The sequence below is a fragment of the Canis aureus genome, chromosome 38 (assembly GCF_053574225.1).
Source record: "Canis aureus isolate CA01 chromosome 38, VMU_Caureus_v.1.0, whole genome shotgun sequence".
NCBI lineage: Eukaryota > Metazoa > Chordata > Mammalia > Carnivora > Canidae > Canis > Canis aureus.
In genome coordinates, this window is record NC_135648.1 from 1050063 (window position 1) to 1165434 (window position 115372).

Consider the following 115372-nt stretch of genomic DNA (forward strand, 5'->3'; position numbering starts at 1 on the left):
ACTTGAAAAAACGGAAGCTTTGGCTGATGATCGAATACAAAAAGCCAGGACTATCTTTTGACTATCAATGGTGGTGAAGTCTTCCCACTGGGCAGGATATGGATTAGGGGCTCTATCAATACACATTGTCCCGAGATATCGCCCTGAAAGCTCTATAGAAAAAGATTCATCAGGCAAGCCTGGCATCTAATCAGCTATGATTATCTATTTTTTGCCACAATGATCAATGACAAAAGAACAGCTGATATTTGTGTGTGTGAGATACAATCTTTCCCAACTGAACTGCATCAATAGTCATTTTATTTTCATTTATATAATGCATTCCCAACCAAGCTTGGATTCGGGTTGTGATGTGTCATCAGAGTAAGATATAGATTGGCTGCTATTCCCTGGGATGGAAATACATTCAGCGGCTAAGCATATGATTAAACATTCAGGCCTGACGACGCTGTTTAATTATAGTTAGAAGGGAGTATTTCAATTCATAAAACTATTTGCATGCTGCTATCAGCTCAACTAACTCTTACATGACCAGCAGCTCCATAACCCCAACATACTTGTCTCCTAGGATGGTTCCTTCACTTTACCTTTATTATTCTGTGTGCATTCTCTTAAAGAGGTCATTGTCATAGAGCAACCCTTTAACTGCTGAGTAATAGACTTCCTGAGGTTCCTCTCTACCTTTCACCTAAGACCAGTGCAACACAACTACCTCTGCAGGGTTCACGTCTGTCATAAATAATCCTGAAAACCCATAGAAGTCTGTTGCAGTCTGCAGATCCTCCTCGGTTTTCACTGACTTACTCTTGTTTTGGTGGAATCATCCAGATGGTTTCCAAATCCAGACTTCACTTCTCCTCCACCCTCGTGCAGATGAATGCAGTAAGTTTTTTCCCTTTAGATGACTTCACCTCAGATACCAAATTTAGCTGGTCTTTGAGACCCTCCCTCCTAGTCACAACCTCATCCTTCGTGAAGATCACAACCAGGTAAAAACAGTACCATCTGCCAATTCATTCCATTTATTTGACATCTCCAGATTCTCCAGGGCATAGTCTGTGCCCTTAATAGGATTTAAAAAAGGAAAAATACAAGGAAAAGTATGTAGCAGGCTTTCAACCTTCTAGAAGCTTTGTGGTTTTTTTTTTTAAATTCTGAAAGCCTTTGTGATCACAATTATATGAGTCATTTACACACTTTACAAGCTCATGTTCTCTGTATAAGCGGGAATGGCAAGAGTAATACTGGACTTCACTCCTTGAAGCAAAGGATCCTGGGCATAGACAGGCGGATAAGTAGTGCACAACCCATGTGCAAATACCCTCGAAGGATTCACATACTTGTAACGAGTTTGTCCCTTTATTAGGCCTCTGGTATGTGTGTCAGGTGGCATTGAAACCAAAAGCATCTTTAAGGCAGACCTTCCTCCATCCAGGAGGCCACTCAAGTACCGGCAAAGGCGGCAAAGGCTGACGTCTACCTTCCCCTCCTGCCATAGGAGTCTCCTAAAGGGAAAGAGAACTGAGAGAAGTGGCTGAGTGACTCACCTCCCCCTTTGAAATCTGAGCCCCAGTGCAGGGCGGGTTGGCATCTGCTGATCCACATTTAAATCTGCTGGATTAAGGAAATTTCAGTGTTGTAACTCCTTTCAGCTACAGACCATTTTTTTTTAACGACAAAAATTTAAGAAAAAAACTTGGCTGTAATTTTTCATTGTGACTAAGATGTTTACAGGAAGGAAACTGTTCAGTTTCTCTGGCTGAGAAATTGAAAGTTACAGACATTGAGGGGAGGAGTCTCGAATTATGTGGCCTGAAGGACCAAAGTTGGAGACAGCAAGCTCTAGTCAGGGAACTCAGGCCACTGCCCCTGCCTTGCTATCTTTTTTTTTTTTTTAAGGTTTATTTATTTATTTATTCATGGGAGACACAGAGAGAGGCAGAGACACAGGCAGAGGGAGAAGCAGGCTCCCTGCAGGGATCCCGATGTGGGACTCGATCCCGGGACCCCGGGGTCATGCTCTGAGCCGAAGGCAGACGCTCAACTGCTGAGCCACCCAGGCGTCCCCCATCTTTTTTTTTTTTTTTTAACGATTTTATTTATTTATTGAGAGAGAGTGTGTGAGCGAGAGAGAGGAAGCACAAGCAAGGAGAAGCAGCAGAGACTCCCGGCTGAACAGGGAGCTGGGCCCGGAGCTCCATCCCAGGACCCTGACACCATGACCTGAGCCGAAGACAAATGCTTGGCCGATTGAGCCACCCAGGTGCCCCTGCCGTGTCATCTTTCAAAACACCTCATTTTCCTCTGCCCTTCGGGAGATTGTAACATCCTGCAGGTGTAAGTCTGAGATCTTTACTGATTTCTCCTCCGGTTACAACAAGCAGTGATTCTTGTATTTCTGATGAAGTCTCAGGATCTAGACACCAGGTAGGATGTTCGCGTTGGACGGGTCCTGTGACGCTCTCCACACAGACGGACCCCAGGGCTCAGCTTGTCACCCCAGGTTCACAAGTAGGGAGAATTCAGTCTGGTTCTTGGGGTGGGGAGGGGAACCTGCATGAGCTAGCTCGTGTTCAGAAAAGTGAAAACCCCAGTGGCTTCATCCTAACCCTTCATTTACCTGGGAGCAGAAGAGACATTTGACTCTTGCAGATCTTAAAATTCACTCCGCCTGCAGGAACTTCCACTAGCTGTCTCCTACCTCTCTATCAATAGGTGGCATTACACAAATCAGCTGGCTGCTTGCCAGATGGTAACCCAGTGGCAAATTAACCTCGACATACGACTGTTACACAAAAGGGTTTTCATCAGTGATACTGAAGGTAGTAGACACGTCTGGTTTTGCACATACACGGTGTGAGAGAATCCGTACGCCCAGGTGGAATCTGGAATTGTCTTGAATATGGCTGATGTGGCTGCCGGGTCTTGCCTCTGGAATTGAGGCCTTAGGAGAATTCCTCCCACGAGGTGATGCTAAAAACACACCAAAGAATGGAGAGCTATTATTCCCTGAAGCCCGAAGATCAGTCTGAGAACTAATTTGAGTGTTTGGTTAATGTGAAAGATATAGTTAATAAATGCCCAGAAGTGTGGAAGATTCTAGTCTTAAACTTGTTTCCTTGTAACCCGGGAAGGTTAGCAACTAAAGAATAACCTTGAGAATTCTGGGTGACCCAGTGGCTCAGGCCGACTTTTAGCTGAGACAGAACAAGATCCACCTCAGAATGATGAGATTTCAATCACGCGGTCCTTCAACATCTTAGAGTGAGAGTTCAATACTGGTCGGGGTGGGAGAGGAGAACGTGGTGAAGATATCTGAAAATATGCTATAATTGCTGAAAAAACGGCAGAGTTTTAAAGATTCTATTTTATAGTGAAAGGGAATAAAGGGGAAAGGAGAGAAAAATGAGTGGGAAATATCAGAAAGGGAGACAGAACATGAGACACTCCTAACTCTGGGAAAAGATCTAGAGGTGGTGGAAGGGGAAGTGGGCGGGGGGGTGACGGGCACTGAGGGGGGCACTTGACGGGATGAGCACTGGGTGTTATTCTATATGTTGGCAAATTGAACACCAATAAAAAATAAATTTATTAAAAAAAGATTCTATTTTAAAAAGCATGAATGAAATGAAAATGTACCGTATTTCATCTCATTTTAAAAACAATCAGCCAGAAAAAAGCTCAAAAACTCTTTTTCTCCAGATGTTCTCCTTATTCGTATACGGAAAACTCACTACAATGTCCTCCTAAAAACCTGGATGCCATTAACAATATGCATGTGGAGATAAAATCTAAGTACAGAGAAAAAAATATACATATGAGAGAAATTCAGCGATAGATATACCATCTATCAATTCTAAGGAATAGAGTGGTCATGGGTAGTTTTTATTTTCTCTTTTATACTTTCCTGTGCCATCCTAATACCATATTTTGCATGTATCGTTTTCATAATTTGGAAAAAAATAATAAACATTTTTTCCTAAAAGAGTGCTATAACGGGAGTCTAATTCGTTGGTTTGTTGCTGAAAAGCGAATCATTTGTGGGCTGCAGATCAGGGTCAGGCACACAGGCTCCAAAGCAATATTTGCACTTAGACTTTGGGGGTGACCCTGACAAGGTGAGCCTGGAGTCAAGAATAGGCATGTTGAACAGACTGTGCCCCGCTCCGAGAAACCCAGCTGAGGGCACAGGTCAACACGGAAATCCTCTGTGCTTCTGTTGCCAAGGCCTGTGTGCAAGAGAAGGATTGCTTTTGCTCAAAACAATGGGTATGTATTCAGAATTGGTGTCCCTGAGGGGGTGTCACGGCCAGCGGGCTGCAGAACGAGGCGCCTTTTGGGGATTTGCAGGAAGACGCTTCTGTGTTGCACGGGATTGCAGCTCTCGTGCCGTGGAGTCACTGGCTCCATTCCTTTACTCAAGCAGCGATAGCTCAGTAGCTGTGCAACCCGATTTGCTGGTTCTCGTGCTGCGTATAAGTGGATTCCATCAGGAAGCTGCCCTAGACAAAGCCCTGCATCAGGCAAGCACTGAAGAATAATTAGTCTACTCTAGAGTGCAATGGTAGAAAGTGGGTATCCAAAATCTGACATTTACATGTTTCTTGATCACGTATTTACTACCGGGTGTTTTGCAATTAATTATTTTGTGTTATTTTATCTTCAGCCTAACTATAGATGGTTGATAGTTTTCTCCTCTTTACTCTCCTGAGAGAAAACAAGGAAGAGAAATGCGAAATCATTTTCCTAAAGATACTCAGATGATCAATGGCAGTCCTGGATTGAGAAAGGGGCTGTGGTCCTGGTTTGGGGTAGGTGTGTTAGGGGGAGGGAACAGGGTGAGGTGGAAGGTGTGAAGGATGGGATGGGATGTCTCTCTCTGTGAAGGTCCAAGGCTGTTGATGTGCAACTAATCTAAGGAAAGAGGCTTTACAGATCTGCCCTTTTGGTTTGGGGCCAAGGACCAGGGAAGAATAATGAGTTGTTCTCCCTTGAGCTGCTTCTTTCTGCTGCTGGTATGTCTTTCCTTCTAGTAAGTAGGCTGAGGTGCCAAGAGTAAAATATTGACTTATTTTTATCTCCTTGCCTGAAATCATTCTAATAATGTTCATATTATTTTGGTCATTTTAAGAAACCAGAGTTTGCAGGAAATCAGAAGTTACGGAATCCAATTTTTTCATCTGTGATGTGAAAATTGAAGTTTAGAGAGATTGAGTGAAATGATCAAGATCATAATATCACTCAGCTGGTTAGGAATTGGATTTCATCCTGAAATCCAATCCATGTCACCAACTGCTAAAACTTCCTCCAACTCAGACTTGCTTTTTGGACTCTGAGGATTAGGATGGCTTCCATACAGAAATGATGTCTGTATTCTGAGCTGTTCTAATACCTCAAAGTCATATCACTTTATATAAACTTTCTGTAATTGGCTGCTCTGGAGTCTGAATATGATGTGATAGAAGTAAGAGAGCAAGGCTTTCTAGTGATCTGCCCCATCAATATTTTGCTTTCCTGAAGGTCATATGGATTCCCCTTTGACCTTGTAACTTCCAAACATATTGTGTCTCTAAACAAGAGATGCAAAAAATGACACTCATATATACATACATCCAAAAGAATTTGCCTCCTTGCTTCTGTTTTCACTTAAATAACTTCACTCTTTAATGCTGTGGCCCTATTGTATCTTATATTTTTGCACTTTGCCACATACTGCAACTCATCCTTGAGACCAACATAAAACAGAGGAGAAGCTCGAACTTTCCTTCCAGATTTAAAGAATCATCTTTCAATCAGAGTGTATATCTCAATTTATTAATTCATTAATTTGCTGTCAAGAAAAATACGTATCTCCCTCATTAGAGCGTACACTCTCCAAATCTTGGATTTGTTTTCCACTCCCTATTTTATCACCAGAACCTTCCTGTTGCCTTGTAGCAGCTCAATGTGTATTTACTGAAAGGACGCATAGATGGAAGGACGGATAACATGCTGGCTCCTCACCCAGACCACGTAACGCAGCTGTATAATCTGGCTACGGTGCCCCAGGTCGATGGCCAAGTTAGATCTCATCACGAAAAGCCAAATTCCAGTCGTGATTTTTAAAAAACCAAGATGGTCACGGTCAGTTATTTGAAATACTCTTGGGCAGCAGAAGGCGAAGAGTTATTGGATGTTTCTGGTAGAAATGAGTAGCTCTGGGCTGGGCAGCCTGGGTGGCTCAGTGGTTCAGCGCCGCCTTCAGCCCAGGGCGTGATCCTGGGGCCCCGGGATCGAGTCCCACGTCGGGCTCCCTGCATGGAGCCTGCTTCTCCCTCTGCCTGTGTCTCTGCCTCTCTCTCTCTCTCTCTCTCATGAATAAATAAATAAAATCTTTGAAAAAAGAAGAATCAAGTAGCTCTGGACTAAAAGGAACAAGACATCTGTGAATTTACTGAAAGAGGGATGATTTAATTAGTAGGGCTGTCTGAGAGTAGAGTGAGCTGTCTTATGGGGCACAGGGTTCTCTGTCACTCCGTCTCAGAGAGTAGAAAGTGGTAGGCTCTGTGCCGGGGGAGCATGAGAGATCCCTGCCCTGGGCAGGAGGGGGACTAGTGCCACAGGTAAGTTAGTCCCACGAAGCAGGTGTGTCAGGAGGCGTGTGGATCACATGTCCCTTCCACGCTGGTGGCACGGGAGAGACACGGGCTCCAGAGACAGGGGGAGTCACCGCACCATGACCCCCAGCACGGCCGCCACCGTACCCCACACCCAGCGGTACCAAGGAGGCATCGGCGGTCCCGAGGATCTCACTTTCCTTAACAAGCAGGTGCACATTTCTACGTATCATCCCAGTTTCATTTTCAACCTTCTGCTTTAATCGTGCGGAGCTCTCTCAGGCCCTGATCACGTCTCCTCTCGGCTTTCAGGGTCCTCCTCTTCTTCGTCTCTCTTCCTGTGCTAGTCAGGCCCAAGCACGGATCATCGGCTCTGTGCCCATTCACGGTCTGCCCAGGTCTCCTCTACCTTCCCTGGGGTGAGGTCGTGGGGAGTGTGGACGGGCAGCGGTCGGGCAGAGAGAACATTCCACAAAGGATGGAGGGCGACGGGCAACAGAACAAAGCCCGGTTTCCTGCCAGAGTAGCTCAGGGCAGCACAGGTAAACGTTCCCCTCCAGAGGAGGCCTAAGGGTGACCTAGGAAGCCGTGGTCAAGTCATAAAGAAATGTATTTAGCTTCCAGGAGGGGCTGATGGTAATTTTGTGCCATTATGTGTAATTACTGCCACCCTGAGACCATCTCTAAGAGCTACAACTTCTCAATACAACGCAAGACGCAATTGGTCCCTCCTCTAAAGTGCCTTAGCTATTGGCGTGGCAGTCCATGCACGCACGGCACTGTGAGCTTATCTCATCACTCATATGGTTATTTAGCCTTCATGGAAATCACCAGAGAGAATCTATGTTATCCATGTCATACGCAGACATACACACGTGCTCGTGCACACACACGCGGCACTAAATAAATGTTTACTGTAATTTAGAATTGAACTCAGAATCTTAAATTTGTTACATTTGTCATTGACTGAAGAAAAAGACCATATTAGGAAATATTTCTTCCACAAACTTTCTACCATCTTGCATGTCAATATTTTTGCTTGTTTGTTTCTTTTCCTTTAGACACTCATGAGGTGATATTAAACATTTTAAGAATACAGAAACATTTATTTGGGTGCATAAGAGCTTCTTCTCCTGGGCCAAAGACCCTTAAGCCCTAACCTGAAACTAAAAGGAAACACAATTCTGAAGTCAAACCTCTCTATCATTTATCAATGATAAATCTAAATTTATCACTGATAAATGATTTATCTCTATCATTTATCAGTGATAAATTTATCAAATCATTTTCCTCTTCTCAAAGTTCCAATTCATTTTGTCTTTATTGCTGGCTTAGTAAATTATTTTTTTTAGTAAGTGGTGGAAAGAATCCTGCCCCCCCCCCCACCATTAGATATTTATGGTGGGTTGGAAGTTCAGTATTAGCAACAGTAAAAAATCTCATCTCCAATTTTAGAATAAAACAATATCAGGGAAGGTCTTGAGAGCAAAAAAGAAGTACAAAAATAAAGCAAAGGGTTTCTCATTCCAGCAAGGATCATCAGAGAAGCCTTTGCAGACGTTGGTCTACGTTAGAGGAAAAGATCAAACAAAGAATGGGAAGAGCAGAGATAAAGGCGGAAAGGTGGGAAAATATGCCTTGTCCATTCGATCCAGGGTCAGAGGACAGGAGCTCAGGTAAGCCAGACGCTGTGGGCCTTCGTCTTTCCCTGCGTCAGGCTATGAAGATGAGGTTAAAGGGGCCAGTTTCAGGCATACGCAGGACACAACTGAGCACTCTCTTCTCCTGCCCCAACATCGAGTCTCACTTTTATTCCACTCAGAGTAGAGAGAGGGCTACAGATGCCCTTTCTGCCACCAGAATTGTTTGCATTTTAAGGTACTGTTTGGAGGCAAAAGAAAGAATACAAGAAGTCAAAACCAAGACGCAAACGCCAGGGGAGAAGAGCTAAGTGGGAGAAGCTTTCAAGTTGGAGAGGGAAGAAGGTCACCTTACAACTTAAATGAATTCCCACTTGCCGCAACTTCTCCTCATCCTAATGTGTCCAAATGTGTCCTAATGTCTCCTCATCCTAATGTGTGATTTAATCTTCCTGTAGCCAGATTATATAATACAGTCACATTTTGTAGAAGAGTAAGAACACTGTGAAACAGAGAATAGTCCAGAAAAGATAGATGACGTAGGGGAATGAAAATGGCACAGTATCAAGTGCGAAGTTGTAGATAATCACCCCCTCCTCTGCTTTTCACTGCGAATAACAGGCCAGAGGTCAAAGCTTATATACAAAATTCATAGTTTCATACAAGTGGGAGCTGTGTAGGCAAACATTAGTTTTCAAAAAAAGGTGAAAGAAAACGGGACAGGCTTTGGAAAAACTATATTCCTGTGGTTGTACACATAAATTTCAGCTGACACCAAAAGTATGAGGATCTCATACTTGCACTAATATTTTCGGTGAAGAATTTTATTAAGAGATATTAAGGACATGTAGGCTTACCTTCATACAGGCTTTATTTTTTTTTCTTTCAAGATTTTATTTAAATTCTAGTTAGTCAACATATAGCGTGGTATTAGTTTCAGGCGTAGAATTTAGTGATTCATCACTTACGTACAACACCCTGTGTCATCACGAGTTCCCTCCTTAATGCCCATCACCCGTTTACTTCAATCCCCACATCCCCTCCAGCAACTCTCAGTTCAGTTCCTAGACTTAATAGTCTCTTAGAGTTTGCCTCCTGCTCTGTTTTTATATTTTTAAAAATTTTTCCTTCCCTTCCCCTTCTGTTCATCTGTTTTGTTTCTTTAATTCTACGTATGAGTGAAATCATATGGCATTTGTCTTTCTCTGACTGACATATTTTGCTCAGCATAATACCCTCTAGTACCATCTATGTTGTTGCAAATGATAAGATTTCATTCTTTCTGATGGCTGAGTAATATTCCATTGTATATACACCACATCTTCTTTATCCACTCACCTGTCGGTGGACATCTGGGCTCTCTCCAGGGTTTGGCTATTGTGGACACTGGTGCTATAAACACTGGGGTGCAGGTGCCCCTTCAAATCACTACATTTGTATCCTTTGGATAAATACCTAGTAGTGCAATTGCTGGGTCATAGGGCAGCTCTATTTGAAACTTTTTGAGGAACCTCCACACTGTTTTCAGAGTGGCCACAACAGCTTGCATTCCCAACCCACAGTGTAAAAGGGCTGGTTCCCCTTTCTCCACATCCTCACCAACTTCTGTTATTTCCAGAGTTGCTAATCCTAGCCATTCTGACAGGTGTGAGGTGGTATCTCATTGTGGTTTTGATTTGTATTTCCCTGATGATGAGTGATGTTGAGCATCTTTTCATGTGTTTGTTGGCCATTGGTATGTCATCTTTGGAGAAATGTTTGTTCATGTCTTCTGCCCTTTTCTTCACTGGATTTTGTATTTTTTGAGTGTTTACTTTAATAAGTTCTTCATAGGTTTTAGATACTAGCCAATATATCACTTGCAAATATCTTTCCTCATTTTGCTGGTTAACTTTAGATTTGTTTGTTTCCTTTGCTCTGCAGAAGCTTTTAATCTTGATGAAGTCCCAATAGTTCATTTTTGCTTTTGTTTCTTTTGCCTTCGTGGATGTATCTTGTAAGAAGTTACTGTGGCCGAGTTCAAAAAGGGTGTTGCCTGTGTTCTTCTCTAGGATTTTGATGGAATCTTTTCTCACATTTAGATCTTTCATCCATTTTGAGTTTATCTTTGTGTCTGGTGAAAGAGAGTGGTCTACTTTCATTCTTCTGCATGTGGATGTCCAATTTTCCCAGAACCCTTTATTGAAGAGACTGTCTTTCTTCCAATGGATAGTCTTTCCTCCTTTATCGAATATTAGTTGACCATAGAGTTCAGGGTCCACTTCTGGGTTCTCTATTCTGTTCCATTGATCTATGCGTCTGTTTTTGTGCCGGTACCACACTGTCTTGATGACCACAGCTTTGTAGTACAACCTGAAATCTGGCATTGTGATGCCCCCAGATATGGTTTTCTTTTTTAAAATTCCCCTGGCTATTCAGGGTCTTTTCTGATTTCACCACACAAATCTTAAAATAATTTGTTCTAACTCTCTGAAGAAAGTCCATGGTATTTTGATAGGGATTGCATTAAACGTGTAAATTGCCCTGGGTAACATTGACATTTTCACAATATTAATTCTGCCAATCCATGAGCATGGAATATTTTTCCCACTCTTTGTGTCTTCCTCAATTTCTTTCAGAAGTTTTCTATAGCTTTTAGGGTATAGATCCTTTACCTCTTTGGTTAGGTTTATTCCTAGGTATCTTATGCTTTTGGGTGTAATTGTAAATGGGATTGACTCCTTCATTTCTCTTTCTTCAGTCTCATTGTTAGTGTATAGAAATGCCACTGATTTCTGGGCATTGATTTTGTATCCTGCCACGCTACCGAATTGCTGTATGAGTTCTAGCAATCTTGGGGTGGAGACTTTTGGGTTTTCTATGTAGAGTATCATGTCATCGGCAAAGAGGGAGAGTTTGACTTCTTCTTTGCCAATTTGAATGCCTTTAATGTCTTTTTGTTGTCTGATTGCTGAGGCTAGGACTTCCAGTACTATGTTGAACAGCAGTGGTGAGAGTGGACATCCCTGTCTTGTTCCTGATCTTAGGGGAAAGGCTCCCAGTGCTTCCCCATTGAGAATGATATTTGCTGTGGGCTTTTCGTAGATGGCTTTTAAGATGTTGAGGAACGTTCCCTCTATCCCTACACTCTGAAGAGTTTTGATCAGGAATGGATGCTGTATTTTGTCAAATGCTTTCTCTGCATCTAATGAGAGGATCATATGGTTCTTGGTTTTTCTCTTGTTGATATGATGAATCACATTGATTGTTTTACGGGTGTTGAACCAGCCTTGTGTCCCAGGGATAAATCCTACTTGGTCATGGTGAATAATTTTCTTAATGTATTGTTGGATCCTATTGGCCAGTATCTTGTTGAGAATTTTTGCATCCATGTTCATCAGGGATATTGGTCTGTAATTCTCCTTTTTGGTGGGGTCTTTGTCTGGTTTTGGAATTAAGGTGATGCTGGCCTCATAGAACGAATTTGGAAGTACTCCATCTCTTTCTATCTTTCCAAACAGCTTTAGGAGAATAGGTATGGTTTCTTCTTTAAACGTTTGATAGAATTCCCCTGGGAAGCCATCTGGCCCTGGACTCTTGTGTCTTGGGAGGTTTTTGATGACTGCTTCAATTTCCTCCCTGGTTATTGGCCTGTTCAGGTTTTCTATTTCTTCCTGTTCCAGTTTTGGTAGTTTGTGGCTTTCCAGGAATGCGTCCATTTCTTCTAGATTGCCTAATTTATTGGCGTATAGCTGTTCATAATATGTTTTTAAAATCGTTTGTATTTCCTTGGTGTTGGTAGTGATCTCTCCTTTCTCATTCATGATTTTATTAATTTGAGTCTTCTCTCTCTTCTTTTTAATAAGGCTGGCTAATGGTTTATCTATCTTATTAATTCTTTCAAAGAACCAACTCCTGGTTCTGTTGATCTGTTCCACAGTTCTTCTGGTCTCGATTTCGTTGAGTTCTGCTCGAATCTTTATTAACTCCCTTCTTCTCCTCAGTGTAGGATCTATTTGCTGTTTTTTCTCTGGCTCCTTTATGTGTAAGGTTAGCTTTTGTATTTGAGTTCTTTCCAGTTTTTGAATGGATGCTTGTATTGCGATGTATTTCCCCCTTAGGACTGCTTTTGCTGCATCCCAAAGATTTTGAACGGTTGTATCTTCATTCTCATTAGTTTCCATGAATCTTTTTAATTCTTCCTTAATTTCCTGGTTGACCCTTTTATCTTTTAGCAGGATGGTCCTTAACCTCCACGTGTTTGAGGTCCTTCCAAACTTCTTGTTGTGATTTAGTTCTAATTTCAAGGCATTATGGTCTGAGAATATGCAGGTGACGATCCCAATCTTTTGGTATCGGTTCAGACCCGATTTGTGACCCAGTATGTGGTCTATTCTGGAGAAAGTTCCATGTGCACTTGAGAAGAATGTGTATTCATTTGAGTTTGGATGTAAAGTTCTGTAGATATCTGTGAAATCCATCTGGTCCAGTGTATCATTTAAAGCTCTAGTTTCTTTGGAGATGTTGTGCTTAGAAGACCTATCGAGTGTAGAAAGAGCTAGATTGAAGTCACCAAGTATAAGTGTATTATTATCTAAGTATTTCTTCACTTTGGTTATTAATTGATTTATATATTTGGCAGCTCCCACATTAAAGGCATATATATTGAGGATTGTTAAGTCCTCTTGTTGGATAGATCCTTTAAGTATGAGATAGTGTCCCTCTTCATCTCTCACTACAGTCTTTGGGGTAAATTTTAGTTTATCTGATATAAGGATGGCTACCCCTGCTTTCTTTTGAGGACCATTCGAATGGTAAATGGTTCTTCAACCTTTTATTTTCAGGCTGTAGGTGTCCTTCTGTCAAAAATGAGTCTCTTGTAGACAGCAAATAGATGGGTCCTGCTTTTTTATCCAGTCTGAAACCCTGCGCCTTTTGATGGGGTCATTAAGCCCGTTCACATTCAGAGTTACTATTGAGAGATATGAGTTTAGTGTCATCATGATATCTATTCAGTCCTTGTTTTTGTGGACTGTTCCACTGAACTTCTTCTTAAAGGGGAATTTTAAGAGTCCCCCTTAAAATTTCTTGCAGAGCTGGTTTGGAGGTCACATATTCTTTTAGTTGCTGCCTGTCTTGGAAGCTCTTTATCTCTCCTTCCATTTTGAATGAGAGCCTTGCTGGATAAAGTATTCTTGGTTGCATGTTCTTCTCATTTAGGACCCTGAATATATCCTGCCAGCCCTTTCTGGCCTGCCAGGTCTCTGTGGAGAGGTCTGCTGTTACCCTAATACTCCTCCCCATAAAAGTCAGGGATTTCTTGTCTCTTGCTGCTTTAAGGATCTTCTCTTTATCTTTGGAATTTGCAAGCTTCACTATTAAATGTCGAGGTGTTGAACGGTTTTTATTGATTTTCTGGGGGGATCTATTTCCTGGATCTGAATGCCTGTTTCTCTTCCCAGATTAGGAAAGTTTTCAGCTAGAATTTGTTCAAATACATATTCTGGCCCTCTGGCCCTTTTGGCACCCTTGGGAACCCCAATTAAACGTAGGTTTTCTTCCTCAGGCTGTCGTTTATTTCCCTTAATCTATCTTCATGGTCTTTTAATTGTCTCTTTTTTCCTCAGTTTCCCTCTTTGCCATCAACTTGTCTTCTATGTCACTCACTCGTTCTTCCACCTCGTTAACCCTCGTCGTTAGGACTTCTAGTTTGGATTGCATCTCATTCAACTGATTTTTAATTTCTGCCTGATTAGCTCTAAATTCTGCAGTCGTAAAGTCTCTTGAGTCCTTTATGCTTTTTTCTAGAGCCACCAGTAGCTGTATAATCGTGCTTCTGAATTGGCTTTCTGACATTGAATTGTAATCCAGGTTTTGTAACTCTGTGGGAGAGAGGACTGTTTCTGATTCTTTCTTTTGAGGTGAGGTTTCCCTTCTACTCATTTTGCTCAGTGCAGAGTGGCCAAAAGCAAGTTGTATTGGGAAAAGGAGAAAAAGAGGAGAGAGAGAAGGAAAGAAAAGAGAAAGAGAAAAAAAAGGAAGAAAAAAAAAGAAGAAAAAGAGAAAGAAAAAGAAAGAAAGGAAAAAAGGGTGGGGGAAGGAAACAAATCAAAAAGCAAAACAAAACAAAACAAAAGAAAACAGGAAAAAAAATCACGGGGGAGTATCTTCTGATTCTGTGTACTTTAAGTCCCTTGACTTCCCCTGGAACTTGTCCGTCTAGCTGGTGTTCTGGGGGAGGGGCCTGTTGTGCTGATTTTCAGGTGTTAGCACTTGGGGGAGCTGCTGTGCCCCTGCCTGGTGCAGGGCTCCTTGGGGGTTGTTCACCCCGTGAGGCCCCAGGAGGAACAACCCCAGTGGCGGCCAGCTCTGCAGCCCTGGAGTCAGCTCCCGCAGTAGCTCCAGAGCTCTCCGTCTGCAGGGCCTGGAGGCTCCGGGCGGGGCCGCTGATCTGCTCAGCTGGGGCAGGAGCGTCCTCGCGGTCCTGGGCCCTCCTGGCCTCTGCCTGTCCCGGGGGAGGCCGGATCCTGGGCTGTGTCCCGGCGCCCAGTGCTCCCGGGCCTGCGCTGTTGGATTCGCGCTCCCGCCCCCAGCCCCCTCCGCGGAGCCGCCCCCGAGCCCCCCCGAGCTGCTCCCGCCCCGCAGCCCCCTCCACGGAGCCGCCCCCGAGCCCCCAGAGCTGCTCCCGCCCCGCAGCCCCCTCCGCGGAGCCTCCGCCCGAGCCCCTCCGAGCTGCTCCCGCCCCGCAGCCCCCTCCGCGGAGCCGCCCCCGAGCCCCCCGAGCTGCTCCGGGTCCCCCGTGCGCGCTGCAGCCCTTAGGGAGCTCGGGGCGCTCTCCCGGGGCGCAGGTGCCTGTTAGTGTCCCCGCGAGCCCGAGGGCATCCTCGCCCTCCTGGGTCCTGCTCCAACCCCCTGCGAGCCCCTTTCCCCCCGGGAAGGTCGGTGCAGCTCCTGCTCCTCCGGGACGGGGCTCTCCTGTCCTGGGGACACTCGCCCCGGCCTCAGCCCGGCTCCTCGCGGGGCCCCTCCCTCTTGGAGGCCTTTGTTTCTTTATTTCTTTTTCCCCGTCTTCCTACCTTGATAGAAGCGCGAACTCTTCTCACTGTAGCATTCCAGGTGTTCTCTCTTTAATTCTCAGGCCGAATTCGTAGATTTTCAGGATGATTTGAAGGTTTTCTGGGTAATTTGGTGGGGACAGGTGATTTGGGGACCCTACTCTTCTGCCATCTTGCCCCTCCACTCCCTTCTGACATTTCATTTTAGTGAAATTGAAAACAATAAGTCAAAGAATTAATTATTCTAGCAAAGAGAGGCCACGTTTGAAGGCAGGAACCATGAATTGGAAGTGACGGCAACATGGTGGGCTGTCCTCATTCCACAGGTATAAAGAGCTAACTGTTAAGTATTTAGAGACTTTACACACAAGTGGACAAATATTGGGCATCATGAAATCAACCTGTAGTATTTACACTGTGGAAACTGGCAAATGCTCTTAAAATTAAAGCACAGCTCAATAGGCAATTTCAGAAATCCAGATAAGAAAAAGAAGAGACTTGGATTGATATATTTTTAAAAAGAAGAAAGAAAGAAAGAAAGAAAGAAAGAAAGAAAGAAAGAAAGAAAGAAAGAAAGAAAGAAAGAAAGAAAGAAAAGAAAGAAAGGAAGAAAGAAAGAAGAAAGAAAGAAAAAAGAAAGAAAGGAAGAAAGAAAGAAAGAAAGAGAAAGAAAGAGAAAGAGAGAGAGAAAGAGAGAAAGAAGAAAAGAAAGAAAGAAAGAAAGAAAGAAAAAAAGAAAGAAAGAAAGAAAAGAAAGAAAGAAGAAAGAAAGAAAGAAAAGAAAGAGAAAGAAAGAAAGAAGAAAGAAAGAAAAAGAAGAAAGAAAGAAAGAAAGAAAGAAAGAAAGAAAGAAAGAAAGAAAGAAAGAAAGAAAGAAAAAGACTCAGATGCCTGGGTGGCTCAGGGGTTGAGCATCTGCCTTCGGCTCAGGACTAATCCCAGGGTCCCGGAATCGAGTCCCACATCGGGCTTCCCGTGAGGAGCCCGCTTCTCCCTCTGCCTGTGTCTTTACCTCTGTGTGTGTGTGTCTCTCACGAATAAATAAATAAAATCTTTTAAAAGAAAAAAAGTCTTTTTAAAGGTAGTCCTCAAGTATTTGTGGCTAATTAAGTGATAGTGTTGAGAAAGATAAGATATTCAGAGGTTGTTATCCACTCATACTTGGAGATTTTAATGCTCTCCACCAGCACCTGACAGATCCAGCAAGCACAAAATAAGTAAGGATATGGTTGAACCAAACAGCACCCTTGATCCCTAGATCTAATAGACATCTAAGAATATTTCATCCAACAACAGAGAATATACATTCTCTCAAGCTCACATGGAACATTCTCCAAGACAGATCTCATCCTGGACCAAAAAACACTCTTAAACAAATTTAAAAGAAGAGAAATCATACAATGCCTACCTTGCAGACCACAGTAGAATTAAACTAGAAATCCATAATGCAAAAAAGAGGTTGAAAGTATCAATAGCATATGTAGAAGGTAAACATAAGACTTCTAAATAACACATGGGTCAAAGAAGAAGTTTCAAGAGAAATTTGAATATATTTAGAACTAAATGAAAATGAAAATATGACATGTTAAAATATGTTGAAGCAACAAAAGCAGTATTGGGAAGGGGAATCTGTGAATTATTAAAGAAAAATGATCTGGGGCACCTTGGGGGCTGAGTGATTGAATGTCTGCCTTTGGCTCAAGTCATGACCCCGGGGCCTTGGGACTGAGCCCCACATCAGGCTCTCTACTTAGTGGGGAGCCTGCTTCTCCCTCTCCTCCCTGCTTATGCACACACACCCTCTCTCTCCCTCCCTCTTTCTGTCTGAAATAAGCCAAGTCTTAAAAAGAAGAAAGAAAAATGATCTAAAATTAATACTCTCAGCTCCTACCTTAGGAAACTAGAAAAAGAAGAGCAAATTAAATGCAAACAGAACAAAAGAAAAGACATAAAAACTAGAGTAGAAATCAATGAAATTGAAAACAAGAAGTCAAAGAATTAAAAAGCTGGTTCTTTGAAAAAAGGTTAATAAAACTAATAAAACCCTAGGCAGTTAAGCCAAGAAAAAAAGAGAGAAGACACAGATTACTGACATCGGAAATGACCGAGGGGCCAAACTACTGATCCCATGGGAATGAAAAGAATAATAAAGGGGATCCCTGGGTGGTGCAGCGGTTTGGCCCCTGCCTTTGGCCCAGGGCGCGATCCTGGAGACCCGGGATCGAATCCCACATCAGGCTCCCGGTGCATGGAGCCTGCTTCTCCCTCTGCCTGTGTCTCTGCCTCTGTGTGTGTGTGTGTGTGTGTGTGTGTGTGTGTGTGTGACTATCATAAATAAAAATAAAAATTAAAAAAAAGAATAATAAAGGAATTTTATGAACAGCTGTGTGTCCACAAATTTGATAACCCAGATGAATAGAACAATTGCTTCAAAGACACAACCTATCAGCACTCACACAAGATGAAGTAGGTAATCTGAATAGGCTCATATTAAAGAAGCTGAATTAATAATAATCTTCCAAAACAAAAGCACCAAGTCCAAGTGGTTTCAATGGTGAATTCTCCTTTCCTAAGGAGGAAATTTTTACCAATTCTCTACGATCTCTTGAAGAAAACTGTAGCAGAAGGCGCACTTTCTAACTCCGTGGTTGCCCGTAGGGAGGTGGGGAGGGAGGATGGGACGAAGAGAGTACGGGAGATTTTTAAGGGAGAGGAAATATTCTGTGTAATATTGTAGTGGTGGATACACGTCTACAGAGAGACGTATACACATATATATCAGTTTTTGCCGCATGCGTTTTAATGTTCTCTCAAGTGCACGCATATTTAGAACTGTTTTGTCTTGGGGCGCCTCGGTGGCTCAGTCTGTTAAGTCTCTGCCTTCAGCTCAGGTCAAGATCTTGGGGTCCTGGGATCAAGCCCCAGGTCAGGCTCCCTCATCGGGGAGAATGCTTCTCTGTCTCCCCCACTCTCTGGTTGCACTCTCTCTCTTTCATGCTATCTCCCAAATAAATTAAAATATTGTTAAAAAAAATAATAGTTATGTCTTTATGAATAATTTACCCCTCTATCATTAAGTAACAGCCATCTGTAAGCTGGAAAATTCTCATTGTTCTGAAATCATTTCATCAGAATTCAACGTAGCTGCTCCATTTTGGTTTTATCAGTATTAGTCAGGTGTATCAGTGTCTATTCTTTTGCTTTTAACCTGAATCTTTACCTTTAAAGTGAATTTCCTATACAAAATGTAGAGTTGGGTTCTCATTTAATTGATGTATTTAGACCATCAGCATTTAAGGTGATTATTGACAGGCTTAGATTGATAACTACCATTGTTTGCCATTGTTTTCTATTCCTTGCATTTGTTCTTTGTTTCTTTGCCCCTATTTTTTTTCTACCTCCCTTGGTTTTAACTAATCCTTTTATATGACTTAGTTTTCCTTCCTTCCTTTCTTAGCATTTCAACTATACTTATAACATTTTCAGTCATTTTTTGGGAGTTTCCAGAATGGTTTTTAAACCATCTAGATCTGCCTTCGGACAACACTCGATTGCTTCCCATATAATGCTGTTAACTCACAGCAGAGCATCCGCTAGCCCTCCATCCCACCTTTGTAGCACCTGTGCCGGTCACTCACTATCTGTGCACTACAGGGCCAACTACGTTGTTGCCATGATCACTTGAAACAGGCAGTTATCTTTTAGATCAATTAAGAATCAGAAAAGCAAAATATTTCACTTTTATTTATTCCTCTCCAATGCTCTTTCCTTCTTCATGGAGGTCTGAATTTCTGACCCCTACCATTTTTCTTCCCCTTGAAGAACTTAACATTTCATTTCTTATAGGGCAGGTCTGTGGACAACAAATACCCTCAGGTTTCGTTTGGCTAAGAAAGCCTTTATTTCTCCTTCACTTTTGAAGGATAATATTTGTGGATACAGAATTCTAGATTGATATGCTTTTTTTCTTCAACATGTTAAATATTTCACTTCACTCTCTTTATGCAACATTTCTGACAAGAAGGCCATGACATTCTTATCTTTGTTCCTCTGTAGAGAGGGTGCTTATTTTCCCTTGACTTCTTTCATGATTTTCTCTGTCTTTTGTCTTTTGCCATTTGAAAATAACATGCATGAATAAATTCACTAGTAGTGAATTTTTGGTATTTGTCATTTCTGACCTTGTCTGAACGTCCTGTATCTGTGGTTCTGTGTTTGCCATTAAGCTTAGAGACTGCTTTGCCTTTATTCTTTCAAATATTTTTCCTGCTCCAGTGCCTTTTTCTTTACCTTTTAGATTTCCTATTATGCATATGCTGCATCTTATAATATTATGCCACAGATATTGGACATCCTAGTTTTTCTTTCTTTCTTTGTCTTTGCATTTTAGTGTAAGAAGTTTCAGCTGACCTATTTAAGCTCAGTGGTCCTTTCCTTGGTTGTGTCCACTTTACTGAATACTTATCTTCTCTGTCACAACATTTTTTATATCTTGAATTTCCTTTTGATTCTTTCTTAGAGTTTCCATCTTTCTGTTTATAGTACCCACCTGTGCTTGCATGCGCTTTGCTTTTTCCATGGGCGATGGGCTAACTTGTGTCCCCCACCCCTCACATTCATATGTTGAAGCCCTAACAGGGAGTACCTTAGAATGTATTTGTAAATAGAGCCCTTAAAGAGTTGATTAAGGTTACATGACATCATGGGTGGGTCCCTAACCCAGTTTCATTTATGTAGAGAACATGTGGACACACAAAGAGACGTTCGGAGTACAAGGACAGAGGAACAACCCTGTGAAGAGGATGGCCATGCATGTGTCAAGGAGAGAATCCCCTGAGGGAACCAACCCTGCTGGTACCCTGATATTGGACTCCAGCCTCCAGAACTGTGAAAAAATAAATTTCTGCTGTTTAACCCATGTGTGAGATTTTTTCATGGCATGCCTAGAAGTGAATACAAGCCCTTGCCATATTAACCATAGTTATTTTAGTTTCTCTGTCTGATAATTTCAACATCAATGTCACATCTGAGTTTGGCTCTGATGCTGGTTTCTTCTTCCCAGACTGTTTGTCCTTGTCTTTTGACATGCCCCGTAATGTTTTGTTGAAAGCAGGACATGTTTTATTAGGTAATAAGAATGAAGTAAACACACCTTTAGTGTTAGACTGTGCTTAATGTTTGCTCCAGCTGCACATGGCAGAGGCTTCAAGCACTCTAGTCTCCTTCCACCTCCCCTCTGGCCTTCAGGCTTCCCTGCATAACCTTCCTCAGAGACAGTCTGTCTAGGGAGGCTGCTCATTGTGTTCAATATGGAGATTATGGAAATGACCACTTTCTGGAAGGCAAGGTGACACTGCAGATCCTACAGATATTTAAAAGATAACAAAAAGAATACGTGAACAACTTTAGGCCAGTAGATCTGGTTACTTAGATCCAATGGACAAAATTCCTGTGAAACACAGCTAGCTTTCTGAAACTGCCTCATAAAGATACAGAACATCTAAATATCCCTATATCTATGCAAGGAAATTTATTTGTAATAAAAATATTTTCACAATAGAAGTTCTGGGAATAAACACTTGGTGAATTCTATCAAACAGCGAAGGAGGAAGCATTACTAATCCTAAACACATGCTTTTAGAAATGCCAACATCACCATCATTCCAAAAGATCAAACAAAAAGAAAAATAAAGGTCAATGTCTCTCTAAAAGTAAATGTTCAGTATTTTTAAATACTGAAAAAGGAATCTGGCAATATGTAATAAGTGATAGTTATCCTGGATCATGTGCTTCATCTCAGGGATACAAGATTGATTCCATGAGTAAACCTCAGTCACACTTCATATTCTTCTTCTTCTTCATCTTCATCATCATCATCATCATCATTCTCCTTGGAAGGGGAAGTCGACTTCCCTGAGAAACCATGCTATTTTGGTGACAGGTAGTCCCATGAACTCGTAAATCAAGCCAGCTAAGGCTCCCACAGCAGCAGGTTTTATTCTCGCTCTTGAGGATAAGGATTTTGCCACTCTCCCTGGATTCCTTTGTTAGAGCTGCCCTGACAAAATACACAGACTGGCTTACACAGCAGAAATCTATTTTCCTAGTGTTCTTGAGACTGGATGTCCAAGATCAAAGTGTTGAGATGCTTGCCTTCTCCTGAGACCTCTGTTCCAGCTTGCGGTGGCCACCCTTTCACCGTGCCCTTTGCGTGGTCTTCATCTGGATGTGTGCATCCTGGTCTCTGGGTATGTTAAAATCTCTTTTTAGAAAAGCACCAGTCACATTGGATGAATGTCCCTCCCTTATGACATTATCTTAACTTCTTTCCTCTTTGAGGTCGAGTCTCCAACCTTGTATAGTCACAGCAGGGGTTAGGGCTTCAACGTATGAATTTATGGGAACATAGTTCAGCCATGAGACACAAACTTTCTGTTTCTTTCCCAGAGACACAAACTTTATCACTAAGTCTCCACGGGCCCGAATGTAGGTTTGAAAAGGCCTGATCGTGGTTTCCCGATGTGATTGCTGTTTTACTTACTTCTGCTTTTTCCCTTAGATTCTCTCTGCTATCTCCTAGATGATGGGTTAAGGTGCAGATTGACAAACTTTTCTTCTGCAAAGAGCCATAGGGTGAAACCTTAGGCTCTGTGGCTAGTCAGGTCTACAGTTGCACCATGAAGGCAGACAGAAATGATGCATAATTAAATGAGCATATCTGTATTCCAATAAAACTTTATTCACAAAAACAGACAGTGTATTGCTTTGACCCATAGGACATCAATCCAGTGGGGACTCTTCCTGAGGATTTTGACCATGTGAATTAATACTTCAGATAATAAAAAGTCGTGTAAATTTATCCATTTTTCTCTATATCAAGAGTTCTTATATGTTCTCTACTAGTGAGTTTTCTGCATGACAGCACAAATCACCAATTGGCTACTACCTGGAAGTCAGGAAAAATGCACATTTTTTTAACATTTCTTTGTTTCATCTATTAAAATTCCAACTGTACTGTATGAATGATGGAGCATCGTTCTGAACTGTCCTTACTGGTGACAGTACTCTGTGTGTTATATGCTGGAGCCCCAACCAAGGACATTATCCCTCATGAGCTGATTATAAGAAAAGGATCAGGAAAATATCTTGATATGGTCATTTTCCCCCATGTGTCTTCTACTTTCTAATCTCTGAGATGGGGCCCCTTCTGACCTCCCGAATGTGCGTCCCCACCCATTACCTTAAGACCAGCTCCATACATTCATAAAAACTGCAACACACATCTTGAGAAGAGGAGTGAACACCCACAGATGTTTGTGAACATGCCACCAGATTCCCCTCGCTTTCCCACGTCTTTCTCATGCTTTGGTGGAGTTTTCAGATGGTCCCAAATCTAGACTTCAGCTATTCAATTCGCAACTATAGTTTGAATTAAAATAACCAGCTTTCTTCTCTTTAGATGACCTCACATCACCCACCAACATCAGCTGTCCTTTGGGATCCCTTTCCAGCCATAGCTTCATCCTACTTGCAAATCAGCTGGTGGGTTATAACCCTCATGTCAGCTGACTGGTGCCATTTATTTGACATGTCAGGGTTCATGGTACTCTGGAATGCATCCACTGTCCATCACAGAAAAAACACTGCAGAAGGAAAGGTTTATCAAGCCCCCCTCGGTTTAGAGTTTCAGTGTTCTTCCAGAATTTGCAAAGGCTTATGCCGTCATGATATGTCCTTACTACCCACCTGTGTTTTTTCCATAAATAATGCACTCATGAATAATGAGTGATCAGTGAGGTAAAATAGCCAAGTCATAGTTGGGAGGGCGACTTCCTTGCTATGTATCTAAGGAAAGATTCGTAATGACCTCCCACTTCTATCAAACTCAAGGTGTGTCAGTTTTTAACTGGGTGAATGCTTCAGGCACTATTTAAACCAAGAGTGATTTCATAGCTGACCCACCCTCTTCTGAGGGGTACAGTCGAGTGCCAGTAGAGAAGGGGACTCTTCCAACATCTCCTCCTACAACTCTAAGAACAGGAAGTGAGGGATAAGCAGCCCAGTGACTCATCTTATTTCTCTAACATTTGAGCATCATTCAAGGGAATATAAGTTTCTAATGACCCACAGGTAAGTCCCCTGAAGTTCTAATGCTGAAACTCCTTCGGTCTACTGACATTTATAGTAAAAAAAAAACACTTAATTACATCTTTGCTATGATCTCTCATTCAATTAAGTACTTGAAGGAAGGAAATTGCTTATTTTCTCTGACTAAAGAAACTGAAAGCTAAGAACACTGAGAGGGAGGAGTCTCAAAATTGTTTTGCAACTTTTCTCCGGAGGACAGTGTGGTGTGGAGGAAGCAGCACTAGTAAAGTTTTGAGTGACTCTCATCAGTGCCATCTGTACTTGTTATCTTTCAAAATACTTCTTTTTCCTGCGCCCTTCAGGAGATTATAACATCCTGCTGTTCAGTCTCGGAGGGCTTTGCTGAGTGTTCTTCCTCCATAAGCAGTGATTCCAGCATCTCTGACCTCAGGATCCGGACTTGGTGGAGAACTTCAGCAAGGTGAGGCCTGTGGGCTTTCTGTAGATAGCTGTGGGCACCTGCTGGCTGAACACAAAACAACTAGGGGGGGTTCGGTTATGAAGAATTGGGGGGCAGGAGCTGGTATCAACTCCAGTCAGAGACGAGAAAATATTAGTAGCTTGATTCTAATCCTTTACTACTTAGGCAAACAACAGACATCCTTATTACAGCACATCTGACACCTGAACAAAGGGAGATGCATTCTGAGTACAGAAGATGTAAAAATTTATTACCCAGGTGATTATGAGTGATAGTTCAAAAAAAAAGGGCTTGGTTTCCTTTCTCTAAATGGTGCACTGGAAATTCTTGGTGGCCATAGTGGAGTTCTGGGCAGAAGTCAAGTTAGGGGCATGAGGAAGGTATCAGAACATAATATTAAGTTAAAAAAACACACACATCTGTATTTAAAGCTGCATTGTATGGTATTATCATGATTTTAGAAAACAAGCATACATGCACACATAACCGCAGAGCAGAAAAACTTTCACTTCCCCAGGCAGAGCTACACAAAAATATGGCCTCTTTGCCTCTCTTCAGACAGTTTAATTTTTATATTATACTCTAGTCTACACTGCCAAAGCTGTTCCTTCAGTTCTTTTTTGTATTACTGTCTGCCTTCCTGAATATTGCTGATTTTTTTTTTCTAGTGGCAAAGTACAAGGGGGAGGCAGGAAGCCAACTAAAAAAAGACTTTCAGAATAATTGAGTGACTTTCTGTAGGGCCTGTTATACTAACACTTCATATGTGCTTGATTAGAGTGAGAGATTTTTAATGCTGATTTCAGAATTTTTGTATGTTAAACCTTGTTAATTATGTTTATTAATAATGTTAGTCCTTTTCCAAAATCTCTACTGATTTTTTTTTACCATGTTTATTTAGGAATTAAGAGACAAGCTGAAATCTCCTACCACAAAAATTGTAAGGTTTTTGCTCATAGTTCTCTCAAATTTATATATACAATAATATAATGTATATCATGTATGTAATTACATACATACGTACACACATATATGTAAAATGTGTGTGGATGTGTGAAGAGGACTACGCTACACAATACTATGAATATGATTTTTATAATATGTAAATCACGTTATAAAATATGACACATAATATTTATACCAGTATAAAGGACTATAGAGTAACTATAATAGATATTTGCCATTAGCAGGTAAATACATAATCACAACTGTTTTGTTTCCCGAGAAGGTCAAAGGTCAGCCTCTGTCATTGTGTTGAATTCTGGTGATGCTTTTTATCTTCAGGTCTGTTTATGGCGATGCTAGTATAGATAAACCGGGTTTCTTTTAGTTACTCTTTGTATGGTAAAATATTTTTCTTTTATTTTCCCACCTTTAAATGATCTCTGTTAACAATATATTGGCAGATTTCAAGCTTTTTTGCAAAAAAGATTGTAAGCTTTTTTCCCATAAATGCAATTTGACCAAACTTGTCACTTATCTGGTTAGGCCATTTATGTATATGCTGATGATCAGCATATATGATTTTGCTTGTTATCCTCAATTTCACTTATGACATTTCTATATTCTCCTTTCTTGTACTTCTGTTTTTGCTTACTCCTTTATCGTACCCTTGAAGACACTTTTTTTGGTCCTTCAGTGAACTGCCGTATTTTCCTCCCTCCCTCCACCATGTTGATGTGCTCCCTGTCTCTCTTGTCTTCACTCAGCGCTGTATTTACATGGAAGACATAGGCACAGCAGACCAAGTTAGGTTCCTACTCTTATTTACCTTTGGGCATGTGGTGTTTCTTGGCTTCATATTGAATATTTCCTCCAATAGATGCTTCCATATAGGGCTTTGTCTTACAAACTATCAATGCTTTGAATATCAGACAGTAGTTTCTGAGGCCCTCACATTCATTTTTATTTATTTATGATAATCACACTCAGAGAGAGAGAGAGAGGCAGAGACACAGGCAGAGGGAGAAGCAGGCTCCATGCACGGGGAGCCTGACATGGGATTCGATCCCGGGTCTCCAGGATCGCGCCCTGGGCCAAAGGCAGGCGCTAAACTGCTGCGCCATCCAGGGATCCCCAGGCCCTCACATTCAAATATCATTTGGGCTAGCTTTAAATTCTATGCTCAGAATTACTTGGCCCTGAAGATGGGTAGACAGGACCTTTTCTGATATCCCTGGGGCTACATATGCTTTGAAATTCAGAATTGGGGCCTTTTAAAAAGGCTATTAAATACACGTATTTTAAAGACCATAATAATATTACACACAATAGTGGGATCCGGATCATTACTCTAAAATCAAACAAACTAATATTTTAGCAATAAAGCATATGAATGTTCACATGTAAATGGAATGAAGAAAGATTATGGATCGCCTCCTGTCACTTTATGCTGGTTTTATTTTGCAAATAAATTATGCTGTCACACACACAAAACACAAAAATTTCATTTTAAAAATTATTTGATTTTGAAATACAGCATTTGAATGAATATTATATGAAAATCACCCTATTTTCCTGTGATGGGCAGCTTTACTGTTAAACATCAGTTTCAATCTGATCCTTGAATTCTTGCAGGTGATCTACTCTTTATTTCTGGAAGCTTTAAGAGTTTTTACTTTGTTTTTAATAATCTTCAATTCCTCTATATCTTGAGGATTTACCCTTCACTCTATGGGCCTCATCAATCTGGAAATGCTCACATTCTCTCAAGAGGGAATTTGTGTTGCATTGTTTTTTTTTTATTAACTATTTCTTTTATTAAACCATTATTAAAGCCTATCAGAAACAAATTTTAAAATCTTTTACCAAAAAAATCTTTAAAAATTTTTTTAATTTAAATTTAATTTGCCAACATATATTGTAAAACCCAATGCTCATCCCATCAAGCACCCCCCTCAGTGCCTGTCACCCAGTAACTCCAGCCCTTCGGCCACCTCCCCTTCCCTTCCCCTTGTTCGTTTCTCAGAGTTACGAGTCTCTCCTGTTCTGTCTCCCTCTCTGATATTTCCCACTCATTTTCTCTCCTTTCCCCTATAATCCCTTTCACTATTTCTTATATTCCCCATATGAATGAGACCATATAATGATTGTCCTTCTCCAACTGACTTACTTCACTCAGCATTATACCCTCCAGTTCCATCCACGTCGAAGCAAATGGTGGGTGTTCATCCTTTCTGATGGCTGAGGAATATTCCATTGTATACATAGACCACATCTTCTTATCGAGTCCTCTGTCAAAGGACAGCCTTGGGAATTTGAACATGCCAATTATACAAAAGGTTCACAAACACATGGTCCCTAAGTGAAAAGAACTGATGAATTTAAACAGAAAATTAGAATCTCTCCCATGTACTGAGTGCCATTGAGGAAGTACATAAGGTGATAAAGAGGCCCAGAGGAGTGACACCCAGTCCAAAATAGGAATTCTGGAGGCTTTCAGAAGACAAGAACCTCAGTGGAGTTGTGAAGGCTATAAGGAGGTAGGCAGAGGAAGGAAAGTGACTGGCACTTTAGGCAGCAGGGAGTGAATTAGCAAAGGCTGAAACATTGAAAGGCAAGACGTGGTGTATATTTCTGGAGCATAAGACATACGAATGCAAAATACAGATGAAAAAAGATGCAGAGTATCCAAGGCTTTCCAACCTAGGCTAAAGAGCAAGAGATTTTTCAAATACAAATGGAGAACTATTGTGGGATGTCAAGTGGGATAAAATTGTGGCTGCATAGAGGGGTATCTGGCTCTCCAAAAACAACTGATAAGAGGAATTCAGCCTAGAAGGGTAAAATCAAGCAACTATTGAAATAATTCCAGCCAATAAATGCTGGGCTCCTGCTCCAGCAAGAAAGTAGAACTCCAGCAAAAGGACTACTAAATAGTCCTGGCCAACCAGTGCTATGATTCTGCGGGAGAGAGCAGATAGATGTCCCACGGGAGGTCGAGGGGCCAGAGGCCTTGAGAACGTGGCCTGAGCCCCAGGAAGAGAGGATGCATGATGGGCTGACTCGGGAAGAGTCAGCTGTGCGGGGCCGAGGACCTGGCGTGGTGGGAGGACAGTCGCGGGGGGTGAGAGGCTGCAGCCCACTCTGCACGCGGCCCCTTCAGCCAGAGCGGGCGGCCCAGTCAGGAGCCAGCAGGTGGGCATCCAAGGAGAGACGCAGTCCCAGCACGGGATGGGAGGGGGGGCGGGTACTCCGATGCCCTGTAGCCCACATGCCACGCAGGGCGACAACTGCCTCCTTCCACACTTCCTGCCGCCACACCCATTGCGACCCAACTCAACTGTCATTATTAAAAGGAGAGAATTTCGTAGAAGTCCCAAATAAGCTCAAGCCGTATATATGAGTCCCAATATAGTTCTCAACCCATTTTCCACAGTGACACCTGGAAATTCAGTTCTTCTTTGTCACACACACTCGAGGATGACAGCCCGGCATGGGCCACTCACTGACGTAGACACAACCAGGCTTTTACCTCTTGCAGATCAAAGTCTAACGCCCTGCGGTATTTTTCTCTCCCAGGTTCAGCCACACCTGGAGATGGAGGGTGAGTACAAGAAGATTATTCTGCTGAAAGGACTGGAGCCCATCAATGACTACCAGTTTAGCATAGTCAAGTCCGTACTGGCCCGCGATTTGGGACTGACCGCAAACATGCAAAAAGAATATAACAAGGTCAAGATTGCCGACCTGATGGAAAAGAAGTTCCCAGGGGTTGCCTGTGTGAACAAGCTAATAGACCTGTTCAAGGAAATGCAAGATTGTGAAGACATTGTTATAAATCTTCGAAATGGAAAGAGAAAAGGTAATGGACAGGAGCCTTCACTGTCGGGTGTGTGCCCCCTGCGTCCAGCAGAGCCTTGGTGTCGGCAGAGCTCAGAGAGGTGTTTTCCAGTTTCTGACCTGGTGGCTGAGATGAGGTGGCCCTTCAGATGCCATGAGTTGACAGCCCAGACAATTCCTTTCCTACAAAGAGGCCCACTGTATTGTATTATACAGGGTGTTTTTGAGGAGGTACAGGTAAAGAAAAAAGCAGAAAGGGTTGACAAGAAAGATATGGAGGCTTCTACATATTAGAAAGGTTGGACAGGGGTAAAATAAAATTAGAAAAATTCATGAGATTTAAGAATTCTTCTATCAGTTCATGCCGTGTTCTATTACAATATTTAATCCATCGCTACTATATTCTCTAGCAACAAACATAAGACAGGACTTAGCGAGTAACCTACCTCCTGGGGGTGTGAAGAATTTGCCTCTTCCAAAAATCACTGGACACTAAAAACATGGTGTAAAAAGTCAAGTCCAATGTCACCAGTTTGTCTCATCACCAATGAGATCAGATGTCTTTTCTCTGGTTTCTATAATTCAAACAGACCTTGCATAGGAACTAACCCACGATCGGCATCGTGAAAACTGCAGTTTCTTAAAAAGAACATAGAGGCTAAGTGGGCTGGAAAAGGATTTGACGGAGGTACCTGGGAGTGCAGAGGATGGAGAGGCGTGCTCGTGCCCATGGGGAAGCAAGGAAGCCATCTGGCGGCGCGGGTCAGCACCTGTAGCCAGGGCGGGTGGGCTGATGCAGGAGGGGAGGACACCAGCACTCCCAGCCCCACAAGCAGAGCTGAGAGGACATAGCACTGCAAGTCCTACAGCTGCCCTAGACCAGCTCCCTTGGAATTATCATGCCTTTTTTTTTTTTTTTTTTTTTTTTTTACTGCAGTTATGAGGCAAAGCAGAGGAAAAGAAACAATACCTATGAAGAAAATAAAGCCGGGTGCATCCAGCACTGAGGAATCCACATCTACCGCAGACGGGGCTTCGGGATCAGTCCATGATACACCTGAGTCCAAGGTAGGATGGCAAAGTCCTGCCCAGGAAGCTTCTCCTATGGCTCTTCCACCTATTACCTTCTTTTTTTTTTTCTTAATTTATTTTATTCATGATAGACAGAGAGAGAGAGAGAGAGAGAGAGAGAGAGGCAGGCTCCATGCCAGGAGCCCGAGCGGAACTCGATCCCAGGACTCCAGGATCGCGCCCTGGGCCAAAGGCAGGCACTAAACCGCTGAGCCATCCAGGGATCCCCTATTACCTTCCTATGTACACTGAGCTCTTTATTCATTTATCAACCTGCAAATAGAAGAAGAATCAAGAAAAGGGACTTCCAGGGGCAGAATGAAAATGAGATGCAAAGGGATGCCTGGGTGGCTCAGTGGTTGAGTGTCTACTCAGGGTGTGATCCCGGAGTCCTGGGATCGAGTCCCACATCGGGGTGGGGGGAAGCCTGCTTCTCCCTCTGCCTGTGTCTCTGCCTCTCTCTGTGTCTTTTATGAATAAATAGATAAAATCTTAAAAAAAAAAAAAAGACAAGAAGATGAGGTTTAGAGTCAGCATCTTGTAGCTCCCGATCACCCATTAGGTCTCAGAATCGTGTGCACCTGACCTTGCATGTATGACTCCCTGCGAAGGAGATGTGGAGTCGTTACCCCTCGTTAGCTGCGGACAAAATTGGAAGTCACACGAGAAGAGCCGCTTGCCCAAACCCACTCTGAGACACAAAATTCAAACCTAGATTTTCTGAGTCCCAATACAGCATCCTCGCCACCTGGGGAGAGGAAGGTTTCCCAGCTCTTGCGTGAACCAATCATCTGTGTGGGCCGCCGGCCTTCCCATCATCTCTTGGGAGGATAGACTCCCCGTAGCTCCAGCATTTCAGGAGCACAGAAATTTTAGTACAATTAGACTCGAGTTAATAGGAAGTCGATATGCTCAGTAGTAATGATGTGTTTAATCTAATATTGAAAACGATTAACCAGAAGTGTGTGTGTGGGGGGGGGGATTAACTTCAGAAACAGAAAAGCAAAACCACACCAAAAGGTGGAAAGAAGAAGGTGCAGCCAACCCAGCAACAGAGTCAGCTTCCAGAACCTTCTGCAACAAGTACCCAGTCATCTGGGAGCTCCCTTCAGGGTCCTCAGCAGCCTCCAGCAACCCCATGCAGCAGTGGCTCCACCAAGGTACGGTCCCCCGCCCCATACCCGAACCTCTCCGCCACATGCCGCAGGCGTCACCCTGACGCGAGAGGGCTCCTCAGCCCTTCCGTACTCCGTATGAGTTCTCTATATAACAAAAACGACCCACTAGTTCATCAAAGGGAAACACTGAGACTTCTGTGTTTTACAAACCCTTTGATATGAGCAAGGTAAGCGTTTTGACCTAATTCCAGATCTCATATCGTGGATTATTTCTCAAGTTCTGTCTTGTTTTGCTTGCTCTTGTCAGCCCCCATGATTCACAATCCCTCCACAGCCTTGACTCACATCTCTCCGGGATTTCCTGATAAGACGGAGCCTATTTGCCTTTAGGCCAGGCCCATGGGTGTGACCTTACCCATCATCGGAACCTCAGTCCCCGTCGCTCTGTCACGACAATGACCTAGGTGCCCATTTCAAGACAACTCTGCTTCTGCCTTGCAGACTGGCTTGGAAGGGATACTTTCTAAGTCCCCCCCAGCCTCTACAGGTGACAGGGTCATTTCTACTCGCAGAAGAATCCTGCTGGTGCCCTGAAACCTCCTTGGAGCACAACCACCCCAGGGAGGCTCATCTGCTCCCTCAGCCACTCACTTCTCCTCTGGGGTCCGTCCACCTGCATGGGGAGCCTACAAAAGGTTGTCTGACCATTGGGTCTGTGGCTCATTCGGTGGGCGGGAAAGCTTGGCTCTGATCCGTCACTGGGTCCCCCGAAGATTTTCTCCAGGGTGTGGCTTCAAACCAGACACAGACCAGTATCACCTTGACACCCGCTGCTCTGTCTCTCCAGAAGCAAAGAGCTCAGAACAGCCTGTTCTGGGGCCCCTGGGAGGCTCAGGGGGTTAAGCATCAGCCTGCAGCTCAGGGCATGGTCTCAGGGTCCTGGGATCAAATCCCACAAGGGGCTGCCTACTGAGCAGGGAGTCTGCTTCTCCCTCTCCCTCTGCCCTTCCTTCTGCTCATGCTCTCTCTCTCTCCTTCTCATATAAATAAATGAAATCTTAAAAAAAAAAAAAAGGAAAGAAAAGAACATCCTGCTTCATGAGCAGGACAGGGAGACGAGGGAAATAATCTCCTGGGAAAATAATCAGTGATTATGGTTAAATAGTATCCCCGAAGTTCTTGGGGGAACCTGCTTCTCTTAGAGCCTGGGATTGATTTTCTACAATCAATAAACCCCAATATTCGCCTGAGGAACTTACGCGGTCCAGTGCATAGCAGTGGTGAACAGAATTCACAACCCATGAAATTCGAATCACCTGAGTTGTTAGAATTTGCAGAGTGACGATTGTGATCCCGGTAGGGTGTGAGGCGGGGAGGTGTTGGTGGTCGCTGCCTACGGGGGTTACTGCAGTGTGCACATCGGGGTGTGTGCGTGTGCGCGTGTGCGAGAGAGACAGGATGGAGAGAGAGGCTGTGGTCCACGCGACGTGGAAAACCACTAACCAGGAAACGAAATCCTTGCTTCAGAACGGCAGAGGCGCCGATGAGCTGAAGGACACTTTCAAGAGGATGAGCATATCCTTGGAGCCCGCGCAGCCGCCCAGGCCGCCCCGGAGCAGCGGGCTCGCAGCCCAGCCCTGCGTCCCCAGCTCACACCTGCCCGCGGCAGCTCCCGCCAGCCTCGCCTCGGTCAAGGTAGCGCACGCCTCTCCCACCCGCCGCCCTCCGCGGAAATCACAGGGTTCATCAGAATCCTGAAAAAGCTTGTAATCCTGCCGGCGACCGTCTCTAACTCTTCTCTGATTAAGTCACTTACTCACCAAGCAGGCATCTAGAGAGCCTCCTGGAGTCTCAGTCGTTTTCTATTAGGGGGTGTGCATGCCGGAGGTGACCTCTGACCTCCAGGGGACGGTTACCTTGCCTTGTCCACGATTAGAGCATGTGGGGACGTAGCCAGACGGGAAGTGATGGGTGACAAGCAGGTTCAGCTCCTACGGCCCATTTCGGTTCCACCCCACTCTGCTTATTTACGTTGGTGTATTGTCCGCACTTGTGCTCCAAGCAGCATCTCCGGTATTGTCAGCTTCTGTGCTCCGAGCCACATCAGGTGTACTGTCTGCACCTGTGCTCCGAGCCACATCAGGTGTACTGTCAGCACCTGTGCTCTGAGCCACATCCTGTGTACTATCAGCACCTGTGCTCCGAGCCACATCAGGTGTACTGTCAGCACCTGTGCTCCAAGCCACATCAGGTGTACTGTCTGCACCTGTGCTCCGAGCCACATCAGGTGTACTGTCAGCTCCTGTGCTCCGAGCCACATCAGGTGTACTGTCAGCTCCTGTGCTCCGAGCCACATCAGGTGTACTGTCAGCACCTGTGCTCTGAGCCACATCCTGTGTACTGTCAGCACCTGTGCTCCGAGCCACATCAGGTGTACTGTCAGCACCTGTGCTCCGAGCCACATCCTGTGTACTGTCAGCTCCTGTGCTCCGAGCCACATCCTGTGTACTGTCAGCTCCTGTGCTCCGAGCCACATCCTGTGTACTGTCAGCACCTGTGCTCCGAGCCACATCAGGTGTACTGTCTGCACCTGTGCTCCGAGCCACATCCTGTGTACTGTCAGCTCCTGTGCTCCGAGCCACATCCTGTGTACTGTCAGCTCCTGTGCTCCGAGCCACATCCTGCGTATTGTCAGCACCTTGCTCCGAGCCACATCAGGTGTTTTGTCAGTATCTGCTCCTAAGCAGATGAGGTATTTTAATACTTCCTTTGATAAGAAGTCTTCTCATCTTATTTAGGCTGAAGTGTTTTCCACTATGTCGTGCCAGACTGAATGTATTCCTTGGTGATCCTCACCGACATTGCCTTTCAGAGTAGGTCAGATCTTCCCTTTGTTCACTTTCACGGTTCCCTTTATTTTCCTCTGTATCACCTTTTATCACAAGTGAGAAAAAAAAAATCAATGTCTTTCTTCCTCTTTAGACAATAAGCTTAGGTTATGGATATTGTTTTCCATGGGAAGCCAGACAGCGGTGGGAAAGTGAGAGGACACCTGTGTGCACCGACTGCCCTCCCACCCAGCCCTTGCTTCTGCCCTGTGAGACCCCTGTGGTTACCCACTCTGGGCTACAAAGCCTACATCTGAGCATCTGAGGAGAATGGACAGGGAAGAACTGTAAGACAGCCTGAAGGCTAGAAGGGATCAACATTTAAATCATTATTCTCACTCAAACCCCAAACTACCCACTGTGACCAGCCGAGGCCGGTCTTCCTACATACAGTTTTTCTCAATGAATTTTGTGTTTATTGTTGTTGTTAGTGTGAGGACTCTATTTTCTCCCCTCGAGTCTCTCATGGTTATTTGGTGTACAGGACTAGCTGCCCATACCTGTGTCTATCTTGAGACTAGTGGTCATAGCTGTGACCTTATCTGGTCATTGGAACTTCAGCCCCTGTCTCTCTGCCATGACAAGGACATAGGTGCCCATCTCAAGCCAACTCTACTTCTGCCTTGCAGACTGGCTTGGCAGGGATACTTTCTAAGTCCCCCTCGGCCTATACAGGTGACAGGGTCATTGCTAATCCCATGAGAATCCTTCTGCTGCCCTGCATACTTCTTGAAGCACAACCACCCCAGGGAGGCTCATCTGCTCCCTCAGCCACTCATTTCTCCTCCGGGGTCCATCCACCTGCACGGGAAGCCTACAAAAAAGTGTCTGACCAAACAGTCAGTGGTTCATTAGGTGAGCAGGAAAGCCTTGCACTGATGCATCATGGGGTCTCCCAACAATTTTCTCTAGGGCTTGTGTTCTGTTTGCTTTTTTTGGATTCAAATCCAGAAACATCACTATCACCTTTGATTTCTGCTGTTATGTGTCCATGAAGCAAGCAGCACAGAAGGGCACGATTCATAGACAAGGTAGGGGTGAAGGATATACTCAAAAGAAAATGGCCTGCTTATGCTTTCAAAATTGATCCAAACCAAGACTATATTTTCATCATCCTTGTCCTCTTCTTGTGATGCCCATTTATGAAAACTGAGTTTTAAAAGGTAATAGCTCAAGATCGTCCTGTCAATGAGATTGCTAAGTATATGTGGACAACCTGAATGGAGAGACTTCTTTTATAAGGCGAGCCGATAACAGAGCTTCCAACAGGGTCATCATAAAGCCTGAAATACTGCTTATCGGAGCAGAGTACAAACTTTTGAAAAAACATAGGAAAACAATGATGAAGACATTTCTGTGCACTGGGCATTTACTTAGCGCTTAGTTCAAATCCAGGCTTTGAAATCTAAGGTTTGAACATTTTGTTGTCATATGTTGAATCTAGACTTGAAATGCAGATGTTAAAATGTCTTCAATTCATTTTTTTACATTTAGGCAGACAGCGTTAGGTTTGGGGTTGTTTCTGTAAGCCAGGTGCCCAAGGTGGCCAGAGACTGTTGTCACCAAGAAGCTGCCCTACAGAAGCAGCTCTGTCATATGCCTATCAACATCTGATACTTTAAAAATTAAATTACTGAATGCCAGAAGTGGTGGAAACTGTGACTAATTAACTAATGGGATGACTATTTAATAGCTGTCATTAAACAATGAAAGGCAATAAAGGCCCATGATTACAGCAAAATCCCCCAGTCTTACTGAGGAAACGTTCGGCCAGTAGTCATGGTTTGGGTGGACTATTCAATACAGTGAATAGAGCTCAGAATGCTGAAAGTTTCAAATTGCCTGACTTGCTGTAAAGATAGCAGAACCCATGGCTGAGGAATCATGCATTGAGAGAACCTCTCCGTCAGGGTCAGGGTTAGAGCTCCCAATGCTTGGAGGGCTGGGTCTCCTATGTGCTGAAGATCGGGTGCTGGAAACTGATGAACTGGATGAGAAAGGCTGAGTTCATCAGTGCCCATAAGTGTGGCCAACCTCGTGTGAGACATGCTACCCTTACTGCAGAAAGATAGCTCCAAGGGTTAGGCCTCATCGAGGGATTTGGACCAGTTCTGCAGGAAATGTAGAGCCACCACCGTATTCTATCTCAGACCAATGAAATTTCAGTCACCTGAGCTTTTCAGGTTTGCAGAGTGAGGTAATTGATCCCGGCTGAGATGAGAGGAAGGTAAGGGTAGGATGTCTGTGTATTCACTCCTATTCCCCTTGCAATAGGATCTAATTGGTAGAGTTAAGGTCCTGTTTTACAAAGTAGAAATGAAATGAAAGTGTATTGTATTTCATCTAATTTCAAAAACGACTACACACACACACACAAAACACAAACACACAAAATCTATTTTTCTACAGGGAAGGGTTGACATAACCACCAAAACTGATTACACCGTAAGGATGTAGCCATCCCAGGAACAGAGTCAGTCCCTAATACCTTCAGCAACCAGCACAGGCACAAATGCAAGCCCTCCCTGCATTCCTGCCAACACCCCCATCCAGCAGTTTCTTAATCAAGGTACAAGGTTCCTGTTTCCAGTATTTCCCTTCCCTGTGAGGTCATGGCAAGGACCAACAGAACCCTGGAAGGGCAACCCCCAAATACATACAATTATTTCTTTATTTAAATTACTTGCTTATTTACAAAGTGTGTATTTTAAAAGCCTACCTGAATTCAAATTCCAACTCTTATTATGTCCCCCTCTGCATTAAAATCACCTATGAGCCAGTGGACAGCTGATCATCCTTATTCCACATGGAATATGATTGGTCATTTTTTTGTTTGATTTTATTTTTGTGTATCCCTCAGTATACAGCAACAGAGATCACTTGCGGTGGAAGAGGGCATGGAAATACAGAGCCTACCAAAGCACTATCACCAGTTCTTCCTCTCTCGTTTTTTATTACCTAAATAATATTACCTTAGAAAATTTAGGAAATGGAGATACACAGACAAAAATAAGTAAATTTTTTGCTATCTGATCTCTTTTACATCAAACATCACATTTTGAAAGTGTCTTTCGGATTTTTACCCTTTATTATGTATGCACAAAGAATATAATTTTGTCACCTGACATATATTTTTCTATAATCCAGTTTGAGGTTTTTATTTTCACTTCATATGCTTTAAAGTGCTATTTAAGTCAACCAATGTAGAATTAAATTCTTGTTTTAATGTATAAGAAAAAATACTCAGTTATTCCATAAATTAGAAAAATAATTCTGTATATTTTGGCTTTAGATTATTTCCAGTATTCCTCAAGCCTGGAATGAGCATAAGAAAAATATGCCCATCAAATATGCTTCTATGAGCCTCAGAGTAGATCCATAATAATTTTCTAGGTGAGATCACAAGAAGCGTTGCTAGCTGTGAGACAGCCAGCTGTGGCCTCATACTCAGCCCTGGCACTCCCAGAGCCCACCTTTGCCCTCACCTTCATACTTTCTTTTGCAGATCAATACTTTCCTCCAATTCCAAATGCTCTCCTGAAACTCCAACATGGTTCAGGCCCCTGGGGAGACGAGATGTCAGACCCCTGATTCTTGGCGAGTTCTCTGCCGGCATGCTTTCCCTAAGGGTCCTACCATTATTCCAACAGAGAAGTGTGGAAGAGGAGGAAATTATTCTCCTTCTTTACCCTTCTAAATACCTGGCTGAGTCCCCTGTAATAAGAGACATATTAACAAAAGAAAAACAAGCAGAAGTCTGTTATAACATGTCTACCTCATGTACACCTGGGAGAAACCAGGGAAAACTTAGTAACTCCCTGCGGTGGCTTGAACCAACAGCTGAAATACCATCTTCAGCCGAAGACAAGAGAAAGGAAGGTGTGGAGGCCACTTATGAAGATTACCAGGAAAAACAGAATAAACAACGGTGTTTCTTATGCAGATTTCAGGCAGGCCATCCTTCATCATGAGATTCTGTTGTGATTTAGGGTCCCCTTCTCTTCCCGGTAGAGAGAGAGACACTGTTACAAATGCATGTTCCTTACACAAGAGCAATTTCTGTTCTCTTTGTAGAGTGTTTCCTATATTTGCTGTTTTTTCAAAATAATAAGCTCAAAATAATTTTATACCAAGGGAGCATACCTTCAGATGGCTCATTCTGCTACTCTTCAAGAGCCCCGAGCCAGGACCTTTCCGAATTAGGGAAGTTCATGAGATTCTCCAGTGCTTATTTAATCTCTTTTTAGCACAGCACTTCTTGAAAAGAGCTCGTGGTTTCCGTCTTTCAATAGTGACATCTACTGGGATTGGTTCCAGATGAAAGCAGTGGTTACTGATTGGAGCCGTTCCCACTGTCAGTGCTGTGAGGGGGAATTATTTTCTTCCCTGTTTATATCTTAGTTTGCTCACTAAAATGAATTGATTGGTAAATTAAGATGATATATTCATCCTCATTTCCACTGGGAATCCCTTCATGACAACATGGCTGTTGCCCACTTCCTTGCTCAACAGGACTCTCCTAGGAGAAATACTTTTTATCTTGGGCTGATCATTTTTAAAGAAAACATATTCTTCCCAAACTCTTAAAACAATGGAGAAATAGAATTATGTCAAACTCTCCTCTATGTCTTTCACGGGCTACATTATACCAGGCCAGCCATTTCTACCTAGCTCACTTTTTTCCCAAATCCATCCCATCAGGTATTTCTGGAGGCTCAACATTGAGCCTAAAAGCTCACACTAGAAAGTGACGGTTTATTCTCTTTCTTAACATGCTTCTTTTTTGGTGTGTACTTCCAAGTAGAAACCAAGATTGAAGGCTATACCTAGAGAAGCTGCCAGAGAGGAGGGTGTCCAGAAGGGTCCCAAGAAAGTGATGGTGCTGAAAGCAACAGAGCCATTTGTATATGATACCATGGAGCCGGGGAAAAAGATGTTCCATGCCACTGTAGCTACTGAGAGCCAATTCTTCCAAGTGAAGGTTTTCCAGGTCAACCTGAAGGAAAAGTTCGTCTCAAAGAACATCATCACCATATCAGATTATGTTGGTCGCAATGGGTTTCTGGAGGTGTACGATGCCTCTTCTGTGTCTGAAGTCAGCGCTGACCAAAAGATGGAGGTCTCAAGCGGACTGATCCAAAAGGCAAATGCAACTCCAAAAATCCGTGATCTTTACTTGCAAAAGCCAGGAACGTTTGTGAATGGGATATATGAGGTGCACAAGGTAAGCCCACACCATTGTGTTGTACTATTTCTTCTGCAACCCCAGAATGTGAAGTCTGAACTTGCCAAGTAAAGTTTGGTTCACTTCTGAAACACAGGAACTCGAGGTACCAGTGACCAGTGTAGTTGGGTAGAAGCGTCCCACCTCAGGGTATGGGACAGGAGAGCTCTTCATATTCTGCCATGCAAGTTCTGCAGAAAGAGTTTCTCAGAATCCTTGGCATTTGTCAGATTTAATCATCTATTCACAGGCACCCTGGTCCAGAGCAGTGCAGACTCTTTCTATTTGTGTCCATATCTTCATGATTTTGTTTGAGCTCTGTCCCATCCATTTCGGTGACAGCTTAACTGTAAATAAAAAACTGTCCTCCCAAACTTGGATGCTAGCGGTGACGACCAGAGTGAGAAATCAATAGATTCTGCCCTAAAATGCAGCTGTTTCTAACACTTAGCTAAGATTCTGATCCTCTGAATCCCAAAGTGCTCCTCTCTTCACACTCATTCATCGAAATATTGTTGGGCATCAACATTAGCATTATCTAACAGGAAATATGGATATTGAAAAGACTAGAGAAATCAGGTTGTTTCATATGCAATTTATGGGGTGTCTGGGTTGGTTTGTTCAGTTAAGTCTCCAATTCTTGATTTTGGCTCAAGTCATGATCCCAGGGTTGTGAGATTGAACCCCACATTGGGCTCCATGCTGGGTGTGAAGCCTGCTTAAGATTCTCTCTCCTCCATCTGTCGCCCCACACATATTCTCTCTCTTTCTCTCTCTCAAAACAAAAGTTAAAAATACTCAATTTATTAATATGGGCAATGAAATGTAGAATTTTGGTGAATTCTTAGAACTGGTGTAGATATTTCTGTCCCAGCACATCATGGAGATACTAGGCTGAGCCAACCCTACTTTCCATGACGAGTTTTGTTCCATACTCCATTTAACATGTCTTCTAGGGTGGCTCTTTCCTTCGACCCCTGTTGTTTCCTGTGCCCCCTGTGTAAGTGGCTATGCACACAGGTGCATATGCAGAATTAGTGAGTAGAGTGAGTGAGAGGATACCTAGAGCAATGTGACTGGATAATCTAGATTAAGGATTCAGGCAGATTGAGAGTGAATAGAGAATAGAAAAAAAAAAGGAAAATTATAGACTGAAATAATTCTCTACTTAATGAGAATTAATGACAATCGCCAGACCCATAAGGAGAATCCCCTGAACAAAATACTTTAACCTATTTGCTGCCCCTCATTCTGGACCTCTAGATCATGTTAACCTGTCAGAGACAACAGTTTACACTCACACCCTGTGTTTCTAATAGATGTGGAAACCTGATCCAGTTCTCAGGAGAATGGTTCTGACTTTCTTTTGCAGAAAAACGTGTTAAATGAACAGATCATTTCGTATGAGATACAAGACAATACAGGGAAGATGGAGGTCTGGGTGTATGGACGCCTGACCGAAGTCGACTGTGAGGAAGGCGATAAACTCAGACTTACCTGCTTTGAACTAAGTGACAATGTGAAGAAGCTGAGATCTGTAATTCACAGTTTCATGAAGGTGGGAACTTCTGGGGAATATCATTCTTCCAACAAAGAAGACTTTAAGAAAACTAGACTGACTGTCCTTTCCTGTCATTCTTTCCTTTATCAGAGAAGGGGATGTGTAATCTTATTGAGGCCTTCAAAGTATATAATATCTAGCTAAATATTACAGAGTTGATTGAATGTGTCAGAGTAGGGAGATTATTTAGTAAATTTGAGCTTCATTAAGGCAGGCTTGTTTCAAATCCTGGCTCTGTGATTTTCTAACTGGTGGTGAACTTAAACACCAGGAACCTCAGGTTCTTCATCTATAATAGGCGGGGAATGTCATCTATCCCAGAGGCTGTTAAACAGAGTTCATGCCAGACCTAAAGGATCCACGGTGCCACTGAATATCTCAAAACACAAAGGGACCAGTTTTTATTTTAGTGTTATATACAGACTGGTCTACACAGCGGAAGGGGCTGGTCGTACAGGACGAAGTCCATGCTCTTTGTCACACACATCCATGCAGGATTGTGGGAAGACTATCAAAGGCTAGAATGACACAGATCAACACAAAGGTTGACGCATCCAGACGCATGGCAGTGCCCACACTCTGAAGTCTCTCCACTTCTGAGGCCCTCAAACCTTCCAGCCTTTCCCTCGCAGGCTCAGACCCTCCTCCCAACGTGTTTTCCCAGTGAGAACCTTCCCCTCAGCTCTTGCCATTGAGTACATCTGCTCCTTCTCCCGCCCTGTCCACAGGTACTCCTGCTGTATGCGAGTGATTACCTCATTTCAGGGTCTCAACCAAGGTGGGAAGGGGGGTGACTCAAAGGATGGGAATTCATTGAAGCGGATGGATGAGAGTGACAGCCTCACAGGAAGGAAGAGCAAAGGGGATGCAGCCAGTGGCAGGGAGATAGAGTCAGTGCAGAGAGAAAGGTAGAATCAGCTGCGTCTCAACTGTCCTGTCTTTATCTCTCTCTTCTTCAAGGTCATCAAGTCCAGGAAGAACAAGAAACAACCACTCGATCCTGATTCACATATGGAAACCTCACCATGATGTCCTTCTAAGAACATCAACAATGGATGGCATCAACAATGATCTCTATGGAGATAAAATCTAAGTTCAGAGGGAAAAAAAATATATATATATATACATGAGAGAAATTCAGCGATAGATATACCATCTATCAATTCTAAGGAATAGAGTGGTCATGGGTAGTTTTTATTTTCTTTTTTATACTTTGCTGTGCCATCCTAATACCATATTTTGCATGTATCGTTTTCATAATTTGGAAAAAAATAATAAACATTTTTTCCTAAAAGAGTGCTATAACGGGAGTCTAATTCATTGGTGTGTTGCTTAAAAGAGAATCATTTGTGGGCTGCAGATCAGGGTCGGGCACACAGGCTCCAAAGCAATATTTGCACTTAGACTTTGGGGGTGACCCTGACAAGGTGAGCCTGGAGTCAAGAATAGGCTCCGAGAAACCCAGCTGAGGGCACAGGTCAACACGGAAATCCTCTGTGCTTCTGTTGCCAAGGCCTGTGTGCAAGAGAAGGATTGCTTTTGCTCAAAACAATGGGTATGTATTCAGAATTGGTGTCCCTGAGGGGGTGTCATGGCCAGCGAGCTGCAGAACGAGGCGCCTTTTGGGGATTTGCAGGAAGACGCTTCTGTGTTGCACGGGATTGCAGCTCTCGTGCCGTGGAGTCACTGGCTCCATTCCTTTACTCAAACAGCGATAGCTCAGTAGCTGTGCAACCCTATTTGCTGGTTCTCGTGCTGCACGAAGGTGGAAAGCAGTTTCATCACCTGCAATGAAAAAAGTGAAGTTTGGAGAGATTGAGGGAAGTTGTTAAGATTGTAACATCACTCCGCTGGTTCGGGAACAGATTTCATGCTGAGATGATGAAAAGATGTCACTGACCACCTAATCTTCCTCCAGCTCAAACTTGATTTATGGACCCTCAGGATTAAGATGGCTTCACACAGAATGATGTTTGTATTCTGAGCTACATGCTCATAGTCGTCGTGTTCTGACTCTTATTACTTCATATTCTTGTCACTTTATAGGAACTTTCTGTAATTGACTGTTCTATAGCATATAGACAATGGTGACTAAGAGTTAAAGAATGAGCTTCCAGTGACCTGCCCAGTCCCCGTCTTGACTTTCCTTACCGTCATGCCAATTCCCTCTTGAACTTGTTACTTCCAAGCACCTTGTGTCTCTAAGGGAGATGAACAAGAAATGACCCTCAACCCAAAAGAATTTATTTGGGTCTTTGATTTTGTTTTCACCTAAATAGCTTTATCCCCAACACCATGGACCTGGTCTATCTTCTATTTTTGCACTTTGCACCCTTTGGAGCTCCTCCTTGACCCCAGCATGAACCAGGTGAGAAGCTAGAACTTCTAGATTTGAAGTGGGATCCAAGAGAAGTTCACAACTCAGAGATGTATATCTGCCAGCACAAACACCTTATTCCTATAGTTGTACCAAGTGGTTTTAAGGTACACAAGTGGCAGAGAAATATCTCCAAGGATCTCAAAAGTATCACGGCATTGCTCTGATTAGAAGATGCACATCCAAATGGAATGCTTCATTTTTTAATTTGTAAAAATAGAGTTAATAATGGTGAAAACATAATAGTTGTATCTGTGGTGGCCATTAAACAAGGCACCTATATAAAGTGCTTAGCAATTAGCTACCCTGTAAAAATTAGTAAAGAAAGCTGTTACACTGCTGTTTGTAACTTGCATTTATTATCTGTTATAAATTTTTATGTGTCAGAACATTATCACAAATTGTGGTCATATTCGATAACGGATTCATCATGACTCATTTAACTCATTGGTTACTTCAATTATTTTGAATCCTTCTTAATTTAAAGCAATATTTATGTGACGCCCATAAGCCAACATATTTCCATGTTAAATAAGTATAAATGGAGTTTTTGTAATGCACCTCCAAACTGAATGCCTCATTTTTTTTCATTTCTAAAAATAGAGCTAAAATAGAGCTTATATTCTAAAAATAGAATATGAATATATTTGTTAATAATATTGCCCAATTGATGTCCCAATTAATACTCTGAGAACATTATTCTTAATGTGATATCATTATCACATTCATAAACTGCATATTATTAATTTAATGGATAAGAAATACGTATTGTTTTAAAATCTTTGATCCGTGGGAGCCTGGCTGGCTTAGTTGGTAGAGCATGTAACTTTTTTATCTCAAGACTGTGAGTTCAAGCCCCACGTTGTACATAGAGATTATTAGAATAATAATAACAATAACAATAATAGTAAAATCCTTGATCCGGTCTTTGTGAATCTTTTAAAAAATAATTTCATCTTATTTATTATAAAAGCAATGGGTGCTTATTCCAGAGAAATAAAAAAACACAATCAAAAGAGTATTAGAAACATCCACAATTTTATCTTCCTGTGTGGTACATATTTTCTTTTCACTTTTTAAATTAAGGTATAATGTGCATACAGTAAAATTCACTGTTTTTAGTGCAAAGTTCTTTGAGGGTTTTTTAAAGATTTTATTTATTTATTTATTTATTTATTTATTTATTTATTTATTTATTTATTTATAGAGTGTGCACGAGCAGGGGGAGGGGTAAAGGGAGAGAGAAAGAATGCGAAGCCCACTCCACACTGAGTGAGAAGCCCTATGCAGGGCTCAATCCCATGATCCTGAGATCATGACCTGAGCTAAAATCAAGAGTCAGATGTTTAACCTACTGAGCTACCCAGGCACTCGAAGTTCTCTGAGTTTTTACAAGTGCATGCAGTTGTTTACCACAAAATCAAGATCTAGAACAGTTCTGTAGCCAAGATTTCCTTCATACTACTTTATTATCGACTCTTCCCCCCAGTTCCAGGCTCCCGACAACCACGGACATAGCTTCTTTAAAAAAAAAAAAAGTTAAATTTATTATTAAAGTATAATCAACATATAATGTTATATTCGTTGTAGGCGTACAACATATTGCTAGCAATTCTGAACATCATTCAATACCCATCATAAGTGTAGTCCACCTCTGTCATCATACAACATGATTATATTATCCACTATCCTCCCTATGCTGTACTTTTCATTTCCATGACTTATTTATTTTATACTTTCGCCTTCCCCAGAATTTCACAAAGTGGAGTGAAAAATGTATATATGGGGCGCCCGAGTGGCTCAGTCAGTGAAACGTCGGACTCTTGTTTTCAGCTCAGGTCATGATCTCAGCATCAAGAGATGCATCCCTGCTGGGCATGGAGCCTGCTTAGGATGCTTTCCCTCCCGCTCCCTCTGCACCCGCCCTGCTGCCTGTGAGCACTCTCTCTCTCTCTCTCTCTTTCTCTCTAAAATAAAATAAAATAAAATAAAATAAAATAAAAGTGTATATGGAATTCTGAGTCTGGCTTCTTTCACATAGTATGATGCATTTATGATTCATCCATGTACTTGTGTATCTGCAGTTTATTCTTTTTTTGTTGTATGCAATTCAATAGTGTGAGTCTACCAAAGTTTTCTTATCCATTCCCCAGGTGAGGAATGATTGACTTGTGTACATTTTTGCCTAATTACACATAAAATTTCTATAAACATCCACATGCAGATGTTTGTGTGGACTCAGGTTATCATTTCACCTGGGAAACCTTGGAGCAAGATGCTGGTTTATATAAGTGTATGTTTAAATTTACAAGAAATTTCCAAACTGTAACATTGTTTGTTCCCATAAGCAGGGTGTGAACGTTTCATTGGCTCTACATCCTCCATGGGCTCAGACTTGTACGTACGTGTTAACTTTTACAAAAGCCTGCGGAACTCTTTCCTGCATGGTTGTGTCATCTGGAACCCACCGTTCCCTAGGGTTCTGGCTCCTTCACAACCTCATCGGCACTTGGCGTGGCCAGTCTTTTTCAATTTCAGCCCATCCAGTTGGTGTATGATGACATCTCGCAGCAGTTTTAATGTGAATTTCCCTAAAGAGGAATTATTTTGAGCAGCTTGCTATGTGCTCATTTGCCACCTGTGTATCTTTTTTTCTTTCTTTATAAAAATTCAGTTGTTTGTTCTTAAGGAGTTCTTAAAGAGTTTTAAGAGTTATTTACAAATTTTGGGAATAGAATCGTTAGCAGCTATGCGGCTATCAAATATTAAGTCTCAAATTATGATATACATTTCTATGCCTTAAAGGTATCTTTCCAAGAGAATCTTATGTTGATAAAGTTAAATTATCAAAAAATGTATCCTGGGTGCTTTTGGTGTTATATCCAGGAAATCTTTGTTTAAACCAACATCACATATTTTCACTTGTGCTTTCTTCTAGTTTTATAGTTTTAGGTTCTGCATTTGAGTCAATGATCCATTTGGGTTAATTTTTATGTAGAGAGCAAGGTATGGGCCAGGTTCATTTTTTTAAAAATATGAATATTCCATTGTTCTGGTACTATTTGTTGAAAAAAGGTCCTTTCTCCCTTGAATTCTGGTTTTACTTTTGTAGACAATCAACAGATTCTATGTGTGTGGGCCTCTTTCTGAATTGTCATTTCCATTGAGTCTATATGCCTATCTTTTCTCCAATATGACAGGCTGTCTTATTATTTCTCTTTTAAAAATATTTCTTAAAAAAAAAATAAAAAAATAAAAATATTTCTTAGTCCTTGCCTTAGAGCTTACAACACATGTCTTCAATCAGAAGTATTCCAATATCATCATGCTACCTGGCATGTTGTGTAAGGACCGTCCAGGAGCATACTTCTAATTCCTCCCTCTTGTGTTTTGTGTTATTGTTGCCAAATATTTTATTTTTGTTTATTGTATAAACACATAACAGTTTGCTAGTATATTTGCTTCAGACAAGGAATTGACAAACGATGGCCCACAGGCTTAGTCCAGCCTGTTGACTGTATCTGTCTAGATGCCACCTGTTTTTGTACAGTCCACAAGCAAAGAATGGTCTTTACATGTTTTTGATGTTGGAGGTGGGGAACCAAAAGAATATTGTATGATGCATGAAAATTATAAAAATATTCAATTTTCAACATCCATAATATAGTATTATGGGAACATAAGCATGCTCATTCATTCATGAATTGTCCAAGAATACTTTTGAGCTGGAATAGAGGTCAGCAGCTATAACAGAGACTGTAGGGAACATAGTGGAAAATATATGTTGGCCCTTTACAGACATATTTTGCCAACTCCTCTTTTTGAATATGTTACCTTTTAGAGTGCTTAAAAATAAGAAAAAATAGGGCAGCCTGAGTGGCCAAGCGGTTTAGTGCCGCCTTCAGCCCAGGTGTGATCCTAGAGACCAGGAATCGAGTCCCACATCGGGCTCCCTGCATGGAGTCTGCTTCTCCCTCTGCCTGTGTCCCTAGTTCTCTCTCTCTCTGTGTCTCTCATGAATAAATAAATAAAATCTTAAAAAAAAGAAAAATAGACTTTATAATACCTTGAATGTACTTTTCTTTGTATAGGTTTAAATTTTCACATGTTTTTAAATTCTTTTGCCTAGGGACACCTGGGTAGTACAGTCGGTTGAGTATCCGACTCTTGGTTTCAGCTCAGGTTGTGATCTCGTGGTTTTGGGATCAAGCCCCATGACGAGCTCCACACTCAGCACAGAGTCTGCTTGAGACTTTCACTCTCTCTCTCTTTTCCTCTGCCCTTCTACCCCCTGCTATCTCTCAAAAAATAAATAAATATTTTAATAAGTAAACTCCCTTGCCTAAAATATTTAACATTTCCTTTAATTCAGTCCCACCCTGAATACATTACCTCAGTTTTAGGGGTCTGAAAATGTCTATTTTGCCTCCTGTTTGAATATTTTTACTGGTTGAGAATTCTGCTTTGATAGTTTTTCCTCCAGAACAGCAAAGATATCAGTACAGGATCTTCTGGCTTCCATAGTTTCTGGTGAGAAGTCTGCCGTCATTCCTATACCTGCGTCTGTGCGACTCCTCGCTACCACCCCCCCACCCCCACCCCATGCCCTGGCTGCCTTCAGGATTTTTGCTTTGTCTTTTAGCAGTTTGAATATGGTAAACCTAAGTGTGTGTGTGTGATTCATTACTAATATTTCATCATTATATTTATTCAGCCTGGTGTTCCCTGAGGTTCTCCAGTCTGTGGTGATTTATCTTTGATTCATTTTAAGAAATTCTTTGCCTTCATCTCTTTTCACATATTTCTTATGCCTCAGTCTCTCTCTCTGAGAACAGAGAGAGAGATTGAGGCATATATTTATCCCCAATTATTGGTATTTTAAACTGCTTGACATTGTCCCACATCTCTTAGATACTCTAATCTTTCCTTTCTTTTGATTTTTTTTCTTTTTAAAGTTTCCAAGTGAGTGATTTTTTTTTATCTCTCTCTAGGATATTGACTCTTTCCTTTGCTAAGTCTACTGATGATTCTGTTGTAGAATTCCCTTAACCCTATAACTGTGTTTTTTCACTTCTAGTAATTCCATTTAATTCTTTTCCTTAGTTTCCATTTTTCTACTGAAATTGTCCATTTAATGATACATGTTTTCCAGCTATTTTAAATACCCAATCAGATCATTTCAACATCTGAATCCTGACTCTGTTTCTTTTGGTTGATTTGTATCCTTTTCTTTTTAAAGATTATTTATTTATTTATTTATTTATTTATTTATTTATTTTAGATTTTATTTATTTAGAGACAGAGAGAGTAGGAGCGCAGGGAAGGGCAGAGGGAGGGGGAGAAACAGACTCCCCACTGAGCAGGAAACCCTACATGGGACTCGATCCCAGGACCCTGAAATCATGACCTAGCCAAAATCAGAGGCTTAACCAATTGAGCCACCCAGGTGCACCAAGATTGATTTGTGCACAGACTATTTTTCTTCTACTTCTTTGTGTGCCTCACAAATTTTGCCAAAAGCTATCCATGATGGTAGAGACTGAGGTAGACAGTATTAATACCTGGAAATGAGCATGGGTTATCTTTTGCTAGGACTTTACCATAGTGGTTGAATTAATCTGGTCAGGAGTTGAGCTGGCTTTGAGATTGACTGGTGCTATTTGTTGTCAGGGCACCATGTGTTTAAACTTCTTCTAGTACTACCATTAGCTTTCGTCCTTCACACCTGAACCTAAGAAGCTATTATTATTTTTTTTACATGCCTAGCAATCAACTGTGGTGACTTATTATTTGGTGCTTGCTTAGCCTGGCAACCAGCAGCAGGCTGTGGGAGGAGTGATGGGGGAATTCCATATTGCCCCGGCTCAGCATTGGTCTTTGGTAGGCATCGTATCCTAAGTGTTATAGGTGACACTTTCATTCCTGATCCTGCCCTTCCCTCAGATGTAAGAGAACCCTTTGTATCCTGCTCCCAGGACCTATTCCTGCCCTTTCCTCAGGAGTAGATCAATTTTTTCTCCTCTCTGTTGTGATAGTCTTTATCCATGTCCTAATGATGGCACAATTTGCCTCTCTTCCTTTAGAGGATTAGTGTTCTATAAGGGAGGATCCAGGCGTGGCTTCATGTTCCCCATTGGGTTAGTCTCCCCAACCCCGATCTTTCTCATATCATCCAGTGAGACCCACAGAGAAGGACCTACAAGAGGGTGTAAATTCTCCTTATGGTTGAGACTCTCAGTGGTTCTATACTTTTATGCTAGTTCAAAGTCCCCCTTGAGCAACCCATTAAAACTTTTAGCTGAATTTTTCCATCTTATGGGGAACTTAGTGTCTATCATCTGCTCCCATGTGAGTGAGTGCTTGCACCTTCTCTCTCCTTGGAGGTATCTCTCTTTCCTTAGATTTTTCATTAGATGCTTGCTAGGCAGCCTCAGCTCTCTAATGGGTTTAGAAAAGGTTGTACTTTTGTAGATTATCTGGCTTAATTTTGTGGTGGGAGCAGCACTCTTCCTAATTTTCTACATTCTAAATAGGAGCAGAGTCATCTTACTCCTTACTTAATTGGGTCAGATTATCCGTGAGGTTGACAGTGTTTTCATGTTATGTTTGTTCTGTGAATTTGGTTACTTATAACTTACATCATTTGATTTGTATAACTATATATAATAAACATTTTTCTATTAACCATTTTATTCGATGAGTATTTATTGGATGATAATCTCCCTGAATGTCCACAATAGAGCACAGGGCCCTATCCTCACCCCAAACTAAACCTGACACAAGGCTGCAGTGGATGAGAAACAGACCTTTATTGTGACAATATGTTGTGACTTTGGATTTGTTTTTGCTAATCTGGCAGTGGCTGCAGTAGCCTATACTTGCTATTCTCAGGAAGCTCGCAGTCTAGTTGCAGAGGGTGTATGTATCAGCTATTCGATTAAATGCTGTTTAGACCAATTTGATCTGAATGGACCCTTTTTATTTTAATTTGGGGCTTAATAACTTGCATGGAAAAAAATACATGTAGTCTAAGAAGTAGTTGATTAGTTACCCGTCCTCTGCTTGCAGTGACTCCATCCTCGTAAAATGTAATTTCTTTTCTTCTCATAAAATTATCTCCTTCTGTTCCTTCTAGTACATTTTTTTCACTCTTAAGCGTCTCTCCTTAAGTTGTGTCTGGCCTGAGTTATATATTCCTGCTTAACAAGGGCACATGCCACTGTTTTCCTGTCTGCACTCTCACTTCTCTATAGGGACAGGAGCCAGTGCAAACAAGGTTGGGGCATGAGGAAGAGGACCGATTGGAGGCAGCGGCATGCACCAGTATGAAGGGTAGACAAAGGAGGAGGAGGAAGGGAGCTCATCCTGACTCAATTGCCCTGGAGTCTGGTAGGTGCAAGGATGGCTGGATTAGTCACCTAGAATACAGATCCTATGTATAAGGTACAAAAATTGCCAAGAGGGCAGACCCTGTTTGTGTATGAAGTAATCCCTCTTTCAGAAGCTACAAGGATGAAAGGCAGTTGAACCAGGATTGTGACAGTTTCTTGAAAATAAAGACACTTTTAAAGTATTTTGGTTTTAGTATATTCACTCTGCAGCTCTTTAGTTTTGAGGAGGAGGTTATTACATTTGGTTTTATTCTATATAGAGAGACTTTGAAATGAATAATTCCTGAGTCCTCTTCAAGCTCCTAGTGGAGAATAAGCTAGTCTTAGTAAGCAATATAAAACCATATATTTAAACATACCTTCAGGACTGCAAACAGCCCATTCACAATTGTTCCAAGGGGCTGAGCTTGAAGCTCCTTGATCTTTGGGGTTTCACCAACATCTCTGATAATGTGCATTGGGACACTGATCTGCATCAGACACAAATAAAGCACCATTCACTTCTGGGAAATGACCATGCCAATAATATTTTGATACTGTAATTATTTTTTTGGAGTGAATTTACCTTTTAGCTCTTACGAAAACTTTTACAGAAAAGAACTGACTGTCTGTAGCCCATGTAGCATACGTACATTCATCGTGGCAAATGTAATTATTTGAATGAAACCAAAGCATCCTCCCTGACAGTGCTTGTTCACTAGCCTTTCACTTCCAATCTGTCATGAATCCTGGTTCTTCTTCTCAAATCTCTTTCAGCTCAGTGTATTTCCTTCCATTTCCATTTTATGACCAAGTCTGTGTATTTTCCTCCATTTCCATTTTATGACCTAATCAAAGCTACTACTAGCTCTTCCTGACTTAGAGTGGTTTCCAGCGTCAAACTGGCCCATCACATTTTCCCCCAACAATATCTAGAGGCATCACTTCAAAACGAAAATCTAGTTTCATTCCCCTGCTTAAATCCTTTTGATCACTTCTGATTCTCTTAAAACAAAGACAATTCTAATAATGCTCCACCCAGCCGCACCATGTGTGTCTCTCAAAGGGCATCTCAACCACCCTCTGCTGATTGTCTGCATTCCACTCACACTGGTTTTCTCTCTAGTCCTTAAATAAGCCAACGACTTCTGCAACAAGGCTTTGTCACATGGTGTTCCCTCCGACGGAAGCACCATCCACTCCTATTCATTTCTCAGAGTTGAACCCAATGGTCACCTGCCATGAGAGGCCTCATCTGATACCACGACCCCTCACTCCTGGCTTTTGTTAGGTTCCCTTGACACCTGGTCTTGAAGGACCATCTTCTTCATTTATAAGCCATATGTCACCTTATTAATTCATTAATTTTCATTCATCAGAAAAATAATTAGACCTCACTCATTAGAGCGTACACTCTCCAAAACTTGGATTTGTTTTCCACTCCCTGTTTTATCACCAGAACCTTCCTGTTGCCTCGTAGGAGCTCAATGCGTATTTACTGAAAGGACGCATAGATGGAAGGGTGGATGACATGCTGGCTCCTCATCAAGACCATGTAACGCAGCTGTATAATCTGGCTACGGTGCCCCAGGTCGATGGCCAAGTTAGATCTCATCACGAAAAGCCAAATTCCAGTCGTGATTTTCAAAATACCAAGACGGTCACGGTCAGTTATTTGAGATACTCTCAGGCAGCAGAAGGCGAAGAGTTATTGGATGTTGTTTCTGATAGAAATGAGTGGTTTGGGGCTAAAAGGAACAAGACAATCTGTGAATTTACTGAAAGAGGAATGATTTAATTAGTAGGGCTGTCTGAGAGTAGAGTGAGCTGTCTTATGGGGCACAGGGTTCTCTGTCACTCCGTCTCAGAGAGTAGAAAGTGGTAGGCTCTGTGCCGGGGGAGCATGAGAGATCCCTGCCCTGGGCAGGAGGGGGACTAGTGCCACAGGTAAGTTAGTCCCACGAAGCAGGTGTGTCAGGAGGCGTGTGGATCACATGTCCCTTCCACGCTGGTGGCACGGGAGAGACACGGGCTCCAGAGACAGGGGGAGTCACCGCACCATGACCCCTAGCACGGCTGCCACCGTACCCCACACCCAGCGGTACCAAGGAGGCATCGGCGGTCCCGAGGATCTCACTTTCCTTAACAAGCAGGTGCACATTTCTACGTATCATCCCAGTTTCATTTTCAACCTTCTGCTTTAATCCTGTGGAGCTCTCTCAGGCCCTGATCACGTCTCCTCTCGGCCCCCTGCTTCTGGCCCTCAGGGTCCTCCTCTTCTTCGTCTCTCTTCCTGTGCTAGTCGGGCCCGAGCACGGATCATCGGCTCTGTGCCCATTCACGGTCTGCCCAGGTCTCCTCTACCTTCCCTGGGGTGAGGTCGTGGGGAGTGTGGACGGGCAGCGGTCGGGCAGAGAGAACATTCCAAAAGGATGGAGGGCGACGGGCAACAGAACAAAACCCGGTTTCCTGCCAGAGTAGTTCAGGGCAGCACAGGTAAACGTTCCCCTCCAGAGGAGGCCTAAGGGTGACCTAGGAAGCCGTGGTGGGGTCACAGAATAGAACTGCAGCCGGCTTCCTGAATGCGCCACACAGCTACAGCCAGTCCTGCGTCCTCCGTGGTCCCATACTGGATCACGCTTACCTAGTTGGGATAATAAGATCCTAGGACTCTTGTTACCATAGCAAAATGGAAAAAGGTTGCCGGAGGGGAAACTGGGGGCTCTCCCAGACAGGGAGAAGGATGGATTCTAGATTTGAGAGAAAAACCGAAAGACCTCTCTCTAGGTTGTCAGCCTACGTCTGCCCAGATTCAGTTCCTGGCTCAGAATCCGAGAGGCCTTGGCCACGTTGTTCTGGGAGCAATCACGTGTAGTTAGTGCCCTCTTGGGGCCAAGCCCAAGAACCGCACGGTCTAACCTCCCGGCCCAGGAAAAGACCACGCTGTGAGTTCTGCTGGCGGGTCGGGTGCTGTAGCCGTCTCCCTGGGTAGCTCCGTAGGCTTAGGTTGCTACTCACAGTCACCGTCACCCACTGTAGAGTCATGCGTGGGAAGCGGTGGTGTTCACGGTGCACACACCCAAGTAGTATACAAGAGCCGTGGAGATTTTTGCTATTGAAGGCGTAGGTACAACCCTAGATTGCTGCACCTGGAGACTCACGTTGCGAGGGGTCCTTGGGCAGAGGCTCCGTTGCTGGCTCTGATGCTCATGCTGATGTAAAGCCAGATGCTGTCAGGGAACAAAATCAGGAATGAAAAGCACCTGCGGGTACTTTTTCAGATTCAGTGCTTTACTGAGTGATATGAAATGGTGGGAAATGGAAACTGTCATCAGTGGTGGGAGGGAACCCCTGAGTCGGAAGGGAAGGATCCGTGGGTAGGGGAGGTGGGACCACGGCAGCCTAGGGGCCAGGGTACGTGGACGGGAAACAGACTGCGGTGCCCAGTGAGATCCTCTCTTCATGGGACCTCAGGCCTGCGGTGGAGGGAACACTGCACGCTTGCATTAATGGTTAAGAACTTGTGGTGACGTCCTGGATCCATGTCCAAGAAAGGGAGTCTCCGGAGGTTGCACAATGCCTCTGCAATTCTCAGGAAATAGCATACCTTCTACAGGTATTTTAAAAACAAATTCTAGGGAAGCCCAGGGGGGCTCCGTGGGTGGGCATCTGCCTTCAGCCCAGGGCGTGATCCCGGGGTCCCGGGATCGAGTCCCACGTCAGGCTCCCCATGGGGAGCCTGCTTCTCCCTTTGCCTGTGTCTCTGCCTCTCTTTCTCTCTGTGTCTCTCATGATAAATAAATAAAATCTTTAATTTTTTTTTAATTTAAGAAATAAAAAAATAAAACCAGATTCTACTCATTCAGTCTTACATTCTTGTGAAAAATCAGTTATCCATGTATAAGTGGGTCCATTTCTGGATTCTTTATTTCATGCCATTGATTTTTCTGTCCTGTTGCCAATACCCACATTATAATTTTGCTATCTATGTGAGATATCCAAAATGATATACAAAATATCAACAATAACAACTCAGCAATATTCCTAGATAAGATAAACATACAAAAACTGCGCTTTTTTTTATTTCAGGAAGACTCCAATAGAAAAAAAAAATCTTGAATAAAAAAGTACAATTTCCAGTAACAAACTATGAGGTACTCGAGAGCATCTCACAAAAGATGTGTAAGGTCTTTAAAGAGAAAATTTTAAAGCTTTGTTGAATGATTTATAAGAAGAGCTAAATAAATAAGGATATCGATGATATTTTTAATCAATAAAGATTCAATAACATGAAAATGGCCACTTATCGAATTAACCTATAAACTCCACGCAGAGCCTCAAAAGGCTTTCGGTAGCACTCATCAGGGTGAGCCCAAGATCAGGATAAAGAGGAAGGACAAGGGGCCCCTGGGTGGCTCAGTCAGTTGAGCGTCTGCCTTCAGCTCAGGTCATGATCCCAGGTGGTATCGAGCTCCACCTCGGGCTCCCTGCTCAGTGGGAGCCTGCTTCTCCCTCTCCTCCTTACTCATGCTCTCTGTTGCTCTCTGTCTCTAACAAATAAATAAAAATCTTAAAAAAAAAAAAAAGACAAAGGACAAAAATAGTGCACAAGTTTAAGAGATCTGTTAGGAAGGACCATCCTCCTAGATATCAACACTTACTGCGAATATGTGACGATTAAAGTGATGTGATAGTGGCACAGAGAAAAATCGACCAGCAACCAGAGAATGTGGGAACAGAATCACGTGTTCATGAAAATGGTCTATAATGAAGTGGCGTTACGCATCGCCTGGAGGGGATGGGCAGCTCTTAGGAGTGGAGGGACAAATGGCAATCTACGTGGGGACACATAACACGGAAGCCTTACCTCACGCCATACAAAACATGTATCTAGGGCAGCCCGGTGGCTCAGCGGTTTAGCGCTGCCTTCAGCTCAGGTCATGACCCCGGGGGTCCTGGGATCGAGTCCCACATCGGGCTCCCTGCATGGAGCCTGCTTCTCCCTCTGTCTGTGTCTCTGCCTCTCTCTCCCTCCCTGTGTGTTTCATGAATAAATAAATAAAATCTTTACAAAAAAAAAAAATATGTATGTAGGTGGATTGAGCACCTACGCAGGAAGAGCATACTGCCGAGGAAGTCACAGGACAGTCTCTCAGTGAGACGGGGCAGCGCTTCTCGAACGAGGCCCAAAAGGACAAGCCAGAGGGAGAAACTTGGTCGCATATAACTGCATGCAAGTTCTGAATCTCTTTGTGGGAAGAAACACACATACACACATACACAGTACACAAAGTAAAAATACAAGTCCCAAACGGAGACAATGTCTGCAATGTGTGTAACTAATAAAAGTCTCAAATTTGGAACATATGGAAAAGGGTCTATTGATAAGGGAAAAGATAATCAGTCTGTCTATAAAGTGAGCAAACACCGTGCAGGTGTTCAGAGCGTGCGGGGCAAAGGTTGACCAGCCCCTAGGACGGTAAGAGGGAGTCTTGTGGGGGGACGATGAAAACCGGCACAGAGGTGTTAAGAGAGTTCTTCAGGGGATACAGGAGAGTTCTCACCTGGGGCACGTGTTTCTGATGGACCGGGCAACGTGACTCCCCTGGTGCCCATGAGGCGGGCAGACGTGATGGAGCGCTGCAGAGACACGGGACAATGCCAGCAAGGCCGACACGCTGGTGGCAAAGGAGCCAGGGAACGCGCTGCAAGCAGGAGGGAGATGCGGGCGCGGGGAGGTCTTCCGTGGGCTCACTGGCTTTTTGAATCCAGGAGAGAAATAACAGATTGTTTTCATACTGAGAAAGGCCAGGCAGGGGGAGGAAATTGGTGGCGCCTTAGAAGGTGTCTGTCTGCGATGCACCCTGGAAAAAAAGGAAGGCCACCCAGTGCTTCCCTGCGTGGCACCTGCTGCGAGGGAGCAGCGCCCACTCTGCTCGCACCCCCAGGATTTCCGGACCCCCCCCCAAGGATGTCAGGCTGCGTTGACCTGCTGCTAACAGCCAGACACACGTGGGTGCAAACCCTCGTTGGGCCGTTCGTAGTTACGTAGGACATGTGCAAAATCACACCCCTCCTCCCCGTGTCTACGTCCTCAACTATAAAATGGGGGGGACGCTATCGATCTGAACTGAAGGACATGGTTAGAACGAGAGGAGTCCACGCAGGGAAGTCAAACCGTGTCATAGAGCCTCGCAAAGGACAGACGTTCAAAGTCAGCTATGAGCGTACCACGCACGTGCGGGACGGCGGCGGGTAGGAGCCAGACTTTGCAACACATAGTGGTTCTACCCCTGTGGGAGGCAGTGACACGGATCTGAGACTTAAGAGGGAAGGCGGGTGGGCAGCCCGGGTGGCCCAGAGGTTTAGCACCACCTTGGGCCCAGGGCGTGATCCTGGGGTCCCGGGATCGAGTCCCACATTGGGTGCCCTGCATGGAGCCTGCTTCTCCCTCTGCCTGTGTCTCTCATGAGTAAGTCAATAAAATCTTTAATTTTTTTTTCTTTTGCACAATGTGATTTTTTCAAAAGGTGTACGATGCGATGACTTGGTGGACATGCTCACAGCAGTGTTATTAGAAACTATCAACGTCTCTGGTCACGGGCTCGCCTTGGGAGAGTGCAGCCCAAACTCGGGGAAGGAAACCCCGGAGCCAGTGGCTGTCCTCTCCCCGCCCCACGCACAGGGATGCTCCACAGCAGGAGCGAGGCTCAGTGAGCAGGTGTGCTGCCTTGCCGCGGCAGAGGGATGTCAACACCTGCCCGAAGCCACCTCCGGAGCAGGGAGTTGACCCTGCAGTTGCCCCGGGCCCCCCCACCCCGTGAGCCAGAGAGGCCTCTAGGAGCAGGTGCATCGCAGCCAGATGCCCCACGTGGAGCCTGCTTCTCACCTGGCCACTTCCAGATCCAGCCTCAGCAGAAAGGAGGCACCGGCAGGCCTGGGCCCCATGACTGTGGCTTCCCGGCAGCGACAGGCTGCAGGTGTGACCTCGGAATGCGGAGATGACCTGCTACACGGGAATCATGTAAAAGACGTGGGCCACCCCCCCACACACACATGCGTGCCTGCCCTCTACCCGTGCAAGGACGAAGGGGAGCGGAGAAGTCCTGGCCGGTGTGTGGCCCCGGAGAGTGGGTGCGGGATGGGGTCACTGCCGGGAAGGGGGTGCAGGGGCCGAGGGTCAGGTCTGCAGGTGCCCACGTGGGCGGCCTCGCAGTGCAGGTGCATCCGACAGCGCAGGGCGGGGAGGGGGGCGTGGGCAGGGCCGGCCTGCGGGTGAGGGGAGGCTGGGCCTGGGCGCCGTGGGAGCTCGAGGGCTTGCAGTTGGGCCCAAGGGGAAGAGTCTGCAGGGCGCTTCGGCGACGGGAGCCCTGGGAGGGGGAGGGGGAGGGGGAGCCAGGCGGGCCTCCGGGAAGGCACCGCCCAGACCCAGCAAACCCGTCCAGGGAAGGGTCCCAGATAATGGCTCAGGCGTCCCGCCGCCCCAGAGCACCGCCCGCCCCCCGCCAGCCCTGCGCCCCACCCGTGCGCCCGGGGTCCAGCGCCCCTACTCGCCAGCGCGCCCCTGCGGCTGCTGCGTGGTCACCCCCGTCCCCCTCCCCCTCTCCCGTCCCCCTCCCTCCCTCCCCCTCGCCCCCTCCCTCTCTGCCGTCCCCCTCTCCCCCTACCCCTCTCCGTCCCCTTCCCTCCCTCCCCCTCTCCCGTCCCCCTCCCTCCCCCCTCTCCCGTCCCCTCCCCCCCCTCCCGCGGCCTCCGGCATGGCGATGCTGCGCAAGCCCCCACCCAGGCTCTGGCACCCCCGCGGGGGCCTAAGCCCCGCCCCGCCCCGCCCCGCCCCTCCGGCCGTGAGACCTTGGGCCCGGCTCCTGACCTGGGAAGGCCGAGGGCCCCGATGCACAGGGCGTTACAAGGCGATGCCCCAGCGCACCAGGAGGACCCGAAGGGGGAAGGTGCTCAGCCAAGGCCGCCCGCGCCCGCGCCCGCGCCCGCGCCCACGGCCACCAGCATCCCCGCTGTCTTCATATTGATTCAGGAGGCCCAATGGCTCCTCCGCCTGATGCACCCAAATGTCAACCCTGTAGGGCCGCGGACTGCGGTGCGTCTCTTGCGTTTAAAAACATAAGAAAGAGACCAGCCCGGGGCTCGGAATATGGTTAGGGCGACAGCGCAGTTGTTAAACGTCCGACCCTCGTGTCCCACGCGTAAAGAACAGTTCGCCACAATGGCCAGGCCCCCCACCCTGAGGCGAGCCTTCAGGAGCTCACGGCGCTGGCGCTCCGTCCAGGTGTGGGATGAAAACCCCACCTCAGGTATCCTGCAGCGCGGAGACCAGGCCCCTCCACACCTTCCCTGCGCCCCGCAGAGCATCCTCCAGGGAGCACCGCTCCAGCAGCGCGGCCTCGCCCACTGGCCCACTGCCCCCTCCCTTCCCCTCCCTCCCCTCGCCCTCCCTCTTCTCCTCCCCCCTCTTCCTCCCCCTCTCTCCTCCCCCCTCTCTCCTCCCCCTTCCCCTTCTCCTCTCCCTTCATCCTCCTCCCCCCTCCCCCTCTCCCCCTTCTCCCCCTTCTCCCCCTTCTCCCCCTCCATCCTCCTCTCCTTCCCCCGCCCCTCCCCTTCCTCCCCTCCCCCTCCCCTTCCTTCCCCTGCCCTTCCCCCTTCCTCCCCTCCCCCTCCCCTTCCTTCCCCTGCCCTTCCCCCTTCCTCCCCTTCCTCCCCTCCCCCTCCCCTTCCTTCCCCTGCCCTTCCCCCTTCCTCCCCTTCCTCCCCTCCCCCTCCCCTTCCTCCCCCTTCCCCCTTCTTCCTCCTTCTCCCTTCCTCCTCCCCCTCCATCCTCCTCCCCCTCCATCCTCCTCTCCCTCCTCCCCTCCCCCTCCCCTTCCCCTGCCCCCCTCCTCTCCCTTCCCCCTCCTCTCCCTTTCCCCTCCTCGGTGTCCCCATCATCCAGCCCTCATCCTTCTTAGCAGGACCACTAGTGCAACTGGTGAGACCCGGTGAACCGGTGAACGTAGGGATGACAACCGGCGGGCGAGGCTGTGATGAGGAATCCACAGGCCACCATACCTGACACTAGGTCACCCTATAACCCCCCGCCCCCCCAGCCCCCCTGAAGGAACCAAACTTGCGCTGAGCTCGGGAGGGGGGGGGCACCTGACCCCAGAACCAGGGGGCCCAGAATGGTGAATTGGAGTTGGAATTCCAATTGGTATTGGAATCCCAACATTTATTTTCATCATGTGTTAATGGATTTTTAATGAGGCTAATCCGTCACAGCACGTGTGTGTCCGGAAAGGCAACCCCTGGCTTCGCCTTCCTTCTGGAGCCCGGTGGTGGGTGGTGACGAGTGGCACAGGCGGGGAGGTTTCTGCAGCGCCAGCGGCCCTTCCAGCCCCAGGGCTTCTGCATCGTCGGGCGCTTCCCTTGTTGCCTGGGACACCTGCAGGGAGGGAGCGGGGAGGGGGGCTGGGGGGCGCAGGACACCTGCAGGGAGGGCGCGGGGAGGGGGGCAGGGGGGGCGCAGGACACCTGCAGGGAGGGCGCGGGGGGGGGGGGGGCGGGGGGCGCAGGACACCTGCAGGGAGGCGGCCAGAGAGTGGAGCGCGGGTGTTGGCCGGGACCCTGTGCTGGGGAGGCCTGGGCTCCTGCTGACCGTGGGCTCCACTCGCCAGGGCCTGCCCTGCAGCACCTGCCTGGGCGCCCCCCCAGGAGGGGAACCGTGCTCTTCCGCCCCGCGGCGTGCACACCCCCTGCCCCCCCAGCCGGGCGCCAGTGCACCGTGCGCCCAAGGACTCTCCCTCCGGGAAACACCGCGTCCCTGTCCCTGCTGAGGCAGCGGGGGAGATGCACAGGGTCTGCTCCGCAGCTCCGGCCCCTCCCCTCCCGGCGCAGGCCCTAGGTCACTGAAGATTGCTGGCGGGCGGGACCGGGTGGCTCAGCGGTTGGGCGTCAGGCCGTGACCCCGGGGTCCTGGGATCGAGTCCCGCCCGGGCTCCCGGCACGGAGCCTGCTCTTCCCTCTGCCTGCGTCTCTGCCTCTCTCTCTCTCTGTCTCATGAATAAATAAATAACATCTTAAAAAAAAAAAAAAAAAGGCTCGCCTACAAGCGTGCAGAGTGAGCCACGTGACCCTCCCGGTCTCACAGAGGAGGAGCTGGAGGGGGGGCAGGGGTTTTGGGTGATGCTCGGAGGGAACCCGCTGGGATCTGCAGCCCCAAGCCCGAGCGCCCGCCCCGAAAGGTGACGCACCACTGCCCCCCGGCGGCAGCGCGCAGAACTACAGCTCCACCTGCGAGGGGGGAGGAGGGAGGAAGGAGGAGGGGGAGGGGGAGGAGGGAGGAAGGGGGGAGGGGGAGGGAGGAGGGCGCGGAGGGAGGAGTGAGGAGGGGGTGTACGTGTACGGGGGAGGGAGGAAGGAGGAGGGGGTGGATGGGGGAGGGAGGAGGGAGGAGGGGGGCGGAGGAGAGAGGAGCTGCCCCCTCACATCCTTGCCCCTCGCGTTTCCTCTGCAAGGGGGAACACAGGCTGTGAAAGTGAGGAAGACAATCAGCTGGGTGGGAAATCTCAGTCTGAACCCTAGCTTTAGGGAACTTGGCCCAGAACTTGGCCCACGAGGCCCTCCTCTGCGCCAGGACGGCAGGAATAACCCCCAGGGGGCCCCTGGGTGGCTCAGGCTCACAAGGTAACGGGTTTTCTGTCCAAAGAGCATCCCATCCCTCAAAGAGAGCGCTTCCTTCCACACTAAGGAAGGAAATGACCGAGCGAAAGCCTTAGATTAGGCTGGATCTTAGAGTGAATGAAAGATTCTTCAAAAAGGGAGAGCAAGTGGTCATAAGGTGGCAAGCCACTCGCAGGTGTTTAGCTCAGGAAATGCACGTGTGACCTCAGACTTAAATAAATGGCTACTCATCTTCATGCAATTTTAAGATTGATTGATTGATTGATTGATTGATTCATGAGAGACACACTGAGAGGGAGAGGCAGAGACACAGGCAGAGGCAGAAGCAGGGTCCATGCAGGGAGACCGACGTGGGACTCGATCCCAGGACCCCCCAGGGTCATGACCTGATCAGAAGACGGCGCTAAACCGTTGAGCCACCCGGGCTGCCCTCTTCATGCAATTTGAACAGTAAAATATGAAAACGTTACCTGCCAAAGTGCGATCCCGGCTACCAGAATGGTGTCGAAGACGAATGCGCCCCAGGGACTGGTTCACGGTGTCGCATTATCTGAGGACAGTGAGTGACCACCTTCCACCCACGAGATGACCCACATTCCCTGCGTATCTATGCAGGGAGAGTTTGAGACGGCGCGTCACAGTTCTCATCCTCCCGAGGCAGAGACGGAACCCCACGCGACAGGCTCCGTTGCACAGAGTAGAGACTGGATCCCGTTCTCTGCAGGCCCCACCTCCGCAGGCCGGGGGTCCATCCTCATGCTGTTCTGGGGTCAACCGGGCCTAACCACAGCCCTGCGAACGGGAACAACTCTGCTGTCCAGGTTCGGCTAGAGAAACAAAGGTGTGAAGAGGAGAGGTTACCCCCCCCCCAAGGTCACGGAGACACAGTAGAAGAGTCAGAATTTGATCCCAGCTAGTGTTTCCTCCGGGGCCTAAAATCTTAACCAAACACCGGTTTGTTTCTGCGTAAATAAAATACTACAAAGATGCTCACGCGCCCACACACGCCCCTCCGTGCCATCTAGAGGTGGAAACAATATCCGTGGCGGCGTATGGGATTCCACAAGGTAGAGCACGTTACTTCGGTTCTCCTTCCTGGCTGCAGAGTGTTCTAAGGCATCTGAATGTCCTGAGGGTCGGTGGAGGGATGCGGGCAGGCGCATCAGATTCGGGGGGCTGGGCGGGTGGACTGGATTTAATCTTTGCAATGGATCACCAAGAACGGAACACATTTGTGACACTGATCGGTGAATTTGCAGGTGCTTCGAGATGCGCACCTCTGGAGTTTTGACCTCTGGCTAGAACTGAGCCCAGAAGAACAATATGCGGAGAGACGTGCCGCGGGATTGGGTTCCGAGCAAGCCGTGCATCATTCATGCGGAGCCGCGGAGAACACCGGGCAGATGTGCTGAAAACACCAGGATGGAAGGGGAGGCTTGCGGATACTGGTCAGCGCAAGAGAGTTCTCAGGTAACCTACACGGGCCACGACAGATATGCACCAAATATTGGCAGAATTCATTTTCACCCAGTTAAGTCCTGGAACATAGAACACATGAAATGTGTCCGCGCCTATTTGACCAGGAAGGGCCGTGTGAATAGGGCCTTGCATCTCTCGGTGGGAAGTAGAAAGGAAACAATGCACGTAAATCAGTTCCCGGTGGACTGGAAACTGAAGTGAGAGAGACAAAATCCTCACCCTTTTAGGTGAAATCATAAAACAGCAGCTTCATGGCAGTGAAGCATCCAGGATGAAAACCAGGGGGGGGAAAGAAGTTGATAAATCCTATTACATGAAAATTGAGATGACCTGTCCGTTAAAACCTTTCAGAGGAAGCGTGAAGAACCCACCAGAAACGGGGAGCAAGCGTGTGCAGAGCCTAAGTGACAAAGGACCCATGTGCAGCGCCCGCCGAGGGGTGTACCTGCAAAGTGGGGGCCAAAGAGCAGCAGCCCCGGGCCGCCCCGCGAACGCGGGCCATCGAGGGACCGGACGCGGAGCCACCGTGAGGCCCGGGGAGAGGCAAGTGCAGGTCTGACAAGGCCGGGGACCGGTGCGAAAAACCTTAAAAAAAAAATTAAAATAAAATAAAATTAAAATTAAATAAATAAAATAAAATAAAATAATAAAATAAAGAAAGGAAAAGAAAAAAAGAAAGAAAAGAAAAAGAAAAGAAAAGAAGAGAAAAGAAGAGAAAAGAAAAGAAAAGAAGAAAAGAAAAGAAAAGAAAAGAAAAGAAAAGAAAAGAAAAGAAAAGAAAAAAGGAAAGAAAACCTTATTCCTGCGGGGGAAGTGTGAGGAGGCAGATGTGCTGGGAGCATAGCGTGGCATTATCTTTAATAGATAATTAAGGGTTGTTTTTTCCCCCAATTTCATTCCGCTATGATTGACCTGATATTGATGGGCTTAGTGCGCAGACCATCATGGTTCGATAATCGTGCAGGCAGTGGAAGGAGCGCCACAGAAAATCTACGCAACGGCCGTCGACACACACAGTTCAATTTTTTTCCCCTTGTGATGAGAACTTTCGAGATCTACCGTCTCAGCAACGTTCACATACACACGAGGCATTGTTACCTGTCGTCACCAAGCCGCGCATCCCATCCTCAGAATGGTTTTTAGTCCTGGGAGTTTGAACCTTTTGGCCACCTTCCCCGGGGCCCCAGGCCTGACTCCCCACCTCTGGAACCACAACTCTGACCTCTCTATCACCATGAGTTTGGGTCTTTTTTTGTCTTGTTGTTTTTTTGTTTTGTTTTGTTTTGTTTTTTCCTGATTCTACTTACAGGGCAGCCCAGCTGGATCAGCAGTTTAGCGCCGCCTTCAGCCCAGGACCTGATCCTGGAGACCCGGGATCCAGTCCCACATCGGGCTCCCTGCATGGAGCCTGCTTCTCCCTCTGCCAGTGTCTCTGCCTCTCTCTCTGTGTCTCTCATGAATAAATAGATAAAATCTTTAAAAAAAAATTTCTACTTATACGTGAGATCATGGAGTATTTGTCTTTCCTGGACCTGTTTCCCTTTGCAAAACGCCCTCCAGGTCCACCCTCAGAGAGTTCAATGCCCTCCTCTTCTGTGACTGGATGACACTCCACTGCAGACGCCCCCGTCTTCTGTATCCACCCATCTGCTGGTGGACGCGGGGTCGTTTCCACGTCTCGGCTGTTGTGACTGATGCTGCAGTGAACACACACGGGTGCGTGTATCTGTTCAGGACAGTGACTTCATTTCCTTCAGATTTATAGCCAGAGGTGGAATCACGGGTTCTATTTTTGATTTTTGGAGGGACCGCCATACTGTTTTGCATAGTGGCTGCACCAGTCTTCGTTCCCCCCAGCAGCGCACCAGGGCTCCCTCTCCTCCAACACCTGCTAATTCTTGTCTTTTTGGTGATGGTCACTCTAACAGGTGTGAGGTGATACCTGGCTGTGGTCTTAATTTGCATTTTTCCTAGCAATTAGTGATGCTGAGCATCTTTTCGTGTATCTGTTTGGCCATCTGAATACCTTTTTTAGGAAAAATATCTATTCAGATTTTTTGCTCATTCTGAAATTGCAATATTTGAGGTTTTTTGTTTTTTGTTTGTGTTTTTTTACTATTGACTTGTATGAGCTCCTTATTTATTTTGCATATTAACCCTTATCAGATATGTGGTTTACAAACATACAGTGCTAGTTAATTTTAAAGATAAACAAAAAAAAAAATAAAAAAAATAAAGATAAACACCTATCCTATGACACAGCGCTCCAAGTCCTAGAGAAGATTTTTAGTAGCACTGTTTGTTTTTTTAAAAAGTAAGTAACTGGGCAACCCGGGTGGCTCAGCGGTTTAGCGCCTGCCTTCGGCCCAGGGCGTGATCCTGGAGACCTGGGATCGAGTCCCACATCGGGCTCCCTGCATGGAGCCTGCTTCTCCCTCTGCCTGTGTCTCTGCCTCTCTTTCTCTGTGTGTGTGTGTGTGTGTCTCTCATGAATAAATAAAATAAAAAATCTTAAAAAAAAAGTAAGTAACCATAAAAACAAAAGCAAACAAACAAACAAAAAAAGTAAGTAACCAACTGTCCAATGGGCAAATAAATTGTGGTATATTCATAGATTTGTGTAGCAGGACATTACACAACTGTGAACGGTGACAACGGTCACATTAATAACATGAATAAATCTTAATGAGTTGCAGAAGAATATGCATAATACGATTCCATTTATTTAATGTATAAAAATGTACAAAGTAAATGATATATTATTTTTTTGATACAAAACTTGAAGGAACAGCAGAGGGATAAAGACCCACAAAATTCAGGATAGCCATTGCAAGGGAGCAGGAAGCGGGTGGGACTGGAGGGCAACCAGGGAGTTTTGAAATACTGATAATACTACATTTTATAAATTGGGTGGCAGGCATGTAGCTATTTGTTGTGCCACGATACCATTTGCATCTTAAACAGGTAGGTGCTGTGTGTATCACACTGTATTTAACAGTTTTTGAAAAAGCAGATGTTCTCCATGATTTTTTAATCATTGTGCCAAGTATTAATAGCTTGGCACGCCGTAAAACCCTTCTACAACTATTTATAAAGGTTTTCATTTTTTAAGATAATTGTTTTCCAAAACTAAGGATTTCGTCCTACCTTTTTGTCTCACACGTTCGATTTATTTTCGGCCAGTTAGTTGTTCTTGTTCTAGGCTGTGTATGCTAGGAAGAAAAAAAAAAAAAAGGTAAAACGCCCTGAATAAATCTTAAAAAAAATATTTTATTATTTCATTAAGCTCATGCGGTTTTCTTTTTCTTGTTGTTACAAAAGCAATTGGAATCATAACTGAAGATCAGAAAATGTGGCCAAACAAAAATAGAAAAAAAGCCAACACTCAAAACCCACCATCCAGAGAGGCAAGCACCCCTGACCCTCCCTGACAAGCCCTTCAGACCCTTTTCCTCACCGGCTACCAGTTAACGTAGTTCTGGGAAGAGTGGTGTTTGGTTGCACGTGTTTTATGATCTAACATAACTCACGTAGTCAACGTAATTCGAAGTGCAGACCACTCTGGGCTGCCCTCGGTCTTTTTCCTCCGCATCCGAAGGGCCTCCCTCGTCTCCCCAGGGGGGGCCCACGAGAGCCGGGATGGAGAGTAGCTTGCGCTGGGAGCGTGGGTGCCCATCAGCTGGCCGTGCTTACCCGGGCTCTGTTCTGACTCGCTTGCTGGGGATGCAGCTGAGCCTCGGGATCCGTCTGGGCCCAGGGCAGAGATGCAGGACAAGGGGCTCATGCCCGGCGGTGCCACCCCACCGCAGCCCTCCGTTCACACGGGCGCTCCCTCCGTCTTCCCAGCCGAGTGCTCTACGATGCTCCACCGTGGCCTCACCTCGTTTGTCCTCCTCCTCTACGGCCTACGTGGGCAGGTGCCTCATCGTCCGATATCCAAAGTGTCTGTAACTTGAGCTCTCTAGGTAGCCACACCTGCCTTGAAGTGGAGAGACTCACTCCTGAGACCACCACGGGGCCCGGGACTCCGCAGCGGCTGACTTCCCTGGCAACATGGTACATGCTGTACCAGCAAGCATTCCCTAAGAGGGAGGTGAGAACACTGAAAAGAAAACCTCTCCGCCTGGAGTTGCCCTTTATACTGATGATCCCAGAAGCTCTTGTTCAAGTCAAGGCTATCCCGGCGATGGGAGGGGCCAAGCAGCGGAGAACCTGCAGACGGGAGGGGCGCGCGGACCAGGGCACCACGTATTAAATCTCAACGAACTTTGAGCCATCACGTCACGTCTGTGCATTTTTATAAAATCTCTCCTGCGGCCATAAACAAGGTTGTAACTTATCTTGGTGGAATAGGTCTTGGCTCCAAGAAGGTGCTACTACCCAAAGAGCGGGTGCTGGCTCCTGGTCCCCCGTCTTTTGAGCCCAGCGTGCCACTCTGCCGCTGTCCACCCTCCATGGCACCGCACGCTGGGGACACCTCCCTCTAACCAGGTACCCAAGACTTCTCACCTGGGACTCAGGGCTGGTGCAGTGGCAAGAGCAGGGACTGCACGACTTGGACACATCTTCACATCCTTCCAGGCACGAGCTCTTGACTTTGGGCTTATCGCTTAGCCTCTCGGAGTCTCTCATCTGGAACAGAAAGATCCAACGTCCACCTTGCCGGAACGTTGTGAAGAGGCACAGGATGATGTGCCAACATCACCTGGCCCCAAGGCTGGCTCCTGGTATGAGCTTAATGGTTGTCAGTTGTGCCATATATAGCCCCAGGGAAGACCCATCCAGGGTTTAATCGATAAATTGCACATTTTCACTGTGAATTTTTAAAACAGATTTTGATGCTACTGACCCATAGGTTCCTTCTCCAGCTTTAAGAGACATTTTCAAATTCTTGTTCTGTGGGGCCACTTCTCGGCACTTTGCATGATGCCCATGGCCTTCTAGCTCTTCCATGAAGCGTGAGCACAACCAGCACAGCGATCAGCACTCCCAGGGAGACACGTGGAGTGCTCCCCACTCGCGTCAGGGCTGGAGCCAGCCACGAGGAAGGCTTGGAGCCTCCGAGGTGTCGGCAGCCATGCTCGCACGGGACGCACACACGGGCTGCAGGTGACCTCCAATTGTGGGCGGGGCTATGAGGGGCTGCACCGGCCTTTAGTGACATGAACAAAGATGTCCCTCCAGCCTTTAATCTCCTTTGTGCTTGTGATCTGGGTTACTTCCCAGGCATTTGGTTGCTCTGACATCAGGGCAACTCTAAGACACAGAAAATCTGAAATTGCAACAAAGCCCTCGGGCTTCTCTTTCGTGCTCAAGGGGGATGAATCCTTGAACTGCGGGATACCGAGTCAGAGTCCCCCCCAGATCTCAGGGGAACCACTAAGGCCTGAGCTCTGAGGCCTACAATCTCTGAGCTCTGGCATCGCTTAATGGCCAATGTGCCAGTATTTTAGATCCTTCAATTTGCATCCAGCTTCATGTTTATAAAGCCCTTCCACCTGCACGTTTCATGTAATTTTATTCTGTGTTTTTTTTTTTAAGATTTTTGTAATGTATTTATTTGAGATAGAGAGAGCATAAGTGAGTGAGAGAGAGAGCACAAGCAGGGGGAGGCAGAGGGAGAGGGAGAAGCGGACTGCCCGCTGAGCAGGGAGCCGGATGTGGGACCTGATCCCAGGACCCTGAGATCTTGACCTGAGCTGAAGGCAGGTGCTTAACTGACTGAGCCCCTCAGGCGCCCCTGTTTCATATATTTTAATAACCGAATAAATTGATAATATTTCCCCAAAACTTCATCAGGAAGAAACCAGAGGCTCTAACTCCAATGCAAAGTCTTTCCCAGCAGATGGTAGTTCCGTCCCCCTGCGTCTGGTTCTGTCCTCCCGTCACCTGCCGGGCTGAGCGGCAAACCACCACCTTCAGGACGCCCACCCACACGCGCGCACAAGGTGTCACAGCCGCGGCCGACCTGCTAGGGCGGGAATGAACTAGTGATTGTCGAGGCAAGATGGTGAGAGCAGAAGCTCGATGCTGGGGTTCAGACCCAGTCCCCTCACCCCTGAGTCCGCCGAGTGACCTGGAGCAAGTCACTAATCCCATGTTTTAGTTTCCTTACCTGTAAAATGGAGATGATGGTGGAACTTGGGGATCCTGTAAACTGATGCATACAAATCACGTAGCTTAGTGCTTGTCATAGGGCTCAGACCCCATGAGCTCCCATCCCTAAACTGGCAAATCCATCTTCCATCCCAGGAACTGCGGACACCTGAGCTGCCCAGACACAAAAGACAAATGGAAGACCTCCTGCTCCCTCTGAGGTAGTATCCCACGCCCAGGAGGGATCACCTTCGTCTTTCTTACCTTGTAGACCCTCGGACAATTCATGGATGTGCATTTTAAAGAAAGTAGAGCTCAGAGCAGAGGCCGAAGGAGCATTTTCTACCAGGAACTCACTACCTCGAGCCCTGCAGCTGTTGCTCGCTCGCGGCTGAAGACCTTCTGCGCACACGGTAGTGACTTCAGGGTCTTGAGCTCCTCAGCACGGACGGCCAGGTCCTGCGAAACGGGAGTTCCTCGTGTTTGGCCTCCATCTCACCACGGGAGGGATCAGTCTGCAGGAGACACACCATCTACAGCGATCCCGGCACCGGGGCTGGGGGCTGGCACGAGGAGGGGCCGCGGAGCCTGAGCCGTGGAGCTCCGCACGCTCTCCAGCACCGTTGCAGCAGCCGTAGGTGTACTCGATTTTAAAATTGAGTGAAATCAAATAAAAGTAAGTGTATTTCCTCGGTCACACTAGCCGCCCTTCAAGAGCTGGCCAGATCTCTCCTCTCCTCTTGTTTTTGGCCCCGTGGGCCGCAGAGGGGCGAGGACTTCCACCCCGAGCGCCAGATGGGCGACATGAGAGCGAATTGTAGGTGGCGCTTCCTCTCCTCGGTACCAGTCCTCTCTGTCTCCTAAAGGCGCCTACACCGGCTCAAAAAAGTTGTGCAGGGCTTTCGGTCACCATCAAAGGAGCGATTTTGGAGCGTCACTAAGCAAAGGCTCTGACGAGGAATCCAATCTGGGTATTATTTCCACCCCGGGCTGGGTAAGAGATTGTCCCACTGTGTCCTGAATTCTCTTGTATGTTAAGCAGATCCAACAGGGAAAACCAACACAGTTTTTTGCATGTTAGTTTTATGAAGCCGCTCGCCTTTCTCCAAGCAGGACGTGAGATCTGTGTAATTCAGGGCATTTGATGCTAATGCTAGAGATGAAGATGGGAATTATGGGCTGAATGTCTGAAGATCTGAACAGCTCAGGAAGACAAGATACTAAGAACCACTCAGGAATGGGGCGGATGGGGCTGAGCCACAATGGCAGGGGGCCCGCTCCCAGAAAGTGGAACAGTCTGGTGTCGCGGGCACGGGAGTGAGCAGCAGCAGTGCCTGCACTGCAGCCCCCGGCTACAGGGGACCCTGGGGCACTCAAAATGTACAATAGAGGAAGCAAATTTTACGCTGTATTTAATTTTTAGATTATTTAAAATGTATTCATTAGGGAAATAAAGAAAACAAGCAGGGGAAGCAGCAGAGGGAGAGGGAAAAGTAGGCTCCCCGCGGAGCAGGGACCCTGACGTGGGGCTCGATCCCAGGACCCTGAGATCCCAGGACCTGAGCCAAAGGCAGACACTTCACCGACTGAGCCACACAGGTGCCTTACACTGTATTTAATTTTAATTTAAAAATTCATACTCCAGGGGATCCCTGGGTGGCGCAGCGGTTTGGTGCCTGCCTTTGGCCCAGGGCGCGATCCTGGAGACCCAGGATCGAATCCCACGTCCGGCTCCCAGTGCATGGAGCCTGCTTCTCCCTCTGCCTATGTCTCTGCCTCTCTCTCTCTCTCTCTCTCTCTGTGACTATCATAAAAATAAAATAAATAAAATAAAAATTCATACTCCAAATTGAACACCAATAAAAAGTAAATTATTGAAAAAAAAAACCCTCATACTCAGTTCGGTTACTGGAAAACTTTGGGTATGACTGAAATAACTTGAATATGTAAATCTACCTTTTCAACTATACATCTACTGAAATCTAAATACAGATTGAGTATTTCTGATTAAATTTTAGATCCAAGTTGAGATGTGCTCTAAGAGTAAAACACACATCATGCTTAGAAGGCTTGGTACCAAACTGTGAACTATCATATTAATAATTTTCATGTGGTTACATGTGAAGTATAAAATTTTTGATATATTGGGCTAAATCCAACACATTAAAATTGACTTCATTTATTTCTTTTTACATTTATTTGCTTATTATTGAAGTATAGCTGACACACGACGCTACAGGGTCAGATGTACAACAGAGGGATAGCACATCTCTGTACCTTACGCTGTGCTCACCGCGAGTGTAGCTACCATCCGTCACTAGACAAGGCTATTTATTATGGTACCATTGACTGTGCTCCCTGTGCTGTGCCTTTCATCCCCAGGGACTTCTTCACCCCGTAACTAGAAGCCTGTACCTTCCATTCCCCTTCAACCTTTTTGGCCCTCTTCCCACTCCCCTCCCCTCTGGCAACCACCCATTTGCCTTCTGTATTGAACGGTTTGTTTCTGCTTTTGGTTTTTTTTTGTTGTTGTTGTTGTTGTTTGTTTTTGTTTTGTTTTGTTTTTTAGGTTCCACATTTAAATGAAATCATACGGTATTTGTCTTTCTCTGTCTGACTTATTTCACTTAGCATAACACCCTCCAGGTATACATGGATGTCTCTTTTCAGTTTTTAATGTAACTCCTGGAAGATTTAAAATTATATGTGGCTAACATTTCCATTGAACAGCACTTTTCTGGAGCACTTCTCTGGGCCATGTGGGTTCAAATTCCCTTTCTATCGATTTGTAGCTGTGAGATGGGCTCACATGGGAACTTTTGTGGAAATGGGCTAATAATGATGCCTGCTACGAAGAGCTGATGTGAGATGCAAGTGAATTAACACATGCACTTAGAATAGTTCATGACATGCAATGCGCTTATTATGTGGTAGCTATTATTACTATTATGTGTACAGTTGTCACGGCTGTAAGGGCAGAAAGACACTGGGAGGGGACTGTGAAATGCCATAAGAAAGAATATGCTTGGGATCCCTGGGTGGCGCAGCAGTTTAGCACCTGCCTTTGGCCCAGGGCGCGATCCTGGAGACCCAGGATCGAATCCCACGTCGGGCTCCCAGTGCATGGAGCCTGCTTCTCCCTCTGCCTGTGTCTCTGCCTCTCTCTGTCTCTGTGTGTGACTATCATAAATAAATAAAAATTTAAAAAAAAGAAAGAATATTCTTCTGTTCCTTGTGAAAGCCTCGCATAAAATGTCCTTTTGGATCTGGGTGGAAAATGCCCATGGCCTTGCTCCTTTAGTGTCCATCCTGCTGCATATTGGACATCCTCTCACATGCTATGGGGCACGACATTCTCTGTCTCCTGTATACTTTCCCAAAGATCCCAAAGGCACAACTAATGAAAGGGTATCCTGATATAATTTAGAAAAGGACACCAGAAGCAGTGTGGCACTAAACCAGGGGTGTGGAGTCACTTTGTCCCTTAACCACTCTGCCATTTAACTAGCCGTATATCTTGCAGAAAGTCATTATTCTCTCTGGGTTATGTTTCCTCATAGACTAAATAGGGATAATAGAAAGTGCTGCTATAAGGATTAAATACGATAGTGGGGTTGAGAGAGCTCCATAAACCACACAGCATGATGCCAACATTGATGCTTTTTTTTTTACTTTTAGAACCCTTTCTGCTGGTTTAGCCTGTCTTTTAGATAAAATAGAGAGTTGCTTCTGTGGGATTATTTCTAAGTGATTCTAAAGACCTGCCTCTCTTTCAAATTTCCCTTAAACCCGTGTGATAAAATGATCAAGTCCTAGGCCATAAAAAGTTCCAATGTCTCTCTGGGAAATGAAAATGAAAAAGATACCCAGTTTAGGGATTAACTAGTGAGTCATCATCAGCTAGAAACACCTTGGGTCTTTACGGCCAACCAGTCACCGGGCGAGTCTCTGGGGAAATGGAACTTAAGTTTTCATTCATTCTTTCACTCATTCATTCAACCAAGGTGTAGGGATGGTTACTGCGTGAGTCACTCTGGGCTCTTCTACTATATCAGGGACCAGAAAAAAAAAAAAAAAAAAAAAAAAAAAAAAAAAAAAACACAAGGTCCCTGTCTTGCAGAGCACACGTTCTAGTAGGAAGAGGAATAATAAACACGATGTACTGGGAAGGCTATAGTGAGCTACCGAGGGAAGAAACGCCGCAGCGGTGACGCACGAGGGAGGGAGGGCCGCAACATTGAATTGGGCGGTCAGCCTATGTCTCCCTGAGAAGGCGGCAGTTCAGCAAAGCCTTGAAGGAATCGATCCTGCAGATATCCATGGAAGAGTGTTCCAGAAATAGCAGCAGCTCGTGTGAAGGCTCCGGGGGCAGGAGCACGCCCGGGCGCTCAAGGGACAGTGGGGAGGCGCAGTGTGGCTGCAGCCCGGCAAGGGGAGACGACGGGAGGTCAGAGCCATGAAGCGGGAGGGGTGGCCAGAGACATCCTATACTGTCCGGACGGGACCCACTTCGGAGTGAAAAAGGGGCTTCAATGATCACACCGGGGTGACAGTCACCAGCCAGGCAAAGCAGGGTACCTGGGGCCCTGCTGAGAAGCCGTGTCTGGCCTCTGGCTTTTCCCTTAAAGCAAAAAGGAAGCCACTTGTAGAGCAAGGTCTCCCCATGCTCAGCAATCATAGCAAGTGGTCAGGAAAGTCCCCGGGTCGAGGGCAGGGGCGGGAAGGCAGTGCGCCCTCGGGCTGACCTGGGTAGACTTCACACCCTTTAAAAAGTCTTAAAAAATGGGTAGCCCGGGTGGCTCAGCGGTTTAGCGCCGCCTTCAGCCTGGGGCATGATCCTGGAGTCCCGAGATTGAGTCCTGCGTCAGGCTCCCCGCATGGAGCCTGCTTCTCCCTCTGCCTGTGTCTCTGCCTCTCTCTGTCTCTCATGAATAAATAAATAAAATCTTAAAAAAAAAAAAGTCTTAAAAAATGTATTGTTCCGGGACGCCTGGGTGGCTCAGCTTCAGCCCAGGGCGTGACCCCGAGACAGCAGCAACATTGCTAAGTCCCGGGACAGGGCCCAGCGGTAAGCGGCCCAATGGACAGAGGCAGCAGCGGTGGCGCCAGGCCAAGGCGGTGCTGCCTTCAGTCTCCACCTGACGTTGGAGCAAGACTCCTTGGGACTCCGCCGGGGACAGCTCACCCAACGAAGCCCTCAGGGGCAAGAGGCCGAGCTGCCACAAAACTGTCAGGCACCGTTTATTCACGCCAGGCCCCAGTTCTACAATCCTCCTGCCCCTCCTGCTGTGCCCTTGGTCCCAGGTCCATGGGCCTCAAAGTAGCATTAAAAAAATTAAAAAAAAAAAAAATTTAAAAACTACCCAAAGGCCCCGATGCAGCTGAAACAGAAAACATCTGAAAAAAAAAACAAAAAACAAACAAACAAAAAAACAACAAAAAACAACCCAATCCACAACTCCTATAGTCGGCCCCCTGCCGGAGTGTGGGAGCCCGACGGAAACACCGCTGGTGTCTCCCACCCACACCTGTCACCTATAATCAACAACGTTTGGAAGATATTTTGTCCCTCCCCCGATCCCTGCCCCTTCGGAGTCCAGAAGCGGGGTCTGCATCAAACAGAAACCTGAACCCAAACCCTCCGCTGCACGCGTGTTGATATTTTAGTGGCCAAGATGTCATGCATTAGCATCCTCCTCCTCCCTACGTGTGCTCAGGAGTTACTGGGTCTGGGAGGCGACGGGAGATTGTGGGGTGAAAGCGACGGTGCTGGGTCCCCACGCGTGGGGATGGCACAGCCTCACCCAGCCTCAGTCAGCGCTCTGGCCACAGCCCTTTAGGGCCCGGCGGCCTTCCTGGGATCCAGCGCGCAGCACCTATGAGAGGCACACAGGACGCCTGACGCCGGCACGATGTCCTGGGTCAATCATAGCTCAATTCCAAACATTAAAAAAATAAAATCAGGAGGACGAGACTCATCGTAGAAGAAGCCCCCCGAGTTGACCCTAGCTCATGCCAGCGACCACAGCCGGATGCTGTAGGATCGGACGCACTCGTCTGCTTTGGGCGTCAGGTCAGACGTGTGGTTAGGCCACCAGCAGAGCAGATGCGGAGTGAGGGCGAGGGCAGGTCAGGCCTCCTCTGGGAGGCGCTGGGTGTGGACAGGGTGCTTCTTTTTTCATCAAAATTAAAACCACCCAGCATGAGGCCTAATAAAATACAGTTCTTCCTCAACTTCCCGTGGTGCTATGTCCTATAAACCCAGTGTAAATTGAAAATGCCCAGGGAATCCTGGGGTGGCTCAGGAGTTGAGCATCGGCCTGCACCCCAGGGCGTGACCCCGGGGTCTCAGGATCGAGTCCCACGTCGAGCTCCCTGCGTGGAGCCTGCTTCTCCCTCTGCCTGTGTCTGCCTCTCTCTCTGTGTCTCTCTAGAATAAATAAATAAAATATTTTAAAAAATAAAAGAAAACGTCCTAAGTAGAAAATGCATTCGCTGCACCCAATCTAGGGGACGTCGCAGCTCTGCGGTGCCTCTGAGTGCTCACAACACTTCCTGGAGCCCACTCTTGGACAGAATCGTCCACCACGAAGCCCCTTTTACAACAACGTGCAAAATAGTTTGCGTGACTTACTGGATGCTGTGCTGGAGGCGAGAAACAGGGACAGGATGGTGGCCTCAGGTGAGCTGTTTGCTGAGCCGGCCATCACGCGGCACCGCGGCCCGCATCTCCAGCACATCGCTGACCTGGGAAAGACCCAAACGCAAAACTCAAAGTAGAGTTTCCATTCAATGTGCACCTCTTTGTACCATCAGGAAGTCAAGAAACGTTATAAATCAAACCCCTGGGGGCTGGGGCCGTCCATACATCGTAGAACAAGAGGGAACTTGGCAAAAAAAAAAAAAAAAAAAAGAAGAGGGAACTTGGCATCGTTTGGAACTAGACACAGGTGGCGGCTGCGCAGCACCACGAATATGCGACATGCTCTAGAATCGCTTGAAGACGGCTAATTTTATGGTGTGTGGATGTCACCTCGATTTACAAACGACAAAGGACTTGTTGATAATGATTTGCACAGAAGAAGGGCTGCGTCGGGAAACAACCGACTTGGACTTTAGGAAAATGACATGACCTCACCGACGGAGTAAGCAGGGATCCAGGTAAAAACGTGGATTTTGATCCTCGGAAAACATTTTTTTTTTTTAATTTATTCACGAGAGACATAGAGGGAGAAGCAGACTCCATGCAGGGAGCTGACGCGGGACTTGATCCCCACACCCCAGGATCACGCCCTGGGCTGAAGGCGGTGCTAAACCGCTGAGCCCCCCAGGGGTCCCTTGGAAAAGATTTTTTAGAACCTGAACTAGAAAGTAGGATGTGAAAACCAATAGTTGCACCGAATGCAAATACATCAATTATTCGCATCCGCGTGAACTGACCGTGGCGGCCACAGGACAAGGTCGGTGGGTGCAGCACCACCCAGCTCGGAGGCTGCTCGCAGAGGGACACAGCGAGGGCCCCGGACCCTGAACTGCGGAGGGCAAAGCAGTGGGAGGCGACACCCCAGCGCGGCTGGCCTGGCCCCGGGCACGGCACCTGCTCCTGTGCAGAGGCCCCGCGCCACAACCAAAGGCCAACGTCAGCGAGCAGCCCAACCGCCCTGAGCTCGGATGCACATGAGGAATTGGACTCAGCGGGTCCACACCGACGGCGACCGACCCGCAGGAAACACGGATAGAGACCCGGGAGAGGGGGAGAGCTGCCCAGCGCTCTCTGGGAATGGTCCTTCGGGTACCCCGGGACACCCAGCGAGGCGCAGGACGCTCGGCCACTCCATCAAGGCTTCCTCCGGCCACGGCTGGAGACATTCTTTACCTTCTCGGTGGGGCCTCAGGGGTGTCTCGGCGAACAGTAACAGACGGTGATCCCGTGGACCTAACTCGTTCCCTGAACTCCGGGGAATTCCACTGAAAAACGGGGTCCCATCTTCACCGGACGGACCTAAGATTCCTGCCATCAAACAGGCCACAGAAAACGGCACCTGAAACGTGTAAATAGAAAGCATTTAAAAACACAGATCTCAATCAATCAATCAATCAATCAATAAATAAATAAATAAATCACCTATTTCCTCCAGTTCCCTGCTGAGCGGGGAGTCTGTGTGTCCCTCTGCCCCCCCCCCCCCCCACAGCTCGTGTTCTCTCTCTCTCTCTCTCGTAAATACATAAAATCTTTTATTGTTTTAATAAAATCTTTTTGAAAAAACAAAAATAAATACAAATAAAAAACACAAAAAAGGCCTACTTCTTGCATGTCTGAGTTTGGGGAGTGAGAGTCCATCTGCTGGGTATTTTTTTTTTTTATTTTAATTGCAGGAATAATGGATAGCACAGTTTCGCGCTCTGATGCCAACCTCATAATAATTTTGTCAGGCCATCGTGCTTGTCTCCTTCCTTGGAACAACTTCCCAGACCTTGAGCTTCTCCTTCCTCCAGCCAGACATCAAAAGCCTCTAAATATAAGCTCGGGGATCCCTGGGTGGCCCAGCGGTTTAGCGCCTGCCTTTGGGCCCAGGGTGTGATCCCAGTTTGGGGATCGAGTCCCACGTCGGGCTCCCTGCATGGAGCCTGCTTCTCCCTCTGCCTGTGTCTCTGCCTCTGTCTGTGTGTGTCTCATGAATAAATAAAATATTTTTTAAAAATAAATAAATAAAAAATAAATAAATATAAGCTCATGCCAATAAGACACCTGCAGACCGGCACACCCAGAAAAATCAGAATTCCCTTTTTAGGCTCCGTCTGGGTCAACGTCCTGCTCGACATATTCTGATTCCCACCCCAGCTACGTGCATTTCCCTTGTGAAGGTCTCCGTTGCAGTAAAACCAAAGGTGGCACCGATTCGCCCAGTCAACTGAAGGTTTAAGGTCAAACTATCCCCGGCTTTTCCTTTTCTGGAATAGAGTCAATACCAGCTCTTCCTCCCAGCACGGAAACCCATAACTCGTTTTCTGAGCGGCAACTGGTTCCCCAGAGCCTTTTCCAGAAACCTGCACACAGGCCTGACCCCGCCTGGGACCGTTCAGGAGGACTGTTTGTCGGCGTGGGGCAGGAAGACATTGTAGGTAAAGCTCTGCATGTCTTAGCGATGGGACGCGACATAGGAAGGTTCTGGAAGCCAAGGACAAGGCGCGACCTGCTCGTGTCGCTTGGAGACGCGACCAACTCCCGCGGGGTCCCCGGGTGCTAAGCCGGGCCTGGCTAACGCTGGGTTTCAGGGTTCCGTGCCCCTCAGGCCCCAAGCCTTCCTTCCCCTTCTTCGGGGAAGCCTGAACTGCTTTTCTCCTACGAACTTGAGGCTTCAGCCAAAGATATTCTAGGTTTAGGGAAATGAAAGCGCAGCACTCTCGCTTCGTCTCCTTTCCCCAGTTTCAAGGGAGTTCATGCCCAGAGGAGTGGTTTTCCAAGTAAGGTCCCCGGCCCAGCACTGTCGGCATCCCCCGGAAACTTCCTAGAAGTGCAACCCCCAGGCCTAGTAAATCCCGAGCTCTTGGCCCCCTCCCCGGCAAGCTGTCGCCACGCGTCACGTCTGAAAACCACCCCTCGGAACCTTCCAGTGTGTCTGCCGTGTGGACCAATAAATTCCTGCGGCTTGGAGGGAGGTCCAGGCTGCAGTCGTGGTTCCCCCATGGAGCAGCGAGTGAGCTGGGGAGACCCGCCGGGACACAGGGCAGCGGAGTGGCTGGAAGAGATGCTGGTAACACTGGTTCCCTCCCGCGTTAGCACAACGGGAGGCCGTCCGGCTGCCCCGGGCCGGGCCCTTAGGACACTGAGGACATCTCCCAGCCCCAGGGCAGGAGAAAAAGGAGCGATGCTTCATTCCTCCTGGAAGCAGCCCCCCCGCCAAGGCAGGGCCTGCATGTGATGCCGCCCAGCATGGTATCAGCCCGGGTACGGGGTCCAAGACGATCGGACAGACGGCGTAAGGGATAAAAACCCATGCCAGTAGCTCACAGGGAAGGGAAGACCTACAGATTGGCTCCCATCCATTTGTCTGTGTATTTGCTCGACAGACATTTGTGGAGCGTCCCTGTGCTCAGGCTCATTTTCGTTAAGTAGCCAACCCACTGCCAAAGCCTCTGGAACGCGCCACTTCTTGAGGAACGTCTTGGAAGGATCTATGGTTCCCGTAGGTAGTGCGGAGCCGGCCGTTTTTGGGCAACGCCCCTGATAGAGTTCTACCAACTGCAATGAATGCAAAAGGGTAGAGAGCTTGGCTATGCCCCGGACACTGAGGACCAGCCCTTAGACTGTCACACCACTGTGGGTCTAGACCTCTGGGCCACCCATCACTCCCATGACCCGGAATTCAAATCCCTTCAAGAAAAGAGCTCATCATAGGTGGCAGGAACCGGGGTTTTCTTGGCCACTACAGTGACCATACCTTAGGATCAGTCCCGCAAACCTCCTCAAGGTGGGGTCTCTGTGCAAATGGAAACCAAGCAGTGATTTCCCTCATCCTGGGTAAATGACCCCAGCGAAACCAAATGAAGGATGTTTGAGGGCAGCGGTTTCCCGGTCAGCATTTTCCTGGAACGGGATGGTCCCCGCTCTACGGTGTGAATTCCGTCTCTAGGAATCAGTGAGGCCATGCTGTGCTGGGGCAGGCTAAGATGTGGGCAAGAGAAGGTTTCCTGGGGGAAAAGCCGACTCAGCAGCAGCTGAGTTTTTGGGTGAAGCTGATGTTTCTAAAGGGAATCTGTCAATGGGCAAGCAGCTGGCTAGTGGGGTATGATCTTCCACCAATGTCCTCACCCCCAAAATGGGTTACATCCCTCCTAGCCTCGGGGATGACCCCTGAATTCAGAAGACTCACTGTCTTCCATCGTGAAGATAATCCTATTTGGAGAGCATATGATCCTGAAGTCAGACCTTCGGCCTCTCATAAGGGGTGGGAGGGGGTGTTCTCCAGGATTTGTGTGGGGTTCGTGCCGCACTAACTGGCCCAGAGCCTACACAAACCGACGACTGCGTGGGGCAGGGTCTGATGGGTCTTCTGCACAGCACCCACTCTCCTGGATTAGGAAGCGCCATATTTCCTGAGAATGTCTGGAAGCCTTTGCCTACCTACTGGCCACCCTCCCAGCTGCTGGTTGGCTGCTTTTGAGCACCACGAACCCTCAGCCTTGCAGCTGCAAAACTCTGTGACGCCTGAGAAGAGTGAGCACGTGTCGTCGTAACACGAGGCTCTAACAACACGGGCAGAGGTTGAACCTCCGTCCTTCTCTTTCATGAGGAGCAACAGAGATCCCAACAGGATAGTTCGGGGCACACTAACGTGTATTACGATCGAAAATTCTTATCCATATATATCCCAGAATAGGCAAATCCCCGTCCTTCTGGTTCCAGAGTGAAATTCCATGCATATTGAAGGGCGCAGTTGCAATCTGATGGAGTAGCCCTGCATCCTGCTATGGCACCTCCGCCCAGGTTGGCTACTTGGTTAACACCCAGATACGGGTTAGACAGGTGGTGGGGGGCTGCCCGGGGCGGCAGGCAGTGCTATGGGAGCACAGTTAGGTGCTAGGGGCTTCCTACAGTGCCGGAGCCCAGCCCGAATGGCCAGCGCAGTGGGAAGCCAATGGTACATCAACGACCACGCACAGTGCTACGAGGGCGACCTCACAGGGATGACCCCCGGAGGGTGTGCATGCGCTCGGTAGGTGCTTCCAACGGTTGGAAATCCAACTCAACATGGATCTATACTTGTGAACCAGTATCTAAAACCCAGGGCCTTAGGAAGTTGTTAAGGAAGGAGCCATGGAAAAAAAATTAAAAAAAAAAAAAAAAAAAAAAAAAAAAAAAAGGAAGGAGCCATGGGCAGACCCGAACCTGACCATTTATCTGATTACCTCTCAGGAGCAGAGCATGTCTTACTTCGGGTGCACTTTAGGAGTCGCCAGGCTCTAAGAGGCCCTGAGGCCAGCCTGGACAGCGCCTAAGGGCAATCCCTGCCCCCTCCCCTACAACTGCACCGAGTCCCCGTTCCCTTCCCCTGACTCATCCCTGCTAGGGATGCAAGTGAGGAGGCGTGGAGGGTGTAGCCTTGAGGATTAGCGTGCACCCAGGTTGATGGGGACAAAGATAACCTTCCCCGGGTCATGCATCAGCCCATTTGCCCTACACGGAGAAAAAAAACTCAGGGTGGGAGAGGTACTGAGTATTTCCTTTAAGTGAGAGAGACATGAGTACCTAAAACCAGAAAATTGGTTTTGACTATCAGGTTGCTTTTGTGTGTGTGTGTGTGTGTGTGTGTGTGAGAGAGAGAGAGAGAGAGACTTTAGCAGGAGTGGTTTCAGGAATGAACAAGAATGATGCATAAGTAGCCGGAAAAATGGCAATACTGTAGTTAACGGAAATTTTGCATGAAGGAAGAGCAGAGGTAGGTCAATAACACAGCTGTGGAGCCTCAGGAGGTGACCAAGAAAGGTAAATTATTTTAAAAATGGAGGTGACGGACGGGAGAGCGAGTGTGCAAGTGTGTGTGTGTGCGTGTGTCTGTACGTGGGCGTGTGAATGTGTGTGTAGGAGTGTGTGAGGGTGCACGTGAGTGTGTGTAGGGTCCGTGCATGTGCATGAGTGTGTGCTGAGCTGAAGGCTGAGAGTCAGGAGACCGCAGAGGCGGAGGGTGACGGGGGCCAGACCCGACCCTGACGCCATCCCGGAAGGCCATGCTCTGGAGCAACGGTGAAATTCAACTCAAAGAAGAGAAGCACCTCATCCAATGAGGCAGAATAGGTTGGAAATGCAGGAAAAATCCTAACATGCCAAGTTCAAGTGCATGCATCTTGCGTAGAACGTTCTTCTTTCCAAAGCCAAGAAGCACCAGGCAATTTAGTGAGATAGAGTTTCTCCAGTTGGGCCGTAAGTCAAGTTAAGTGTGATTATTGATCTCTCTCTCTCCCTAATCAATAGATAGCTCTTGGGAAAGGGAAAAAGATACAGGATTCAGAAGGCCAAGAGCAACCGTTCGGGCCCAGAACCCCTGAAATGAAACAGCCCGGAAGCACAGCTTTGTAGTGATCCCAAGCTAAGGATGTCTCTTTTTTGTATTTTCTAAAGGATTATGAATCTGATCTGCGCAGAGATTTGTGATCCACAGAAGGGGCCACAAAACCTAAAACATTTATATCAGACCCTCTGCCCAAAGCGGCCGCCAGCCCGGCCCAGACCCTGCACAACTTCCCCGCTCACCTGCGGCCGTCCTCGGTAAAGTTTAATTTTCTGAGATTCCCTCGTCAGTTTTAAAGCAGAGGATATGGGATCACAAGAATCCCTTAATACTTTTCTTCCTGTGGCCCGACCCTTAAGAGAAGAGTTTAGGATTTCTTTTCATTTCCTCTTGTGACTCGGGGCGGTGGGGGGGGGTGGCCATGAAGAAGAGCGCCTTGATCTTCACGCCCCCCCCCATATCTGGGGTCAGCTGGGGGACGGGGCGGGAAGGCTGCACGGGAGGAAGGTCTGAATCACGCCTCGTCCGGGTGCACCCGGGTGGCGGCAGCGGGAGCCGGAGCCTCAGCAGCAGGGAGCCCTGGGCTCCCCGGGCACACGGGCGAAACGTGTGCAGGTCAACCTCCTCCGCTCTCGGGGAGGCAGGCGTCGCAGACCCCCCAAAGCCCGCTGCCTCCCGTGCCCCTGACGTCGCGCCTCCGTCCTTGCCCACGTTCTCAGCCCCCAGGCAGCCCCCCAACACCTCCAAGTGGACCAGAGCCTCTCGTCTGAGAACAGGAGCTGCTGACGGAAGAAACAGAACAACGAGGAAGGGGCACCTGGGGGGGTCAGTGGTTGAGTGTCTGCCTTCGGCTCAGGGCATGACCCCAGGTCCTCCCACTGCCCACCCGTGCCTCAGTTTCCCCAGCTCAAACAGCGGGATCCTAATAGAGTTCATCTCTCAGAGAGGCTGCGTAAGCGAGACGATGCTCGGGGAGCAGTTCGTGCGTGAGGAGGACGCGCACCCCCCATACCTCTTACCCCTTCCGGGCGGGTCCTATCCATGCTCTCCGTCCCGGCCCCGGGTCCGCTCACTTCCCCGCAGCTCCACTGCCCTAACGTAAGGCAGGAGCGCGTCACGCGTGCTCTTGAACCACTGCCCAGTCTGGCTCGCCATCAGTCCTGCTCCAAATTTCAGCCAGGATGACTTTCCAAGGTGTAAATCTGAGCGTGCGCTGCACCCCCTTACACACGCACACCTGGAATCTCTCACCAGCAGGTATTTGCTCTGAAAACAAAATCTTGGAATAAAATCCAGAGGCGAGGGGGCCAGGGTGGGCGAAAGGGGCGACGGGGGTCAAAGCTACAAACCCGCAGTCATAAAAGAGAAAAGTCCCGGGCGTGGGACGCACAGTATGGTGCCTGCGGCGACTAAGCCGCGTGCATGTAAAGTGGCTAAAAGAGCGGCTCTCAAGAATGCTCATCGCGAGAAAATAGAAGTCATTACGACATGGGCGGTGGAGGTTCATGAGAAGCGGGGATCGGCGTCGCCGGAAGGTGGCTCTCACCGTGGGGCTTTTGCCCCCCGCCCTCCCGGCCGCATTTGGTTCTCAGGGTCCATCACGGGTTAATGCCCCTTCCTCCGGGAAGCGCTCTGGGACGCTTCTGGCCTCTGGGTCCTTCTGGCCTCTGCTGCCAGAGAACTCAGCCGAAGTCTTGCTGCGATGACTGCAGTCGGTGTCTCCCTGCTCCCCTGGGCCCCGTGGGCCCCCCTGGGCTCCCATGGGCCACCCCATGCTCCCTGGGCTCCCCAAGGGCCCCCTGGGCTCCCCTGAGCTCCCTCTGCTCCCTTGGGCTCCCTGGGTCCCTCTGGCTCCCCTGGGGTCCCTTTGCCCCCCTGGGCTCCCCTTGGCCCCCCTCAGTTCCTCTGGGCCCTCTGGGCTCCTCTGGGCTGCCTGGGTCTCCCTGGGCTCCTTGGGCTCCCTTTGGCCCCCCCTTGGCTCCCCTCAGCTCCCCTGGGCTCCTCTGGCCCTTCCTGGGCTCCCCTTGGGCCCCCTGGGCCCTCCTGGGCTCCCCTGTGCCCCCTGGGTCCCCCCTCAGTTCCCCTGGGCCCTCTGGGCTCCCCTGGCCCCCCCTTGGCTCCCCTTGGCCCCCCTCGGCTCCCCTTGGCCCCCTGAGCTCCCCTGGCCCTCCCTGGGCTCCCCTTGGCCCCCCTTGGCTCCCTGGGCTCCCCAGGCTTCCCTGGACTCCCTGAGGCCCTGGCACCCAGCAGGCCCCAGTGAGGCCTACGAGGGAGGAAGCCACGTGGCTCCTCCGTGACTGGCTCCTGCTCTGGTCCCCGTGAGTCACCACCCATCGGGTGGAGGGAAAGTGACCCTCATCCACAGTCACTGAGTCAGGGGACAGGAAGCAATCAGCTGCACGGGGCCCTGAATGGTCTCCTGGGCTGAGTCAACTCGAAGGAGAAGAATGACGGATGGAAACCCCGGAAACTGCCAGCCGTTCAGTGGGGTGCCCGGCGCGCCCTCGGGAAACCGTGCCAAAACCACCAGCCCAAGGGGGCCGGGGTGGCCCGGGGTGCTGGAGGGGGCTGGGGGGGCCGACGGGTCTGGGGGGGGCCGGAGGGAGGCTGGGGTGCTGGAGGGGGACGGGTGAGCTGGGCTGGGGGGGCCGGGGGCCGGGGGGCGAGCGGAGGCCAGACCCGAGGGCGCGCAGGGGCCGCCTCGCCGCACCCCGCGGCCTCAGGCACCTGTGCGTCCCAGGTGCGTCCCAGGTGCGACCCAGGTGAGCCCACGCGTCGTCGTCCCCGGGGACCACGGAGGCCTGCGACAGCGCGGGCGAGGAAGGAGCTTCCGTGGGTGCACCTGCCATCCTACCTGGGCGGGGCGGCCGGGGGCGAGGACGCGGGCCCTGGAGAGGGAAGCGCGAGGCTTGTTTCTGGGGTTCGCGGCGGAGACACGCCCTCCCGCGGGGGCGCCCGAAGCGGACAGGGGCGCGGGGCCGAGTCGCGTCCGCAGCTCAAGCACGGAGGCCCCCGAGTCCCGCCCACACCTGCACGTTCCGCGCACACGCTCCGGAGGCCGTGCAGCCGTGCGGTGGGCGAGGCGCACACGCGGGCACACCCACGCACACCCATGCACACGCGGACACCCGCTCCCCCGCCAGGACCACAGCGCCGCAGCCCCACGCTAAGCCCGAGGTGCGCATTTGCGCGGCGATGGGGGCGCACGGAGGCCCCTGCTCGGGGTCAGGCCATCGCCTCCAGGGCCCCCCGCGTCTCCGCACAGTGACCCCCCGCCCTTCCGTGCGCCCCTCCTCTTCCCACCCTCTCTGGGGACGACGTGACTCATCTCAGAGGAGGTCGCCTTGGAGGGGGAGCTGCCCAGTGCTCACCTGGGCCCGTCCTCCCGCCACCAGGTGCCAGGCGCGCGGCCGCAGGTGCACAGCGTTCGATGCAGGCGCTGCAGGGCGCGCTCCCGGGGCAGGGCACCAGCCTCCCCTCGGGCCTCCCAACCCTTCCCGCCCCGCGTCCCTCCCTGCGGATGGCGAGGGCCCAGGCTCCACCACAACACCCCGAGCACGTGCTGCAGGTGGCCCTGCCAGGGTCCCGTGTGTGAGTGTCCATCATTGGGGCTCCAAGGAAGAAAGCCTTGCCTGGCTCCCCCTGCCCCCCACCCCCACCCCGCTCCCCAGCCAGCTTCCTGGGAGCTGCCGCTGTGCTCATCACACCCCCCACCCCCCACCTGCTCCGCCCAGCTCCTCCCCAGTCTGTCCACCCACCCCCAGGCCACTTAACCTAAGCCCCTGGGCCCCTGGGCAGCGCTCCCGGCCTCATCTCCATCCTCCACCCCGCCCACACACATCCCTTCTCCTCCTCTCCCAGACCTGGGAGCTTGGCCTGTCCCGGCCCCTCTCACTGTGCACCTCCTGCCAGGTGACCTCATGCCCTACCCCTTTCCTCCTCTCCCGGACCTGGGAGCTTGGCCTCTCCGGGCCCCTCTCACTGTGCACCTCCCGCCAGGTGACCTCGTGTCCCACCCCTTCTCCTCCTCTCCCAGACCTGGGAGCTTGGCCTGTCCCGGCCCCTCTCACTGTGCACCTCCTGCCAGGTGACCTCATGCAGAGGTCTGGGTCCCCGCTACGCAGGTGGCGCCCTGAAGCTGACCCAGGCGCAGCTCCCGGCCTCACACACACCCTGCACCCCTTGGAGAGCCCCAAGGCACCGAAGCTGGGCTCACCATCTTCTGCGCTGAACCTGCTCTTCCTCTTGACAGAGTTTCTCGTCTTGGTCAGCGGGATGCGAGCCAGACATCGTGGCACCGTCCTGGGCAGGCCCCCTCCTCTTTCTACCATTTGCAATCTGTGACCAAATCCTGCGCATCTCGGCTCCTCCGTGTCCCTGCGACCCAGCCCCCTCGCTCTGTCCCCACCACCACAGCCACGGCCAGCTCCACCATCGCCCCCAAGCTGCACCAGGCCACACTGCTGGGAACCCCCTCTCAGCTCTGCAGCCTGCCCCAGAACCTTCCGCGATGTTCTCCAAGCTGCAGTTGGACCCATCTTCCAAAAATGCAAACCGAGGCACACGATCGCTCGGCCACTGGGACCTCCTGCACCCCCTGTCCCCCGGTCCGGGAAGCTCCCCACTGCGTCCTCTGCCCCACTAGTTCCTACTGATCTTTCAGACTCAACCCCAGAGCCATGGCCTGGAAGACACTTCCCCGGGGTCTCGGGAGGGCCCGCGCATCGCCCTCTCGCTCTCAGCACGGCTGTCGTGTGGAGATCTGTGTCCCCTGCTCCTCAGCGTATCTCAGGTTCACGGTGTGGCCCGTGGTAGGTACCGAGGAGTGTCTGTTGGGGGAGTACGCGCGTCCACGTGCGCTCCTGGCCAGGTGTCCGGTCCTTCACCTGTCCCCGGGACATCTCCCTGTCACCTCCCGGCAGCCGCGCAGGAGTCACCAGCTCATTTTGGGTATTAATGCCTGTCTTTTCCCTCAGAACTAGGCAGGCCAGGCCCCCGTCCGCGGGGCACGCCAGGCACCACTTTCACCAACAGATTTAGGGCCGGCTAATTGTTTTCCTTCTTTAAAGAGCAGATATAGGGCAGCCCCGGTGGCCCAGCGGTTTAGCACCAACTTTGGTCCGGGGTGTGATCCTGGAGCCCCGGGATCGAGTCCCCGCATGGGGCCTGCTTCTCCCTCTGCTGGTGTCTCCGGCTCTTTCTCTCTCTCTGTGTCTCTCATGAATAAATAAATAAAGTCTTTAAAAAATAAAAAGTGCAGATACAAGGAAGCAGAGCCCCCAGTCTGTCCTAGAACGTGGCACACAGCACGAGACGTCAAGGGAAAGCCGGGCTTGGGAGGGCCGCCTGGCCTCCGCTCGGGCGCCCGGGGTCAGCGCTCACTGCCCTCCGCTGTTAGGAGCGCGCTTACGTGGCGCGATTTTGAAAACACAGAAGTCTGTGCATAATTAGAAACGAAAAAAAAAAAAAGGTTTGTATTCCTTCAAAATAAATGGTCCTAAATTGCCTGCGAATCTGGAGGCCGCCTCTCTCTCCAGAAAGGTGACCTATAGATGCGTCAGGAGAAAGAGAAGACTGTGGGGGGGGGGGGCGTTGGTGGTCCCCAGGGATGGAGCGGGGCTGTGGTGGGGGGCCGCTCCCGGGAAGGGCAAGGCCAGGAGCCCGGGAGCCCCGGAGCCCCGCTCCGTCCCCTCCACCTGCACCCTGGGGACCGAGGAGCCGCATCCCAGGCTTTGAAGCCCTGCTTGGCTGGCCCAGGAGGCCTCCCGGGGGCTTCTCCACAGGCCTGCACAGGCCTGCTCCCCACGCCGCTCGCATGAGGCTCCCCCACAGCCACCGTGGGGGAGGACGTGCTCACAGAGGGTAACTGCGTCTCCCCGGCACCCCCCCCCCGCCCCCGCAGGCACGGCCACTTCCCAGGGACGGTGACAGGCGGCCGGTGGCCAAGCCCCCACATCCTCACCACGGTGTCCAGGAAACCAGCCCGATGGTTGGAACCCTGTCCACAAGCAGAGGACGCTGCCTCACGTGGTCGCCCCTACTGAGCATCTGACTGTCCAGCACGTTCTCACTTCACCTTCTCGTCTAGGAACTGCCCGGCTCATCTCTAGGCGCAGAACTCGGGCCTCCAGACGCCTCGTGCCCGGGTCACCCCGCCAGTATGTAGCGGGGCCTCAGGCCCAGGTCGGCTGTCCCCAGGCTGTCGCCTCCCCCGCGGAGCTTCTGCTTCCAGCCCCTCGCGCCCTACGCGCGTCCCACCGCCGTGCGGTCACGGGAACCCCCCTCACGGTCTTCGTCAGCGTCGCAGCAGCACAAAGAGCCGCCTCCTAAGGAGGACATGGGGGGGCTTCGACACATCCTGTTCCACCGTAATTTATGGAAATCACCGAGGACGTAAACGCCGAAATAATGTTTGGGGGAGTAAGTTCCCTCTGCCGTGGCTTCCGAACACAAACAAAATGCGCGTTTGTGCTAGTCGGGGGACAGCCATCGCAATGGCAGCAAATAAAAGTAATTAGCTCTCAGACAAGACGTACGTGATCCACGCCAGTTGAGCTCTCCAGAGATGGTAAATCACGTCTGCAGGTGGATGCTGCTCTGCAACTCTCGGCTGCAGGTGCCACCCGCACGGGCACTTGGGAACCACGGGGCCAAACCTGGCTGCTGCGAGAAGGCCACGCACCCAGCGGACCTGCGGGCTCGCCCTGTCCCAACCACACGATCTTCACCAACAGCCAAAATTAGCCTCGTAACATGTGAATGAGGTTCCATCACTCCTCCATGAAAACCCACTGATGGTTTTCTTTCTTTTTTTTTTTCCCCATTGATGGTTTTCATTAGCACAGGAAGGAAAGCCTGCCCTACACAAGCCCGAAGCCAGTGCTGGGCAAGTGTTTTTGACAATCTGGTGTGGTTTTTGGTTTGGTCAATTTGTCATTTTTGAAAACAAACAAACAAACAAACAAAAAAAAACCAATTTGTTATTTTTGTCCAGTGGCCACAACTGGCTGTAGAGAGGAAGGGGACCAGGAGCTTGTGTGTCCCACAATGGGCAGGTGACTTCACCCAAGGGACACTCCTCCCTCATGTTTGCACTTCTTTTATTTTTTTATTTATTTTTCTTTTTTATTTTTTGCACTGTTGTTGTTTTTCTGTTTTTTGTGGGGTTTTTTTTGACAAGTAGTACCTTTTTATTTATTTTTTCCAGACTTTTCTTTTTTACATCTGTTTTTATTTAAATTCAATTTGCCAACATATAGTATAATAAGCACCCAGTGCTCATCCCATCAAGCCATCAAGTGCCCTCTTCAGTGCCTGTCACCCAGTCACCCCAACTGCCCCACCCACCCACCTCTCCCCCCCCCCTTTTTTTTTTTTTGATGCAAACACAAGAGGGTTTATTTACAAGCTTGAGCTTGGGTCCAAGTATACCCAACACAGTGGAGCAGGGACTGGGACCCCGAGACTAATCCCACCTCCCCTTCTGCAACAACTTTGTGTGTTTCCCAGAGTTAGGAGTCTCTCGTGGTTTATCTCCCTCTCTAATTTTTCCCTTCTTTTGAAGGACTTGCTGAAAAGCTCCCTGTTGGTACCTGGGCCTAGAATCTAACTTGTTTTTACGTATAAATGCAAAAGGCTAGAAAACGGTTTAAAAACGCCCTAAACTATCCATGAATGCAAACGCTGCAACCTTTGCAAAAAGACCGAATTTGTTTTAATCACAACTTTATCGACAGGGTCCACCAGTTTGGAAAATCACAGCACCGCTGCTACATGAGACCCGTGACGACTTTTAAGTCATAGATATCTTCAGCTGTGGCTCTGACGGTGACCGTTCACGTAGGTGTAAGACTCCTGGCGTGGCGTGCAAATCAATGATTGCAAACTTACTTTTATTTTAGCGCCATGAGGTTATATTATATTGACTTAATTCTGTGCACAGGAAGCTTACATTCCCTATACGAACTTCATTGCTGGAAAGTCAAGGAGAAGCGAGCCAATCCTGGACTTGCTTCACAGGGCAGAGTCGGGTATGACAGGGCCAAGCACATCACCCTCTACCACGTGCACCGTATTTTTTTTTTTAAAGATTTTATTTATTTATTCATGAGAGACACAGAGAAAGAGGCAGAAATGCAGGCAGAGGGAGAAGCAGGCTCCCTATGGGGAGCCCGACGCCAGACTCGACCTGGACCCCAGGGTCACGCCCTGAGCCTGAGGCAGATGCTCAACCACTGAGCCACCTGGGCGTCCCTTTGTGCCCCGTGTTAATGCATGAACCAGTGTCCCCGTCTCTCTCTCTGCCCCAACCATACATGACCTTGGTGCTGTCCTCTAAAGCCATGCAGCCAGCTCCCACCTGCGGGTCTCTGCTCTGGCTCTTCCTCTGTTTGGAATGCCCACCCTCTGGGCCTAACCGACCTCTCTGGTTCCCCTCATTCCCCTCATTCGTCACCCGGAGGTCACCTCCTGTGAAGTCTGCCATGGTTACTGTGCCTCACATCAGTCTACCTCTTACCCTCACTTAGGCTCCTCCTGCAAGTACCTCTACCCACAATGTTGTCATAAGGGTCCTTGCCCCCCTGTCCCTTATCCCCGCCGTGGGCACACGTGCCCTGTGTGAGAAGTGGGTGATGCTGTTGTGGATCCCACCACCTGGGACCTGGAAAGCGGCAGGAAGCAGGAGCCTGATGAATATCTGCAAAGTGAATAAATTAACGCACAAAGATATTGCCTGCGTTCCCGATCCCTACAAGCTACATTGCTTTCTCGCCCATCTACATGATTTATAGCCAATCTAAGTCAGCAGTAATTCTTTAAATATATCCATCAGCTGCCTACCATACTTCAGGCACTGAGAATACAATAATAAATAAGGCACATCTTGCCTGCACACCTTGTAATGAATGACCGACCCCAGCACCGCGGAAGCGTTTGAGTCCTCCAGTGAAGTGACTTTATAAGAAAAAAAGAAAAAAACACCGATTTCTATTGTATCCTCCCGCGTGTCTTTACAATACAGGGATCGTGATAGTCAATCGGGATTCATCTCTCGGGTGTCAAGAAGAAAGCTATCCTCTCATATAAAGAAACGTGGACCAATGTAGGAAATCTTGACTGTAGGGCTGGCGATAGCCTTCCTCTGGGGCCCAGGACACCACGCTTCCGAGGCAGAGGCAGCGGAAGGCTGGCTGACGTGTGAGTAAGTGGAAGCTTCTAGTTCCCTTGCGTGGTGGAGCTAGCAGGGGCCTCTACATACCTGGTGGAGATGTGGCTCCCAGCAAAGACCCAGAGGAGACGTCTGGGCTCTGGAGGCCGTGTCCACCCGCTGGAAAGTCCAGCCCATCCTCTTTCCGGGGGAGCAGGGGTCCGTGTCAGCCCCAGCCAATGGGACACAGCTGGGTGTGCTCCATCCTTCCTTTTCCCCAAGTGGCCACCAGGCCCGCTTCGGGCAGGCTGCAGAGAGACGCGGGCACCACTGACACGGCCTGTGCACCTGTGCAGAGCTGCACCCCGGACCTTCTCACTCACGTTCCCACCTGGAGGACGCACAAGACCACCGCGTGGTTCTAAATAAGCACTCCAAGTTCAGACAGGTTTTCTTGAACCAAGGTCTTCGAACCCCGAGGTCTAAAATGGAAATGATGGGCGGGAACCGGGTTTGGGGGGCTGTCCACGGGCTTTAACCCCTCCCCGGGCAGCGAGCCTCACCTGAGGACCTTGGCTACGCTGCACCCTGATCAGACAAATTTCAACAAATTTCAGTTCAGTGCCTGCTTGAGCTCACGTCCCCTCCCCGTTTCCACCCCCAACTCCCTGCCCCTACAATTTCATGAAGCCTTCATTCCTAGGAAGCTTCTAGAATCGAGCAAAGCTTGGGACGGGTCTCAGTGAACGTGTACCCTTGCCATGACCTTGAACAGTGGTACAGGGACAACCTCCCTACCTCTCACTGGGAGCAGCCCTGTTACCAGAGAACTTCAGTGAAGGGGAAGCAGGATGACGGGGTTTTATGGACGGAGCTGAAGAAGGTGAAACGCAGCGCTACCAAAGCACCTCCCCACTCCACCCCACATGCACCCATCTTTCCTCTCGGGCCAAACCTTAAAGCAAAAAGCAAAATATCTCCTGCATAGGCAGAGCCAACAGTAAAGGAAAGACCTCAGACGGGTCTGCCTGGGAATTTCTGGTCCGTGCCAGCATCTCCCGAAGGGCACACCCACGGGGCAGGTGGGGATTGCTAATATCCGAATTGATGTTCTGCCCAAAGAGCTTGGGACGGTCACGCTTTGTGGGCTCTGAGCGTGAGGATCTTAAGACCCCGGAAGCTACCACCGCACTTGCAAGGAAGTTTGGGGGTTTCCGTTTGCTACGGAAGGTAGCAGGTAGGTAGGTGCCCTACAGGCGGCGAACATGAGTCTCCCCCCAGAATCTTCCTCTCTGCCTTATCCACTCCCACATCTCGGCCCCCTCGCCCCCTGAGGGGCTGTGTCCGCTGGACGCCCCTGCAGAGCCCCAGGGGGAGAGATGCTGACTCCCCAGCAGAGGAGGACAGGTGTGCGTCTCAGGTGTCCTGGGCTCACCTGGGGCGGAGGTTACTTCCTGGCATGGGCAGCTCCCTCTCACTACTAGGCTGGAGGCCACAATGTGCAAGGGAGAGACAGCCAGCCCAGCCCCGAAGAGAAACCCAGGCTCCCCACCTTGCAGAATATGGGCCATCAGATGAGGCGGGAACGAGGAGCAGAAGGGAAGGCAGGCGGGATGGGAGAGGGGTGAGGAGAGGTCTTGACGGGAACGGGGAGTTATGGGAACAACCCCCCCCCGCCCCCGCCCCTGCCCCCCCCCCCCAGCTCGCCCTGCAAACGGGAAAGGCCACCAACTCCTCACAGCTGCCGGAGACCCTTGAGTTTCCCGGGACAGGGTCGTCCGCCACTGGTAACACGTGAGCTGCTGCGCCGCCGTCTGCTTCACGGAGACAAAGCAAGGCGAGCAGCTCACCTTGTCGGCGAGAACGAGCGATGAGCTTCAGCACGAAAGCCCCAGGAACGAGAAAGCTGGTGAATGAATGGTCCTCTGCGTGCCCCATCGGGCTCCTGGCGCACCCCAGTCAAGGGGACCCTCACCTTAGAGCACGGCTGGACGCGTCCCCGCGGGCAGCTGGGTCAGCCTGCGCTGCTGCGTTCTCAGAGGGGAAGGAGGGAGCCACAGCGGTCCTGGAGCCCGTGGCCTGGCACCCCGGCCCCCGTGTGCCAGGGCTCCTCCCGGGGAGCCAAGGAGTCAAAGGCTGTGTTGGTCTGGCTGAGCAGAGCCAGGCGGCCGGCGTCTGAGCCTTCGCTAGACAATGAAGGAGGAACAGAGAGAGACCGAAGGGGGAGGGAAGGGAAAAGGAGAGGAGGTCCTGGATTCCCGAGGAAAGGGGTTTCCTTTCTCTTCCCCAGAACCTCTAGGGACGCAGAAAGACAATTAGCAACCTGGCGTGACGGCACACAAAATAAAAGAGGCACCTGCCAGGTGACCATCTCTGCCGGGACTCGAACCCGGAACCTCTGGATTAGAAGTCCAGCGCGCTCGTCCATTGCGCCACAGAGACCTCACCACACACACAGCATCAGCACCAGAACTGAAAAAGCACATACCTTCTGCATCACCAGCCATCTCGGCATCCTGCTCGCTCCCGAGCGGTGGGGGGGCAGGGACAGCTGGAAAATCTGGAGTGGAGATCCACCCGCCGGCTCGGTCGCGCTCTCCCCAGTGCTGGGGGTCCGGGTCCCGGGGGACCGCGGGAGCGGGGCGCCGGTCATTGCCGCCCCAGAGGCCCCGAGGGCGCCGGGAGCTCTGGCTCCCTCCTCTGCATCCCGGGAGGACGCCGGCTGGGTATTCTCATGCTAATGACGCCGCACCGGCCCGCGCCTCCACCCCTCTCCCTCTCTGTGGTTTCACCCCAGGCCCCCCCAAGCTCTCTCGGGGGGCCGGGCCGCAAAGCTGGGGATTCCGGAAAGCCCTGGATCCCGACACAAAGAAGCTGCTCCCGGAAAGCAGCAGGGTGCTGAGGGGCTGCGGCCACTGCTGGACCAGGCCGGGGAGCAGCGCTCAGCTCGGGGACCCTGGGCGCGGTCTCAGCTCCGGGGGCGGCATCTGTCAAGCCGGGGCGAGCCCTACCCGGGGTCTGTGTGCTGTGGCTTCAGTGTCTTCACTGGAATTGCACGGATGGGGAGGAGACGGGAGAGCGGTGAGTGTGAGAGAGCACGAGCGAGAGCAGGGAGGAGGGGGGCATCCAGGGAGGAGGGCACTGGCAGGCGGCTCCCCACTGAACCACAGGTGGTGCTCAGCCCTCCGCGGACACTACCTGCCCCCTTCCCTCACCTTCCCCAGCCCCAAGGCTGATGCCATCGGTTGTCCCAGGACAACCCAGTTCCAGGGAGGCTTCCTCGGGCGCCCCGGGACCGCCACGCTGGCCAGCCGTCCGTCTGTCCATCCGTCGGTACTCATGACCACCTCCATACCCCGCCCACACACAACAAAACAGTCCCTATTTTTAAAAGCCTCCCCAGGAAGATGCAGTCCCTGACCCCTGGGGGTTACAGGTGCCACCGAGCTGGTTCTCCTGAACGGCTAGGGCTAGTCCTCATCCTTCCGACCTCACCTTCAGGCCTCTCCCTCCCTCTCTCTCCTGTTTGATCGCCCCACACACAGCAGGGGACAATTGGCCTCTATGCTTCCCACGACAATGCACTGATTTAAAGGCTGATTCAGTGCTTGCCAGCCCGCCCCCCTGCCACGAGGTCGCAGTAGAGGCAGAGAGCTGGCACAGACCCTCCCGCCTTCCCTCCCTGGACGTGCTTCTGTCGCCCGCCCCTCTGGACACGGCCGACGGACGCTGATCCCAACACCCGATCCCAACGCCAATCCCAACTCCAGAGGCTCCTTTCTAACCTGTGAGACCAGCTGGAGGGCCCGTGAGGAGCAACGTGAGCGCACCCAATGCTCAGACTGGAAAATCTCGAAGGGCCCCTGGAACTCTAAGACCCCGGGGGCCGAACCTCACCCTCCCCTGCCCGCTGAGTTCACGCAGCCCCAAGAACGCCATCTGGGCAAGAACTGGGCAAGAACGGGACGAGGTGCTTCGGCTAGGCCAGGCCAGGCAAGGAGAAGACCAGCCCCCGGAGGAAAGCAGGCCCCCCTGGCCCTCCCCACCCCCCAGCGACCCAGACCCAGGAGCTCAGAACAGGGAGGCTGGCGGGTGCGTCTACACTAAACGCGAAGCAAGAGGGCACAGGATGGGCCTTTCTCGATCCGCCTGCTCAAGACGCTCCAAAAGCCTGACCCCCAGCTCCACGGCTGGCCAGATCCCGTGTAACCTGGGGCAACTAGTCCCAAGACGCCAATGGGACGAGACAGCAACAGGTGGGCGGGCTCGTTGGCAGGTGCACGTGCCTGTAATGGGAAGCTCGAGCCCACACGCCGGCAGGAACCACACGGAAGCAAAGAAGCAAAACAGGTCCTCAGGCCACATCCCACCAGGCTCGAAGTTCTCTCAGACACACACACACACACACACACATATGTCCTAGATCCAAGAAATCTCTGTCTCCTGAGCTTTGCCCAAAGCGTAGTTGCCTCTGAGGCCTCCCATGCTCTCCACGCCCTGGATGAAGAGTTCCAGCTCCCCCAGCAGCTTCCCGGAGCCTCCGGATGACAACGGGGCAGGGGGATAATGACGCGGTCTCACCCTCAAGGATCCTGCATGCAAATCTCAACATGGGAACTGCCCTGACAGGTGTATGGGAGAAAAGACAAAGTCCATCCTATTACCCACGAGGTCAGGGGTCAAGTTCCCAAGTGCTCTGGTGGCAGAAAGCTCCAGCTGCAGGAGGAAACTGTAGCCCACTTGCCCCAAAACCCTGTGAAAATTAACTTCTCAGCCTTCTGCCTCCTCGTTGTACATTAGGGGCAACGACAAATGCCACAGATAAAGGTTAATTGAGGCTCCATGGTGCAGATGTTGTCACCCGCTTCCTGCCTCAGCCCCGTGAGTAACAAGCCTGGACTCGGCTGCCTGAGTCGCCTCCTTCCTCTTGAATAACCTTCCTTCATCTTCCCCTTGCTCCCACAGCAATCTCCCCTTTCCAGCGAAAACAAAACAAAACAAAACAAAAAACAAGTATAAAACCCTTTCCGGGCCTCCCGCCTACTCAGAATGTCTAATCGACAAAAATCCTCTGCACTGTCCAAAAGGGCTTTTTTCGAATCAGAGCGGCCTCTGACGTTTCTCGTGTCAGGTGCTCATCTGTGAATCCGCTAACGCTCCTTGGCGAGGGTGAATGGTGTCTCGAAGCTTGGTTTTTGATTTAGAAATAAGGAGGGGAAGGATCAAAGAGCGTCTTAATACGACAGGAAAGGTGAGGCTGGGCCATTCAGAATGGTTGGGACATTTTCTTCTTTGAAACTAAGTGTGCCATTTGCCTTATGCAGACCCTGAGCTCCCCTTCCTAACGTTTTAGTACTGATTTAATTCTCCAAAGACGGGACGCCTGGGTGGCTCAGTGGTTGAGCGTCTGCCTTCGGCCCAGGACGTCACCCCGGGGTCCTGGGACCGAGGCCCGCATCGGGCTCCCTGCATGGAGCCTGCTTCTCCTTCTGCCTGTGCCCCTGCCCCTCTCTCTGTGTGTGTCTCTCATGAATAAATACAATCTTTAAAAAAAAAAATTCTCCAAAGAGCTGTGACTTCAAGCATTCCTCATGCCTCTAACTGAACACGCCCCCCCGCTTTGACCCCACAAACTGGTGATGCTCATACACTATTTCATTCATAAAGTGTGGCCGGGATACCTATGATAAGTGGCCCCAAAATGTCTCCCACTGGCCCAGGAACGAATACAGCCGCATCCTACACCTTACTGTGGTCTTACTCCCCACTTCCCTGGGGGCCTAGCCCCACCAGCTCGTGTTCTATCTGCTAAGGGATTCAGATGGAGCAAAACCGTGAACTGGACACTTGGACAACACAGCGTTTACACGTGATGGTCTCATCTTCCAGGGCCTGCAACATCCCGGACCTTGTTCCTCCACGTCCACCGTGGGCACATCCTCTAGACGTGGTTTCCATATTCCCTGCTCTATGTCTCAGTCACTACCAGCTTCCTGTCCTTTTTTCTAACCCCCACCCTCCCCGCTCTGCTAAGCGCCTCTCCGGGAGGCTGGGAAGGAGCCCTGTGGGGTCAGGCCAATGGAGCCAGGCCCACTCTGCACAACTAGCAGAGGGTCAGCTCATAGTCCCCCGTCCCTTAAAGAAGGGGAGCATGGACATCCTTCTACATCAAAGCTCCATCAGTTCTTTTCCAGACTTTTCATCCTTGTGGGGTCTTGCCCTGTTTATTGTACCACCATAGCAGCAAAATATTGAAAATACAGATGCTCATTGCTTGAAAAGTGGCTGACCTATGGGATATTTGTACCATGGCTCAGGATGCAGCCACTACAGAGTTAGAGCTATGTTACTGTTGGCTTGGGGTGGGCGTGGGTTTCTGTGAGAAATTGGTGCATGAGAAGCAAGGTTCAGAAAAGTGTATAATACCCAGTTGTTTAGACCAGTTCTCCTTCTATTTGCCCTAGTGCATAAATAGGTGTGTGCTCATGAGTCTCCTCTTCTCATGCATTTTTCTAACTCGTCATAATGAAGCCTTTATGTTCCTAAGGTGTTTTCTTTCCTTCCGTCCTCAGCCGAAGAGCCTGGCTGAAGATTGCTTATTGCTTATCCCCTCCCCGCCCCCTTTCCTATCCTCTAAGATGGAAGAACTGAGGTGATCCAGGTAATGAGGGGGCCTGAGAGTCAAGCCAAAGGAGGACAAATGAGGGCAAGCTCTACCTGAATCATCACATCCATTCCAGGTCTAGCCCAGGACAATGGGTTACTCACGGGTCCCCCCAAAGGTGGACCTGGGCCCAATCTGTCTTGACGATGGGCTGACCTCCAGGCACTAGTCAAGGTCACAACGGAGTCCACGCAGAGGTCCTCCCCCAAGGGAGTCTGAGGAACGGTGAAGAATGTGGGGATGGAATCTTCCTGCTGGCCTCTATGCTCCTCCCCACTCGGCCTCCTCTGGGAAATTGTCTAGAAGGGAATTCTAGAGAACGTGCTCCAGGAATATAAGTTCTCTGTTTGGTCGAGAAGCGCGAGGAAGCCAGAAGCTAGCAGCCTCTACTGAGAGGACAGGCGGTGAGCCATCACGTCCCCCCAGATCTGTCTGGGAATTGGGAGGGAGATGTTCTCTCTGCTTCACCCCGACTTCCCAGTAAGTGAGGGGATGGATCCCTGGTGCTACCCCTCTGGCTCAGTCGCCCCTTCTCTTCATTAGAATCCAGGCTCTCCCTCTAGGCCTGCAGCCCTGACCCCACGCCGCTGTCCTCGTGTGAATTGAGTACTAGCTCCCAGCCCCCTCTTCCCACCGTGTCTTCTTGCCACCCCGTTAGTTTCTCCTTCTCCTGCAGGGCAGGTGCATCACCCGAGGTCACGTCCTGACTTAGATCCCCCACCCCCTTGGGCACCTCTCCACGCTCCCGCCCATTTCCCTTCTCCCGGCTTTCCATGAGCAGTTGGCGTTCCCTAATCCTTCCCCGCGGGGTCTATCCTTGACCTGCCCGATTTCTTGGCCACACCCCGCCTGTCTGCTCTGACACTACTGCCCCCCTGGAGTCCGGGGTGCTCAGCCTGCCGCTCCTGCCTCTGCCCCCAGCACGCCTGGCTGTAGGGCTCTCGGAGTCTCCCAGGAGACTGCACCCGAGATGACTGCGCCCTGCCACTTGCTCTGAAGCCTTGCCCCTTCAGCCCTTCCTCTAAATCTGGCTCTCAGAACTCCCTATGCCCCCTCAGCCTTTTCGTCCACGTCTCCCCCGCTTCCCAAATCCTCAGTCCATAGGGCCTGTTCTGCTGACCCTCCTTCCGCCCTGTCCGTGCGGAGCCAGGTCCTGTCCCTCCCTCTACCCCGCTCACCTCCGATGTCCGAGGAGCATCCTGCTCTACAACCCATGTCTGCTTTGCTTCCGTGCCTGGAGCTCCATGCATGCATCCCTGGCTTTAAAGCCGGGGGGCCCTGATTGGGCTCTGCTGATCCCCCAGCCCCAAGTGACCTCGGGGATGAGCTGCAACCAGGCTCCCTTTGCGGCCACCACAGGGACCCTGGTCCATAAAACGGCAGACACCCTAGGCCAGAGGCCAGAGGCTTAGGAGACAGACCCTTAAAGCGTCAATGACTCTGGCAACAGGCCCAGGGGCTGGAGAACACCGATTGTGCCTAACAAGAGTAAAGGGGATGTCTTTGTCCTTTGCCACCTCGGCTCCACTTCCCGTTCAGCCTGGAAGGGGCCCACAGGTGAGCATCCTACACAGACTCTGCAACAGCGAGAGGAGACAGGTGTTGCTCTATTACAAGGCGTCAGTGGGCACAGGAAGTGTGACCAGGACCCTCTCCATCCCAGGGACCAAGGCCGTCCGCACAGGGGGGCCCCGTCCGACGGGTCAGCGTGCTTACACGAGTGGGACTGGCCCGCTCAAGGCTGTCAAGGCTGTCCCGGTGCGTGGTCCGCCCCCACACCGAAGATGGGCTCAAGGGGAAGCATCTTATTTCTAGTAAGCTGGTTAATCTCCTCCAGGCGCAGCTTCTCCTCCTTCAAAAGGAAGTGGCTGGATTTCCCCGGGGCCTCCCTCCCGCTGTTCGTCAGAGTCTAAGAAACAGTATTAACGGGAAGCACAATGAGGATAAAAGTATTTTTAATTCTTTATCTCACTTCATCAGAACTCTCCTAGATTGTGCAAAGAGTGAGGGTCATTATCCTCCTTTTACAAAAAGGAAAACCACCATCAAGGCCGCTCCGTAAGGCTTGCGGCCCAGAGTCACCGGCCGGGATGTGCAGGGCTGAGCAGAGCCTGTGATGCTGCCCTGATCTCTGCACCGCCAAGGGCAGGCGTCCACAGGTGGCAGGTGCGGAGCGCTGGGCGTCTCACGACACTGGTCGGACACCTGCCCCATGCGTCCCTGCCCTTGCCATCGAGGGGGGTGCCCCAGGGACAGGAGGGCAGGTGGGTGTGGGAGGGCCACGGGCACAGGGCGGCGCCTGGTGAGGGTGAGCAAGCCCCCCCCACCCGCCATCTCCCCCCAGCAGCTCATTCTCCCTCAGTCGCCAGAGGAAACCAACGTCCAGATAAATGAGATCAAGTCCAGTCATCTGGTCGCCCAGAGCTGCAGCAGGTCCCAAGACTCCCATCCGGGCTCTTTTTAGCCGCCGCGGGCTCACCCCCCTCCCCCCAGGCTCTCTGTGCCAAGTGTGGGGAAGGGATGCTGTGCTCTGTCGTCAGTCATTCCTCAAAATGAGGAAATCAAAAGGATCAAGTAGTGTTGCCCTGGAATCGCTCACCGAGTGCTCAAAATGGGAAGAGATTTTAAAATAATTAAGTAAAATAATAATAATAATAATAAAATAATTAAGTAAAAAAAAGTTTAAAAAAATTTTTAAAAATAAATAAAAAATAAAATAATTAAGTATGGGATCCCTGGGCGGTTCAGAGGTTGAGCGTCTGCCTTCAGCCCAGGGCATGACTCAGGGGTCCCGGGATCGAGTCCCGCGTCGGGCTCCCTGCATGGAGCCTACTTCTCCCTCCGCCTATGTCTCTGCCTCTCTCTGTGTGTCTCATGAATAATAAAGTCTTAAAATAAAATAAAATAAAATAAAATAAAATAAAATAAAATAAAATAAAAAATAATTAAGTTTCATCTGTGACCTTTTGCATTAGTTGAATTTTTACCATACACTCTTATTACGTTTATAAATTAAAAACAAAACTAGTTTGAAGATTGGATTGATAACGCTAAGTGGGTGAATGTTTGCTCTTTATTCTGTGTATTTCTCTAGTCTATAATTTTTGTCAACTCTCTCATCTGTAATTACATAGATTAGTAAACTCATGACCGTAGAAATTAAATGACTTATCCAATATTACAAAAATAGACAAACGGCTCTGGTTCAATTGGAAAAACACAGAGACGTTCGAGTCAGGATGGACCAAGGTTCGAATCCCAGCTCCTGGACTTTGCTGTGTGACGGTGAGCACCTAACGGAACCTCTCTGAGGCTCGGAGTGCCTGTTGACTTCAGGGTCTGCCCAAGTTAAGAACAGCCGCCTTGGGCAGCCCGGGCCGGGGGCTCCGCGGTGGAGCATCTGCCTTCGGCCCAGGGAGTGACCCCGGGGTCCCAGGATCGAGTCCCGCGTCGGGATCCCCGCAGGGAGCCTGCTTCTCCCTCTGCCTGGGTCTCTGCCTCCCTCTCTCTCTCTCTCTCTCTCTCTATGTCTATCATGAATAAATAAATAAATCTTTAAAAAAAAAAAAAAAGAAAAAGTAAATCGATTTCCTCCGTGGGTTATCAGACACTCCGCCCTGAAGTGTGTGTGGCCCCTCTTCTCTTCTATTTTCTCCCTCAATTACCCGAAAGAGCAGCCCCGGCACAGAGCTGAGCCCGCCCCGACGGCACCTGATGGCCGTCCTGGTCCATCGAGCGACCTTGCAACAACCACCCCCACGGGAGTCCCCACGGGCATTTCAAGGAGAAAATGGGCAAATGCGAACTCCTGTTTCCCCGCAGCCCTTCTGCTCCTCATGGCCGCCTTCACGGTGGCTCCACTACCTCCTCCGTTATTAACGTATTGATCCTGCGAGCCCATGAGCGTGGACTAGGTGCCAAGAGATGTGCCAGACGCTGGGGACATGAAGGAGCTGGAGACACCACATCCGGCCGCCTTCACGCCACTGGCAGGGTCGAAAACCAATCACAGTGGCCCGACCTGCAGCAGAAACAGACTGTGGACAGACCAGGCCGGGCTCCACTGGAGCCGCCCAGAAGCTGCAGGAAGGACAGGCAGGTGTCCACGGGAGCAAAGGTAGGGGTGGCTCATGCGTGGACCTGTGCACACCTGTGGGGAAACTATCGGGTGGAGAGGAGACCGCGGGACAAGGACACACCCCAGCCCTGGTGCTGCCCCGTAACTGGGACAACTGGGGGGTCACCGAGGCTGGGAGCACAGCCGGGGTGCGGGGACAGCCGGGGGCTGGGACAGCACATGGGAGCCGCCCCGGGGCAGGGGGAGGTCACAGTGTCACCCCACGGGGGAGGCGGGGAGCAGACTAAGGGGGCTCTAGGCCCCGCCAAGGTCTGCACCCCGTCCCACGACTGGCCGCACTCGGTCAATTGAAGGGACAAGGCCAATTCAATAGGAAGCAGTGCCAGGGCGACAGGACCAGCCTCTGGGTGCCCCGGGCCTGCCTCTGCCCGGTACGCCTCATCCTCGCAGCCCCGCAGCCCTGCAGCCCCGTAGCCCTGCGTCCCCGCAGCCCACGTCCCCACAGCCCCCGCGTCCCTGCAGCCCCATGTCCCCACAGCCCCACGTACCCCCAGCCCTGTGTCCCCACAGTCCTGCAGCCCTGAAGCCCTGCAGCCCCACAACCCCATGTCCCCGCATCCCCGTCCCCGCAGCCCCAAGTCCCCGCAGTCCCATGTCCCCACAGCCCCATGTCCCCACAGCTCCGTGGCCTTCGGGTCCTGCAGTCCCCGCTCTGGGCAGGGCTGTGCAAAGACTCCAACACCCTCGCTGGCATCTGCAGCTGGCAGCTGGCCCTGCCCCTTCCACCACCTGCCCCACAGTCGCTGAGCAGCAGCGATGCTTCTGGAACCAGAGCCCCTGGATGATCCTCGGTGGCCTAGAGAAGACCCGGGAGCCGGCAACCTGCCCCTGTGGCCTGAGGCCTGCGCTCACTCCCGCGCGATCCCGGCCTCGCATGCACCATGCGAGATACTCCCAATTCCCTAAAATTGAAGAACGGCATGCGCGCAAACCCCAACCCTGCTCCGGCGGGGCCTTGGTTGGTGGGCACTGTCTCCTCTTCCCTCTGCTACTCTCACATCCCCCTGCAAACTGCTGCTCCTCCCGACAGCCTCAGCTCCCTCCCCTCCTCTCCTGCGAGATCTACCCCGCCAGGGGCCTGCCCCCCTGCAGCCTGCTCCCCCTGCGACCTGCCCCCCGCAGCCTGTGCCCCCAGCTGCACACCTTGCTGCCCCCCCCACCCGCCCTGCACCTGCATGTCCACCTCCTGCTGGATGTGAGCCGCGGGCGCCCCTTGCATCTCGAGGTCTGAGCGGCACCTGGCAGGTGGCAGTTACTGGACACATGATTGCTGGTGGGGGGGAAGGGGGGATGGCTAAATGGCTGACTAGAATGGGTCTCTGTGCCCCAGGCCTAGGGACTGTTCCAGAACACCACGCTTGTTTATTTTATCATGGAACTATGACGTGGGAACCCTAAGGTGGGACCCCACAACCTAGGACTTTGTCCGCTGTTTGCCCACCAGGCGGCACCCACACCGTCAGCTCTGTCCCCGATGCTCCCCGCTAGCCGGGTCCCAGAAGCCTGACCTCAAACACAGGGTAAACAAAAACGCATCTTCATCCCCAAAGACGACCCCCCACAAAGAGTCCCGACTCCACCATTCAGGCCCCGCGTGCTCCCCATCAATCTCTCGAGCCCCGAGCCCCAGACCTGAGAGAGGCCTCTGTGTTCCCCCCCCCTCCCTCCTCACTTGCCAACACCAACCGCGGCACCTGCTCTGTGTTCCCGATGCCCCCGCCCCAGCTCAGAAGTGCCTGACTTCTACGCTTTTCTAGAAATATCTTTGAACAGATAGCCTTAGACTAAGCTTCGGAAATCATTTTTTTAATCACCCAGCACACAGCGTATGATCACTATGAAACAAATTAAGGGGATCCCCGGGTGGCTCAGTGGTTTGGGGCTGCCTTCAGCCCAGGGTGTGATCCTGGAGACCCGGGATCGAGTCCCACGTCAGGCTCCCTGCATGGAGCCTGCTTCTCCCTCCTCCTGTGTCTCTCCCTCTCTCTCTGTGTCTATCATGAATAAAAATAAATAAATAAATCTTTTTTAAAAAATTAAGTCTATCGTCTAAATTACAGTCCCACCCGTATGACTTCCATCTCACTCCCACCCCAGAAATCATAATTTTCCAAGCTGAGTATCCGGCTGAAACACAGGAGCTCTCGCCGAGGGTCCACCACGCGCCGCATCCTATCTGAAGAACTTTGAACAGATTGATTGATTAAAGGCTCGTATTATATGGATCCCTGGGGGATCCGGGTGACCGTGATCGTCCCTGTTGTCCATGCAGGGAGAATAAAGTCCGGGGAGGTTAAGCGCCTTGTCCCAAGCCCCACAGCCAGCCGAGTCGCCGTTCGCATGCTTAACCGCGCGTTTACACGGAGATGCAACGTGACCCAGGCACACGCGTCCTTTAGGCTTCTTCCCTATTTGACACCGAAAAGGATGACAGAACGTGTACTGTCTTTGTGTTCCCGCCTAACGATACCTCTCGGTTATCTTTCCAAGTTGGGATTTATAAATTCGCCTCATCCTTTTTAACCGTTATGTGTTATTACAAAGTATGGATAGAGTATAATTCATTTACCCGATTCGCTATTGATGGATATTTAGGGCGCTTGCCATTTGTCACCACCAGAAACAACGACACGATTCACATCTACGCACATAAATTGTGGCGCTCATGTGTGACTAGACGTATAGCATAGGTTTGTGGCGATGGCACCTCGGGTGTTTCGATTTTTAATGCTGACGCATTCTGCCAAAGGACCTCCAAGACGGCTGCCCCAATTTGCTGTCTCGCCGACGATCAATGAAGGTGCCTATTTCCCCAAACACTTGCCAACACTGGATGTGATCCATCATTTTAATTTTTTTAACAATCTGAACGGTCTTGGATACTTTCTTAAAAATCTTTATTTATTTAGAGAGAGGGAGGGAGCGAGCGTACAAGCAGGAGGGGCAGGGGGACAGGGAGAGAGAACCTCACGCAGGCTCTGCCCTCAGGTCGGAGCCCAGCACCTGGGGCTCGACCCCATGACCCTGAGATCATGACCAGCCGAAACCAAGAGTCCCACGGCTTAACCAGCCGCGTCACCCAGGCGCCCTTCGGTCTCCAATACTTTTTAACAATCTCAGGTCTCTGTGTTGCTTTAATTTATTTTTTTTAAGATTTTATTTATTTATCTGTGAGAGACACAGAGAGAGAGGCAGAGACCCAGGCAGAGGGAGAAGCAGGCTCCCTGCAGGGAGCCCGATGCAGGACTCGATTCCAGGACCCCGGGGTCACAACCTGGGCCGAAGGCAGACGCCCAGCCACTGAGCACCCCAGAGTCCCTGTCCGTGTTGCTTTACCTTGTACTTCTCCAAATCCAAATGCAGCTGGCCATGTTTTCAGGTGTTTAATAGATAACTGTTTCTCCTCCTGAAAATCCCTACTCGTATCCCCTGTCTACTTTCCTTTTGGATTGTTTGGCTTTTTGTGTATATTTATTAGATTTTTTGCATGTCATCCGTCTAATACTTTGATATATGTGTCGCAAATAAAATGTCCCCAGATCATAACTTACCTTCAAATTTTTGTCTGTGGTATCTACGTTTATATCATTAAAAAAAAAAATTGGGATCCCTGAGTGGCGCAGCAGTTTGGCGCCTGCCTTTGGCCCAGGGCGCGATCCTGGAGATCCGGGATCGAATCCCACGTCGGGCTCCCGGTGCATGGAGCCTGCTTCTCCCTCGGCCTGTGTCTCTGCCTCTCTCTCTCTCTCTCTCTATGACTATCATAAATAAATAAAAATTGAAAAAAAAATATTAAAAAAAAAAATCAAGCAGTAAAACTGGTCAGCTCTTTCTTTCATGGATTCTGGGTTCTGTGTCTGGCTTAGGAAGGCCTTTGACACTCTGAGATTAAAGATATTTTTTCTATGGTGTTTAACTATTTCTTTTGGTTCGTTTTCTGTATAAAATTCAGTGCTTCAGTTCAGCTGGAAGTTAGTTTTGTATATAGTATAAGGGGGGAAGGCCTCAACCTACCCCACCCCGACGGCATAGATTACCGGCTATTCTAATATCATTCTCAAACAGGCCAACCCTTAGTCATGGATTAGAAGCGTAGTGTCCATTGTAGTACATGGTTCTCATGCACTCAGTTTCCACATTGCTCGTGTGACCACGATCCCGTTCCCGTTCCACTGAACTGTTCATGTGTTCCTGGACATGTGTAATACTTCAGTGTGTTCATGGCTATGATTTTACAGTAACTTAGGGTAGCTGGAGCACCTTCTCCCCAACCTCCCAACCCTATGTGTTAAAATATATACTTAAAAATATATTAAAATATTTAAATATTTAAATATATTTATATATAAATATATCTTATATATTTATTTATTTATTCTATTATTTATATATATTTATTATACATATAATTACATATTTATATGTTTATTTATTATTATATATTTATTTAATATATAAATATAAATATAGAATTATATTTATTTAAAATTATATCTATTTATTTAAAATTATATTTAAAATTATATTTATTTATTATATATTCTGTAATATAATATATAATAATATATAATATATAATAATATATTTAAATATTTAAATATTTAAATATTTTATGTTTATAAATTTATATATATTAATTTATTTAATATATAAATACAAAAATTATATGTAATATATAATGACAAAAATTATATAAAATATATAATAATAAAAATTATATATGTAATATATAATAATAAAATTATATATAATAATAATAAATAAATATAATTTTTATATTTATATATTACATATATAATATATATAAATATATAATAAATATATATATGTATGTATATGGCTATTCTTGACTATCTCTCCTACAGGAATGTCAGCATCAACCCATAAAATAAAATAAAATAAAATAAAATAAAATAAAATAAAATAAAATAAAAATAAAATATTGGGGGTTACTTGGGTGATTCAACTCTTGATTTCAGCTCAGGTCATGGTTTCCCAGTGGGCTCTGCTCAGCGTGGAGTCTGCTTCTGCTCGTCCCCCTGCCTGTGCTTTCTCTTGCTCTCTCTCTGTGTCTCTCTCATTCTTTCTCTCTCAAATAAATAAATAAGTAAAACCTTCAAAACCAAATTTATTTTATTTATTTCAAAATATAAAATAAAATATTGGAATTTCGCATGGGATTGCACTGAATTTACAGATGTAGAGGGAGAAGGAATTAACAGCTTTGTCACTGGGAATCTGAGGTTAACCCTTAAAACACCAATTCAATCACACAACAAATCCTGCTACAAATTTTTTCTTGCCAGGGAATCCCTGGCTGGCTCAGTGGTTTGGCGCCTGCCTTTGGCCCAGGGCGTGATCCTGGAGTCCCGGGATCGAGTCCCGCATCCGGCTTCCTGCGTGGAGCCTGCTTCTGCCTCTGCCTGTGTCTGTGCCTCTCTCTCTCTCTCTTTATGTCTATCGTAAATAAATAAATACATAAATAAAATCTTAAAAAAATTTTTTCTTGCTGACACTGGCATAAAGATAAGACTGTGCCGGGGCGCCTGGTGGCTCAGTGGGTTAAGCATCCCACTCCTGGCTTTGGGTCAAGTCGTGATCTCAGGGTGGTGAGATCAAGCCCCGCGTCAGGTTCTGTGCTGGACACGGAGCCTGCTTGGGATCCTGTCTCCTTTTCCCTCCGTCCCTCTGCCCCTCCCCACTGTCTCTCAAAAAAAAAAACCAAAAACACGAGCCTCTTTAGTGTCTGGTAGTTGAGTCCTACGCTCTCAAATTTGGTTTAAAGCCGCGCCACCAGATGAGTTTCCCTTTATTCTCATCCTCAAAGCCTTTCAAACACAGCCCCGCACTCCCCGGATCCCTGGTAACCCTTCGTGCCTCTTGCCAGACAGCCTGCAAGTGGGAGACGTGCTAGCAGAGACTACAGAGACTCAAGGGGCAAAAGGAGAGGATTTCTATGACTAAATAACCTAAGGCGGGCGCCTGGGTGGCTCAGTGGGTTAGGGGTCTGCCTTGGGCTCAGGTCATGACCTCAGGGTCCATGTCGGGCCCCCTGCTCCGCGGAGAGCCCGCTTCTCCCTGTCCCTCTGCCCCTCCGCCTGCCCTCTGTCTCTCGCTCTCACACAAATAAATGAAATCTTAAAAAAAAAAAAAAAAAAAACCTATGGCAACATAGTGTTGTCTCCGCATTCATGGGTCAGAGAACTTTGTGCAGAACAAAGCTACAGATCCTGGGGTTTGAAGCCCCGAGCCACCTTCCTGGCACCCAAACTCCCAACCTGTCTCCGTCTCCGACAGCGTCTCTCACGAATCAGGACAGTTGGGAGAACTGACAAGCCGTTGCCTGACGAGAGGAGCTGCCATTGAACTGAACCGTGGTGTGCATGTGTGTGTGTGTGTGTGTGTGTGAGACACAGAGTGTGTGTGTGTATGACACAGAGTGTGTGTGTGTGAGACACAGAGAGAGTGTGTGTGTGTGTGTGTGTGTGTGAGACACAGAGTGTGTGTGTGTGTGTGCGTGTGTGTGTGTGTGTGTGTGTGACACAGAGGCCTCGGGGCCCATGGCCGGGGAGCGGGGAGAGGCTGCACTACAGCCGAGCGGCCACAGCGAGGGAGCAGAGGACCGGGAACGGCGCGGGGTCGGGCGGCCACGGGAGGGTAGCAGAGAGCAGGATCCGGACGACGGACTGGGGAGGACTGGGGCGGACTGGGAAGGCAGCTGGAGATCCAGAGCTCAGGACAGGGCAAGGGCCTAGGGGGCCCCAGGCGGAAGGTACCGGCCCTCACACCCCTGCTCCAAGGGGGGGCACCTGGATGGCCCGGGCCCTCACACCCGTGCTCCGAGGCGGTGGGGGGGGGCACCTGGACGGCACCGGCCCTCACACCCTGGGGTCCTCAGCCAGGGGCTATACGTGAATGTGAACGTCCTTGCTCTCCACCACAAGCCAAGGCGGCCACTGGACGGTGACATCTCACGTCTAACAGGTGAAAAGACTGACCTCAGATCAAGGAAGGGGCGCCCTGGCCCGCGGCCGGCGCAGGGGAGCCCAAGCTCACAGGGCTCAGATGGACGGTCGGCCCGCCCGGCCCACGAGCCAGCACTGGCTCCTAGAGCTTGTGTGACGTGCACGCGTCGGGCCGGACACGCAGTCATTCCCACCCATCGAGCACCCACCCCTGCCCCGGGCCAGGCTCACAGGACTGCAAAGCCCCCCAAGGGCGTCGGCCTCTGTTCCTGGTGCAGCGGCAGGTGCGGCGGGGGGCACCGGTCCCCGAGGACCCCTGGGTCGGAGTCTGCTGGCAAACCTCACCAGGTGGGCCCGGCCAGGAGCACTGCAGGCAAGGGTAGCGAGCTCTGGATCTTAGGGCTTACAAAGGCTCTAGGAGCAGACGGGGCCGCGGGGGCCATGCATTAGAACCCGAGGGGAGAGCTTCAGGGCCAGAGAGGCTTGCTTGGGGCCCGAGACCCTACGGTCACAGAACACGGCCACACCGTTCGCGCCGTGAGTGACAGTGTTTCGCGCATTTACACAGACACTTAATAAGCACCTACTACGCGCTGGACCCTGTTGTGGCTGATGTCCTTCGGCCCCCTGCAGCGTGCCTTTGGTCCGGGTCGGCGGGGCCTCCTTCCTGGTAGAGCTTCCATCTACGGGCAGAAGCGGCACGGACGACGGGCACTCGAGCCGGAGATGCGTCACCGACATTGTAGCTTGGAGTGACGGGCGCTTGCAGGGCAGCGGGAGGGCCACTCCCGGGAGGCGATGGCGACGGGGAAGCTGGGACGGGCAACAAGAGCGGAGGGGAAGGCTCGGGCTCCAAGGCTTGGGCCTGTGTCCTTCAGGTCACGGGGGGCAGAGGCGGAGCCAAGGGCCAGACTGCGCAGGGCTTGCTGAAAAACGCAGTTACGTGTTGCTTTTTTTTTTTTTTTTTTAATGTGTTGCTTTTAAAGCCCAACACAGGGCAGCCCGGGTGGCCCAGTGGTTGAGCATCCGCCTTCGGCCCAGGAGGTGACCCTGGGGTCCCGGGATCGAGTCTCACATCGGGCTCCCTGCATGGAGCCTGCTTCTCCCTCTGCCTGTGTCTCTGCCTCTCTCTCTGTGTCTCTCATGAATAAATAAATAATTTAAAAAAAAAAAAAAGCCGAGCACAACGGTATTGTAATGAGCTACGCACACCGTGGACTCTCTCCCGAGCCAGCGGGGTCTCCGTGGGGAGGCGCGGGCCGCGCCGTGTTGTTTCTCAGGACGGCCAGGGTCTGGGCCTCACCGGGCGGCACTTGCTGAGACGCAGACGCAGAATGCCCGGAGTATCTCTATTGTCTGTAACGGGGGGCGGTGGCAGTGTTGGGGGGCGGCGAGGGGGGACTGGCTTCCTGGGAAGGACCCAGCATTCGGGAGACGCAGCTGAGCCAAGATCCCAGCTGTGCCCGCCTCATGGGCGACCCGAAGGAAGTTCCCGCATTTCCGGAGACTCGCTCTTCTCACCTGTAAAACGGGAGCGACGCCACCTGCAAGTCGTAGGTGAAGAGCAAATGACCCGGCGCATGTGCAGGGGGCCCTCCGCGGACGTCGAAGGAATAATAGAGGCAGGCACGGGTGCGTGGAGGAAAAGCTAATATACATGTTCCTTCTCTGCAAGGCCTGCTCTTTTGAGTCTGCCGTGCTCCCCCCTGCCTGCAGAGAGCCCTGGATGGCGGAGAGCGGAGGTGGGGCCCCCACGCTCAGCCTCCCACTTAGCCTCCCTTCTCTCTTTTCTATTCAACCGGCCTAGCTCTTCTGAGTCACGGCTGCCCCCTGCTCCTCCCCACCCTCCACCCTCCACCCTCCACCCTCCCCTGAAACATAGAATAACTCTGCTTTCCTTCTCCCGGGGTCTGCCCTGGAGACGACCCCCAGCAGGTTGCCAGGGAGATGGTCCGAGCAACAGGTGCCACCGAGGAACTGCCTGCGGACCAACCGTCCCGGGGTGTCCAGGACTTTTCCAACCGTAGCGCTGGAGGTTCTGGGAGGCGCCCCAGTCCTCGGCAAGCCAGGGCGGCTGGTCAGCGTGCCTATCCGCTTTGTCTACGCAGCTTGGAACTGCTGTCTGCACAGCGCGGTCCACATGGGGTGCCGGCGGGGGGGCCCTAACGCGGTGCGAGCGCTCCGGGGGCTGTCTCTACCCGGCCCATGGCATCAGATGAGCCCTACTCCAGGTCGTGGTCCCGCATCGGCGGTCCCCCAAGGGCCAGCCTCCCGAAGCACATGATGGTATCCATCCGTCCGTCCATCCATCTGTCCATCTGTCCAGCTGTGTGCTGCCCGAGTCATGGCTCTAACACGCAAACCCGGCGCCGACATTTCCCTGCCTGAACCCCACCAGCGGCTCCTGGGCTGCAGACTCAGGGGTGGTCCCTGGCACGGATTCCTTTCACAACCTAGTGACAAGCGGCCCGGCTGCTTCTTGCTTTCCCGCTGTCTGGCACACACCCTCTCCCCGCTTTGGTTCGGGCCTTCGTCCTTCTCGTCCCTGGCCGACTGCTGGTCATTCCTCAACGTTTCGTGAGGATGTGACGATCTCCGCCCCTCCTGTGACCCTACGGGGCCGTATCTGGAATCACACCACCGTACGTACCTCACAGCGCGGTGATTATAGGTTTACACGCCGATCTTCCCGACTGGACTGGGAGCTCCTTAAAGGTTAGTTTCAGACTTGCTCATCTCAAGAGCCCAGCACCAGACACTGACATTTTGTTGTAGCATTTTTTAACATTCACTCTTATCGTATGATTCTAAAAAAGCAAACCATTACTGTCAGACCGGTCTTAATTACCAAGCATTTTGCATCCCTGAGTATTATCCTATCCCTGACTTGCATGTATGTCCTCATGAAGAGAATAAGACTCAAAACTGGGGTGGAAATTGGAGACGGAGTTAAAAACATCCACTGGTCATTTTATTTCGTGGCTGAAAAAAAATTAAACCTGGGTGTTTACAGATTTTTTTTTTTTTTAATATAGTATAGATTGGGGCAGCCGAGGTGGCTCAGTGGTTTAGCGCCGCCTTCAGCCCAGGACGTGATCCTGGAGACCCGGGATGGAGTCCCACATCGGGCTCCCTGCATGGGGCCTGCTGCTCCCTCTACCTGTGTCTCTGCCTCTCTGTCTCTGTGTCTCTCATGAATAAATAAATAAAATCTTTAAAAAATATATATATAGTATAGATTGCAACAAAACACCTGATTTCAAGTAGCATCCTGCATTGCACATAAAGACCCTGCAGCTACAGGTAAAGGAGGAGGGTTCCGTTCTTGACCACGTGATCTTTCGTGTCCTTATATCCAAGCATGTACGTCCACCAGCTGTGACTACACCGTGACGGCGCTCTTGCTTCATCCTGTCTGTATGGACAAATGGACCCTAATGCCCTTGGTCAGACATCTTCTAGAACGTGTCTTTGGGAACTGCCTTAAGAACCATCCTATTAGGGATTCCTGGGTGGTGCAGAGGTTTGGCATCTGCCTTTGGCCCAGGGCATGATCCTGAAGACCCGGGATCGAATCCCACGTCGGGCTCCCGGTGCATGGAGCCTGCTTCTCCCTCTGCCTGTGTCCCTGCCTCTCTCTCTTTCTGTGTGTGTGACTATCATAAATAAATAAAAATTTAAAAAAAAGGAACCATCCTATTAGTCAACTTGTAAGTCATTCACTACTAGTTCACAGCCAAATCCTGCTTCTGTATTACCCAACACGAGCCACCACGTATGTACCCAACTCAAGCCACCACGTACCCAACACGCCTCGGATCCTATGGATGCCCGGCTATTTTCAAATATCAAATATTTTTTTGAATATCAAATATTCAAAAATCAAATCAATATCAAAATCAAAAGCCATCCTCAAAGGATGAAGATCTTCCACCCCCGCCCGAAGATCCATGCAGAGGGACGTTGGCAAGCTCTCAACCCCATTCCAAGGAGAACAAACATGCATGTTGGATAAGTGGCCAGAAAGACATGGACCAGTGTATCAGAACGATTCAACTTATTTTGGACACTTCATATCTACTTGAATCCGTACATACCTGCAGGGAGCAGGCCCAGGAAACGCGGCTGGCTGCGTACACGTCCATACTTCTGGAGGAACGCGGTTCATCAAGCCCGTGAGCTTGTAAATACGCTATTTCAGCCAAATCCAGTAGAATTAACTGGGAATCTACTATGTTTCAGCTCCCACGCTAGGCGCTGGGAATCGGAAGCTTCGTGAACTATCACTCCTGCCCTCAAAGAGCCCGCAGCGAAGGGGGCCACGCGGATGAGGCCCTGCAGCTCTGCAAGAGAGGCTGCCCAGGCCAGGGGTGCCAGCGTTCCTCGGGGCCGCAGTGCCCGGCGAGGGTCGAGCACCCCTGCCGAGAAAACTTCTCAGAGGCAGCGGCACCTAATCAGGTTGGGGAGATAAACACAAGCACCAGTTTCATCGGAATTAATGAGACGGGCGATCCAGGCATAGGAAATGGCATGTGCGAAGACACGGGGGCATGACGCAACACCGCGCGTTTGGAAATGACGAGCCACCCCATACTGCTGGATGCGAAGGGGAGGACGGGGGACTCGTGCTGGGGAGGCTGCGGGCACCCAAGGCACCAGAAATGTGCCTTTTTGTTTGCAGATGATTATGTGTGCCCGCTGTCTTTCCGAAATACATCGACCGGCCTGTCGCTGAAGCAATAGCAGCACACGCGGGTATTGCGGGATTTTATGTTTGCCTGAACTTACCGCAAAAAAAACGGTCCCCAGTCTCAGCGCACGTCCGTTCCACCCCCCGATGACTCAGAGCTGGCGTGTGACCCCCTCGGTGCTCCCCCTGTCCCGCTGCCTCCCCACTGCCCGGCCTCCTCCCGGATCCGTCCTCGTCCTCCTCCAATCCCTCAGGTCGGCCCTCTTGCAGGACAGAGGCCCCCACGACCTCGTCCCTAACAGGTCTTCTGGCAAATTCCTGGAGCTCACCACATGGGCTCCGGGGTAGGACAAACCTGGATCTGAACCCGGGATCTCCCAGCCGCGGCTCTGTGTCCTCGGGCCATTTGCTCCACCTGCGGCTCAGAGATGATCACACCTGCCTGCACGGCGGGCGTCACGCACGCGGCCCTGAAGGCTCGGGAGCGCCCAAGGGAGCACGGACTGGAAAGAACTCCGTGTCGCCTCGTGGGCCTTGAACAGCTACTGTTCATCCTAAATACAAATCGCCGAGCGGTTCTCACGCCTGAGGGGTCACGTATACACGCAAGGTGGCTTCGTGGGCACGTGCTCACCTGGACCTTACCTGTCGTTCTGATATCTTGGGCAGTCGGGGCTGCTGGACAAAGCCAACACCTACAGTGTCCCCCACCCGCCCCCATCCCCGGCCTGGGTGAGGGTGAGGGGGCGGAATTCGGCACGTCGGAGAAGGAAAAGGATGCTTTTCTTTTCAGTTTGGTTCTTTCTATAGTTTGATCATTTTGATCATTTTCACCGCACAAATACATTGATGTGTTTAAAGCATCAGTGGGTTTTCCGCGCCCGGAGATTTGGGGTTTTCTTTTGTTGGTTGTATTTGTTTGCTTTCTATTCCGCACCACCGTTTACTAAGCAAACAAACACCCTAAACTCATAATATGCTCTCAGGAAACCCAGTATTTTAGAGGTCATCCCAGTCAGGTTTAGTTAGGATTTTAGGAAAGGGTTGATCAGAAGGTAGTGTTGGGGGGTGGGAGGTGCCTGGAGCAGAGAAGGGGGCTCAGTCTGTTCGGTGTCTGCCTTCAGCTCAGATCACGATCCTGGGGTCCTGGAATCGAGTCCCGCGTGGGGCTCTCTGCTCAGCGGGGAGCCTGCTTCTCCCTCTGCTCCTTACCCTGCTCATGCTCTCTCTCTTTCTCTGGGTTTCTCTCTCAAATAAATAGATAAAATCTTCAAAAAAAAAAAAAAAAGAAAGAAAGAAAAGAAAGTAGTGTTTGCAGAAACGGAAATGAGCACAGGCTTTACGCTCAAGTGGACCTTACATAGCCGACTTGGACCCACTGTGAACAAATGACATCAGCTCGTTAAACCTCGGTTTCCTCGCATTTGTGGGACGGCTGACACTTCCAACCTCTCCCTCTCCTCAGCGAGACGCCGCGCATGCACAGCACCCAGGGCAAAACGAAAACGTGCAAACAACGGGTGCTGCAACGGTACCTATGATCATTTTTATTACACGTGTGTTGCTGTCCTAGTTGCAGGCTCAGAGCAGGTGAGAATGAAGATGCCGGTTCAAATTGACAATTAAATTGGGGTTGGTATTAGGATGAATAGTTAGAGTCAGTAATAGATTAGGGTTAGGATTGGAATTAGAATTCAATTAAGGTTAGAATTAAAATGCACACAGAGGTGATTATTAAGGATGGGGTTAATTAAAACTGGATAATGGAAGAAGGAAGCGGTATGAGGTGTACTGGTTTAGTTGGGTGGAAAATTAAAGAGAAACACGATGTGGAAACCCACGTAGAATTGACTGATAAAGGAAAAGTCATAGAGACGAGGAGGATTAGCGTCCAGAACAGAACCTAGCCAGGTCTTGGGTGGAGGGGGGGGGGCTGTTTCCTACAGGTGTGGTCATCGCCCTTCTGGATGAATAATCCCCAGGATTCACCCCATTTGGCTGAGGCCTCCTCCCATCCCGACAGGAGCAGGACCGGCGTGGGGAAAGGAATGCCGAGGGCCCACACAGCTGCGTCTAGCCCGGCACCGGTGCCAGCGCCACATTCCACACCCCCAGCTCCCCAGGCTGTTGCTGAGTGGACAGGAGCATCCAGGAGCCAATGCCCGCCTTCTCGCCACCCTCCCTCTCTGCACCCTCCCCCTGCACCCCACCCCGTCTCCACTGTGGCCACCAGCTCTTTCATCCCACAGACAACCTACTCCACGCTCTGCGCAAGCCTCTT

General features: G+C 49.1%; 1 protein-coding gene, 2 long non-coding RNA genes and 1 other non-coding gene across 15 annotated transcripts; 1 reads left to right on the plus strand and 3 right to left on the minus strand.

Annotated features, from left to right (window-relative positions):
* The first annotated feature begins 1846 nt into the window (after positions 1-1846).
* LOC144307183 (interferon-activable protein 203-like) lies at positions 1847-41788 on the plus strand. 6 transcript variants are annotated; one of them, XM_077886720.1, is made up of 10 exons: positions 1847-2427; positions 23721-23839; positions 28361-28643; positions 29559-29689; positions 30685-30852; positions 31383-31505; positions 32338-32505; positions 38503-38922; positions 40295-40480; positions 41444-41788. In XM_077886720.1, exons 3-10 carry the CDS (start codon positions 28379-28381, stop codon positions 41510-41512), a joined length of 1530 nt encoding a protein of 509 aa, XP_077742846.1. In that variant the 5' UTR covers positions 1847-2427; positions 23721-23839; positions 28361-28378; the 3' UTR covers positions 41513-41788. The 6 variants fall into 6 exon arrangements, with proteins under 6 accessions (XP_077742846.1, XP_077742849.1, XP_077742847.1 ...); XM_077886723.1 differs by having other exon boundaries at positions 1847-2337; XM_077886721.1 differs by lacking the exon at positions 1847-2427 and adding an exon at positions 23353-23400.
* LOC144307186 (uncharacterized) lies at positions 40860-58662 on the minus strand. Of its 7 annotated transcripts, none has more exons than XR_013374120.1 (5): positions 58535-58662; positions 57120-57236; positions 55795-56094; positions 50611-53460; positions 40860-42268 (listed from the first exon to the last, which is right to left on the minus strand). It is a non-coding gene; the product is annotated as an uncharacterized LOC144307186 (long non-coding RNA). The 7 variants fall into 7 exon arrangements; XR_013374119.1 differs by having other exon boundaries at positions 57120-57239; positions 58535-58653; XR_013374122.1 differs by having other exon boundaries at positions 55795-55988; positions 58101-58640.
* Positions 58663-61207: 2545 nt separating this feature from the next.
* Positions 61208-93018, minus strand: LOC144307164 (uncharacterized). Its single transcript, XR_013374090.1, has 6 exons — positions 92610-93018; positions 90746-91025; positions 76353-76518; positions 65528-65592; positions 62826-62965; positions 61208-61728 (listed from the first exon to the last, which is right to left on the minus strand). It is a non-coding gene; the product is annotated as an uncharacterized LOC144307164 (long non-coding RNA).
* On the minus strand, positions 93003-93076 carry TRNAR-UCU (transfer RNA arginine (anticodon UCU)). Its single transcript has one exon. It is a non-coding gene; the product is annotated as a tRNA-Arg (tRNA).
* Positions 93077-115372: the final 22296 nt, after the last annotated feature.

Coding starts and splice junctions, on each gene's coding strand:
- LOC144307183 (XM_077886720.1), top strand. CDS start 28,379: ATGGAGGGTGAGTACAAGAAGATTATTCTGCTGAAAGGACTGGAGCCC. Junction 30,853..31,382: donor GCAGCAGTGGCTCCACCAAG/GTACGGTCCCCC, acceptor TTCTACTCGCAG/AAGAATCCTGCTGGTGCCCT. Junction 40,481..41,443: donor TAATTCACAGTTTCATGAAG/GTGGGAACTTCT, acceptor CTCTTCTTCAAG/GTCATCAAGTCCAGGAAGAA.